At 39.2% G+C, this 144,179-nt stretch overlaps 1 non-coding gene across 1 annotated transcript; it reads left to right on the top strand.

The window, feature by feature from the left end:
• The first annotated feature begins 137,919 nt into the window (after positions 1-137,919).
• On the top strand, positions 137,920-138,026 carry LOC133793257 (small nucleolar RNA R71). Its single transcript, XR_009874710.1, has one exon. It is a non-coding gene; the product is annotated as a small nucleolar RNA R71 (small nucleolar RNA).
• The last annotated feature ends 6,153 nt before the right edge of the window (positions 138,027-144,179 follow it).

The raw sequence follows: 144,179 nt of genomic DNA, 5'->3' as shown, positions 1-144,179 counted from the left end.
GCTTAACCATGAAGTTCTCAAGTGATGGGCTACCGAAAAGAAGATGCACCTTCCTGATATAGGTAGTACCCATCAATCCATTTAAGCCATCTTCAACTGTGTAGTCCCATACCTACACAGTCTTAGAATCATTACACTTGACCTTCCTCAGGCGGTGTGGGATTGCATAGCTTACCCGGTCTTTCCCCTTACGGATCACGGGATTCTGACTGTCACAAGAACGCTAATGCAGATGCTCTTGCCAAGCTCGCCACCTCGGGAAAGACGGAGACCTTGGGGTTGGTGCCAATAGAATTCTTGGAAATACCAAGTATAGAAGAAGACCGGGCGGAGGTCGAGATGGTCGACGCCAGGCCGACCTGGATGACCCCCATTCTTGAATATCTCGTCGAGGCCAAGCTGCTTGAAAGGCGTAACGATGCACGGCGAATCCTGTATCAAGCTCCGAGATATACGTTGGTCGATGGGGTGTTGTACCGACGTGGGCATTTCCTACCTCTCCTCCGGTGCGCTCTTCCAAGTGAAGCGAAGGCCATCCTGCAAGAAGTTCACGAAGGATTCTGCGGAGACCACACCAGGGGGCAAAGCTTGGCCTTAAAGGTTCTCAGGCAAGGGTATTACTGGCCAACTCTATCCAAAGACTCGATCTCGTACATGAAGAAGTGCGACAAGTGCCAGGGATTCACTACAGTTGCTCGAGCTCCTCCGGTCGAGCTGAAGATGATCTCGTCCCCATGGCCGTTTGCTGTTTGGGGGATAGACTTGGTTGGCGCCCTCCCCACTGGAAAAGGCAGGGTCTGTTACGCCGTGGTAGCCATCGACTACTTTACTAAGTGGGCGGAGGCAGAGCCGTTGGCAACGATAACGTCCAAAAAGGTGCTTGACTTTGTGGTAAAAAGCATCATCTGTCACTTCGGCCTGCCCAGGAAAATCGTCTCCGATAACGGCACTCAGTTCGACAGCGACCTGTTCACCGAGTTCTGTAAAAGACATGGGATTGTAAAAAGTTTCTCCTTCGTGGCCTATCTTCAGGCTAATGGCCAGGTCGAAGCTGTCAACAAGACTCTAAAAGCGAGCCTCAAGAAAAGATTAGATGAAGCGAAGGGGGTCTGGCCAGAACAGCTCCCCCAGGTCCTATGGGCATACCGGACCTCGCATCGGACTCCTACAGGTCATACTTCCTTTTCCTTAACCTTTGGGAATGAGGCAGTCCTCCCCGTGGAGATAAAGGTTCTTTCGCATAGAGTCCAGTCTTACGACCAAGATCAAAACCATGAGCTCCTGTGCCATTCCCTCGATCTGGTTGAGGAAAGGCGAGAGGATTCGCAACTCCAGCTCGCCCATTATCAGCAGAAAATCACCCGCTACTTCAACACCAAGGTCAAAAAACGCGCCTTTAGCATGGGCGACTTGGTCCTGAGGAGAGTTTTCCTCGCCGGAAAATATCCGAAAGATGGAGTTTTGGGACCGAACTGGGAAGGACCATACCAGGTCATCGAAGTCATCAAGGAAGGAACTTATAAGTTAGCTCAACTTGATGGAGGGGCGGTCCCGCGGACTTGGAACGCCATCCACTTAAAGAGATATTATCAATGATCCACTTGTAAGGCCTGGAAGGCCACTTTTTATGTATTAATGAAAATCAGCTTTTTTTGCATATTTGCAAGTGTAATCTTAAAGTAACCACGAAAGACCCTTTCCCAGTTACTTAGGGGGCATATGGTACCTAGATATAACTAGGTCTCCTTAATGACTTAGATGTTGATTCTTATCGATTGACCGTTGTTTTCTTAAAAGCACGAGATATTGATAAGGGTTAACATTGACTAAGTCCTATCCTGGTTTTAACCGGGTCATAAAACTTAGAAGTTAATTTAAATCTATTGATCGATGTTCTTCCTAAAGAGCTCGAGACATGGATAAAAGTTAACGCGAACTAAGTTTTCAAATTAAGTTCGTGGTTTTAACCGGGTCATAAAACTTAGAAGTTAATTTAAATCTATTGATCGATGTTCTTCCTAAAGAGCTCGAGATATGGATAAAAGTTAACGCGAACTAAGTTTTCAAATTAAGTTCCTGGTTTTAACCGGGTCATAAAACTTAGAAGTTAATTTAAATCTATTGATCGATGTTCTTCCTAAAGAGCTCGAGATTTGGATAAAAGTTAACGCGAACTAAGTTTTCAAATTAAGTTCCTAGTTTTAACCGGGTCATAAAACTTAGAAGTTAATTTAAATCTATTGATCGATGTTCTTCCTAAAGAGCTCGAGACATGGATAAAAGTTAACGGGAACTAAGTTTTCAAATTAAGTTCTGGGTTTTAACCGGGTCATAAAACTTAGAAGTTAATTTAAATCTATTGATCGATGTTCTTCCTAAAGAGCTCGAGATATGGATAAAAGTTAACGCGAACTAAGTTTTCAAATTAAGTTCCTAGTTTTAACCGGGTCATAAAACTTAGAAGTTAATTTAAATCTATTGATCGATGTTCTTCCTAAAGAGCTCGAGATACGGATAAAAATTAGCGCGAACTAAGTTTCTCAAAAAAAAATTATTGTAACCAAAGCGCGAAAAGGCATGAAAAAGCGTAAATTAAAAACGTCAAAGCAAATTGTCTCGAGGTGAAAACACCTCATGCAAAGGTTACATCAAAAAAAAAAAAACTTAAAAATATTCAAGGGCAAAAGAGAAAAAACGCCCTAAGCTCCGTCAGATGGCCCCTAGGAGGTCACTGTCTCACCCTGCTCCGCCGCGCCAGAGCCTTCCCCAGTTTCTGAAGGCGGCGCCTCTTTCTCAAGGCGAGCTTGGAACTTCACCAGCAAGCGCGCCCAAAGACTCGGTGACATGAAAGAAAAGTTAGCCTCCGGATTGTAGGCCCAGCAGTGATAGAACAGATCTTCCATGGACTGCTCCGAAGTGGTCCGTTCGGCCTCCAGGGCGGCCTGGATCTCAGTCTTCGCAGCCTCGAGGTATGTCCGCGAGGTGGCAAGGGAGGTCTCGAGCTCTTGGACCTTCGAGCGGGTCTTCTCCAACTCGGCCTTCGAGGTCGCCAAGGCATCTTTAGTCGCCTTAGCCTCCTGAAGAGAGGCCTGGTGCTCGGCCCTCATATCCTCGAGCTGAGTTTTTGCCCTGATAATGCTCTGGTGAAGAGCGACGATGCCCTGCGAGAAATGAAAGATAAATTGCCTTAGAGGAAAAATAGGGAAAAGTGTAATGGTAAAAGCTTTAGAGAAAACAGGGCAGCTTACCGTTAGGGTCATGCTCATTGAAGACTCCATTACGCCAACCGGGCTCATTGTCTCAATAGCCTGGAGTTCCTTCTCGGTGAACTTGTATATATGGCTGACGGCGTAGTTCGCCGACTCATACACCATTCCCCGGAAGGCCTCTGGGATCTTCTCCAGGTCCTGGGGATTGACTGGGATGCGTACATCGGAGGCCACCATGGCTGAAGTCCCGAGCTCCGTTCCTGCGTCCTGGGTGGCGGCTGGAGCTCGCGGAGGTGGTGGAGGCATTTGGCCTGCTCCTGCAGCAGGAAGAATCGCTCCTGCGACCTGGTCTGCCGGGGTTTTCTCCTTCTCCTTTGCCGGAGACTTGGTGGAGACCCTAGCGGCGCTCTTGGACGCCCGGAGCCTTTTCATTCTTGGCCCGGCTGAGGGGGTCCCCCCGAAGACTGCGCCTCGCAGGCTCTCCTCGGACTAAGACATCTCTTCTGTCAAAACAAAAACATGGTTAGTACAAGTTAGCAACCATACAGAGACAAAGACAAAGGGTTAAAGGTAAAAAGTATGCGAATACTAAGGGAGCCCTACCCCCCGAGCTGGAAGAAGAACCTAAGACGATTACTTCCTGAACTGGCGCAAGTTCTGGGTCCGGGTTTGACTCAGGGCTAGATTCTCCTACATACTGCCTAAGCCCCGGAGCTAAGATACCACTCCGGAGTGATGGCCATGAGCGGAGGTTGGTCCCATACTCCTCGAATAGGATCGACCTAAAGGCTAGGGTGTTATCTACTACTACGGTACCCCTAGGTTGGCTATCTTGGTAGTCCAACACGAGCCGATCGACGCAGTGGAGAAGGGTTGTGTCCAGGTCCGGATCACTTCGGTGACGATGGACGAGCTGTCGGGGGTTGAATCTAGCTATCCGAGGGTCGGAAATGGCCCTATCTAAGTTCCTAAATATGTAAAGGTTACCTTGGCCCGAGGGACCCGCGACTGCTCTGGACTGGATCCTCTCTTCGTCCATTATCTGGGCGACCTCCAGTGCCCGCTTCCTGCTCCTCACAAGTGGAGTCTCATCCTCCTCGTCCTCGTCCATCGCGACCTCCTCCACGATGATGGGCATAGAGGAGCGAACTGGGGGAGGCCCCCGAGGCCTCCTTAGATTCAAAGTCTGATTTGGGAAAATCAGCTTACAAGCCACCATCGTCTCGTCCGTCACGAGCACCCGGTAGTCTTTCTCACTGGATGGCAAGCCCGCCAGTGTCTCGTATTGGGCCCCGAGGGTCACAGATTTCTCTGTCCTCGCGAAGATGGCTGCAAGATTAGTCTAAGTCAGAACGAGGTACGGGAGGAGCTAAAATGACACTTAAAGTACGAGCTAAGGTCGGAGAAAACTTACGAGGATGATTGAAATAGTGATGCTCGCAATTCCATAACCCAGTTGACATGAAGAACTGGTCCTTAAAGTCATTAGGGTGGCTGGGCAGCTCGATGACCGTCGCCGTATTGGGAAACCGGGTTAGATAGTAAAACCCTTCGCCTCGCCCCCGCTGGTCCGGGCTAGCTTTGAGGCAGAAGAAATATAAAATGTTTGCAGGAGTGGGGACCTCCCACTCGTGCTTCTGGAACAAATACCTCAACCCTGCCAGCAGACGGTAGGAGTTGGGGGGGAGCTGAAACGGGGCCAACCCCACGTAGGTGAGGAAATCAGCAAAATACTGATCCAGTGGAAGGAAGGCCCCTGCCTTAAAGTGTTCACCGCTCCAGGCCGCGAACGACTCGTCGAGCGGCGCACAGCTCCGCTCGCCATCTGAAGCAAGTCGGGCCACTACGGATGCTTTCCCCAGGGCGATGTTGTGGGAAATGAAGATTTTGTTAATCTTCACCTGGTCGGTTATCTTTGGACGATCCTCTCCGCCTCAAAGAATGCATCAGGGGCCACCTCGACCTCCTTTTCCACTGCCGGCCTGAAGCGGGGGATCGGGGAGCTAGGCATCGCCGCCTTTCCTCTGTCCTGCTGGGAGGCCGAGCTGCTGACGTTCTTCTGGGGGAGATTCCTCTTTGGAGCCATCTGGTCGCCTAACGAACAAAAGAAAACATTTCAGAAAAGGCGACCCAAGCATGAGGAAAAAGCAATTATTATTTGCACGAGCTGAGGTAAGCCCAGCCCGTGGAGAGTGGGACCACGCGGTTCGATGAACACGCGCCTGTGCTCCCAACAGATCCCCGAGTACTCGGGATTCGTGTGTCAGGAGGGTTAGGATAGAATTTTCCTTGGGGGGAAAGTTTCAGTAGGCAGAAAATTGCAAAACCGCCTGTGAGGCGTGTTCCCTAAGCTACCCGGTTTTGCACCTAAAATTACCAAAACTCCTACCCATAAAATTTTCCCCAGAGAAAGCATCCTAAAACCCATACTCTAAAATGGTTTCCTACAGCAAAGATACCCTAACCTAAAAAGGGCTTTCACCCTCCGTATCCACAAAACCCAGTAAAACCTTGCATGCAGCTACAGTAAAAAATTTACCTATGCTACAGTGGCATATATTTTCAAAACGCACATGGTTAGGAAACTTACAGTGTGTGGCTGGGAGGTGGATGGAGGTGTCGCCTTGGTAAAAGCTTCGTCGGTGTATTGGCTTCCAAAGCTTTGAAGAAATCCGTGCACCTAAGCTTCTTGAACGCTGAAAGTAGCAGTAACAGAGTAGAGGGTTTGTTCTTCTGAGGTAAAGAGAGAAGAAGAAGAGAAGTTTGAAAAATTTCGAATGAAAGGGTGGCCCATGCGTAGGGTGGCCACCCCTTTTTATATGCGTAAAGGATCACGTGTAGAGGGCCGTTGGATGGCCCTGATGAGGGATCTGAGGCCTTCCACTCGAAATACGAAACGACGGTTGGGCATAGGCTAGGCCATTAAATGAGGTTCTCGTAAGACGTACCGTCACCACCCACGATGTTCCACGTATCAGGCGCCTGCGTAAAAAGTGGAATACGAAGAGTTCATGGGGAAGTCTGAAAGCCCCTGTTGTGGTCTTATATACGGCGTGATATACCACGAGCAGGAGCTTGGGGGGCAGATGTACGCCCTGATTTTCCCATGGGCTGATTAGCAAGCCGAGCTTCGGCCTAACCCTGATTACCTCATGATCATCCCCAGGGCTAGAGCTTCTGTCGTAATGTCGTGCCTTCTTAGCTCGAGGAAGCCCCAAGAGCTCGCCTTCACCGCCCAAGGCCAGGGCAGGGATTCCGAAGGCCGAAGACCGAGCTAAGTATGCAGCTCGTGGTACGAGCTGGATATGGTTGTGACCCTTTGCGAAGTCAACACACGCAAGGTAAACGTGCATATATCAGGCATCACGTGTCTGATATCCCCCTGACTTCTCGGACACGCAGCAGGAACGTGCGTGTTCAGACACCCACGACTGGGTTAGGCCGTGCGGCCCATTACCTCCTTACCTATTGATTTGACCACACTTATGTGTCAGGTTTAGGAATTAATCATGAATGTCACAGAATTGATACGACAGCTAAGAAAGTCACGGGATGACCTTCTTACCAACTTCCAGGTGCCTTCTCCTATAAATATGGAGACCCTGGGAGTTGATAGGGGTTGGAAAAATAATCTCTTGTAAGAAATACTCTGTAATCAAATACTCAGTATAGATCAATAATATTGACTAGTGGAGTAGAAGGATTTTAACCTTCGAACCACTTAAAAAACGTGTCTTGAGTCACCTCTTTCATCCTCTAAGATCATATATCTATTTCGGTTCACCTTTAGCACTAATCCCCTCTTCTTCTCTTAATTACCTGTTGGCGAAGAACCGCGTCAACAAATTAAAACATTAAACTGTACATGGGATCCCATAATAAATGTTTATAAAGTTGTTTACAGTTCTAAAATGGTCATTACAACTCAAAAGTTACAGTCCGCTGACCTAAGCGGCAAAAATAGGGTAACCCTAGTTCCTCTGAAAAACCTTGGCCGTGGTGGTCAAGCGGCCGCATATGTACACGTCGCCACCTAAGCTCTCCAACTCATGGCTGGTCCAACTTTCCTTTCCCCTTACTTGCACCACATAGCACCCGTGAGTCAATGCTCAGCAAAAAAACTTAAACTTGCTCATAAGCAGTTAATAATACATTACCAAATCATAATAAGCATGCCTAGTAGTAATAACCATACTCATGCATGCATACCATTCAAATAAATGACTACAACGACAAAAGGGGCCAATTTCCCTAAACAAATGATTAACTGAATCATATTGAGGCCCGTTGCCCAAGTTACATGATTAATAAATCACACTGGGGCTCAGCGCCCTAGGATCTAGGAATAATAAGTTACCTCGGGGCCCATTGCCCTATCCTCTGTATAACCATCCTTGGAGCTAGCCCAGCGTACTTGATGCTTTAGTTTTCCATGACCATTGGGTCGGAAGGGCATATAATGCGCTCCTGACTTGATTTAATCATATCGACCAGTGCTCAGCGCACTATTGTCGCCCTTGACTCATAAGTCAATGCTTTACGACCAGCACTCAGCGCTATTGCCGTCCATGACTCATAAGTCAATGCTTTTCGACCAGCGCTCAACGCTATTGCCGTCCTTGACTCATAAGTCAAGCCTTTCTAAATTATATAATACTAACAAACATTCATCATATATAAAATATCCATATACAGAGCATTCACCATGCTTAATCAATAACCCACATGCATAATCATAATCATGCACATTTACAAGGGTCCAAGCCCTAATCAAATCTATATTCAACATTCAGGCCAAGCCCTAATCATGTACATCACATATTGGGTGAAGTTTTCTTACCTTGGGTCCGAGCACAAGTTATATATAAATGAACCTTGAGCACGATCCTGTCCCAAGCCCTAGCGGTAACCTAGTCACTACCATAAATAATAATCTCATAAGATTCAATCCTTAAAAAATGAACTCTGGGATCATTCTCATGCTCTCGAGACTTCCAATCCCACCCAACGGGGTGATGGAACCATCCCTCGAGCCCCCAAAGTCCTCCCAAGCCCTAAAAATGGGCTTTGCTGAAACTGGACTAGTGCAGGGGCACTGAAGACAGCGCATGGGTGTCATCCAAGTCAGAAAGCCACCCTTGATTTCCTCTGCCTAGCGCTGGGGCACCATCCCTACAACCCAGATCTTTCTGATTCTTCCCTTGCGTTTTCCCCCAAGTTCAAGTCACCAAAACCTCATCTAAATAGCATTCAAACTCACAATTTAACCCCAAAACCTCATCAATACACCAACCTCATCAAAACCCAAGTTTAAACACAATCAAAACACCACCAAAAACTCAATCAAACACCTTGAACCTTAAAGCTCAAGAACAACCAAAACCAAAACAGAATTCAAACCAAAAACATAGTTTAAAGCTTTCCTTAGCTATGAATCTAATCCTCTAGCTGCAGAAAAACAGTCCTAGACCTCAAGCTTTCAATTCCCAAGCCTTGACCTCACTTAGTTCTTTCTCAAAAAATTCAAACACCAATCTTAGAGAGAAATGAAGAGAATAATCGCGAGAGAGAGAGAAGCTACTCTGTTTTTTTTTTCTTCTGAGGTTTCCTATTGCTGAGGGAAAAGGTGACAAGTCACTGGTTTTGAATCACAATGACACATATGCCCCTAGGGTCAAAACACTCTCCCAAAGCCCTTCAAGGGAAATTTTGTCATTAGCCACATACCTCGTTAATCCTAATTAACGCCTTATAATTCCCGTTACTTCTAATATCGTCAAATAATTACCAAATAATTTCCCCATTACCCAATCCCAGTAATGTACTAAATTACCAAATTACCCCTAGGCTTACCCCGAGCCCGATATTTGACTCTGTTATGTCCAAACCGCTACTTTTCTCGCTAGGATCGTCTCGTGTCGAATAATCCAAATATATTCACATAATAATGTGGTCTCAATCCATATATACACAAATATACAAATATGCCCTCAACGGGCCAAAATTACGAAAATGTCCTTATAATAACAAACGGGCCCACATGCATGCAATACAACCATATAATAATACAACTCACATAATCATGTATTTTATCACATAATAATACAATAAACCAATTATTGTCCTCTTGCCCCCATAATCAAGGCACTAAGTCATATTAGGGAATTTGAGACGTTACATTTACTACTCAATAACCAAAATACAAGTAAATGTAGAAAGAACAGAATTATAAGAACTACAACTCTAAAACAAAAGATAAAAAATAAATATGTAAAAAGAAAATAGAAGAAGAGGATTACAAACTCAAAACAATAATAATACAAGCAAAATAAGAACAACAAGATCAAAAGAATGAAAATAACAATAATAAGAACACAAACTCTCACACAACCAATGTTTAGAGTAGTGGGGATCACCAACTTGAACAAAGTTCAAAACCTTTGTCCAAAATTTTATTTCCCCCTATTCTCTAAGCACTAAGGGGGTGTTTGTTTTGAGTAGTTAAGTGACCTTAGAAAGTAGAAGGGGTAATATTAAACTCAAGTGTATAAAATGATTCACTTTACCCTTAAAATACATGTGGAACCCACAAAAATTATTAACTTTACCACCTAAAAAATTGAACGAAACATGGGAAGTGTTTTAGATTCCCATTCCCACATTCAATTTACCCCATACCAAACACCCCCTAAGGGATCTCTCAAGAAAATAACTCTCTGGAATTATCAAGCCTCTATGGTGTATTTTTCTACCAAGTGCTTTGTGGATAGAAAATGGTGTATCTTACAAGTGAGCATTAGGCACCTATTTATAGTGTTTGAGATACCCTTTGAATTTTAAATTCCACCAACCCCAATGGCTGTTACCAATGCTTAATTGGATTTTTATGGAATTAAAATGGAGATTTGGGAGTTACTTATGATGTTAGAACTGTTCAAATTGGAAAAAACTGAAAAGTGGTATTGGCTGTCAGCCTCACTGGCCGCAGCTAGGAGTATCAGTGGCCGCGGCCACTGGCCTCTGTCACCCAGGCCACAACCATGGATAAACAATGGCCGTGGCCACAGGCCATTTTCAGCACAAAATTTTCAGTTTTCCAAAACGTCCCAAACCCTTTCCCACATGATTTTGTAACCTCCATACACCTAATGGGAGTTAAAAACATGTCTCCAACATCCATATTTCATAATGGCTTTGTGAAATCCAAACTCAAATGTGTAACACACATTCTACACATTATTGGGTAATATTTGGGAGTTACAAATTTGTAACTGATTTTGTAACTCCAAAATATGTCACATTTGGGCACACACATGTGTCCAATTTTGTGACTCTCAATAATATGTTACAAGGTGTAACAAATCACATTTGTGTGACAAATCACATTTTGTCACATTATTTAATCTAACATTATATTATTTAAAATAATATAACATTCCCCCACTTAGATTAAAAAATCACTCTCTATAGAAACCTTTGCATTGATGCAGAAAATAAAATGTCTTTTGACTTGAATTTTACCTTAGTGTAATTATCACAAAGTTTGTTGAAATTTTGGTTGCCGAAGCATTGAACCATTATTCCTTGATAACAAACCAGTGATAACACACACACCTTTGCTATGTTCACTTGAGACCTCAATGTCTCACTTTTGCACCGTTAATGGCCATGTGCACATTCCATTCATAGACTTTTCTTGAGAATGACTCCCAATTCTCATGAGGGGCGGCACCACCCTTAGGTCTATATAGGTAGAACTCTTACAGTATTTTGTTACCCTAAAATACATGTCTTTTCAAGACCGAGTTCTATTAGAAAACCTTTTGGTTTTAACCCTCATTTTGGTAACACACTAGTACTCATATCTAAGATGGGACAAAATTTGAGTAATACTACTATTCACTTGATTGACTTGTTATTACCTATTGAACCTAATACTAGTTTGGTTACTAGTATTAAGATAGGTTACCATCAACCGTGAATCTCTTTAGGGATTCTATGTCCCACCCCTTGAGTTGTAAAAATGATTTCATTTGAGTCATTTCTTTTCTCATGTATGTATACTTAAACACTCTCATTATTTTATTCAAACTTTGTTGCTAGCTATAGTTTGATTAAAATAGTTGCACCATTAAAATATTAAGTTTGATCATAGTCAACACCCCTACTATTTTATATTTCAATATCCAAAATAAACATTTTCTTGAATATTAATTCTAGAAACCTCTTTGTTTCTAAAATTCTCCTTTATGTTTTAAATTGATTCCTTCTTGAATCAAAATATTAAAAAACAATAACTTTAGACACCAAACATGTCTAGAATTATCCACTCTATACACATATTGTTGGGAATTGTTCCCTTAAAACAATTATAGTAGACAATGGTTTTAATGAAATTGTATATATGTAGCTTATGTACTATATTATTGCTAATAATATTAAGTAAATATCAGAAAATTCCCAAGTTCATCTATGTTGTCTCAATGTCATATTGATATGAGAGGAACGAGATTGAGATAATGAACTTAAATAGTTCGCAGTAAAATAAAGTTATGGAATCTTTAGATTAATTACTGCTAGTACGGTCCACTAGTATTATGAATACATGTGACCTAGATCCGGGTTATTAGTGTAGTAGGACAATTTAGTGGAGGTACTTTGCATGCTTCGAATATGTAGAACTGGACCAGATGTGATTTATTAATACTTGTTTAAATACTGTTTCGTAGTATTATAAAACACATTAACTGATGATCATATACAAACTGATCTTAATCGTGAAGTTACTATGAACTCCTATATATGTCACTTGATCCTTTGATTCATGCGTTACAGTTTATCAGAATGTTCAGGCTAAGAACTATTGTCTTGAGAACTGAATGATGTATATGGCTGGGGACATAGCTTAACAAATATGGAATCTATACCTTCTTATAGATTGAATGACGATTCCCTATTGGGTTGGCTTTTGGAACTTAAAAAGGTTATTGACGTCAAATTCATAATCAGATTATGAATTAATCTTCACTAGTAAAGTCAATGGTAAATTAAGAATCAAGATATAATTAAAAGGGTAAAACAGTAATTTTATTTCCACTTAATTATGAATCATCAATAGAGGATTAATTTGTATGTAATTGTTATATCAATGTACACTTTACGGTTACAATTAAGTACTCAATAAATATATGTCTTTAATTCTCAAGAGTTCAGTCTCATATTTATATTGGAATAATCATGAGATTAATAAATATGATTATTGAATCAAAGTATTTTGGTTAATAATCTTTTATTTATTGGAGCTTGGAGTTATTTGTCCATAGGTCCCCGGGGCGGCTCTATCAACACTAATCAAGGTAAGAGTTGATACAAGGGTTATGTTAGGAAAAATTAGTTTGCCTCAATGGAAATTGATAATAATATTACAACTCTATGCAATATATTACAAATAATAATGATTGATTTAAAAAGAGTTACAACTCTATAACTGAAAATTACAAATAGAAGGAGAAGGAGATGTAAGATGATAGAAATAGAAAATACAACTCTATTAAAAAAGATACAAATAAACTATAAGTGTTTGAACAATAGGAAATAAAAAAATTACAACTCTTAAACAAAAGGTACAAGTAAATTGAACAAGAAGAAATAGTAGAAAAGCAAATGGAAGAAAATAAGAACAAGAATAAAAACAATAAACTCTCACTCACACAACCAAAGTGAAGAGTGTTGGGGATCACCAACTTGAACAACGTTTGAAACCTTTGTCCAAAAGCTTATTTCTCCCTAACTCAAGAACTAAGGGATCTCTCACAGATATTGGAAAAGCTTTATGGAATTATCAAGTCTCAAGGTGTTTCTAGCCAAGTGCTCTAATGGATAGAAATGTTGTATCTTACAAGTGAGCTATAGGCTCCTATTTATAGAGTTTAGAGACACCCTTGAATTTCAAATTCCATCAACCCCCATAGTTTTTACCAATGTTTAATTGGATTAATATGGAATTAAAAATGATATTTGGGAGTAATTTGGGTTTTTTGAGCCGTTCAACAAAGATTGAAAAAACTGAAAAATTGGTTAGTTTTTGGCCTGTGGTCGCAGCCAGAGACATTAGTGGTCGCAGCCACTAGTCTCTGTCCCACAGGCCGTGGCCACCAACATTCAATGGTTGTGGCCACCAACCAATTTCAGCACAAAAAATGTGTTGTTTTTCCAAACGGTTCCAAACCCTCCCAAATGATTTTGTAACTCCCAAAACACAGTATTGGGGTTAAAATCATATCTCTAGCATCCATTTCACATATGACTTTATGAAATTCATCTCAATATTGTGTAAAAACAAATTTACACAATAAATGGTAATATTTGGAAGTTACAAATTTGTAACACCAAATATGTTACATTATTTGGATATATCTCATAGATTTGAATATTGTAACTCTCTATTATATGTTACAATGTGTGACACTCTTTGCCACATTTATTTAATCTAAAACATTATATTATAATATAATATTACATTATATTATAAAATAATATAACATTCCCCCACTAGATTAAATAGTTATCTATTGTAACACTTATTTAATCAATCATTATATTTTGAAAAATATAACATATCCCCCACTTGATTAAATAAGAACTCTCTCTTATAGGAGTCATTGCATTAGTGCATAAAGCAAAGTGTTTTTCAACTTGAACTTTACTATAGTGTAATTATCACAAAATTTTTCGAAAATTTGGTTGCACTAGGCATTGAACCATCTTTTCATGATAACAAATCGGTGATAACACACACACCTTTGCGATGTTCACTTGAGACCTCTATGTCTCGATTTGCACCGTTAATGGCCATGTGCACTTTCCATTCATGGATGTTCTTGAGAATACTCCCAATTCTCATGAGAGGCGGCACCACCCCTAGGTCTATATAGGTAGAATTCTTACAGTATTTTGTTACCAAAAATACTTGTCTTTACAAGACTGAATTCTATTAAAAAGCCTTTCGGTTTTAACCCTCCACTTGGTAACACACAAGTACTCAATATCTCAGATGGGACTTGTTTTGAGTACAACTAATATTCACTTGATTGACTTGTTATTACCTATTGAACCTAACACTAGTTGAATAACTAGTGTTAAGATAGGTTACATCAATTGTGAATCTCTTTAGGGAGTTTAAGTCCCATCCCTCGAGATGATGCAGCCACTAAATCCCTCGTTAGTGGGCTTAGTGAAAGGATCCGCCATATTTTCACTTGTTCTCACATAGGATATTGAGATGACTCCTCTTTGAATCAATTCTCTTACATATCCATGTCTTAGACTAATGTGTCTAGACTTCCCATTATACACTCCGCTGTATGCTCTGGCCAATGTTGCTTGGATATCACAATGTATCGATATAGTAGATACATTATCTTTGATTAGGGGAATCTCTATCAACAGACCCCTTAACCATTCGGCCTCTTTGCCGGTAGCAGCTAGAGCTATGAACTCTGCTTCCATAGTGGAATGAGATATACAGGTTTGTTTCTTGGAACCCCAAGAAATTGCACCTCCACCAAGTGTAAATACCCAACCAGTTGTGGACAAGTTGTCCCCAAGATTGGATATCCAACTTGCATCTGTATATCCTTCTAATATCGAAGGAAATTTGGAGTAGTGAAGGCTTAGTCCTTTGGTTTTCTTGAGATAACCTAGGACTCTTCCAATTGCCTTCCAGTGATCCACACTTGGATTACTTGTAAACCTACTAAGTTTACTTACCGCAGGCTATATCAGGTCTAGTACACTGGGCAGCGTACATTAGACTCCCTATAGCACTAGCGTACTCCAATTGAGCCACCACTCTTCCTTCATTCTTCTCTAGTTTTACACTATGATCGAATGGAATATTGGCATCTTTAACCTTGAGATGGTTAAATTTGTTCAATACTTTCTCAACGTAGTGGGCTTGCCCTAACGCAAAACCCCCACTATGTTTCTTTACTTTGATACCAAGTATGGTATCAACTTCTCCAAGATCTTTCATCTTGAAGGTTGATGATAGAAACCTCTTCGTTTCTTCTATCCTTTTCATGCTATTACTTAGAATATGCATGTCATCCACATATAAGCAAACAATGATCACATATCCCTTACAAGTTTTGGAATACAAAAACTTGTCTCCATTGTTATGTCTAAACCCATTAGACATGATGGCTTGATCAAATTTCTCATGCCATTGCTTAGGAGCTTGTTTCAATCCATATAAGGATTTTACAAGTCTACAAACTTTATGTTCATATTTTGGTAGGACAAACCCTTCAGGTTATTCCATATAGACCTCCTCATTGAGGTCACCATTAAGGAATGCCTTTTTGACATCCATTTGATGAACATACAAGTTGTGTATAGAAGCTAAAGCGAACAAAATTCTTATAGAAGTTGTTCTTGCAACAGACGCATAGATATCGAAATAATCGATACCCTCTTTTTGCCTAAACCCTTTAGCTACTAATCTTGCTTTAAAGGTTTGGATAGTGTCGTCAGTGTGGTATTTTCTCCTAAATACCCACTTACACCTAATTGGCTTAGACCCCGGTGGGAGGTCTACCAATTCCCAAGTGTTATTGGAAAAAATGGAATCCATCTCATCATTGATGACTTCTTTCAAAATGCACTGTCTCTCGATTGCATAGCTTCTCTATAAGTCTTAGGATCATCCTCAATGAGAAGTACAATAGGAATTTTCTTAATGACTTCCTCTCTATTTCCTTCTACCATGTAGAATGAAATTCGTTGAGAATCTATCTCATCCACTACTAGACTTTTATGATTTTTAAGCCTTTGACTTCTTCTAGGTTCAAAGGGTTGCTTTACATCCTTTTGAGAATTCTCCTCTTGAGAATCAACTTTGGATGTAGAAGCTTGAGAATTGTTATCATATAACAAATTCTCCTTTAGAGATGTTGAAGTTTGAGAATTGTTGTCACATAACATATTCTCAAAAAATTCAACTTCTCTATATTCAATCACAACATTAGACTCTAAGTCTAATAGCCTATAAGTTTTACTATTATTGGCATAACCAACAAAAGCACACTTTATGGCTCTTGAACCTAACTTTTATCTATTAGGTTCGTTTTTCTTGCAATATGCAAGACACCCCCACACTTTGAAGTACCCTATGTTGGGTTTTCTTCCTTTCCATAACTCATATGGAGATCTCTCATTTTTCTTCATCGGTATTCAATTAAGAACGTGACAAGCGGTTAAAAGCGCTTCACCCCATAAGTTGAAGTTCAACTTAGAAAATACCAACATAGAATTTATCATCTCTAGATAAGTCCTATTTTTCCTTTCGGCAACACCATTGTGTTGTGGTGTATAAGGTGCAGTGCACTCATGAATTATACAATTTTCTTCACAAAATGTATTGAATTCATTAGAGAAGTACTCTCCTCCTCTATCACTTCTTAGCACCTTAATCTTTTTATTTAGTTGATTTTCAACTTCTAATTTATACAATTTAAAAGCATCAAAAATTTCATCGTTATGCTTTAAAAGAAACACATAGGTATATCTACTAAAATCATCTATAAAAGTAAGAAAATACCTTTTACCACCTCTAGTTAAAACACCATTTAATTCACAAAGATCACTATGGATTAAATCTAGTAAATTAGATGATCTTTCTACACTAGGAAATGGTTTCTTAATCATTTTCGCCTTAACACATGTTTCACATTTACCATAGTTTTTAATATTGCATGCAATCATACCACATTTTACTTACCACATTTTACTACTCTTTTCATGGTAGAAAAACCTATATGCGATAGTCTAAGATGCCACAAAAATAAAGAATCATACTCAACAATATAGGCGGAATTAGCATTTTTATTGATAACATTGAAAGTTACATCATTGGTGCACAATTTAACCATTCCCTCACAAGAGTACCCTTTTCCCAAGAATACATTTGATTTGGTAAGTATAAGTTTACCGGACTCAAAAACGGCTTTAATGCCAGGCTTGCCAAGAAAATCACCACTTACCAAGTTTCTACTCATTTCGGGAACATAAAGTACATTCACTAATGTAACTTTCTTGCCAGAGGTGAAGTAGACGTCAATAGTACCTTTTCCAAGTACCTTGGATTTGCCCTCATTGCCCATTTTTATCTCATGGTTGCCCTTTGACTCTTCAAAGGTCTTGAACAAAGATTTGTCATAGGTGACATGGACGGTGGCACATGTATCATACCACCACCCTTTCACCTTGCGTTGGACCGCATTCACCTCACTAAGGGTAGCAACTATGTTTTCCTCTTGAGTTGCGTTCACCTTAGGTCCTTGTTGGTCTTTTCTATGCCTACACTCTCTAGCATAGTGAACCTTTTTCCTACACACAAAGCAAGGGCCTTTCTCGCCCTTAAACTTGTTTGGGTTGGTTTTTGGACCCAAAGGTTTCTCATTACCCTTTTTCCCTTTGTTTTTGGGATGTTTTGGTTGTGACACCACATTTTCTTTGGAAGTCTCTCCATTAGACCCCTCCACAAGTTTATCTCTACATATCGATTCCTCTTCGATTCGAATATATTTTTGGATTTCCTCCAAAGAATAATCCTCATTTTTATGAAGGATTCTTTTCCTATAGCTCTTCCAAGTTGGTGGTAATTTAGCCACTATAGCACCAACTTGAAAGGCCTCGGGAAGCTCAATCTTTAACACTTTCAATTTGTTTACAATTATTTGCAATTCATGAATTTGAGGAAGAATAGGTTTATCACCAAAAAATTTGAAATCGAAGTATTGAGATATCAAAAACTTTTTGGTACCTTCCTCTTCCGCCTTAAACTTTTTCTCAAGTGCATCCCATATCTCCTTGGTCGATTTGGTCTCAGTGTAGAGGTCATAGAGCCTGTCAGATAGGGCGTTGAGGATATGACCCCTACAAAGGAGATTGTCCTCCTCCGTCTTCCTTCTCTTCTCCACCTCCTCGGGAGTGTCTTTGTCGGATGGCTCGGCTAGAGGAGCCAAGGAAGACTCAAGGATGTAGGCGATTTTGAGAGTGGTTAAAAGAAACCTCACCTTGTCTTGCCACCTAGTAAAATTGGATTCATCAAACCTATCCAATCTCACTAGGTCTTGGTTCATGATTTTGATGGTCTCCCCTTCCATTGAAACAAAAAGGGGTAAGCTTTTGAATGTTAGGAAAAATTAGTTTGCCTTAATGGAAATTGATAATAATATTACAACTCTATGCAATATATTACAAATAATAATGATTGATATAAAAAGAGTTACAACTTTATAACTGAAAATTACAAATAGAAGGAGAAGGAGATGTAAGATGATAGAAATAGAAAATACAACTCTATTACAAAAGATACAAATAAACTATAAGTGTTTGAACAAAAGGAAATAAAAAGATTACAACTCTTAAACAAAAGGTACAAGTAAATAGAACAAGAAGAAATAGTAGAAAATAAAATGGAAGCAAATAAGAACAAGAATAAAAACAATAAACTCTCACTCACACAACCAAAGTGAAGAGTGTTGGGGATCACCAACTTGAACAACGTTTGAAACCTTTGTCCAAAAGCTTATTTCCCCCTAACTCAAGCACTAAGGGATCTCTCACAGATATTGGAAAAGCTTTTGGGAATTATCAAGCCTCAAGGTGTTTCTAGCCAAATGCTCTAATGGATAGAAATGTTGTATCTTACAAGTGAGCTATAGGCTCCTATTTATAGAGTTTAGAGACACCTTTGAATTTCAAATTCTATCAACCCCTATGGCTGTTACCAATGTTTAATTGGATTAATATGGAATTAAAAATGAGATTTGGGAGTTATTTGGTTTTTTTGAGCCGTTCAACAAAGATTGAAAATTTTGAAAAATTAGTTAGTTTTTGGCCTGTGGCCGCGGCCACTAGTCTCTGTCCCACAGGCCGCGGCCACCGACCAATTTCAACACAAAAAATGTGCTGTTTTTCTAAACGGTTCCAAACCCTCCCAAATGATTTTGTAACTCCCAAAACACATTATTGGGGTTAAAATCATATCTCTAATAGCCATTTCACATATGGCTTTATGAAATTCATCTCAATATTGTGTAACAACAAATTTACACAATAAAGGGTAATATTTGGAAGTTACAAATTTGTATCACCAAATATGTTACATTATTTGGATATATCTCATATATCTGAATATTGTAACTCTCTATTATATGTTACAATATGTGACACTCTTTGTCACATTTATCTAATCTAAAATATTATAATATAATATAATATAATATTACATTATATTATAAAATAATATAACATGTTAAACTGTGAATGAGTTATTTGAGAGAATATTTATTCTTCGGGATAAATGTGCAATTATGTGATAAATGAAGTTGCACAATTTATTATTGCATGTATGCAATTTTTGAAATTGTGTAGAAATAAAGTAAATTGATTTTAATCAATTATTTCATTTAAGTGTGAATAAATAAATGTGGATAGTGAAAATTAGTTTTGATTATCATATTTATTTAATTAATAATAAGATGATAATGAAAATTCATATTTTGAATTTTGAAATTTAAGTTGTTATCTTTTCCTTAGAAAGATAATACCTTATTTGGATATCTAATTATTAATTAATTAAAATAAAAACACATGAAAAAAAAAATCAAAATCTCATTTTTCTGGGATAGGCCACACGCATAGGGCTTGGACTGCTCTATGCGTGTGGCAAATATGATTTTATCAGATATTGGTTTTTTATTTTATTTTTAATTAATTGATAAAACATTTTAAAAGAGATTTTAAAATGGAATGTTAGATATTTGCCTAATATCATTATTGTTAATATAAAAAGGATGATTGATTTTTATTTATTATTATTATGGTAATAATTTCTATATATTTTATATGATAGAAAATAGAAATAACAAGTCCAATACCAGTTTTTTAACAGAGAAGAAAAATTATCATCTTTTTCACAAAAATAAAAACCTTTCTCGTTAGCCTATAATCAAATGTCTCATGTGTTGAGAATACTTTTGATTCACAAAATTGATCCTTATTTTCTATGTGCCCACCCACATCTTGAGGTGTAGAGTACGTCTTGGAAGATCTAGGTGTGAGTACTTCAGCAAAGATAGGAAGATTGAAACATATACGAAAAGATTCAAGGATTCTTGATAGGCTACAAGAGGTAATTCGTTTCGTATTATTTTTCATATTATTATATATTGATTAACATATTGCATATTAAATGATCATCATATAAAGATTGTTTATATGAAAATTTTTGTTGTATGCCAATACTGCAAACTTTCGCTGCGCACTAGGAACCGTTCCTAACACATATAGCCAAAGTAATTTGGAATGTGGAATTCCAAATCACATATTTGATAGCATGACCAAATTAATCAACCATTATGAAAATAAAGTAATTGACTTTGGAGCATCACCCCCAAATTTCTCACATAGTGATAATAAAATATCACTTTAAAATAGAAATCTTTTCATTTCTATTAAGTCATTTATTCTCCAAGATAAATCTAGACTTATAATTCTCAAAGTTCATCATATGTCCTCAAGCCACATGATAAACTCACAATAGATCAAAATAAACAAAACCCCAATGTTAGTTTATTTTGAGTAATTTACTTGCAAAAGCAAGACGCACTTCTTTGAAAGTAACTTTCACTTGGTTGCTTTCTTTTATATATTTCACAAAATAAAATATGTGAACACAAATGTCATGTGAAAATTTATCAAACAAATAATCACTAATTTTCAGTTTTAGTTGTCTAAATAATCTCAAATCACTTAAACAACTTTTGTGTATTTTCTAAGAGTCTCTTTGAGATTCTTTTGAAAACACCACTTTGACATCCATTGATTTTCTCATCAAAATCAATTTGAAGATGTCAATTTTTTAAACACTTTAAATCAAAGAAAATAAACCCTCATTGATTTATTTAAACACTTTGATTTCTTATGCTTTAGTTTAAAATTATCTCCTCATTGAGATTAATTTAAACATACCACCATCTTTAACCAAAATGAATAAAGTTTACTTTAATCTATTCACTATTGGTGTAAGGAATCAAAATTGCTTCTCTAATTTTGAAATGTCTCCGCATTGAGACATTGCATATTTAAGAATTATTGTATCTAAATAATTTTAAATATATTTCATTTGACCACACTTTAGACTCTAAGTCTATTGGACAATATGCTATCTCAAAATTTTGGAACCACCTTGATCCATTTTTTTTTCAATAGCAAGACACAATCATTAAAAGATGTAACCCCTTAGGTTCATCTTTTCTTATCTCATAAAATGAGATGCTCAACCTTTAAATGAGAAAATTTTAAATTCTCAAATAATTCTTTTATTCACAAATTTCATACTAACAATAATATAGGATAAAACCTATTAACATCTCACAAATGTTGCATGATTAAATTTCAATATAATTTCACATAATTGTCAACACATATGACTAATAACATACTAACATGACTCTTTATTAATATATAAACATAAATTACAAATATCATACACATATGATTTCACATTTCTATTGATTCACAAAATTAATATATTTATACATGTCATATAAAACTCATAAAATTGTCATTCTAATAATTTCTCATTATCACAAAATAAGAAAATTATATAACATGTTAGCATATTACCCAATAATCTACTAGATTATTTACATAATATGTTAATTAATCACATATAGCAAAACACAAGATGTTGAATTATCTTCTAATCTAACCACTCTATTTGCAAAAGCAAAGGAGATTAGAAAACAATGAGCCTCGTTTATAAAATTTTCTTCTTTCTCATTTCTATCACTATATGAAAGTCAATAGATCTTCTAAGAAAACCAAAGAAGAACGTTACCTTATCTTACCATCTTTTCAAAGTTGGATCCTCACAAGATCTCTATGGTTTTTCCTTCCATTGAAAATAAAAATAAGCTTTTGATTGTTAAAGAATATATTATATTCAATGGGAATAAAAAAACAAAAATACAACTCTGTGCAAAAAATACAATAGACAAGATTACAACTCAATAACCAAAATACAAGTAAATGTAGAAATAAGAGAAAGAAGAGAATTATAAGAACTACAAGTCTAAAATAAAAGATACAAATAAATATGTAAATAGAAAATAGAAGAAGAGGATTACAAACTCAAAACAATAATAATATAAGTAAAATAAGAACAACAAGATCAAAAGAATAAAAATAACAATAATAAGAACATAAACTCTCACACAGCCAAAGTGTAGAGTAGTGGGGATCACCAACTTGAACAAGGTTCAAAACCTTTGTCCAAAAGCTTATTTCCTCCTATTCTCTAAATACTAAGGGATCTCTCAAGGAAATAGCTCTCTGGAATTATCAAGCCTCTATGGTGTATTTTCCAGCCAAGTGCTTTGTGGATAGAAAATGGTGTGTCTTATAAGTGAGCATTAGACTCCTATTTATAGAGTTTGAGATGCCCCTTGAATTTCAAATTCCACCAATCCTCATGGATGTTAACAATGTTTAATTGGATGTTTATAGAATTAAAATGGAGTTTTGGGAGGTACTTAGGGTGTTAGGACCGTTCAAATTGGAAAAAAACTGAAAAGTGGTATTGGTTGTCAGCCTCACTGGCCACAGTCAGAAGTATCAGTGGCCACGACCACTGGACTCTGTCCCTTAAGCCGCCACGGCCAGGGATAAACAGTGGTCGCGACCACATGCCATTTTAGCACAAAATTTTTAGTTTTCCAAAATGTAACAACCCAAATTTACCAATAAGGCTTAAGGGCCTTGATTAGTGTGCCGGGAGGGCATAATCGGAATATATGTGTGATTTAATGATTAAAGGCATGTTGTATGGCTATTTGAATATTTGAGATGCATGACTATGTGTATTAGTATGCATGTAGGCCCTGATTAGTTTAGAAAGGGCATAATTGTAATTTTGGCCCGTTGAGGGCATAACTGTATATATATGCGATAACTGTTGAGACCACATTATTATGTGATATATCTGTGATCTGTGATTCGAGACGATCCTAGTGAGCAGATTAGTGAAAAAGTCACAGCGGGGATTTATACCTGGCTCGGGGTGAGCCTTGGGGTATAAATGGGAATTTAGAGAATATATTGGGGTCTATTTTGACATCGAGGAATATAATTGGTGATTAATTAGGTGTCGGGAAGTAAGCGGGAAATATTAGAGACACTTGAGGAATTAGCGGGAATTGAGTAAAATGACCAAAATGGCCCTAAGTGGATTAAAAGACTTAGGATTAAAGGGGAGGGCATTATGGTCATTTGGCTTTTAAGAGATAGGTATTGTTGAGGCTTTATGTTTAGTGGAAGTTGTAGAATAAGGTAGAAGTCTGAGAAAAGAAGGAAAAAGAAAGGGAAGAAAGCAGGGCATTTTTCCAAGGGTCGGTTTGTGCTTACCTTCACCATTTTCTTGGGTTTTCTTGGAGCAAAGCTTAGAGGGGAGTTAGGTTAGGCTGAGCAACAAGAATTATGAGCTAGGCTTGAAGGATCGGCAAAGGCTTAGCAAGAACACACCATCACTTAAGGTAAGACTTTGGAGTTTTCAGTTTCTGGTTTGGATTGTTTGAACCATGGTGTCTAAGCTGAGTTGATGGGAACTTTAGGGGAATTCAAGCCAAGGATTGAGGAAGAGCAAGCTAAGGAGGTCTAGAAGCTAACTCAAAGTCGAATTTTCATTAAAGGTATAGAATTCTAAGCTTTAAACATTGAAGTTTAAATGGTTTCTGCTGAGTTTCTGAGTCTAGGATCAACTATGGTGAATTTTGAGATTAGGGATGCATGTGCTTGGGTTTTGAGTATTTGGGATGCTTGGAATGAGTGGAGTATGTTAATAAGCTTGTTTTTAAGTTTGGTTGTGAATTGGAAGAGTTTTGGTAAGGGTTGGCTCGGGGAAATCGCAGGAAGGGATGCTGTGTTGCCTGTCTGTGACTAGCGCTACAGCGCTAGCCTTTGGGCACTGTAGCGCTAGGCCAAGCAAGCTGAGGGTATTTTGGTTCTATTTGTAGCGCTGTCGCGCCCTCCTTAGAGCGCTGTAGCGCTACCCTGTTTCCAGAAAGGGGTTTTTGAGTTATTTTCAAGGGTTTTTGCCCGGGGGTTCGGGGTTCGATTCCACCACCCCGTTTGGTGGAATTGGAGCTTCCCGAGGGCTCAGGATTGGTCCCGAGGCTAGGTTTTGGACTTGAGGTTTGGTGATGACTTTGATCTACAGTTGTGATTAGGTGAGCGCTAGGGGGATCGTGCTCAAGGAATCAAGTGAACAAAGCTAGCGAATTTAAAGGTAAGAAAACTGCACCCGGTTGTATGTTTCTAATGGGACTAAGAGCTCCTGATATGTGTATAATGTCAATGATGGTATTATGCCATGGGACATGTGATAGCGACCTAAGGATGCCGTACACAATATTTGCGCATAGGGTGCGGCTTGGCCACTGGTAGCCGAAGACAGCTTTATATTCACTGAGCTCGGTTTAAGCGGGCCGGAGTCAGTGGGATAACGAAGGGTGCGGCCTGAGGGCGCTAACCCTAGTTATCATTTGTGAATTGGTGTGTGATATGAGTTGATATGTTTAGTATGCTGAATACTTGGTTATCCTTAATGTTTATATGGTTGAGAACATGATTATGCAATATGAGATATTGGATTGTCTGTTGATTGCTTATGCTCTGTTATTGTGTTTTCTTGCTGGGCCTTGGCTCACGGGTACTACGTGGTGTAGGTAAAGGCAAGGGCAAGTTAGACCAGTCCTGAGATGGAGAGCTGCGGGGCTGAACGTACATAGTCAGCTGTTCGGTCGCCTTGGTCGAGGAGTGGATCAGGGCAGGGATTGCTGAACTGTTTATTTTGCCTTAGTATGGCTAATATTGTATTTAAATCGTGAATCTTTTGTAAATGGTTTTAATTCTATTGTTTTTGGGATCCCGTGTAAATAGGAAATGATATTTAAGAAAGGAAATGCGACTTTTAAGACCAAAATCTTTTAACCCTAGTTCCATTATGGTTTTAGTAACACGTTTTTAATTAAATGACTTGATTAGCAAGTCCAGCACCTTTATAAACACTCAGTGTAACGGTCTTGGCTATCCAGGGCGTTACACAAAATGTCTCAAACCCTTTCCCACATGATTTTGTAACCTCCATACACCTAATGAGAATTAAAAACATGTCTCCAACATCCATATTTCATAATGGCTTTGTACAATCCAAAACTCAAATGTGTAACACACAATCTACACATTATTGGGTAATATTTGGGAGTTACAAATTTGTAACTGATTTTGGAACTCCAAAATATGTCACATTTGGGCACACACATGTGTCCAATTATTTGACTCTCAATAATATGTTACAAGGTGTGACAAATCACATTTTGTCACATTATTTAGTCTAACATTATATTATTTAAAATAATATAACATTCCCCCACTTAGAATAAATAATCACCTTTTGTAACACTTATTTAATCAATCAAACACTATATTAAGATATAATATTCCCCCACTTGATTAAATAATCACTCTCTATAGAAACATTTGCATTGGTGCATAAAATAAAATGTCTTTCGACTTGAATTTTACCTTTGTGTAATTATCACAAAGTTTGTTGAAATTTTAGTTGTCGAAGCATTGAACCATTATTCCTTGATAACAAACCGGTGATAACACACACACCTTTGCTATGTTCACTTGAGACCTCAATGTCTCGCTTTTGCATCGTTAATAGCCATGTGCACATTCCATTCATAGACTTTTCTTGAGAATGACTCCCAATTCTCATGAGGGGCAGCACCACCCCTAGGTCTATATAGGTAGAACTCTTACATTATTTTGTTACCCTAAAATACTTGTCTTTTCCCTCAAACAATTGGGGCCAATTTGTACACCATCACTAAAAATGGTATTTTTGTTGGGATGTTGGTATTAATTTAGAAAATCAAGGATGCAACAGAAAGGGGTGGTGGTTTAAAAAATTATTAATATCGAGGCAGGATCAATACATATATTTATACATTAAATCAATGCACTAAATAAGAATAGAAGAATACCTCTTGTAGCATATCAAGATTCCTTGAGTCTTTTTGTATAATCAAATGATATTCCTATCCATGCAAAGACTAACACCAAAGTCTTCCAAGTTGTTCCTCTAACACACAAGGATGCGTGTGGGCACGTGAGATTCATTGGTTTGATTATTTAGGCTCTCTAGATGTTCTCAACACATTAGATCTAGAGAGTTTGGAGAAGAGAAGGCTTTAGAGAGATCTAGAAAATTTTGAGGCTTAGAAAATCCTATCAACTTATTCTGATTTAAGCGTCTGATAAAGATCACTTCTTTTTAAATATAATAAAACGATTTTATGTTCTTTTTATTTTATCAATTCAAAACTAATATGTTAGATTTTTATTTTAAATATTTATTTTGATAAAATTAAAACAATAGTTAAATAATTAAATAAACAAATAATATTTGAATTTTAAACAATTCAAATTTCAAATTCCAAGGACACATGGCAGTGAGTGGCGTGTAGCACACTCAACTGTCCCCAATTTTTCTCATTTGTTTGTTTAATTAAAATTAAGACAATATATTTATTCAAAAAATAATATAAATATCATTTTAAAATAAATGTCAATTAATTAAAAATTAACTTTATCTTAAATCGTCATATTTGAATAATTATCTTATACTAAGATATTATTAAACTCTCTATAATATTATTCCAAATATTGTTTAATATTAATTTCAACTAATATAAAGTTTTTTAAATAAAAACTAAATTGTCAAATAATTAATTAACTACACATAATTATCACTTAGCCCTGGAAAATTATTTCCTTTGCAATTCAGTCCTTTTCTTCATTAATCTTGCTTGTGACATCTTTGCCCTTACACTGTAGTACAGAGGTGACTTGGGGACCATTGACCAATAATACTAAACTCCAATAAACCATACTATTAATTAAACTCTTTAATTAAATAATCTTATTTATTAATTCTATTATTAGTCATGTTTACCGAGTCTTTTAGAAACTACAAATATATCGAGAAGTAAGAGCTAGAAAGAAAGGGGTCTGGCTAGTTCTTGCGATAATAGATCGTGCCTCCTCCAGATTTATCCATTCTTGAGCCCGAGCCAAGATTCATCTACACTTTTTACTCCTTTTTGCCGGAGTTCCTACCATAAATCACCTCCCACCATGATTCATGTCCTCATTTCCATGAGCTTGGAGCTATCATCAACATCTCTAGCTTGTGTTGCGACGTTGGTGAACCTGCTCAGATATGCTTTCAGGGACTCACCAGGTTGTTGTTTTATGTTGGCCACAGAGTCGGCCTCAAAGCGAGTTTCCTTCGAAGCCCAGAAATATCTCTTAAACTTGGGAGACAATTTCTTCCACGAGGTAATTGAATGTCTTTTGTACTTATTGAACCACAATCTGGTGGGTCTGGTCAGATTTGCGGGGAATAAAATACACCTTAGGCCGAACCCGACATTGTGGGAAATCATTAGCGTATTGAATGTCTCAAGGTGAGTGGATGGATCTGTGTTTCCATCATATGTAGGTGTTGATGGTGAAATCTCGTCAACGAAATTAGATCGGAAAACTCAAAGGTAAGTCAGGCGATGTTTATATAAGAACTGAGAATAAACTTTAAGGAAAAGTAAACACAGATAAACAATGGAGCAAGCCTTGGTATATTTCTCAATAGCCTCTGCATACAATGAATTTTCCCCGACCCTTTTTCTGGTGGGGTGATCATCTATTTATATTGGAGCACTAATGGCTCCTTTGTACATAGTGGTCCCTCAGGACAAAATAGTACATGAGTACACTGTCAAGAAAGTAGTACAGATGGTAGTGGTGTTGGAAGAGTGGTGGTCTTCTCTAGCACATGTTAGGGGTCTGCAAAAGCGCTCTTGTCTTGGTACCATATGATGCCCCCACTACTTGTCGGGTACTGACCTCATAAGCGTGCTGAGGGAGTCCTGGCCATGTACCATTCTTGTACTGCCACTACTAGCTTGGCGTGGACACCGTACCATCAGTATTCTAACTCTCCGTGCTCCATGGTCACCACGTGGACACCCCTAAGGACGAGGCTAGTGTGTTGGCATAAGCGATTATTAGGGGTCCTGAGACCATAGTGGGGCGAGGCACCTTAGGGGTCGTAGGACCATGGTGGTACGAGGTCCTATTGTATGGTCGAAGGGTGCTAGGTGTAAAGCCAAGGGAGCTGCGGGATAAGATGCACGGGCGTGCGTGCGAGGCCACCAGTGTACGTGCGAGGCCACCTTAGCGAGGCCACCCGTGTGCGTGCGAGGCCGTGGCTGAGATGGTGGTGTGAGGTGCTAGGCACGCTGGTGGAATTTGTTATCCGAGGCGCGAAGCCCTTGGCATGTGAGACGGTCATGGGGGCGAGGTCCCTTGAGGTGAGTGAGGCGCGTAGCCCTTGGCACGCGAGACGGCCATGGGGGCGAGGCCCCTTGGAGTGAGCAAGGCATGAAGCCCTTTGGCATGCGAGACGGCCATGGGGGCAAGGCCCCTTGGAGTGAGCGAGGCGTAAAGCCCTTTGGCACGTGAGACAGCCATGGGGGCGAGGCCCCTTGAAGTGAGCGAGGCGTGAAGCCCTTTGGCACACGAGACGGTCATGGGGGTGAGGCCCCTTGGAGTGAGTGAGGTGTCGGCCTCGCGAGCCCTTGGCATGGCAGGTACGTGGGCGAGGCGCTGGCCTCGCAAGCCCTTGGCGCGGCAGGTGCGTGGATGAGGCGAGGGCATGGTGCCGGCCTCGCGAGGCGCTCTTGCGCCTGATCCTCCTGTGCAAGATGGGGCCTCGCTGGGGTGCTTGTGGCTGTGACGCACGAGCTTCCTCGCTGGGTGCGCCTCGAGGTGGTGCGAGGCTGGGGCTTCGCGAGACACACATGCGCCGAGAGGTGGTGCAAGGAAATTGCAAGATGACGGTGGCCCGAGCGTCCCGCGACTCAGACTTGTAGTTAGGCCTTCATGGGACCTTAGCATGTGCCTTGGATCTTTTACAAGCCTGGAATATTGAGCATCCACAAAGGCCATACTTCACGGCTCACAAGGTGTTGCTTCCTTTGGGACCATCTCTCGGTTTCACAAGACTTATAGGCCTGAGCCTGATAATGTAACTAAGTGTCCTTTAGCCTTGTATTTTAACCATGTACTGGGAATTTTTTTCTTGGTGGATTTTTGGCATCCACAGTAGGCATGGTCGGCATCCTGAAACCAACAGGATACGGAGCTGCTGCGATGTTTGGAGCGAAAGGCTCGAGCTCCTCATCGAAATCACAATCATCAACTCCTTTTCTAGATAGGACCCTCTTCATCTGCACCTCCATCAAGGCCAGCCGCTCGAGGGTTGGATCTTTGGTCTCTAGGTTAGTTGGGAGCTGATCACCAGCCCTCATCCTATTGTGTACGTTAGATGGGTTGTTTTCCCTCCAAGCTTGAGCTCGGTTAGGTGAGACATTCCCATTGTTGCGTATGATAGATGAATCTCCCCCGTGCTGAGTATAACTCACATCATCATGGCGAGCTGGATACCTCCTTTGTGAATTAAGATGATCACGAAGGTTAGGATGTGCATCACAATGAAGACTTTGTGCGAAACTCAAATGATTCCTCAGGTCACTTTCAGACCAGCCTCCATGTTGGCTCCCCGTCAAGTAACGTTCGTCAGCAAAACATAACTGAGATCGAGGACCTGGATTATTAGCGCGAGGTTGTGGGACATATATGTCCTCTAAGGGAGGAGGATTTCTCCTGCTATCCCCTCAAACTGGAGTTTTCCTCTGCGGGCTCGGTGGTTTTGGATGTCTAACTAGTGACGGTGGGTGTCTTATTAGTGAGGCTATCCTCATCCCATCGGGGCACACTAGGTTAGCCCTTCTCAGTTCTACCTCATCTCTCAGGTCCTCTATGCCAAAGGCTCTGACCGGGGCACAGATAATTTGCTGGGGTGTTTTGCCTCCTTGAATTGGTCTCAGCTCGCCCTGTTAAGTTGTTGTGAACATTCCTTGGAATCTGTTCAGAAGGCATGACATTGGGGGTCATAGTTCTGACCAATCGACTAACATGGGGATGATGGTTCCTATGAGGAAGGTACGGAGCTCGGAGTTGCATTCCTGACAGAATGACTGGGATTGGGTCGGTTATTCCCGTGGGACCTATGGGACCAACTTTGCCTCTTTCCGACATTAACATCGGTCGCAAGAAGGGGTAACCGAGCCAAGACCTCCTCAATCTGCCTATTAGCCTGAGCGAGATGGTTCCTTAATTAAGAATTTTCCATCTCGATAGTTGTTAGATACCCTAGATTGGGATTTGGTGGGCGTGAAGCTGAACTCCAAGTATCGTCTTGGCCCATATGTTGATTTCCAGGGTGTTGCTGAGCGTCTGGGCCTATTCCAACAGAAATGGCCGCATGATGCACCTCCTAATCACCAGGCTGCTCCATTTCACTGTCATGCATAGATTGGGTGACCACCATGATGAATGTTGAGTGAAACTTTGTGTGGGGGATTAAGCACTAATGAACTCTCAACAAAAGCACTGATCTGTTGATGCAATTTTTCGCCAACAATGGATTAAGAAATCCGATAACAAAGATATTAATGATCTTTTCTAAACCGTAAATAACTAAATGAACAATTTCTCACACTCACACTTTTACGGGGTTCAGTGGTTAAAATTCAACTAGTCCACGAGGCAGTATTATTAATCTCTTAAAAATTTTGCAAAGTTTCTGTATCTTAAAAAGCAATCCATTTTCTTGTCCATTATCCCTCATATTTATAGTGGGTATTTCTGGATAGTTTTGGGTAACCACGTGGATAAATATGGTAAATAATCAATCAGGATAATTTCCCATTTACATAGGGATATGATTGCCTACATAATTTATATCCGTTATCTCGGGCAATAAATGTGTAATACAGCCTGGGCATTAATGAGCGTATAAGGAACCTCCGAGTCTTTGGGATCCTTCACTGTGTGTCATGACCAGGTTTCCACGAGCTAGATCTCAAAGAGCGAATAGACTTTGATATGGACCAACTTCAAAGTATCCAGAAGGCGATCTAGCCATCACATATCTCGAACTAGGTTATTGTCAAGAGAGGCTATCTAGAGATTATCTGGTTGTCATACTGCCAAGTCTAACTCGAGCTGCTCACATCAAGTTAGCTAGATGTTCTACTTGCACGCTTTCTCTATGTGTTTATCTACCAGCTGTACCCCCGTGTTGAATGATTGAATTCATGCTTATTTGGGGGTACAACACAAAGTTATATGGAATCTTTGGATTAAATACTATAAGTACGGTTCACTACTATTATGAATACATGTAATCTAGATCCAGATTATTGATGTAGTAGGACATCTTAGTGGAGCTACTATGTATAAAGTGGTTATACATGAATGGGGCTCGATGTGTTATTAATACTTAATAATATCTTTTACTTTATAAGTATTAATTAAACATATCAATAAGATGATCATATACAATTTGATCATAATCCTGAAGTTATTATGAACTTCTGTTTATGTCATATGAGTTATTTGATTCACTCGTTACAATTTATCAAAATGATCAGGTTGAAAACTTTTGTTTTGGGAGCTCACTGATATAAATGGTTGTGGACATAATATACAGATATGAAATCTATACCTTTTCGAGAGGAATTGAATAATGGTTCTCTTAAGGGTTGGTTTTGGCACTGAAAGGTTATTGAGCTCAAATTCATAAACTGGTTTATCAATTAACCTTCATTAGTAAAGTTAATGGAACTTAAGGAAATATGATATAATTAAAGAGGTTAAACGGTAATTAATTTCTACTATAATTATGAATAGAGGATTGAATTTTATGTAATGATTAAATCGATGGACAATTTTTTATACTTAAAAGTACTCAATAAATAAATGTCTATAATTACAAGAGTGCAGTCTCATATTTTTAGTGGAATAATATTGATATTAAATAATTAAGGTTATTATATTAAAGAGTTTTAATTAATAATCTAAATTTACTGGAGCTTGAAATTATAGGTCCACAAGACGACTATATCAACACTATTCAAGGTAAGAGTTTAAATTGAGAAAAATCAGGGAAATGACATATTTGAAAGAAATTTGTTATTCAGGGTCAAATATGTAATTGAGACAAATTAATTAATTAATAGGTCTCCGAGATGACTCTATCAACACTATTCAAGATGAGTTGAAATTGGGAAAAATCAGGAAAATGACATATTTGGAAGAAATTTGTTCTTCCGGGTCAAATATGTAATTGAGACAAATAAATTAATTAATATATTATATTTCAAAATTAATATAATTTTCGAGTATTTTTAAATAAAATGGGCATTTTCGAAAATAGCATTTAAATAATTATGATAATTAATTTTGAGTTAATTAATTTTATTTATTTAAATAATGTGAAAAGATATTTCTGATAATTCAAATTGGATTTGAATTTGAAATGATATTTATTATTTAATTAATCTAATAAGATAAGTTAACATGTTTAGATATTTGTGAATAAATGATAATTAAATATTAGTGGTTGGAACACATCCCCGATACACGCCAACTACAATGCATGCACTGTAGTTGGTGTGTATCAAAGATCCAATATTAGATCTTCATATTTATTTTATTTATTTAATAATTGGTTTATAATTTGAATTTTAAATTTTAAATATAATTAATTCTTTTATAAATCTATCAGATAGAAATTGTTTCAAGAAACGCTTAAGTGAGAGAATATTCTAGAGAGAAAAATTCTAAGCTTTTCACAGAGAGAAAAATATACGTAATATTTTCTTATTCCTGAAAACTGTCTCAGACCTAATATTCCAAGATCTCATGAGTTGAGAACATCTTATGAATCCGAAAATTTCCCACCATTTGTAAGAACGCCCTAATCTATTTACTTTGTAAACGTCACTCAGTTCATATTTATTAGAAAAATATCATTTAAGAGAAAAGGTTCAGTGGGGCATTGTCAAAACATGCAATTTGTGCCCAATAGTTTAAAATAAAAATGTAGTGTCTTTATGCAGTCTTTGAAAATAAAATAAAATAATAAGTCCCACTGACGTAAATAAAACATAAATTCATAAACTTTCTTGGCACTCATCTAGATTGTTAATCGCTCATGGGACACCCCGTGTCATACATGCCTAGACATCATAACTTCCCACATCACTGTGCATACTAAGGAGAAACCCTACTACCAACCTAAAAGGGGGAAAGTAAGGGGGTGATCTAAAATCCCAAAAAGGAAGTACAAACAAAAATACAATAATTCAAGAAAACATAAGGAAAACTACATACATATCGTAGACTCATGGCATATCATTTTATAACCATATCATAGTCATACCATATTCATATCATAAGAATAATCATACATTATGTGATCATGACACCCCTATTGTACATGTCACATCGTGAGGTAACCAGCGAAAGCATAAACCGGTAAGACCTTCTCTATAAGGTAAACAGGAACTCTGGACCTCGAATAACCTCGGTGCGTCCGCCCTATGAGTTACGTCATATCCTTAGTAACTCCTTTGTTGTGTCACGTTCAACACGCTAACAACCTACTGATTTTCATACAACATACAAGCAGACATACAACAATTCATATCATAACATAGTAACTCATACTTTTCATAACACTTTAGCTCTTGCAACATATTAGTTCCTACTTTTCATAACATATTTCATAGAAAATTCAAGCTAACTTCCTTAACTCAAGTCTAAGCAAAATATAAAGTGTGGGGTACTTCACAACGAGCCTAGAATCACAATCAAACGTTCATCTTAAAATCATGTAAGGTGTTGACCTTTGATCTGGCCAACGACACGGAGTCAAAATAACGACTGGAAATGAGATGAAAACAAAAAAGAAAATCAAATGGAAAGTAAATAACACAATCAATTTATAGTGGTTCGGCCCCAATAAGATGGTAATGACCTACGTCCTCTTAGTGTTCTTATTGATATTGAATCCCAATAATGTGATCAAAGAACTAGGGTTCTTGAGTTTCACAAGCCTTGGGAGGATTACAAAACTATGCTTTTCTCTCTGAATACAAAAGATCAAAAATTCAAAAGTCCCTTCCTTGAGCCTTCTTCTTCTTATTTATAGGCTCAAGAGGGTTACATGGGCCGATGAGCCTTAATTACACTTAAGATCAATGTATCAAGGTAATAAAAGGAAACATAATAAATGTAATTATTACAAGATTGCGTATTCCAAAGGAAATAAACGAAAGTATGCGACCATACTGGTTGCACCCAATCGCAAGACTTGACGAATCAATAATTATCTGGTCGATGATCGAACATGATCCTTTCACTCAGAATTGCCACGTGTCAACCAGGTGGAAAAAAATCTTGCCACGTCATCAGGAGCCATTTTTGGGTAAACATTTGCCCCCCAAGTTTATTTTACTACGACTAGCATGAAGTAAACTCAGGTGACCGACCTTTCGCATACCCCATCAAATCTGTTAGAGTCTTCCATGCCTTCTCGAAAAAGGAAACTAATCATGTCTTTTTAGTTTCCCAAAAGTGGTCTGACGGCTATTTCACTTACCCATGCCTTGGAAAGTTACCCCTCATGATTGCCTCGGTAACTGCTCCTCGACTAATAAAAATAATCCCTCAGAACCATTTTTTACTTTTTACGTTTTACTTTTATCCTCAAGAACACCGAAGAACAAGGCGTAATATCTTCAGAAGCTTCAGACTGTCTTTGAAGATTCACGAAGTTCCTGCTTAGCCAAATCAAGTTTAGCGTCTTAGACTCTACTCCATCCTCTGTACAAGTAAGTTTCTCAAACTTTTCAGTTGTTGAGATATCATGCAATATTCTTTTCATCCCCATTTTAGGTTCTGAGTTCTTGAATATTTTTTACTGTTCTTGAAAATTTTGTTTCGGGGAAAAAGAGGCACGTATATTTGAGCTTGAAATAATACTTTGCAAGGGTTAAGGATCAGTTTGGTAGTTAGGATAATAAATTTAGGGCGTAAAATCGAAGTAAAAATTTGATTGTTAAGCTTGTAGAAAAACTGAGTTTTTCCCGCCCCTTTAGAGTCGAAAAAGTTTCTCCTGAAAAACTTTTTACTTCTGCTTTTTGATCAATTTTCCAAATTGTTCGCATAGAACCTAGTGTTTTCGTTAGAATGGTGCTGGTCGTATAAAATCTTAAATTTTATACACGAGCAACATTATTCCAACTCTTTACACCTCTTGGTCTTTTGGGCCGTAGATTCTCATCTCCCTTTCTCTGTTCGCAGATTTTCATGCACGATCCGTGAGGAGGTGAGAGGCCAATCGACGATGACCTGCTCGCTTAGCTGTTTGAGGATGAAGAACAGTCATTGTTACTCATTCCGAAGATTCCTTTTTCCCATACCCCATCTAATAGACCTTTGACTAGTCCATCAAACATGGGTAGAGTAAAATCCACATCCCAGAAAAAGAAACCAACCAACCCTCAAGAAAATCAGCCTGCTCCTCGGGCTGAAATTCTTTCGACCAGCAGCCGAGCTGAAAACACCCCTGAGCCAGGAATCCAAACACAAGCCCGACCCCGAGACGTCCTTCGACCAGACATCGAGTGGTACGTTGCACCCCCTAGCAACATTACTACTAGGATGCTAACCAATTACCTCAAAAAAGTACGGACTTCCTGGGGTAACTTTATTCAAACCCACTGTCGACTAGTGGGCAAACCTGCCCGGCGGCGCCTTCAGCGCCTGGTTGAGATACCACATTGAGGCAGGAGCAATCTTGCCTCTCCATCCATTTTACTAGGGAGTGGCCAATTATTTTGGGGTCGCTCCTTTTCAAATAACTCCAAATGGGTATAGAACACTTTCTGCCCTCTATATTCTTTATAGCCATAAAAAGTGGCATGTTCCCACGCCACATGAGATCAACTACTTGTTCGATCTCAAGTCCAACCCCAACCAAAACAACACGAGTTTTTATTTTATTTCTGCCACCAGGAATCGACTTGCGATTTCTTGAGTGAGACCACCTATAAATCTAAGGTAGGAAAGTACTTCCAGGAGTACTTTTTAACCACAGACCTGGTCGCCAACAACTTGGCCTTCATAGAAGGAGGTAAAAAAAATTGTTCACTGGTCGCTTAAATTCCTTTATCTTTCCCACGTGTTTATTAGAATTTTTATACCGTTCAGGTCCATGGCTACGACCAGCTCGTACTCCAGAGATGGAGATACAAGCTGCATCTTTGACCAGCATGACCGATGTAGAAAAAAGCATCAAAGAGCTGGTCATAGAGGCCAATCTGAGGTTGGTCGGCCTTCTAGCACCTCACCAGGATGTGAGGAAATCCACATTGGGGAGTGCCATTGGTGGTGAAGTCTCCGAGCAACACCAGGATGTGTCACAACCCCCGACGAGGAGGGCAACGGGAGTGACCATCAACAAACCTAATGGCACCACGCGAACTGTCGCTGCTCCGGTCCCTATAGGGAAGGGCAAGAAGAAGGTTTCTGAACACCCCAAGCCTATTCTTAAATCATCCGACGAGAATGGTACTGATTTTTCGCTTTTAGATAGTCTGCCTATTCCTTGTCACTTATTCGATGGGGACGACAACTTTAAATACACCCCTACTTTAAATTCAAACTTCTTCAGGCCAGAGAGTGAGTGTAGCACTAGTAAAGTAAATAGTGTAGCAACCAGTAATTATACTTTTAATTTCTTTTCCCTTGTTTCCTTAACTTGGCGAGCTCCTTTTATTATATTGCCTGACTGTTCGTATGATTTTTTCCTTGCAGACATGCCTGCTGACAGAGTTTTTGACCTGTACGCCAAATCGGCAAGAAAGAAAAAGTCCAGCAAGCGCTAACCTGGGGAGGGCTGCAGCAACACCTCCGTGAAGAAGGCTCGAACAGAGGTTCCTCCTGCACAACTCATACCAAAGAGACAACTCCTCCGCCAATTCCTGCCAGAGAGACGACTCCTCCTGTGAATCAAAATCCCCCAGCTCCAGTCGAACAAACTCCTCCCGTAGCACCTGCTGACCTCACTCCTCCAGTTTCCAACAACCAGACACCTGCTGGTCACCCAGAAGAAGCCTCAAAAGAAGACCTTACGAGCATGGTGCTCAGTTCAGCCAAAGATAGGCTGACCATGATAACAAAGCACCACTGCAACCGAGAGGCCATCCAAGAAACTGGCTCCATGGCGGTCGATCAAGTCTTCAATCGTGCACTGAACGAAGTGCTTAGCGTAAGTCACCATTTTTACCATACTTTATTAATTTCCTCGTCAATTTATTCCTACTAACAACTTTATCTATTACTGATTGCAGGGAGTTCTCACCATGAGCTCCGGCTGGCAGAGTTCGAGGACAGTGGCTGCTCAGTTTGAGAAAAGGACTAGCAACTAGCTTGGCACAGTCGAGGCCCAACATGTTGAGCAGCTTAAGGCAATCGAAGCTAAACATGTTGAGCAACTCAAGGAAGTTGAAGCGAAGCATTTTGAGGCACTCAAGGAGGTCGTGGCGAAGCATACAAAGGCGTTGCAAATGTCCGAGGCTAAGCTCGCCTCCCTCGGAGAGGAGCTAAAGAAGAAGGAAGCTTCAATTGCCAAGATCTCTACTTCCAAAGAGGCCTCGCTAATGAACTATTGGGAATCCCACAAGCTTCAAGTAGAGCAGGAGATAAGCCACAAGGAGAATGCTGAACTGGAGGAGGAGAACGCCCGCAACCTTGAAAACTATGAGGGGGCGGCGTTTGAGTGTTTTTATATGTTCTGGAAATGCAATCCCAACGCCAACTTTTCCTATCTACCAGATCATATTAAGGAGGCGGAGCTGGCAAGGTGTGCTACTCGCTTGGAAGAAGAGAAGACTCGAGGATCTCTCGAGATCTCTCTAGCAACATGCATTGAGGGTGTCCAGGAAGACGCAAGAGTTGCCGTCGACCAGCAGCCACAAGAGCCTCAGCAGGATCCTTCAGCCGCTTTGTAACTTTTATCTGTTTTTTCTTTAACTTTGATTTTGAGATACATGAACTATGGTTCATGATGTAATGACAATTTTTATTTTTATTGCTGCACAGGCAGCTTTTCCCTTTTAACAGACAATTACATTCGAGTAGTAACTGCTCGCGGTGTAAAGGTAATCATTTTTTATATTATAATATTTACATTCTATTATAACATATGTTCGCATGACCGAACTTAGCATAGTACTTTGGTTTGATTTCATAAAATAACAAAAATTTTGAAAAATCCTCTAAGTACCGTAGCATGCTTTCACTTATTTTGCTTGTGTGTTTACATACCTTTTGATATGCTTTGCTTACTAGATACCTTATATGCCCCCTAAGTGATTGAAGAGCTTTAGGTCCTTGGTCACTTGCCTTGACTAGGACCTGTTCGAACATTCCTGCTCGGAATAAATACTTGTAAAAATGAAAATATAGCAAAACAACACACGTAATGAGCAAATACTTGTAATAAATACAATAGTTGGCAAGATTGACTGGCTGCACACAGTTCCTTTTATTTCTCATAATAAATGGACAAATCGTATCTGTACGAGTGATCACTAAAATGATCTTACACTTATAAGCAATCAGTCACAAAAAATGACTAACCATTGTTCATAAACTTGTAAAAAGTAAAATTAATACAAGCCAATTCTTTAAGAAGAATTGTTTATTGATAGTACTTGCGCATGTGTTCTCCATTCCAATAACGAGGAACGAGATCTCCATTTAAGCGAACAAGTTTATAAGTGCCTGGATGGAGGACTTCTTCGATTTGGTAGGGTCCTTCCCAGTTAGGTCCGAGTACTCCAGCAGCTTGGCCGCAAGTGTTAAGGAAAACCCTTCTAAGCACTAGATCTCCCATATTGAATTTCCTTTCACGTACTTTAGAATTGAAATACCGGGCAACCTTTTGCTGGTAAGCTGCTACTCGGAGTTGGGCTTGCTCTCTCCTTTCCTCGACCAAATCCAAGGACTCCATCAATAACTGGCTATTGGAGCCTTGATCGTATGTCAACATAGCCTCATATCCATAAGCTAAGGAAAATGGAGTATGACCTGTTGTTGTTTGATGGGATTTTCTGTACGACCAGAGGACTTCAGGCAATTTCTCTGGCCATGCCCCCTTTGCTTCTTCAAGCCTTTTCTTCAGAGTATCCTTTAGCGTTTTATTGACTGCCTCGACTTGCCCGTTTGCCTGAGGGTGAGCAACTGAAGAAAAGCATTTGATAATTCCATGCCACTCGCAAAAATCCGTGAACAGATCACCATCAAACTGCGTGCCGTTGTCTGAGACAATTTTTCTTGGCAACCCATAGCGACATACAATGTTCTTGACTACAAAATCCATCACTTTCTTGGTCATTATGGTTGCAAGTGGTTCGGCTTCGACCCTCTTTGTGAAGTAATTGACAGCCACTACGACGTACTTGACGCCGCCTTTCCCTATGGGCAAAGATCCGATCAAGTCTATACCTCATACTGCGAATGGCCATGGATTTTGCATCTGCTTTAGCTTATTAGGGGCTGCTTGTGGAATCTTAGAGAATCTCTGGCACTTGTCGCACCTTCGAACAAATTCCATCGAATCTTCATTCATTGTTGGCCAGAAGTACCCTTGCCTTAGGATTTTCTTTGATAAACTCTGTCCCCTAGCGTGGTCCCCACAAAAGCCTTCATGGACCTCTCTCATTAATTCTTTGGCCTTTTATTTTGAAATACACATGAGGAGTGGCATAGAGTATCCTCTTTGGTACAAAATTCCTTCGACCAGGATGAACCTAGCAGCCTGACGCTGAAGAGTCCTAGCTTTGTTCCTGTCCGTAGGCAACACTCTATGTGTCAAGTACTCAATGAAAGGTGTCATCCATGTATCCACCACCTGAATCACCAGAGAGGTTTCTTCTACTTGGATGCTTGGTGCGGATAGCCGTTCAACATGTACTATATTCAGGGTGTCAGCATCCTTGGCACTCGCTAACTTGGCCAAAGCATCAATATTCGAGTTTTAGTCGAGAGGTACTTGCTGGAGAGTATAGCTCTCAAACTGTGCCAATAAATATTTTGCTTTATTCAAGTAAGCAACCATCTTCAAACCTCAAGCTTGATATTCCCCAGTAATTTGATTAACCACTAATTAGGAGTCACTGTAGATCTCAAGTGACTTTATCTTCATGTCCTTGGCTAACCGTAAACCTGCGAGTAGCGCTTCATACTCAGCTTCGTTGTTAGACGCTGTGAAGTTGAATCTAATTATGCAGTGAAATAAATTCCCTTCAGGCATTATCAGAATCACTCCAGCTCTAGCGTGATGTTCATTAGAAGAACCATCTGTGAGCAACTTCCAAGAGGGAGTTTGGCTTTGAGGTTCAGGCTCTTTTGTCTGCTCGCTATCTGGAAGCGTAGTGAGCTCTTTGACAAAGTCGACCAGAGCTTGTCCTTTTATCGTTGCTCGTGGTAAGTAAGAGATTTCAAATTGCCCAAGTTCTACCGCCCATTTCAATAATCGGCCTGCGGCTTCTGGCTTCTGCAGAACTTGTCGTAGAGGCTGATCGGTCAAAACTGTGATGGGGTGAGCATGGAAGTATGGCCGCAACTTTCTGGAGGCTAAAATCAAGCAGTAGACTAAGTTTTCAATAGGCGGATACCGCAGCTCTGCTCTTATTAGTGTCTTTCTTACATAATATATGAATTTTTGCATATTCTCCTCCTCTCTTACCAAGATAGCACTAGCAGCGTATTCGGCGACCGCCAAGTATATGAACAAAGTTTCCTTTTTGATCGGCTTAGATAGGATCGGCGGTAGCGACATATGCATCTTTAAAGCTTGAAAAGCCTGTTTGCACTCCTCCGTCCATTCAAATTTCTTGTTGCCTCTAAGTAGATTAAAGAACGGGACGCACTTGTCTGTCGATTTGGAGATAAATCTACTTAGAGCAGCAATCCTTCCGGTCAAACTTTGAACATCTTTGATCTTCGTTGGCAATTTCATATCGACCAGGGCCTTGATCTTTTCGATATTAGCTTCAATTCCTCGTGAGTTAACTATAAATCCCAAAAATTTCCCTGATCCAACTCCGAAGGAACACTTGAGGGGATTCAGCTTCATTTGATATTTATTCAAGACGTTGAAGCATTCTTGCAAGTCTCCTACGTGTCCTTCTGCCTTCTTTGACTTAACTAGCATGTCATCAACATATATTTCCATGTTTGTACCGATCAGCTCCTTGAACATGTGATTGACTAGTCGCTGGTAAGTCACAACAACGTTTTTCAAACCGAAGGGCATTACTTTGTAACAGTAAAGCCCTGTATCAGTTCGAAAGCTAGTGTGATCCTCATTAGGTGGGTGCATACTGATCTGATTGTACCCAGAGCATGCATCCATGAATGATAGGATCTCGTGCCCTGCAGTGGCATCGACCAGCTGGTCGATTCTCGGGAGTGGGAAACAATCTTTCGGGCATGCTTTATTAAGGTCTGTGAAATCTATGCATGTTCTCCATTTGCCATTCGACTTGGATACTAGTACGGGATTAGAGACCCACAATGGATAAAATGCTACCCTGATGAATCTGCTCTCCTTTAGTTTCTCAACTTCTTCCTTTAAAGCTTTTGATCTGTCTTTGTTGCGCTGTCTTCTTTTCTGTTGCACTGGTGGAAAACTTTTGTCTATGTTCAAGACATGGCTGATAACTGTCGGTTCTATTCCAACCATGTCTTTATGCGACCAAGCAAAGACTTCCTGGTTCTTCTTCAAAAATTCCACCAGTTTTTTTTTTTTTTTGTCACAACCCTGGTCGGATCTGCTTCATCGAGTTGGACCTCTTCAAGGTCCTCGATGGGTCATACTTCTTCATCAAAATCCCCAAAGTGAGGATCCAAGTCCCTATCCTCACTTTGGGCAATACCCTATTTGGTGACACAATCACTTGATTGGGCTTGTACTTCTTTGGCCGTCTGCAACTCTTTTCTGGCGTTTTCCCTCGATCCACCTTTCTTCGCCTTAGATATAGAGGAGTTGTAGCACTCCCTCGCTTCTCGTTGGTTTCCCAATACGCATCCTACCCCTGCGTCAGTTGGGAATTTCATGGCAAGGTGCCAAACTGAGGTAACAACTCACAAGTCGACCAGAATAGGCCTTCCAATTACAGCATTGTACGTGGAAGGACAATCAACTACTATAAAAGTAGTGAGTAATGTCCTGTTCGCGAGTGCAGTTCCTGCTGTAATTGGGAGCCTAATCGACCCCGTTGGCGCGAGTCCTTTGCCAGAAAAACCATATATGGTTTGGTTGCAAGGCTCCAGGTCCTTGACGAACAACTTCATCCTCTCTAGTGAAGACTTTTACAAGATTTTGACTGAGCTCCTTGTGTCCACCAACACCCTCTTAACCATCATGTTGGCAATCTGGACATCAACGACCAGCGAATATGAATGTGGGAATCATATGTGATGAGCGTCATCTTCGGAGAAGGTTATCAACTCCTCCTCTGTTTGAGCTTTTTTAGGTGCTCGATCCTCCACACTCATCATCTCGATGTCCTGGTTGTGGCGTAAGGTCCGAGCATACCGCTCCCTTGCCTTCCCACTATCTCCTGCAAGGTGTGGGCCGCCACAGATGGTGAGTAACGTACCTGCCACATAAGCTAATTGTAAAGGTGGCAAGCGTTGGCGTGCAGGCGCCTGCTTGTTGCCTCCTTGAGCCTCTCGCTGAGAACCTCCTATGGCTCGCACGTATCTCTTTAGGTGTCCTTGTCTAATAAGGAACTCAATCTCATCCTTCAACTGGTTACACTCATTAGTGTCATGAAAATAGTCGTTGTGAAAACAACAGAATTTTGTTGTATCTCGCTTGGAGTTATCTTTCCTTACAGGTGTTGTCGCTTATAAGGGATGCTAGAGTTGGTCGCCTGGTAGACCTCTGCTCTACTCTCAACAAGGGTCATATAGTTGGTGAACCTTGGTTCATACCTATTTCCTTTGGGGCGCTTGTTTTCAGACGTTGATGGCTCATTGTTCGCCCTTTTTCCACCATTTTTACCATACCCGTTCCCGTTGCCTTTTCCGTTGCCATTGGGTTTATCCGACCCATTGGTGGCTTTGGTGGGATCTTCCTTTGGTCCCTTGTCTTTCACAGGCGATTTCCCCTCGTTGGCAATTGCGTCCTCGAGCTTGATGTATCGATCAGCTCAATCAAGAAACTCCTGGGTACTCTTTACCCCATTCTTCCTTAGGTTGTTCCAGAGCAGAGAATGGCGCCTCACTCCAGCAGTTAGGCCCATCATTTTTCCCTCATCTCCCACTATTTTAGCCCCAGCAGCTGCTCACATGAAATGCTGGACATAGTCCTTTAAGGGCTCTCCTTCCTTCTGTCGTATCTCGACCAGCTAGTTGGCCTCAGTGGGGTGTACGCGACCAGCGTAGAATTGTCCGTAAAATTCCTTCACGAACATTTTCCATGATACTATACTAGCAGGATGGAATTTAAAGAACCATGCCTAAGCAGTGTCAGATAGGGTGGCGGGGAAGATCCTGCAGCGGGCATCGTCTGACACCTTCTAGATATCCATCTGTATCTCAAACTTGTTAACATGAGATACTGGGTCCCCATACCCATCGAAGTTTGGCAGTACCGGTATCTTGAATTTGCTGGGGGTCTCAGCCACAATGATCCTCTGTACAAATGGAGTACCTCTCCTCTGATCATACTCAATGTGGGATGTCCGGCTCCCTACCAGCTGTTGTACTGCTTGATTCAAAGCATCAATTTAGGCCTATACAGCGTATGGGATTGCTGGGGCGACTAGTGTTGGAGGAGCGTACTCATCGTGCCTCTTGCGCCTATCATTGAGCACGTCCCTTAGGTCATCATCTCTTCGCCTCTGTTCGCTAGTGCCCAGCCGGTCAAAGACGTTATGATGTTTGGGCTGCCCCCCAGCATTTTGGCTCGTAGGCCTATTTTCTCTTGGTGGGGGGTTCCTATCCCTGCATCTTTCCTCATGCCTTCAACCAGCATTCCTCGTGCCGGAATCAGCCTCATTATAGTCATGGTCATCCCTAAACTAAGACCAACTATAGCACGACCGGCTGGTCACGCTGTTTCCTCCTCTAGCTGGCATCTCCCGAGTGTCAGGGGGAGGCCTGCATTGGTCAGTGGGTCCCCATGCATTATTATGCCGTGGGGGTCCCCTGACCGCAGAGCCTGACTCGTCGTGCCTTCTATTAGTAGAAGGACGTTTCCCCCTGTTTGGTGGATTTGGCTCATTGGCCCCTGGGCGTCTAGGGCTTCAAGGAGGTTGCCCGACCCTATTCTGCCTCTGGCGCTAGGGATTGCCTCGACTAGCTTGAGAAGGTGGATGCTGTTCAGGATCCTGAATTGGGATGTTCTATTGAGCAGCAGGAAGTTGCTCTAGCCTTTGAGGGCTTGCTGGCTGACGCGGAGGACTCAGATTTGGGGCCTGATGCGGTGGTGCATTTGGTGGTTGATCCGGTTGAGAAGCCGGTGCAGCTTGTCCCCGAGCTAACTGAATGGCTGCTTCTAAGGAAGCTGTGGCATCTCTCTGCCAGCGGTCCAGGTCTGCCTACCACTCACTCAGTTCCTGACGCTGACGCTCGATTTCCCTTTGTTGTTGCGCCAAGGTCTCCACCACATTCTCTTGATTGGCCCTCAGATTGGCCAACTCATCCTGCAACACACTTAGTGTTGTCCTCAACATTTCAGAGTCCATTTCTTCCTCCTCAAAATCCAAATGTGGTTCATTTTCAGCCACATTTGGAGGAGGAGGCTGAGTGGATGCAGCGCCAGAAGTCTGTCCAGCTCTCTTGGATGTCTTTGCCATTTGATCTTTTTGAAGTTCTTGAGTTCGACTCTCAATGAAAGCACTAAAATGTTGACCTTTTATTTGGCCAACGACACAGAGTCAAAATAACGACAGGAAATGAGATGAAAACAAAAAGAAAATCAAATGGAAAGTAAATAACACAATTGATTTATAGTGGTTCGACCCCAATAAGTTGGTAATGACCTATGTCCACTTAATGTTCTTATTAATATTGAATCTCAATAATGTGATCAAAGAACTAGGGTTCTTGAGTTTCACAAGCCTTGGGAGGATTACAATTCCAATGGATAATCACACTATGCTTTTCTCTCTGAATACAAAAGATAAAAAATTCAAAAGTCCCTTCCTTGAGCCCTCTTCTTCTTATTTATAGGCTCAAGAAGGTTACATGGGTCGATGGGCCTTAATTACACTTAAGATCAGTGTATCAAGGTAATAAAATGAAACATAATAAATGTAATTATTACAAGATTGTGTATTCTAAAGGAAATAAATGAAAGTATGCGACCGACTGGTCGCACCCAATCACGAGACTTGCGAATCAATAATTATCTGGTCGATGATCGAACAGGATCCCTTCACTCAGAACTGCACGTCTCAGCCACGTGGAAAAAAATCTTGCCACATCATCAGGAACCATTTTTGGGTAAACAGTTACATGTGCCCAACATTCATACCCCAAGTGTGCATGAGCCATGCACCGTGGCACATGTTACACCACACTACAAACAATCAATAATTTCACATAAAACCATAAAAGAATAATTTCAAGTCTACTAGTGAATCATTAATGTTTGCAAAACAAGAATCATACACTTAATCAAATGGCGTATATTTGAACGTAAAAATAAATTTGCACGTGACATGCATACGTGAGAGTGTTCTTTAAAATTAGCGTTGAAGTTGGTAAATGATACTTTTTCATTTTATTAACACTTTCCAAAAATTTCAGCAAGTATTAGTTTACCAACTTGTTAACATTATCATATTACCTTCTTAGCTTATAGGGTTTTATTCTAGATTTTATTTCACCAAAATTATTTATTTAATTAGCACTTCAGTAACATTTTTTTTAAAATAATAAAATCCTAATTGTTATTTTAAATAAAGATCAAATATGACAACTTTTCTATTTCTCACAAAAATAATTAATTTAACATAAAAAAAATATATTAATTTAAGTCATAAAATTTTACAATAAGTTGGAAAATCCAAACTATACACCCATTCACTTAAATTAATTCCTTAGTCCCATTTTAAAATAATTTTACTTAATTAATTATTTACAAATAAAAAAACTGCATTAATAAGAATGAGAGATTATATTTTTAAAAGTGTAGAAAAATACATTTTTCATATATAAAGTCTAAGACCTAAATTAATCAAACATATATTTTATATCTTTTATTTTAAAAGAGACTTTTTCCTTGAATCTAAAAATTTCAGCAAACATTATATTTCATTAATTCTAAGGCATGAGTTTTCAAAACATATTTTTTACTATCCTTTCAATTAAAAGAAAATTTCCATAATGATAAGCAAAATTCAGCAAGCAATAATATTCATAACTCAAAATTTTCCATTAAATCATTTTAACATATTAACCTAGTATGCTTGACAAAAGACTCACAACATGGACATGTTATATTTAATTTTCTTATCTTTTAAAACATGCATTCTAACATGAATCCTAGGGTTTCTCAAACAAATGCAAAAACACATGTACAAAATTTATACATTTTCTCATTTTAACATATAGCATGATTTAAGGCATAATTTAATCTCTTTTAAAATCATCTTTACAAAATAACATTCTAAATCAATAAAAATCAGCAAACACAAAATCTCATAGTATGCTAAAAAAAGTATACTCATAATTCTTTTACCAATTTAGCATTTTACCCTAACTTGTTTCTACACCTTGGACATCATAACATTACAATTAGCATGCAAAACTAACAACAACAAAAATCAAACTACTCCAAACCAAGCTACACTCACAAATCTGAAACCCTCATCATAATACATGAAAAATATTACAATTTTTGACATGCTCAAAATCAATGTTTTTTTTTTAAGAAAAATCAAGAAACAAAAACAAACTCACAATCCCTTTTTAAATACCCCAGGCCAAAACCCATAGGAAATTGGAACCCCAAAACAAAATACAACATCTAATAATCCTAAGAATAAGATAAAACAAAGATTTAACAAAAACATAAAGACCATGACACAAGATGTTGCCATGGTCTCAGCAATAAAGGCAAGTAAGATGTTGGAGGATGGAAGTATTGGATATCTAGCTCCCGTTGTGGATAAGAACCAAGAGGAACATGCGTTGCATCTGGAAATGGTCCTCCAGGGTTTGAAGGAACATAAGTTTTATGCTAAATTCTCCAAGTGTGAATTTTGGCAGGAAAAAAAATGCTAAGTTCGTATGGACTGAGCAATGTGAAATGAGTTTCCAAGAGCTGAAAACGAGACTGACCACAGCCCCGATGTTAACTATCCCAAGTGGGATGGAGGGATACACGACTTACAATGATGCCTAAAGACAAGGAATGGGGGCAGTTCTGATACAACATGGCAAGGTGATCATTTAAGCGTTGCGATAGCTAAAGAATTATGAGAAGAACTACCCAACACATGACCTAGAATGGGTTGCTATGGTGTTCGCACTGAAAAATCGGGAGGCCTTATCTCTATGGGATACACAACGATATTAACACCGATCACAAAAGCCTAAAGTACTTCTTCACTCAAGATGAACTTAACATGAGGCAGCACCGATGGTTAGAATTATTCAACGATTATGATTTGTGATATTATGTATCATCCTGGAAAGGCCAATAAGGTAACAGATGCTCTGAGTCGACAACTGATGGCGTACGTGATGATGGTACGAGAAATTATGTCAGAGTTGCAAACTGACATCTCTACGCTGATCTCAAAGTGATGGTAGGTAGATTAGCGAACCTTTCGGTGCAACCCACCATTATGGAAGCCATACAAGGAAGGAAACTAGTCGAGCCCTAGTATGAGCAGATCAAACACGAAGTGAGGAAGGATATGCGACAGGGGTTCCCATATCAGAAAATGGGGTGTTAAGGTTTAAAGGCAGAATTTGTTTTCCAATGATGCAAAAATCAAGAAGCAAATCTTCCATGAAGCACATGATGCCCCCTACGCAATGCACCCTGACATCACGAAGATGTACCAGGATCTTAAGAAGTACTTCTGGTGGCCGAAAATGAAGAAAGAAGTGGTAGAATACATGGTGCATTGCCTAACGTGCCAACAAACAAAGGCAGAGCATCAACAACCAGCCAGTTGCTACAACCATTAGAGATTTCAGAATGGAAATGGGAGATGGTCACGATGGACTTTGTCACTGGCCTGCCCCTGACCCTAAAGGAGCAAGATACCATTTGGGTCATTGTCGACCGACTGACCAAGACAGCACACTTCATGCCAATTAAGATTTCATACTCTGCGTATAAACTAGCATATTTTATATTGTAGAGATCGTGCGATTACATGGAGTACTCGCATCTATAGTATCGGACTGAAGCCCTGTATGGGAGAAAGTCTCAATCCCCAATTCATTGGCACGAAGTGGGTGAGAGATGATTCTTGGGACCGAACAAAGTCGTTCAAGTTATAGAGGACATTAAGAGGATACCAAAAAGATTACAGACCTAAGTTGACTGGCACCACAAATATGCAGATCGATGTCAAAGACCTTTAGTGTTTGAGGTCGGAGATAAAGTATTCCTGAAGGTATCCCCTTTAAGGGGAGCCTTGTGGTTTGGAAGGAAAGGGAAACTAAGTCCAAGATTCATTGGACCGTTCGAAATACTGGAAAGAATCAGAGGAGTAGTTTACCGATTAGCTCTTCCACCCGCTTTGGCTCGAGTGCATGACGTATTTCACGTATCTATGTTAAGGAAATATGTGGAAGATCCTACTCATGTACTCAGTTATGAACAATTGGATGTAGATCCAAAATTCTGCTACAAGAAAAAAGCCAATCATGTTTTTGGATTGGAAAAACAAGGTGTTACACAATAAGACTATTCTCTTGGTTAAGGTATAATGGTGCACCCACAAAGTAAAAGAAGCAACTTGAGAAACTGATGGGAAAATGAAAGAATTAAACCTGCAATTTTTTTATGTTTTGAGGATGAAACTTGTATAAATTGTAGGTATTGTAACGCCCAGCGTTTAGGGCACCGGGTAAAATTCGACTTACAGGAAATTTTATTTCCAAGTATTTTGATACTTGTAAGAAATATGTTATGCCTTGTATGTAACTTATGAGTTTAAATATTGGTTATTATATAATAAGTTTTGTTATGCAATCAAACTAAGAAAGCTCTCTACATGCCTAGCCTCTCTCTCTCTCTCCTCTTTCATTTTTTTTTCTTCTTTCTCTTCGACATTTCAACAAGAAAGCTCTCCCATCTCACTAGAAAATCTGGAAAATAAATCTCTCTCACCTCACAAGAACTCCATTAGAGCACCTCCAAGCTTGAGCTCATCAAATAGGTAAGTTCTCATGAACATTTCTTGCTCTTCTTCCCTTCTCTTGGCTGAGCACCCTTGGCTGCTTTCTCATTTTGTTTGATTGAGTTGGAGCTCTATCTAACTAAGATCATGTATGTTGAAAGAGTAGGAATCCATTTAAGGTATGGAGAGGAGCTAAAAGCTTGTGCGTGCAAGCCTTATTGTAAGATTTCAAGGTAAGCTTAAGGGTTTCAAAATCTCTCCATTTCCTTATTTATTCTAAGATTGGTTTAAATCTGATCATGGGGAGTTTGAGATGAGTTTTAAGGTTCCAAGAGGATAGAGGAGTGGTTCGAAAAGCTCAAGGACCCAAGAGAAACAAAACCTAGAACTTCAAAGGTAAAAATCTTGTGTTTTGGTAATAGTTTATGTTTAATCTTCCAATCTGAGTTTTTAAAATGCATGGAAGATTTTGATCTCTTGTTTATGTTGCAATAAGGTGTTTGATAGCATTATATGATGCATGCATGTAACGACCCAAATTTCCTAATAAGGTTTAGGACCTTGATTAGGAGGCCGGGAGGGCCATAATTGATTTACTGTGTTATTATATGATTATATGCATGATTACGTGGGTCATATTATTATATGATGATAAAGGCATGCATGGGACTATATACTCTGCTGTGAGGGTATTATGGTAATTTGGCTCATTGAGAGCGTAATTGTGTATTTGTGTGTATATTGGTAGGCTAATGTTGAGACCACATTATTATGTGGATATATCTGTGATCTGAGACTCGAGACGATCCTAGTGAGCAGATTAGTGAAAAAGTTATGGCGGGGATTTATACCCGGCTCAGGGTGCGCCTGAGGGTATAAATGAGGATTTAGTAAGTATATTGGGGACTATTTTGACATTGAGGAATATTATTGGTAGTTAATTAGGTATTGGGTAGTAAGCGGTGAATATTAGAGACACTCGAGGAGTTAGCGGGAATTGGGGTGAAATGACTAAAATGCCCTTAAGTGGATTAGAAGGTTAGAAATAAAAGGAAGGGCATTAAGGTCATTTGGATTTTTAAAGATGGGTATTACTGAGGCTTTGTGTTAGTGGAAGTGGTAGAATATTTCAGAAGTCTGAAGAAGGAAAAGAAAGAAAAGAGAAAGGAGAGGAAAATAGAGAGTTTTCTCTTGGGTAGGTTTGTGATTCTCTCACCACTTTTCTGGGGTTTTCTTGGAGCAAAGCTCAAAGGAGAGCTGGGTTAGGCTAAGCATCAAGAATCCTAAGCTAGGATTGGAGAAGTGGCAGAGGATTAGCATGAACACCCTAACACTTGAGGTAAGGTTTTATGGAGTTCTTCAGTTTCTGGTTCTGGCTTTGAACTATGGTGCTTAAGTTGAATCTGATGGGGACTTTAGGGAATTCAGGCCAAAGGGTGAGGAAAAGCAATCTAGGGAGGTGTAGAGGCTGTCTTAAAATCGAACTCCATTAAAGGTATGAATACTAAGCCTCTAACTCTACTGTTTTGACTGGTTTTGCTAAGTTTCTGAGCTTAGGGACAACTATGGTGAATTTTGGGATTAGAGATGCATGTGATTGGGTTTTGAGTTTTTGGGGTGCTTGGGATGAGTGGAGTATGTTTATAAGGTTTTTTTTGAGGTTGGCAAAGGTTTGGAGAAGTTTTGGTTGAGTTTGGTTCAAGGAAATCGCAGGAAGAGAAATTTGGAGTTGGTCTGCCTGTGACTAGTGCTACAGCACTATCCTTTGGGCGCTGTAGCGCTAGGCCATGTATGTTGAGGGGATTTTGCTTCTGTTTGTAGCACTGTAGTGCCCTCCTAAGAGCGTTGTAGCGCTGCCCTGTTTTCAGAAAGGGATTTTAGGGTTATTTGCAAGGGTTTTTGACCAAGGGTTTGGGGTTTGGTTCCACCACCTTGTTTGGTGGAACTAGAACTTCCCAGGGGCTCGGGATTGGTCCCGAGGCTAGGTTTTGGACTTGAGGTTTGGTGATGATTTTGACCTATGATTGTGTTTAGGTGAGCGCTAGGGCTCGGGAGGGATCGTGCTCAAGGAGTCAAGTGATCAAAGCTAGCGAATCAAAAGGTAAGAAAGTTGCACCTGAATATGTGGCTAGGTTGGGACTAAGTGTTTCCTATGTTTGTATGCATTGTTATGTGAATGTGATTAACCATGTAGACACGATGGGACTAAGAGCTCCCTATATTCGTATATCATGTCGTGAGATGGTATTATTATGCCATGGGACATGCGATAACCGGCCTAATGGTGTCGGAATCAATATTTGTGCACAGGGCGCGACTCGGCCACTGGTAGCTGAGGCAGCATATTTGTCACTGAGCTCGGTTAAGCTGGCCGGATTTAGTGAGTATTACACTGGGGGCAGCCCAAGAGAGCCGAAGACAGTGTGTTAAATGGAGGGTGCGACTAAGGGCACTAACCCTGAATATCATTTAATGATGTGATAAACTGTTGATTATGATCGCGAGTATTGTTTTATGAACATGATTTGTTGGCTGTCTGGATGACAAACTGTTAATCTGATGTGTGTTATCACTGATTGGATAAATGCTATGAAACGCTGAATTCCTGGTTGTGCATTGTGGGGTATTTGATAAATGATGTTGAACTTGCTATGTTATTATGCTTTCTTGCTGGGCCTCGGCTCACGGGTGCTACGTGGTGCAGGTAAAGGCGAGGGTAGGCTGAGTCAACCATGAGTTGGAGAGCTCTGGGAGCGAGGTGTACATTGTCAGCTGCTCGGCCGCCACGGTCGAGGAATTGTACAGGGACGGAAACCTAAAATGTATATTTTTCCATTAGAGTGGCTTGAATTATTTGTAACTCTTGGAATTTTTTGTAACTAAGACGTTTAAACCCTGTTTTGAGTTTCCATGTATTAAACTGTCATTTTTAATGAAAATAGCCTGTTTGTGACCAAAATCTTTTATTCCTAATTCGTTGATGACACTGAATCCACACCTTGTTTAAATGACTTGATTAGCAAGTCTTGCACTATTTTAAACACACAGTGTAATGGTCTTGGTTATCTAGGGCGTTACAATGCATGTGTGCTATGTTGATCTTTTAGCGGAAATCCAAAGTTTCCATAGGAAGTTTATAAAAATTTCTTGCTGCCAGATTTTATGGGTGACTTCCAACGAGTCAAACCTTAATTTTACAATCGGTTCTCATAAAAATATTTTTACCACTGTTAGATATCGAAATAGTACATAATTTTAGGCTTTTTAACCACTGAAAAATGTTTTGTATAACTAAGTAATGAGCATTTTGGGATTTCATGAGCAATCTGAAATGTTGACTGACATATTTAATACTGAGACCTTGAGCAATGATTTGAATGGGATAAACTAATTATTTGTGGCTAAAATTTTAACTGGACATTCTTGGTATATTGAATATTAAGCCTATAAAACAGTTTTAAAAAATTGACTATATTTTGTGAGTTATGAATTCTCTAACTTAGATGCTCAAAACTGTTTGCTTCCAAGATGATGTTGTTATAGTGGATTCCAATGGGAAAAACTTTAGGTTATTGGTCAAACTTTCAAATGTGACTTTTAGCATTTCATTACTTAGGAATATTACTTGATTTTATCATTTTGAAACACTAAAAAATGTTATGTCTATGTCAAGTTATAAGCTTTTTGTGATTGATGTGCAAGTTGGAGTGAAAAACTGATAGTTTGAAGAAGGTATGTTTGAACAACGTTTTGACAAGTTTAAAATCAACATTTTTAGCTGGTTTTAATTATTTAGACTCTGTTTATATTAATTAAAAGTCTTGCAAGAGTTTACTAAGAAATACCCCATAGATTGTGAGTTTTATTTTTTCTAAAAAGGTTGTCAAATAAAATTATGTTTTGGACAGATTTGGTTTTAAACTTTAAGTCATAATTCACTAGTCAAATCATGTTTCTTTTTCTTAAAATAAATATAAGATAACTTTATATGAATTAAGGGTTAAGATTTAAGTGACTTAAAATATAATAAGGTTTTATATTTTATTGAAAAATTTTATGATAGTACTCTTGTGTGAGACATGACTTTATTTTTTTTCACAAAAATAATTATCACTTAGGGCTAAAATTTATTTATTTGGTTAATTGAGAAAATAACATCTTTTTGGATAATAAAACCTATGGGTTTCTTAATTTACTGAAAATAGACCTTTAATTTACAAGATTAATAAAATAAAAATCTATTTTTCAAACTTGGTAATTCTAATTTCAGAACGTTATCCTTTATAATTTTAATAAAACGGGAGATAACATTTAACACTTTTATTTTATGAGGAAAATAAAAAGCAGTCATGAAAGTGTTCTTTAGGCTTAAGAATGTGGTCTCTTTATGCAATTGGGAATTTATTTCCGAATTTTCGGCACCATTATTTGTAGGCATGTGTTTTATGAATAATGTGATAAGGCTATAAATTCATGGGTTTAGTCTAAGTTTTAAGATTTAAGAACAAATGCTTTTAAAGTATTGAAAATTTGTTAAGTTCATCCCTAATCGCTCAACTTAAAGATATAAACTTAATTAATCAAACGCCATAATTAATCTGAGTCATTGTATGAATTCTATTATAGTGTTATTTGCACGGGAAAGCTCATTTTTGGATTAAGGAATCCCGCTTATCCACTAAGGGATACTTGTAAGAGAACTTATGAATGTTTGGCTACAGCATGACATGACTATTTTTAATTTAAGGCTTAAGTACACAGTTGAAAACTAGTTCTAGAAGGTTACTCAAGATCGTTGTCCTAAGGGGGTTCACATACTCACAAGTAAGGTAAGCAGTGATGATTATGACACCTAACTATCTACCAGTATCAAGTAAGTAAGAACTGGGTATCTCCCAATAAGTAATTAAACAAGCATCAGATGCCCTCGGTGACTTGATAAATAAGCTCAATTGGCCACCGATATAAATAAGACGTCTGACTTAAAACCCATGACATAAGAGTTCGGTTAAACTCCGTGACACATGTATGTAAGATGATTCTGAAATCAAACTATTAAGATTATGAGAGTATGTTGAATTCCCCTAGAAGTCTTAGTAACCAGTGTATTTTAAGTATATACCTGTGTTTGTGCTGAGTAAGTTAATCTTGACCTTGTTGGCTACAACATGAAACATGCTAGTGTATTGTCTGTTATAGTTCTTTACACTAGATTGATTATGGGATGAATTAGTAATGGCTAGAGGGTACTATTAAGTGTACAGAATGTTCCAATGAAATCTAGTGATTACTAGATAATACTGGTATTCGAGCAGATGACCGAGGTAGGGGGAAACACAATCAAATGTTTGTTGATTTGTGACCGGGGTAGGGGAAGCATGGTCGAATTTCTGTTGATTTGTAACCAGGGTACTCAAGGGGGAGTCCGGTTTGTGTGTGAATGGATTATTAATATGTGAAACCGGCTAGCTACCAGGATGATTAATTGTTGTATTATTGGTAAATCCAGTGTGTGTACTGGGCCCGCACTATTGTAAATCCAGTGAGTACTAGGTAATACTGGCACTCGAGTTGGTGCCCGTGGTAAGAGGAAGTACGGTTGGCCAATGAAATGTTTAAACAGGTAGTAAGTACCCGATGAATTTAGTGGTTGTGATCTAAGAGGTTCCTGAACACCTCATTATATTTTTGTAGCTCTTCAGTGCTTTTTGGTATCCATTGTAGAATGGTGTTATGCATTTATATCTTATATACACTTGCTCTGGGATTTTTCTGCGTGCAGGTTTACTTAGTTACAGAATCGGGTTATTAGGCATGACCATAAGTTGCCAGGACGTTCACACGTTCTTGAATTGTATGTTAGGATTCGGTCTTTTCGAAACCCTAATTATGGTTGAATATTTATATGATCACTATTTGGGCTTTCTATTTGTCTTCTTTATGCTATGTATGTTAAGTTGTTCTTACTAAGCATTTCGCTTACCTAGTTGTTTCATGTTGTAGGTAAGCAAAACGGCAAGACGGATTAGTGAGCGTTGGAATCTGTCATGGAATGTACATGTGGCCCGACTGTGGAAGTCACTGCGCTTTTGTCAAGTTTTAATTTATGTAAAAACTTTATGTCGTTTATGTTTAAGTTTTTTTAAAGTTTCAAATACTGTAATCTTATTTTAAGCATGCACATGCTTCTAAACTAAGTAAGTAATTAAAAAAAATTATACGAATTTTTGGATCTTTTAACTAAATGAAAGTAAGATGTTTTCTGCTAATGATGTATGTTTTCCACAATTATGATGGTCGTTTTTACTGGGCCATTACAATGCATACCATGCACATGCACACACAAGCATTAGGGTGCATTTCTACTAACTATGCACCTTAGTGCACACAACAGAAACTCAAGAACTCACATTTACAATTAAATAAAACAATTAACAAATTTAACTCACATAATTCATACCAACAATTCAAATAATAAAATTAAAATTCTAACACTCAACAACTAATACTTAAATTAATAAAAACAACAATTAAAATAATTTTTTTGGTGCATTACACCATTACTCTACGTGCCCACACATGTCTTGAGGTGTAGAGATACATCTTGGAAGATCTTGGTCTGAGTATTCACAAGGCTGCTTTGGATTGGATGTTCGTTGGAGTTACTAAAAACTTGATTCTTCTACAACTGGTAAATCCTCATATTTTCCTTTCTCTTTGATTAATGTTTTGCATATTAATGGATGCATTTATTTAAATATTGTTTAAATAATTTTTTTTGAAATCTCTGGGATGTAGCGCACCAAATATTTTATTTTATTTGTGTGCTTTACTTTTTTATTATTAATTGTTCAGTATTAGAATTTTATTTCTATTGTTTGAATTGTTTGTTAGAAATTATGTGAATTGAAATTTGTTGATTGTTTTAGTTTGTGAACTTTCTTGAGTTTTGGTTGTGTGCATTAGGGTGGATGAATAGTAGAGATAGTCTTGAGCACTTATGTGTGTGCATATACATGGTATGCATGGTGAGCATGCATTAGTTTCCATGCATAGTAATTTTTATTCTCCATTTATTTATTTTATTAATTAAGAAAAAGGAAAATGGGAGAAATGAAGAGGGAATGTTACAGAAGGCTTGTGCAAACAATAGTGAGAAATGGGAAACAAATGGTAGGACGAGAGTTGCATTTTTTTGAGTTTCCGTAACTTTGCACCCAACCTCAGTAAAATAGTTATATCTTGCGCTGTTAATATTCAATTTAGGTAAAGTTGGTACCGTTAGAAAGCTAATTAAATTATCTACAACTTTTTAGAAATAGTATTTTTCCAAAATCATGGTATAAACGGGTCAAAAATGGGTCTCAAATTATAGGATGTTTGGGTTATGAAAAACTCACTTCGAATTTTCATTCTTCTTTTTCCCTTAACCTAGATATCACCTATAAATAGGTCCTTAAGTCTCTTCCTATTAGTTTTGAAACCCTAGTCGCCCATCTAAAGAAAGAAAGGAAGAGGGAGAGCTTGAGAAAGAAAGAAAGGAAGAGGGAGAGAATAGAGGGCTTCAAAAATCCTAAGGTAAGCTTTGAGATTCATAGTTTTCTTCTTCTTCTCCTTCTTCTTGATTCTAAGTATTTTGGGATGCAATGGCGGTGATAGGTTTAATTTCATAAGGACCTAGAGAGGGTGTTGGATAGATAATCAGCCCAAGAGGGTCAAAACAACGACACTGATAAAAGGCCCAAGGTCCAGTTCCCAATGATAATCACAACAACCACCACAGCAATCACAATTGTAGATACCACCAAAAATGTAGGACCAAGTTCCCCAATTGCCCTAAGTGTTCACGCAAATATTTAGGAGATTGTGTGGCAAGCTCCAACAAGTGTTACAAGTGCGACCAGGTAGGCCACCTGAAAAAAAAAAGAAAAAAAAGATTGCCCACAGTGGAGAGCAAGAGCGGGGCAAGGCAACAATGGCAACCTAGTGCCAGCCAGAGTCTTTGCTTTGACTCAAGGGGAAATAGCCAGCAGTAATACCATTGTCAAAGGCCAGCTCCCTATTTCTGGTATGATGTGTAGAGTCCTCATTGATTATGGAGCGACTCACTCTTATGTTGCTATAAATGTAATTGATATACTTGGATTTCCTTATAAACTACTTGAGCGTAGTTATAGTACCATGTTACCATCATAAGACATTATGTCGTCAACTAGGTGGTTACAGTCAGCTTCCATAGCAGCTGAGGGCAGAGAGTTGTTGGGGTTTTATGCCCTAATTAAAACTCAATTTCTTTATAATCTCATTTATTATTAATAAAAGAAAAGAAATCATTTTTTGACTTGGTCAATCACTTTGCTCACATGTTTTATTTTCATGATTATTTGTTTAATATAAACTTATATTAAGTCCCGAGCATATAGCTAATCATATTTATAGTGACGTAATCATAGTGAAATATAAATATGATTATATGTTCAAATATAAGTTAGTCCTAAGATTAGTCAGTGCATAGGATTTACATTGACTTGCCAATCTACGATATGATCTACTTACATATTGTAGTGTTATGTTCTTTCCAGAACATTAGCAAAGTAGATAAGATCGGGTGTATTTGTTACATCAGACTGGACCGATATTGACAGTAGATAGGATAAGTAAACATACCGTTATTATCTATTCTAATCATATTATATAGTTGACCATATGTCACTTCAATCTCAATTCCGAGTGGTTAGTATTCTAACTAATTGTATTATTTGAGTTCTTTGACTTGTTCATTACCAGCTTACCCTATGGACTAGCCCACACTTACATCTTGGGAACTCGGTAGTATAATTAAGTGGGAGTGTTAATCATAGATATGAACATCTATAGCTTCTGATGAAGAATTGAAATGATGGTTTCCTTTTAGTTTGGTTCAAGGTGCTAAATGATAAAGATCTCATTTCAGTAATTAATATTAGTTTACTGAAATATCATTTACAAGGAATTAAGTGTTTTAAGGATGAAATACAATGAGGGGTAAAACAGTATTTTAAGTCCCATCTCATTGTAGACCGTCTATAGAGGATTGAGTGACAATTATGGTTGTAACAATGGATAATTAATAATGTATCCATATTTGTTATAGAGCATTCTATGAATTCAAGAGTGCAATTTTAAATCTTTAGTGGAGTCACGAGGAATTAATAAGTTAGTAAATTTATTTGTTAGATTTATGATAACTTATTGGAGCTTGATTTCATAGGCCCATGGTCTTCACTGTACATTGGACAAAATTATCTAGATAGTCTCAATTAATTGATTTAATTATCAAAGTTGACTAGATCAATTTTGGATAGTTTCACAGAGTTATACAATTTAGAGAAAAAAAGAGAAATTATGGCAGATTTATTAATTAAGATAAATTGGTATCTAAATTAATAAATAAGTTTAAATCAATGTTCAAATTATAAATAATCAATTTGATAAAGGATTTAAATAATTAATTAATTAATTAAATCAACAGAAAATAATACAGGCATTGATTTTAAGTCCAACGGGCTTATAATCAAATGGAAAATTTCACGGGCCTAAAGCACATGATAATTTCGACCTAGGGCTGATTATTGGCTATTATTTTATTTATTTTTTTAATTAAATAAATGACCTAATTGAGTCTATAAAAGGAATGCTGAGAGAGACTTGAAAATAGAAGATGGATCATAAGTTTCGATTTCTGAAACACAAGTTTCTGATAGGTTTTAGATTCTCTCTAAACACAAGTCTTTTTCTAAGCATTATTGTTCTTTTATCTTCTTCTCTCTGTATTTATCTCATGTGTTGAGAATTGCCTACTCTAGTCTAGGTGATTCTAAGGATACTTTGGAAGACTGTGAAGATAATTGAAGAACGGTTTAGTTTCTTGGTAATACTCTGCAACAGAAAGGATACAAGGATTAGAGAAACTGAAGAAATGACTCTATTATTTCGTTGCGTATAATGTAAGTATTCTATCATTATTTCTCTTTGAATTCAATTTTAGAAACATGTTCTAAGTTGTCTCATATTAACTTGTTTAATATTAGATCTACATGAAAATAAATAAAGATCATGTATAAGTTTTCCTAACAAGAGTGTCCAACAAACATCACAGAGTTAAACATACCAGATTATGATGTTATACTTGGCATGGACTGGTTAGACAAATATGGAGCAACGATAGACTGCCGGAGAAAGATAGTAGAGTTCAGACTTTAGGAAGGGGAACTCTTTTCTTTTAAGGGAGAAGTGATGGGATTCCACGCACCCATTGTGTCTTCACTAAAAGCTTGGAACATGATGCAGCATGGGTGTTCAACATTTTTGGCAATTGTGGTGGATAAGTGCTAGGATTAATGCCCTAAAAGCATGTAAATATATTTTATTGTAGATAAAAGTACAATTTTATTATGTTTGAATGTTATAATTAATGTTTGAATTAATTATATAATAATATCAAGAAAATTCATTATTCATTCATGAGAATATGATATTGTATTAATACGAAAAAATTAAGATCATATATAATGAATAAAATAGTCAATAACATATTAAAGTAAGGAATCTTTAATGAATGGTTACTAGTGCAGTTTACTAAGCATACGAGATGTGAATGATCTAGATTCAGATTACTGATGTGGATAGACATTTTAGTAAATGTGTTGTATATAATAGAGATTATATATGATAGGACCGATGAGAATTAATTATCTTTATTAACTTGTCGTTTGACATAAAGATTTAATTCTTATCATAATAGATTATCATTTGTAGATCAGTTAAAATCTTGAGTATTCATGAACTCTTGTTTATGTTTATGAGATCTTTTGATTCACTCGTTAATATTTCTTAGTATAATGAGGCTAATGAGTTTTGTTTTGGAGATTAATTATCATGAATGGCTGGGAATATGATTTACAATAATAAAATTCATACTTTCCTAACGAATTGAATATTAGCTCCCTTAAGGGTTAATTCCGGAACTAAATAGTTATTGAGCTCAAATCTATAATATGATTATAGATTAATTATTCGATAGTGAATTAATGGTAGTTAATGATGAAGAGGTAATTAGAAAGGTAAAACAGTAATATTGACCAGCTCTAATTAACGAACCGATAAATGGAGGACAAAACTACATTTATTAATTATATCAATGGACTACAAGAGAAAACTTTGTAAATATAATTCAATAAATACTTAGAGTGTAATTCTATATTTATAGTGAAGTAATCATAGAATTAATAAATAAGATTATTAGATTAAAGAGTTTAATTAATAATCTAGTTTATTGGAGTTTTGTATTAGGGGTCTATGATCTCCAGATCACTTCTGTCCTACACTGTCAATAGTAAAGATGTCAAAAGAAAGATTTGTAGAGATGATTTAATTGCAAATGAATTAATTTTTCAGGGCATGGAAATTATTATGTGATAATTATGAACAATTGATTAATTATGAATTAATTAATTATTTGTTCTATTTTAATCATTTTACAAAACATAGGGTCCAAAAAATAATTTGTCAAAACACAAGGTCCAAACAGATAATGGGAAAAAATACAGGGTCCAAAAAAGTATAAACCCTAAAATAAATATTAATCATTAATATAAAGAGAGATTAATAATTATCTTATTTATAATAAGATATTTATTTATTTATTTAAAATTGATATTTTAAGATAAAATTAATTTAGAATTAACAGATATTTATTTTGAGATAAATATATTGTCATAAGCATTATTGCATAATGAGTAGCGCTACAGGCTACACACAAAGATTACTTATCACCTAGATTTGAATTTTGAATTTAAAATAATTTGTTCATTTAAATATTTATATTTGATTATTATTTTTTAAATATAATTTAAATTAAATAATTAAATAAAGTTATAACTTATTAGTTTTATTTTAAACCACCATTTCTTACATTAAATTTTACATCAAATTTACACGTTTAGATCAAACTGAAACCAATGTCTAAGATTAAAACATAATTTTAGAAGAAAAAAAAAACTTAAAAAAATAATTGAGTTGTCTGGTCTTTTCAGAGCATCTCCTCGTTCAACTTCTTGCTGTCGCCACCTACCATTCAAATTTGTTGTTGCTGTTGCTGTTGCCTCCACATCCCACGGGCTGAATTTTCCGTTGCCGCCGCCGCCAACTGTCAGACTTTGCCTTTGCACCACCGCGACCGCTCAAGCTTTCCCTGTGTGTAGAGAGTTGGCTTCCAGTGGAAACCAAAATTATGTGCGACTCATTTAAAATGCAGCTCTGCTTTCTTTTTCAACAAATGATGGTCAATTTCGTGGCTGCCAACTTCCTATGCATGGTAAATGCTTGCATATTTTAGCTCATGACCAGGAAGCAAGCCGTGTTCAAAGGGTCTATTTAAAATAATAATAATATAGTTTAGTTGTTGCTAGTATCTTTAATTAATTAATTTATCTTTAGTTTATTAATTTCTTTCATTTCGTCGATGGGCGAAAGATATTATTAAAATTGCAGAAGAGGGCTTGTTATGGTGGTGAAAGAAGCAATGGGTCAAAAACAGGGCTCCTTTGTAGTTGTGAGGTGGTGCTCTGCCTGATTTGTAGCTAATACTAGTTCAATTGAAATGGGTCTGGTTTAAGCTAAGCATATGTCTCTCGTTTTTTTATGTATTATAGTAAGGCATACTCAATGAGTTTTCTCACATTATGCTGAAATGGAAAAACATCTCTGTTTTTTGTTTTGTATTTATAACATGATTCATGATAATTTTGTAATTTGTTCAATAATAGAACGTTTAAAAGGAAGTATATCTCCTGATGATCTTTTGTTGTGGATTTGAGATATATATATATATATTTATAAAAAAAATAAAAAAAAACTCAGAAGTAAAGTTTTACTTACCAGGCCAAAGATGTAAGAAGGAAAACACTATAAAAAGCTCACATTGTAATTTTTCCTTTAGTTCATACAAAACGTACATCTATAAAATAAAATAAACTAAAGATAAATTATTTAAAGAAACTAGAATATTAACAAGAATGATACATCATAACAACAAAACTATATATATTTTTAAATAAACCCTTTGAACAAAACTATATATATTTTTAAATAAACCCTTTGAACACGACTGGCTTCCTGGTCATGAGCTCAAAAATGCAAGCAGCCACAAAGTTGACCAATCATTTGCTGAAAAAGAAAGGAGAGCTGCATTTTAAAAGAGTTACTCAACTTTTAGTTTCCACTGGAAACCAACTCTCTACGCACAGAAAAAGCTTGTGCGGTCGCAGTGGTGCAACGGAAAATCCGAACAGTTGTCGACGCTAGCAGCAACGGCAAAGCCAGCCAGTAGGAGGCGGCGGCAACGACAACGGCAAATCCGAACGGTGGGCGACGACAGTAGGGAGCGAAGTTAAACGAGGAGATGAACTGCAGAAACGAGACAACTCAACTGCGTTTTAAAGATTTTTTCTCTTCTAAAGTGATGTTTTAATCTTAGCCATTGGTTGCCACAAAAAAAAGAAGAAATTCTTAGCCATTGGTTTCACTTTGATCTAAAGGTGTAACTTTGATGTAAAATTTAATGTAAAAAATGGTGTCCGTGGAACCGTCCCTTATTTTAAATAAAATTAAGATCTTTTACGGTTTTTTTTTTTTTTTTTTTTCATTTTTAGGTTAACTTTTTTTAAAGCCACTTTTATATATATACTGGTAAATTCTTTAGTCCCTCTCATGATTTAGTCTCACAAGTGGGGGACCCATTAAATTTTCCAAGTGTCATGATGTGGACTAATTTGGTGTATTTATTTTATAGTGTTTTACCTATAGAATCGGTAATATAAACCGATTGTGAATAGTTGTATTGATGTGGGTGTTAAAGGTAAGGGCAATGAGGTAATTTTACGTCAAAAAATGTGTACAGTTGAGGAGAATATGGTTATCTTGGTATTGATTTATAACTTATTTACGATATTAGTAAAGTATCATTTTGCTACAAGTAAATAATTTTGAACTAAGTGGTAAGTAATAATGTTATAGCATAAAGTAAAAGAACATGAACTAATCATTTTAATTTTTTTTTGTGTGTGTGAATTGTGTTAGTAAAAGCTTAAAATATATTTTAATGGTTAAATGAATGAATTAGCACTAATTAGGTACCTTAGTGTTGTATAGTTAATTTTGTATGAATTTTGGCCATTATGGTATTAGGTACCTAAGAGTTTCACTTTTCATAATTATTTTTTTAATGAATTTTTTTGTAACAAAATTAGAGTAGATTGTAAGAGTACCAGAATATTAATACTACTAAATGTAATGTAACTAAGACTAGGGTATGATGCATGGTAACTTTAATAGCTTTCATTTTTTTTCTCTTATTTAAAAATTTACCTAATTCTCTTGCAATCATGTTGGTATATTCTTACAAATAAAATGATTCTTACAAATTAAACAACAACACTGTACAATTTGTACTTGACTTTCTAACAAAAAAACTTGAATGAAACCAAAATATATCACAATAACTTTTATCAAATGGGGCTTGTACAAGACAATTGTTAATAAATGCTATCATTAACTCAAACCACATTTAATTATGAAAACTAGTCATGGTCATACATAAATAATCATTAATTTCCTAAGAGTTATCAAGGGGTATATGTGTATTTTAACACATCCTCAACCAAACACCACAATCCCACCATCCACCATGGATCCAATGGCTGAAAATAGATGAAGGACTAAGTCCTTCAAATCCAAGTGAGAGACTAAAGAATTGCCCATATATATATTGCTTTTATTGTTATCTTTCCCCCTTTTTCTATTGTCTTCTTCAAAAACCAAAACCATACTCCTCGCTCACCATCGTCTGAACTAGAGCCAAAACCCACCTCTTTCCCCTGCTTCTCCGACTCCTTCTCGCTCAGCACCATCCAAAGCCGCTGGAGTTCCGTCGCCATTTCAGTCGCCTTCCCTCACCGTTCCACACGCCATTTCAGTCAGCTTCCCTCACCGTTCCACATGCCGCACCGTTCCTCAGGTGATTGTCTGAGCTTCATGTTTCCATTTTTTCTATTTAATTGAAAATAGTGTGACTGATTTTAAGATTTATTTTTTAAAAGACATTTAGGGATTTTGGAACCCCTGTATTTCTAAACCGTTGCTTCCATTTCTCTGCAGATCCATAACCATTTTTCTTCTTCATCTTCTCTTTCTCTCTGCAAAACCAGATGTTGTTTGCACCTCATTTTCTCGGCAAAACCCGACTGCATTTTGTCCAAATCAAAGCTCCAAACCATAACGAAACCCGACAGGTTTTGGTCCAAATCAAAGCTCCAAAGCTTGCTCCAGAACAAGAAATTGCTCTCAACTCTAAAGGTTGCTTTCGTAGAAAATCGCTGGGCCAGGTATCCCACTGCACTTATTTTTTCAATGAATGCGTCCTGAGATAAGGATTGCTACCCGTGTATTCAGTTTGATTTCTGATCTTTTCCTCAAAATCACATTTTCTCTTTAGTTTTGGAAATGAGTTTGATTGAATTTGTGTGCTAACTCGTAGAAATTGGTTGAGACATTTTGTCAAGTCGAGCATTGTGTATGCGATTTCTATAGTAGAATCGTAGAAATTGGAACAAGGACTTTATCTAATGTTTTAATCACTGCAAGTGCAACTTGTGTGAGGAGTTTGAATTTTGAATGAGTTTTTGTTGGTGCATTGGTCTTGCATCTTCAATAGACTAAAATTCCATGGTTATTTTTTATCTCTATAACGATTTTTGCTGGACATTTCCATTTTTATTATTTATTTATTTTTAGGCTATACTCAGATTATTGAATGATTTATTTTTTATTTTTTATTTATTCCATTGTGAGCTAAAATTGAATCCACATTGTATTGGTTTAGAAATTTCTTTGTCTAGCAAAGTCAATTTAAGTCTCTCGGGAAAATGTTTTCACCTCAATACTTATTGTTAATGTTAAACAGCCTTCATATTTATTTGGGGACTTTGCTATCTGAGCTCTCTATGACCAGAAAGGCCAAGTAGTTCATGTGAATATAATTATGTTTTCAACTTTTATCTTTCCTCATATGTTGCTTATTTGACTAAAACTTAGTCCACTACAGATCCCTTTGAAGGTCTCTCTTTGTCCCTCTATTACATAAACATGTGTAATGGCTGAAGTGTAGTTATTTTTCTTCATTAAGATATTAAGATATGCTAAAAAACCATTGGATGTATGTTAGTGCCACTTATAATAAGATACCAGATGATAACCAACCATTTTTTAATGCTTACTAGATTGCTGCTTAGTGTTAGATAGTTTAATAGTTCAAATTTTGATGTATTATAATCAATTTTTGGTAAATATATATGTTTTTCTCAGGTTGTAGCGAATTTAAGGAGTCATGGTTCATACACGGTTTTCGTCCGCATATCCTCCATCCTAAACAAATATTCCAACTTCTAAATCTAATATGAAATCTGCAGTTGCATCTTCTAGTGAAGCAAGAGTGAAGAAAATGCTCTATAATAGCAAACATGAAGCTAGGAAAGCAAAAAGAACAAAAAAAAAAGCCAATTAACTATTGAAGAACCTTGTGAATCCGCTCCTAAGGTACATTTTCAATTTCTTTCACTTTAGCAATGGTTCTTGAGTTTCCTATGTTTTACTGTTCTAATTTTATTGTTTGGTAGGTATTATTAGGCTGCTTAGGTTGGTTGTTTATTATCTATTTTGATGCTTTGTTTCTTTTAGGTTGCTTTATTGGTTGCTATATTTTATTAAGGGTTGTTTTCTATGTTGTTATATAGTTGCAAGGGTTTCTGAATAGGTTGCTTTGTGGGTTTATTGTTTCAATGTTGTCTATGAGTTTCTTAGGAGTTTATAGGATTATTAAATATGTTGTTTTTTATGTTGTTGATGAGTATTATGAGTTGCTTAGGACTTTTGAAGGTTGTTTAACTAGTTGTTGTGTGGGTTGCTTAATTGGTTGTTGTGTAGATTATTGTCTATGTAGATATAAATGGTTGTTGTATTATTTCAATTGGTGCCTAAGAGGTAGCTCTGGGTGGTTTCTTACTATGTTGTTTATGGGTTGCTGCAAAGTTTATAGGCTTGCTTTATTTGTTGCTAGAAAGTGTTGCTATATAGGGTTGCTGTATTGTTTCAAGGGTTGCTTAAATGGTTGTTGTTTGTGTTGCTTAACTGGTTGATGTGTGTGTTGCTTTCTATGATGTTTTGAAGTTTATAGGGTTGCTTTATTTGTTTTATATGTTGTTAATGCATATTATGAGTTTCTTAGAAGTTTCAACGATTGCTTTATTCGTTTTATATGTTGTTAATGCATAATATGAGTTGCTTAGAAATTTCAACAGTTGCTTAATTGGTTGTTGTGTGTGTGCTTAATAGGTTGCTGTGTGTTGCTTAATAAGTTGTTGTGGGTTGCTTTTATAGTTTCGATGGTTAATTAACATGTTTCTTTATGAGTTTCTGATTGTGGCTTATTTTATTGATATTTGTATTTTGCTATGTAATTTTGTGTGTTCTTTTGCTATGTTTTATATGGTATGAATTTCCTAATTCATCTGAATAATCATTGTTCTTCAAAAATTGCTTCTACAATCAAACATTCTCAGATTCAAGCTATCAACGAAGCAAGTTAGTGACTTTGGTAATTCATGTTTTGGCCATTTCCTAACTCTGCCAGAGTTCATAATGCAACATCAACTTATACACAGTCTATTGCTAAGAGAGTTGCAACAACCCAACAAACTAGAGATTTGGGTTGGTATAAATAGAATGAAGCTTCGTTTTGGGATGAAGGAATTTACATTGGTCATAGGTTTACAGTGTTTGGGATCAACAGATAAAATGAAATATGTTACAAAGGATGATGATCTTTATTCTACATATTTTAAGGATCATTCGAAGATAAATAAGAAATTTCTTAAAGAATGCCTTAATGGGAAACACTGGAAAAATGATGACGATGCTTTGAAGATTTCATTGATGCATTTTTTGCACAATTCCTTGCTTAGTTCTTCTAATGCTAATATTGTCCCCAAAGATGACTTCAATATTATAGATAGTGGCGAGTTTTCTGAATTTCTTTGGGGTAAGGAAGATTTCAAGGCCACTGTTGAATCTGTGAAGAAACAGATTGTTGGAAAAAAAAAGTAAAAAATAGAGCAACAAAGATGAAAAGAAAAAAGAAAAGCCTTTTTATATGTTGCTTGGGTTTCCATATGCCTTTCAAGTATGGTTTTTTTAGTATTGTCCATACTTGAATGGGAGATATTGGCATCTCTCTCAAGGATCTATCCCACGCATTGTCAAATAGTCAAGCAACACTCAGTCTTCATTCTCAGAGGTGAGCGAGGTGTTATCTTTGAATGTTGCAGAGGTATTTTTATTTTTAATAATATGCTTTTAATGATATACTTTTATATATATATTTGACTTTTTTTTCTCGCAGTTGAAATTGAGGAATATATATATCTGTACGCCCTGATTTTCCCACGGGCTGATTAGCGAGTTGAGCTGCGGCCTAATCATGATTATCTCGTGGACATCCCCAAAACTGGAGCTGCCGCCAGAAGGTCGTACCTCCTTAGCTCGAGGTAACCCAAGGGTTTGCCAAGATTGCCTAAGAACTGAGTCCGGACTCTGAAGGCCGAAGGTCGAGTTAGGTATCCAGATCGTGGTACGAGCTGGATCTGGAGGCTATGACCCTTTGTAAAGTTGACACACGCAAGGTAAACGTGCATATATCAGACATCACGTGTCTGATATGCCCCTGACTTCTCGGACACGCAGCAGGAACATGCATATTCAGACACCCACGACTGGGTTGGGTCGTGCGGCCCATTATCTCCTTACCTATTGATTTGACCACACTTATGTGTCAGGTTTAGGAATTAATCATGAATGTCACAGAGTTGATACGATAGGTAAGAAGGTCACGGGATGACCTTCTTACCAACTCCCAGGTGCCTCTCCTATAAATATGGAGACCCTGGGAGTTGATAAGGGTTGGATTATCTCTTGTAAGAAATACCCTGTAATCAAATACCCAGTATATAGCAATAATACTGACTAGTGGAGTAGAAGGATTTTAACCTTTGAACCACTTAAAAAACGTGTCTTGAGTCACCCTTTCATTTCTAAGATCATATATCTGTTTCGGTTCAACATTAGCACTAATCCCTTTCTCTTCTTTTCTTAATTACCTGTTGGCGAAGAACCGCGTCAACAATATCCTACTTCTAAGGAGAGAAAAAACTCAGAAATGAAGACTTTATTTCCAAAAGAAAAGGATGATGTTGAGGTTGACAGTGGTGTTCCTAAAAATGCTAGAGTTGCTCATGGAAGTAGAGCAACTAATTCTAGAGTTGTTGCATTAGGAGATAATGACTTTGTGGAGACTCACCCTCAGTCTGTTGCTAGTGGTTCTTCACCTTCTTTGCCTGCTATTCATCCTCAGTTTGCTGTTGGCGGTTGTTCATCCCATATGTCTAATATACCTCATGTTTCGCTAAGTAGCATGCATGCACAGTTGCGAGCTTTAGAAGCATGCAACAAGAGATTAGATGAAAGCAACACAAGATTAGAAGCAAGCAACAAGAAATTAAAAGAGAGCTACAAGATTGTCATTGATGAGTTTTCTTCATTGAAGAGTCATGTTCAAGGAAGGCTTTTTGAAGCTTCATAATCTATTTAGTTCCCATTTTTTAGGGAAATGGGTATGTATTATTTTATGGATATTTTGTTAACTTTTGTGCTTTGCCCTATTATTATTTGTTCCTTATTTTTTATTTTTGTTCTGTATTTGTATTGTTTAATAGGATTCTCATGATATTGAGGAGGATGGCAATGCCAACATTGTTGATGTTGAAATGGTTGAAAATACTTCGAAAGAAGAAGATGAAAAAGAGGAGGATGAGTCTGAAGAAGAAGATGTGCACCAATATGAAAAAGATAAGGATGAAAGTGAGGATGATGATGGTGATGATGATGATGATGATGACAATGAAAAGTGTGTTGGAGAAGACAATGATGGTAAAGAAGAAGAGAAAGATGATAATGATGAAAAGTATAGTGGAGGAAAGAAGGATGAGGATTCTAAGGTTGAGTTTATTTTATTTTGCAAAAAAAAAAAAAACTTATAAATTTATCTATATCATTTATATGTTTTTGCTTGCTTATTTGTATGTTTATTCTGTAGGTTGATGATTGTCATGATACTTGTAAAGTTCCATCTCAAGTTTCCCAGGTTGCTGAAGTTGCAACTCAGGTTGTTGGTGAGGTTGTTGATGTTACGTTAAAGGTTGATGTTGAGGTTGTTGAAGTTGCAGCCCCACTTGCTGAGGTTTCTGAAGTTGCTGAAGATCCAAAAATTGTTGGACTTGCAACTCAGGTTGCTGGTGAGGTTTCCAGTGAGGTTGCTGGTGAGGTTGCTTAGGTAGTTGCTGAAGATCCAAATGTATCTTTTTTGGATTCTTTATTAGACATCGAATTGGACAAGGCTATACAAAATGCCTATAAAGTTGTAGATGTGATGAAGGCAACCTGGGTATATTTTTAGTCAATGTTTCCATATTTATTTGTTTTTATTTAAAGTTATTTTGTATTACACAATTTATGGTCTTTTGAATTATTTAAATGAATTATGTTGTTATGGTTTATGGTTGTTGTAGTTGTTTATATGGTTGTTTTGGTTGCTGTCATGATGCATTTTTATGGGATTTTGTTCAAACTACACTTTTTTTTATTCAATTTTATCTTTTGTTTCTTATGTTTACTTTCTTTTCAATTATGTTTTTTTTATAGGTATCTCATATTCCTTGCACAACTATTGTCCCTTATGTTGGTAGTAGTGAGAGTAACTTGGGATATGTTACTCTTGCTCTACCAAAAATGACAATTAAGCTTCCACCATGCTTGTAGTCACATTTTTTGCAAACTTTTTGTTCTTCTTCTGGTCAAAGTAGTGTGATTCAATCTACAGGAGGGATCAAGGTTGTCAAAGGACTTTGCCCATTAGATGACAAAATAGGTGAATTGCCTGACTTTGTTGCTGTTTAAGAATTCTACGTATGGCTTGATAAAGGAATGAAAAGTAATAATAAGTAAGTGATACTTTTTTTAGTTTCTTGTTATCTTTATTTTAGTTATTTCTTTAAGTTTTCTAATCGTATCTTATTTATTTGATTTTTAATAGATCAAGATTGTACTCTAAAGATGACAACCTTATCATTCCTGGGTTGCAACTTGGGGTTGATGTTATTACTAAAAAGATGTGGTTTCATGCAATTCAATATAGTGGACAACCTATTTTAAAATCAGTAAGTGTTATTGTTTTTATTTTATTTTTTGTTTATATGGTGTTATTTAATTTAATTTTTTTAGTTTACTTTCTTTATTTAGTTGTTAAAATGTATTATAAATTTGATTTCTTTGTAGCATGTTGATGTATTCTTTTACTATTTGAGGAAGAAAGGTATGTATTGTGACTCTACTGTTTTGAAGTTCACTACAATTGATATTTCCTTTCAAAAGAGGATTGAAGCCATTTATGATTCTTTTTTAAAGAAGAATCGCGATCATGGGGTAATGAATCATAAGCACATTGTTGCTGAGGTTATGATGGGCTTTGCATTGCGTTGTAAAAAATCTTGGCTACAAGTAGATCATGTTATTTTTCCTATTTTAGTTAAGACTGAAAAGCATTGGCACCTTGCTATATTGTCTTTCAAAGACAGGTTGATTCATGTTTACAATACTTTGAACTGTGATCGTAAGGATCATGTTGCCTTGCTAGCTATAGAACCTTTTCATGTGTTGCTGCCTACTTATTTGTCTACATTGAATTTTATGATCGTACCGATATAGACTTCTCTTCAGAGCCTTATGTTGGGATACTTCAAGTTGGTTCTTTTAAAGTAGTTATGGATGATGACATTCCTTCTGGGTCGTCTATGTGAGTTTTTCTTTCATTCTAATTTTTAGAAATCTTAAATATTTTATTATATTTTAATATGTTGTTTTAGGATATAACTTATGTTATTTTTTTTGTGCTTGTGCAGAGATAATGCGATATATATGTTCTCTTTTGTTGAGTATTTCATTGACGGAAAAGAGATTCCAAGATTTGATTTTGATATCGAATGTCATAGGTATAGGCTTGCTTATTTACTATAATCATATACAATGGGAAAGCAAGAATGTGGATATGAGAGTGCACGAGAGTATGCTTATCGTGATTAGGCAGAGAGCAAAGCACAACCAATAAGACAATGGGAAAGCTTTATTAATGTAGTTGTTGTTGCTGCCAAGACAAAATGCTTATTGGTTGTACTTAAGAGTTACTTTATTAATGTAGTTGTTGTGCTTATTAGTTTTTTGTTATTTTTTAAATAATTTAATATCTTTTTTTGATAATTCCAAATAAATTTTTTTAAAACAATAAAACAACCCTTAATCAACCTACTCATCAACCCTTAAACAATCAACTCTTAAGCAACCCACAATTATCATATACAACATGTCAAAAAATATGAAAACTCATAAGCAACGCATAAAATAACATGTTATGCAACCCATATAATTCCCAAGCAACCTTTTTACGCAACTCTTAATTAGTATATTCAGCAACCTGCAACTTATAATCCCCCAAAACAACATATAAATCAACATTTTTTTGCAACCATTAAGCATTCAGCAACCTACAATCTTTATATCAGCATATACAACAACTTTTGCAATTATTTAAGCAATCATTGACAACCTATTCAACAACCCACAATCTCTATTATAACAAAAAATTTAGCAACCCTTAAAGAAACCCATAATCCTCAAAATTAACATACAATGCTTCCTTATGAGCAATTCTATATGACTACATGTACAGCAGCCCAAAAGAAACCTAAGCAACATGTTGAGTAGATTAATTAATAATAAACTTATAGAGTAAATAGATCAAACAATTGAACTTTTCATATTGTTTTGAAAAAAATGAAGCAATAATGTATGTTTTTGTAAGTCAATATCTAATCTTTTTGACGAGCATTTCTGCAAGTCAGTCTGTTATGTCCACTTTGACCGCAATTCCCGCATTTGTTTTGCTTTTTTGGTTTTTTTTTTCTCCCATGAAGCTTTACATCTTCTTTTCTTTTGTCTACCTACTCTTATTTTTCGTTCTGGAGGGTGTATTTTTACAGCTTTGATATGTTAAGATATTTGCCAAGTGTCTTCATTGCCAAGAGGTTATATAATTTCTTTGTAAGTTGCAACCATGGCTTCCTTGGTGTAATATTGATAAGATATTGATTCATTTCTTTAAAAACAGCAATTGCGTGGGCACAAGAAAATTGATCCATTTGAAACCTATTGAAACATAACTTGTACGCCCTGGTTTTCCCACGGGCTGTTAGTAAGCTGAGATACGGCCTAATCATGTCTACCACGTGGGCATCCCCAAGACCGGAGCTGCCACTCGAAAGATCCTACCTCCTCAGCTCGAGGTAACCTAAGGGTTCTCCAAGATTAGACTGAGTTTGGACTTTGAAGGCCATAGGTCGAGGGAAGCATCCAGCTCGTGGTACGAGCTAGAGTTGGAGGCTATGACCTTTTATAAAGTCAACCACGCAAGGTAAACGTGCATATATCAGACATCACGTGTTTGATATATCCCTGACTTCTCGGACACGCAGCATGAACGTGCGTATTCAGACACCCACGACTGGGTTGGGCCGTGCGGCCCATTATCCCCTTACCTATTGATTAGACCACACTTCATGTGTCAGGTTTTAGGAATTAATCATGAATGTCACAGAGTTGCATGATAGGTAAGAAGGTCACGGGATGACCTTCTTACCAACTCCCAGGTGCCCTCTCCTATAAATATGTAGACCCTGGGAGTTGCAAAGGGTTGATTCTATTGTATAAGAAATACCCTATAAAAGAATACCAAGCATATAGCAATAATATTGACTGGTGGAGTAGAAGGATTTTAACCTTTGAACCACCTAAAAATGCAATTGTGTCACCAGCCCATTTCTCAAAAGATCATTCATCTATTTCGGTTCAACATAAGCACTAATCCCTTCCTCTTATTTTCTTAATTACCTGTTGGAGAAGAACCGCGTCAACAGTTTGGTGCTTTCATTGAGAGCAAGTTGGATTGGTGTTGTCGCAAACATCCACTATGGTGACCACTCGATCCAGACACGGTAACGAGACGGAACATCATGATGGGCAAGAGGCTCATCATATCATCATCCCCAATGAACAAATTCCTGAGGTCCAACAGCGGCCGGGCAAACAGCCGGTGGGCCAAGATGACACTGGAAGTTCGGCGCCCCGACCACCTAATCTAAACCCAGATTTTTACACTGCGGTAGAGATGGAAAACGCTCAGCTGAGGAGCCAACTAGCGAAAGCTAATAAGCAGATCAAGGATGTGTTGGCCCGACTACCCCCTCTTACAACTGATGCTAACGTCGGATAGAGGCAAGGTGAGACTCATAAGTCCCACCGAGGTAATTGGTCCAGGCCTAGCCACTTAGATAGACCTCCGAAAGCCAACTCTATTCCCTCATCGCACCGTCGAGAGGCAAACTTTGAAGAAATGCCTAGAGCCGAATAACAACAGTACAGCCGTTCGGTCCGAACTTCAACTCCCAGCTCCCAACCAGCCTCGAGCGCGCCCAGGAGAGCTCGAGGAAATTCCAGAAGGAGATCCGGGGAGGGCTCACAGCATCAACCCGTCCCCACCAGCCGTCCTGCGCCTCGTCCAGATCGCCAGGCGTGGGACCCGCAGGTTGGCAGGGCCGCGAGGCCCCCACCTAACTTGATCCGCCTTGATGGAATTAGGATCGCATCTCCGGTCAGGCATCCTCCCTCACCAATAAGATATCCATATCCACCTCGGCCTATCCAAGATATTCCAGCCTACGGAAGAAGCAGAGAAACCCGCCGTCCGCGGAACCTTCCCGACGTAGCAGGGCGCCGAGAGAAAGCACAGGTCCTCACCCCCAAGGGCGGACTCCGAGCTTTCCTAACGGGAGCTACTGGACCGGCAGTCGCCGGAGTGACCTTTCTGGCGGAGACCTACGTCAGCATTTAAGCTCGGCACAAAGTCCTCAAACCACCCAGGGGGCGATCTGCGGGATCGCCTTAACTCTCATAGAGGAGAGCCAGTAGGAGGCGGCAGCCATGCTCGCTCAAGGGGGGACCTGTTCTAAGTACGTAATGGCGGGAATGCCCCAAATAACCTATCTCAAGATAGGAGGGGCAATAACCCACCAAATATGTACAATGGATCCGGAGCTGTTGAGCAGCCCTGGAATAACCAAGGAGATCAGTACAAAACCCTCGAGCGCCTGGCTCAGATGGAGGAGCTGATGAGGAAGCTCCTGTCGGAGAAAGAGAAAGATGAATATGATTCGGGGGACAAGATGGAGCTCTTCGCCCCCATCATAGCAGCAACGGCTTACCCACCCGGTTTCTGTATGCCGCACCTGTCCAAGTTCAATGGAGACGGAGATCCTTCAGATCATCTGGGGATGTTCAACACCCTGATGATGGCCCACAACATCGGCCCTGAGCTGAGGTGTCTGATATTTCCCTCCACACTAACTGGACCAGCCAGGCAGTGGTTCAAGCAAAGAAAAAGACAATCAATCAGCTCCTGGAAGACTTTCTCGGCTGACTTCAAAAGGGCATTCTGAACCTCCCAGGCTGCCCGCGTCAAGGCCGATTCTCTGGCCGACGTGAGGCAGCAGCCCGACGAACCTCTAAAGGCTTACCTGGGAAGGTTCGCGAGCGTCACTGCTCGGGCCAGAGACGCGGATGATAGCTCCAAGCTCATGGCCTTGAGGACTGGGATCCTCGTCGGAGGGGGACTCTGGAAAGATATACAAATGAAGGGAGTTAGCTCGGTGAACGAGTTCCTAAATAGGGCCCAGGAATGGATCAACTTGGAGGAGGCCGAAGCCTCAGCTGCAGGGACTAGCCAGGTCCCTCAGCAGCCCGCTGGAGTGGGGACGGAGGTCGCGACAGCGACCCAAAATGTCACACAGAACAACCAGCTCGGTGGAGGCAAAAGAAAGGGGAACGACGAGGCCAACCAGCACGGCCCAAAGAAGAATAAGTCCGTAGACAAGTTCAAGCTGGTCTACGTGACTTATACAGAGCTCACCCACTCTAGGGAGAACATCTTCCTAGCTAACTCTACTCGCCTCCCCTAGAAGAGGCTGGAGCCATTAAAACACCGAAAGGGGAAGAGAGACACCTCCAAGTTTTGCTGTTTTCACAACGATGTTGGCCACAATACCGATGATTGTAGGCATTTGAAAGATGTGATCGAGACTCTCATCCGAGTCGGCCCCTTGGCCCAGTACGCGCGGAACAGGGTTCCAGCGAGTCGACCTGCTCCGGAAGTCCCGATCAGTTAGCCCGGGTCTCGGGTAGATCAGGACGTCCCTCCTCCCGTGATAGGAGGAGAGATATCCACAATCTCTGGAGGTCCACATTTAGCTGGCGCGAGCAGAGGTGCCCAGAAGAGGTATGTAAACGAACTCAAGGCGCATAATGGAGCAGAATTCGTCCCGAAACAGTGTCTGCCAAAGCAGCAGCGATTGGAGAGGCAATCGATCATTTTTACAGAAGAAGATGCGGGCCATGTCCAGTTCCCTCATAACGACCCTCTGGTCGTAGCAATTCAGCTCGATAATCGGAGAGTTAGGAGGGTGCTGATCGACAATGGGAGCTCGATAAACCTTCTATCCCGGTCCACATTGGAGAAGATGGGTTTGACTGCCGCCGAGCTGAAGGCGACCTCCATGATGCTGTATGTTTTTTCGGGAGAAGGATCAGTGGCTATAGGGACCATCGAGCTGGTGGTCACCCTAGGAGAAGGACCTCGGACAGTCTCCAAACTCCTTGAGTTCGTGGTCATCGACTGCTCTGCTGCGTACAACGCAATTTTGGGACGACCCACACTCATAGCTTTTGAGGCCGTCACTTCCATTCGCCACCTTGCGATGAAATTCCCTACTTCCACGGGAATATGCACTGTCCGTGGAGATCAGCTCGTTGCCAGGGAATGCTACAGCATTTCCATGAAGGGAAAATTGAAACTCGGACAGCTAGCAATGGCCATCCAGCGTGGAGGAGAGGAATCTCAGGAACCTTTAGCTGATCTTGAGATTGAAAAACCTCAGAGCACCGAGGGGGAAAATATCGTCTTAAGTGAGGATATTGACCCCCGAATAGGCGAGGACAGGTTCGAGCTTCAGGCTATTGAGGAGCTTGAGGAAGTAAACATCGATCTGCAGAACCCTTAACGGATGGCCAAGCTCGGGAAAAACCTCTGTAGCAAGAGGAAGGCAAAGCTGACTAAATTTCTACAGGACAACCTGGATGTGTTTGCGTGGTCACACGAGGACATGGTGGGAGTTAGCCCGGGTGTCATCATGCACACCCTTCATCTGGATAAAAGTGTTCCTGCAAAGTCCCAGAAGCAGAGGCGGCTCAGAACAACCCGGGCTGAAGCCTTAGAGGAAGAAGTAGCCCGACTCAAGAAATGCGGCTTTATCTGTGAAGCCAAGTTTTCGATTTGGGTTGCCAACCCCGTGCTAGTCCCGAAGCCCAATGAGAAGTGGAGGACCTGCATCGACTTCTCCGACATGAATAAAGCTTGCCCCAAGGATTGTTTTCCATTGCCAAGGATTGACCAATTGGTAGATGCCACGGCGGGGCACGAGCTCATGTCCTTTATGGATGCGTACTCAGGCTACAATCCGATCGCCATGAATTCGGCGGACCAGGAGCACACCAGCTTCATGACCTCGACTAACGTTTATTGTTACAAGGTCATGCCATTCGGGCTGAAGAATGTCGGTGCTACGTACCAAAGGTTAGTAAATAGAATGTTCGCAAACCAGATCGGGAAGAACATGGAAGTGTACGTTGATGACATGCTAGTCAAGTCAAGGACTGCCGATAACCATGTTTCCGACCTGGAAGAATGCTTCAAGATACTACGGGAGTATGGCATGAGGCTTAATCCACAGAAGTGCACTTTTGGAGTCGCATCGGGAAAATTCCTGGGTTTCATCGTCAATACCCGAGGAATCGAGGCACACCCCGACAAGATCAGATCATTGCTCGAGCTTCCCCCACCCAGGTCACGCAAAGATGTCCAAGGCCTGACAGGAAGGGTGGCATCCCTTAACCGGTTTATTTCAAAATCCACCGATAAGTGCTTGCCATTCTACAACCTACTCCGAGGAAATAAGAAGTTCGAATGGACAGAAGAGTGCGAAAGCGCTTTCCTCGACCTGAAGGCACACTTGGCCGAGCCGCCCATATTATCCAAACCAAAAGCAGGAGAGCCTCTTTTTCTCTACCTAGCTGTCACAGAGGATGCAGCTAGTGTCGTATTAGTCCGAGAAGAAGACCGGATTCAGAAACCTGTCTATTACATCAGTAAGAGACTTCTCGGGGTTGAATCCCGGTACCCGTCGATGGAGAAATTGGCATTCTGCCTTATCACGGCCTCTCGAAAGCTCAGGCCGTACTTCTAGTCCCACTCAATACACGTCATAACCGATCAGCCTTTAAGGCAGGTTTTGCAAAAACCTGAAGCATCGGGACGTCTGTTAAAGTGGGATATCGAACTCAGTCAGTTCGAGATTTTGTACACCCCACGAACTGCTATAAAAAGTCAGGCCCTGACCGATTTTGTAGCAGAGTGCACAGGATTCCAGGAGGATCTTGCAGAAGACTCACCCCAGGTCGCCTCAGCCCAGGCGTTGTGGAGGATCTTCGTGGATGGTTCATCCAATGAGAACGGCTCTGGGGCTGGAATCATTTTAATATCCCCTGAGGGACATAGATTCCACTCGGCACTGAGATTCAGATTCAAGGCCTCCAACAACGAGGCCGAATACGAAGCTTTGCTGGCCGGGCTAAGAATAGCCCAGGAGCTGAAGGCAAGCTCCGTCCAGTGCTTCAGTGACTCCCAGCTAGTGGTAAACCAGGTTCTGGGAGAATATCAGGCACGAGGACCTAAGATGGCTGCCTCCCTAGCAAAGGTAAAAGTGGAACTGTCCACGTTTGGGCGAGGCTCAATCAAGCAGATTCCTCGGGAACAGAACGCTAACGCAGACGCTCTTGCCAAGCTCGCCACCTCCGGGGAGACAGAGGCTCTGGGGTTAGTTCCGGTAGAGTTCTTGGAAAAACCAAGTATAGAAGAAGCCCGGGCGAAGGTCGAGATGATCGACTCTAGGCCGACCTGGATGACCCCCATCCTTGAGTATCTCACCGAGGGGAAGCTACCTGAAGGGCGTAATGATGCGCGAGGAGTACTGTACCAGGCCCCAAGGTATACGATGGTGGACGGGGTGCTATACCGACGTGGGCACTCCCTACCTCTCCTATGACGAGTTGTTCCAGGCGAAGCAAAGGCCATCCTGCAGGAAGTGCATGAGGGTTTTTGCGGATATCACACTGGGGGGCAAAGCTTGGCCCTAAAGGTCCTGAGGCAAGGATATTACTGGCCCACTCTGTCCAAGGATTCGATCTCGTATGTCAAGAAGTGTGACAAGTGCCAGCGATTCACCACCATTGCCCGAGCTCCCCCGGTCGAGCTGAAGATGATCTCGTCCCCATGGCCGTTTGCAGTTTGGGGGATCAACTTGGTTGGCGCCCTCCCTACTGGAAAAGGCAGGGTTTGTTACGCCGTGGTGGCCATCGACTACTTTACGAAGTGGGCTGAGGCAGAACCTTTGGCAACGATAACTTCCAAAAAAGTCCTCAACTTCGTGGTTAAGAGCATTATCTGCCGATTCGGGCTGCCCAAGAAAATCGTTTCCGACAATGGGACTTAGTTCGACAACGACCTCTTCACCGAATTTTGCGAAAGGTACGGAATTGTGAAAAGTTTCTCCTCCGTGGCCTATCCTCAGGCGAATGGCCAGGTCGAGGCCGTCAACAAGACGTTAAAGGCGAGCCTCAAGAAGAGACTAGACGAAGCGAAGGGGGTCTGGTCAGAACAGCTCCCCCAGGTTCTATGGGCATACCGGACCTCGCATCGGACTCCTACGGGTCATACTCCTTTCTCCCTGACCTTTGGGAGTGAGGCAGTCCTCCCTGTGGAGATTAAGGTACTTTCGCATAGGGTCCAGGCATATGACCAGGAACGCAACCACGAGCTACTTTGCACTTCCCTCAACTTGGTTGATGAAAGACGAGAAGATTCGCAACTCCAGCTCGCACATTACCAGCAAAAAATCACTCGTTATTTCAACTCTAAAGTCAAAAAGCGCGCCTTTAGCATTGGCAACCTGGTCCTCATGAGGGTTTTCTTAGCCGGTAAGGATCCCAAAGAGGGAGTATTGTGACCGAACTAGGAAGGGCCATATCAAATCATCGGGGTCATTAAAGAAGGAACTTACAAATTAGCTCGGCTTAATGGAGGGGCAGTCCCACGAACTTGGAACGCCATCCATTTGAAGAGATATTATCAATGATTCCCTTGTAAGGCCTAAAAGGCCATTTTTTATGTATTACGCAATGAGAATTAACTTTTTCGTTTATGATTGTACATATTTACAAGTGTAATCTAAAGTAACCACGAAAGACCCTTTCCCAGTTACTTGGGGGGCATATGGTACCTAGATATAACCAGGTCGCCTTAAAGACTTAGAAGTTAATTCAAATCGATTGATCGTTGTTTTTCTTAAAAAATGCGAGATATTGATAGAGGATTAACGCGAACTAAGCTCTACCCTGGATGCAACCAGGTTCTAAAACTTAGAAGTTAATTTAAATTGATTGATCGTTGTTTTTCTTAAAGAGCACGAGATATTGATAAAAATTAACACGAACTAAGTTTTCAAACTAAGTTCCTGGATATAACCAGGTCATAAAACTTGGAAGTTAATTTAAATCGATTGAACGTTGTTTTTCTTAAAGAGCACAAGATATTGATAAAAATTAACATGAACTAAGTTTTCAAACTAAGTTCCTGGATATAACCAGGTCATAAAACTTAGAAGTTAATTTAAATCGATTGATCGTTGTTTTTCTTAAAGAACATGAGATATTGATAAAAGTTAACACGAACTAAGTTTTCAAATTAAGTCCCTGGAAATGACCAGGTCATAAAACTTAGAAGTTAATTTAAATCGATTGATCGTTTTTTTTCTTAAAGGGCACGAGATATTGATAAAAGTTAACACGAACTAAGTTTTCAAATTAAGTCCCTGGAAATAACCAGGTCATAAAACTTAGAATATAATTTAAATCGATTAATCGTTGTTTTTCTTAAAGAGCACGAGATATTGATAAAAGTTAACACGAACTAAGTTTTCAAATTAATTCCCTGGAAATAACCAGGTCATAAAACTTAGAAGTTAATTTAAATCGATTGATCGTTGTTTTTCTTAAAGAGCACGAGATATTGATAAAAGTTAACACGAACTAAGTTTTCAAATTAAGTTCCTGGACATAACCAGGTCATAAAACTTGGAAGTTAATTTAAATTGATTGATCGTTGTTTTTTTTTAGAAAAAAAGGCACGAGATATTGACAAAAATTAACGCGAACTAAGTTTTTCAAAATAGTAACTAAAATGTGTAAAGGCAAAAGGAAGTAAATCGATTAAAAATAAAATTGATAGTTAGATGTCTTGAGGTGAAAAACCTCATGCAAAGTTACAAAAAAAAAAAAGTGAATGATAATAAAAGAGTGGGAGCAAAATGGAAAGGCCCTAGGCTCCACCAGTCGACCCCGTGGAGGTCGCCGTCTCGCCCTCCTGCTCAGCTGTGCCGGAGGCTTCCCTGGTCTCAGAAGGTGCATCTTTCTGGAGGCGAGCTTTAAACCCCTCCAGTAAGGGCTCCCAGACGTCCGCTCCCAAGAAGGAGAAATCACCGTCAGAGTTGTAGACCCAGCAGTGGTAAAGCATGTCATCCATGGCGGTGCTGGAGGCTACCTGCTCGGCTTCCAGGGCGGCCTTGGCCTCCTTGGCCCCAGCCTTCGCGGCGTCTAACTCTGCTCGCGCAGCGGCGAGGGCGGCTTTGGTGGCTTCAACCTCTTGAAGCTTGGGACGGGCTTCTTCCAGCTCGCCCTGCGCGGCCGCCAGGGCATCCTTAGCCATCTGCAAGGAAGTCTGGTGGGTGGCCACAACCGCCTGATGCTCGCCCCTCATATCCTCGAGCTGGGCCTTGGTCCTGGCTATGCTCCTGTGAAGGGCCAAGGCGCTCTGCAAAAACGGAGAGGCAACTGCCTTAGAAAAAAAAAAGAAGGGAGAAAGGAAAAACAGGGCAAGGCACGATAATCAAAAAAATCATAAAAGGGTAAGGTCAGCTTACCGTTAGGGCCATGCCCAGTGAAGATTCCAGTATGCCCACCGGGCTCCTTGTTTCGATGGCCCTGAGCTCCCTCTCATTGAAGCGATAGAAGTGGCCGACGGCATAGTTCGCCGTCTCATACACCGTCCCCCGAAAGACATCTGGAATCTTCTCCAGGTCCTGGGGGTCAACCGGGATGCGCACCTCGGGAGGCACAATCGCCGAAGCCCCGGGCTCCGCCCCTGTGTCCCGGACGAAGGCCGGAGCTTGCGGAGGGGGTGGGGGCATGCTCCCCCCAACAGCAGGAGGTGCAGTTTCCTCGGCCTGGGCGGCTGGGGGCTGCTCTTTCTCCTTTGCAGGAGACTTGGTTGGGGTCCCGGCGACTTTCTTCGCCATCCGGAGCTTCTTCATTTTGGGCCCAGAGGCCCCAGCTGAGGAGTTCCCCCCAGTGAACACAGCCCGCAGATTTTTTCCCCGGGTTGAGACATCTCCTCTGGCAAAACAAAGATACGGTTAGTACACAAGTTAGCAGTCATGCAAAATCAAAAACAAAGAAAAAAAAAGCGAGATTCAAGTATATATATATATACTAAAGGGAATCCTACCCCCCAAGCTAGAGGAAGAATCTATGGTTATGACCATCGGCCCCGGAGCTTCCGCGGGGGAATCTAAGGCAATTACGTCTCGAGCTGGCGCAGGTTTTGGATCTGAGGCTGTCTCTAGACTAGACTCTTCTACGTATTGCCTAAGACCTGGGGCTACGGCACCCTCCCGGAGTGATGGCCATGACCGAAGGTTAGTCCCATACTCCTCGAATAGGACCGACCTAAAAGCTAGGGTGTTGTCTACAACTACGGTACCCCTAGGGCGGCTACTTTTGTAATCCAACACGAGATGGTCGACGCAGTGGAGCAAGGTTTCATCCAAGTCTGGGTGACTTCGATGGCGTTGGATGATCTGTCTGGGATTGAACCTAGCTAGCCAGGGGTCTGCAGTGGCCCTATCTAAGTTCCTAAACATGTATGGGTTACCTTGGTCGGAGGGACTTGCAGCTGCTCCAGACCGGATCCTCTCCTCGTCCGTTCTTTGGGCGACCTCCAACGCCCGCTTCCTCGTCCTCACGAGGGCCACCTCGTCCTCCTCATCCTCATCCCCTGCGACCTCCTCCACGATGATAGGCCTCATATCGCGGGCTGGAGGAAGCACCCGGGGCCTCCTCAGGTTCAGAGTCTGGCCTGGGGAGATCAGCTTACAGGCCAGCATCGTCTCGTCTGTCACAAGCTGACGATAGTCCTTTTCACTAGGGGGCAATCCCGCCAGTGTCTCGTACTGGCTCCCGATGATCACAGACTTCTCTGTCCTCGCGAAGATAGCTACAGAATTATTCTAAGTCAGAAATGGATATAGGGGGAGCTAACCGATACTTAACTTACGAGCTAAGGTTGAAAGGCACTTACGAGGACAGTTGAAGTAGTGCAGCTCGCAATTTTGAAACCCCGTCGACACGAAGAATTGATCTTTAAAGTCGTTGGGGGTGGCTGGGTAGCTCGATGACCGCAGCCGTGTTGGGGAACCGGGTTAAGTAATAGAACCCGTCACCTCGCCCCCGCTGCTCCGGGCTGGCCTTGAGGCAGAAGAAATACAGAATGTCTGCAGGAGTGGGGACCTCCCACTCCTGTTTCAAGAACAAGTATCTTAACCCCGCCAACAAACGATAAGAGTTGGGGGGGAGCTGGAATGGGGCCAACCTAACGTAGTTGAGGAAATCGGCGAAGTACTGGTCCAACGGGAGGAAGGCCCCTGCCTTGAAATGTTCGTCGCTCCAGGCCAAGAACACCTCATCAAGCGGCGCGCAGCTCCGCTCGCCTTCTAAGGGAGGTCGGGAAATCACGGTTCCTCTCCCCAGTCGATGTGGGAGAGGAATATTTTGTTTACCCTCGCCTGGTCAGTGATCTTTGAGACGATCCTCTCCGCCTCAAAGAATGCGTCAGGGGCCACCTCGAGCTCCCATTCCACTGCTGGCCCGAAGTTGGGAATCGGGGATTCAACCATCACCTCATTTCCCTTGTTTTGTTGGGAGGACGAGCTGCCTACAGACTTCTTGGGTCCCATCTGGTCGCCTAGCGAACAAAAAGAAGAAATTTTAGAAAAAGGTGACCTAAAAATGGAGAAGAATATTAATGTGTTTCCTTGACACGAGCTGAGGTAAGCCCAGCCCGTGGAGAGTGAGACCACGCGGTTCTATGAACACGCGCCTGTGCTCCCAATAGGTCCCCGATTACTCAAAATTCGTGTGCCAGGAGGGTCAGGATAGAAATTTTCCTTGGAAGGAAAGTTTTGGTAGGCGAGAGGTGCAAAACCGCCTGTGAAGCATGTCCCCTAAGCTACTCGGTTTTGCACCCAAAATACTGGGTACTTTAAACCAGCATACCTAAAATCCTACCCAGAAAATTTCCCCAGAAAACGCACCCTATAAACAATGCTCCTAAATGGTTTTCTATAGCAAACGATACCCTAACCTAAAAGGCTTTTACCCTTCATGCCCCAAAAAACCAAAAAAACCTTGCATGTGGCTACAGTAAATATTTACCTAAGCTACAGTGAAAAATAATTTCAAAACATGCACAATCAGGAGACTTACAGAATGTTCTGGTTGAGAAGAGGATGAAGGGATCGCATGGGTTGGGGCTTCATCGGAGTAGTTGATTCCAAAGCTTCGAAGGGGCCCTTACGCCTAAACTTCTTGAGTGCTGAGAATGGCAGCCGGAAAGAAGAGGGTTTTTTCTTTTGAAAATGAAGAGAGAAGAAGAAGAAGAAAATTTCTGAAAAATTTCAAATGAACGGGTGGCCCATGCGTAAGGTGGCCACCCCTTTTATATATGTGAAGGGGCCACGTGAGGAGGGTCATTGGATTGCCCTGATGTGGGATCCAAGGCTCTCCACTTGAAAGATGAAACGACGGTTGAGCATAGGCTAGGCCATTAAATGCGGTTCTCGAAAGATGTACCGTCACCAACCACGATGTTCCACGTATTCGGCGCCTGCGTAAAATGTGGAATATGAAGAGTTCATGGAGAAGCTTAAAAGCCCCTACTGTGGCCCTATGCGACGTCGTGTACCACGAGCAGGGGCTTGGGGGGCAAATGTACGCCCTGGTTTTCCCATGGGCTGTTAGCAAGCTGAGATACGGCCTAATCATGAGATACGGCCTAATCATTTCTACCACGTGGACATCCCCAAGACCAGAGCTGCCACTCGAAAGATCCTACCTCCTCTGCTCGAGGTAACCTAAGGGTTCGCCAAGATTAGACTGAGTTTGGACTTTGAAGGCCACAGGTCGAGGGAAGCATCCAGCTCGTGGTACGAGCTAGAGTTGGAGGCTGTGACCTTTTATAAAGTCAACCATGCAAGGTAAACATGCATATATCAGACATCACGTGTCTGATATATCCCTGACTTCTCGGACACGCAGCATGAACGTGCGCATTCAGACACCCACGACTGGGTTGGGCCGTGCGGCCCATTATCCCCTTACCTATTGATTAGACCACACTTCATGTGTCAGGTTTTAGGAATTAATCATGATTGTCACAGAGTTGACATGATAGGTAAGAAGGTCACGGGATGACCTTCTTACCAACTCCCAGGTGCCCTCTCCTATAAATATGGAGACCCTGGGAGTTGCAAAGGGTTGGATTCTATTGTATAAGAAATACCCTGTAAAAGAATACCAAGCATATAGCAATAATATTAACTGGTGGAGTAGAAGGATTTTAACCTTTGAACCACCTAAAAACGCAATTGTGTCACCAGCCCATTTCTCAAAAGATCATTCATCTATTTCGGTTCAACATAAGCACTAATCCCTTCCTCTTATTTTCTTAATTACCTGTTGGCGAAGAACTGCGTCAACATAACTAATCTTATAAAACCAACTAAAGTAATTTCATTATTTAACCATATTAAAAGTTTAACCCTTCAAGTAACTTGTAAAAGAAGTTATTAAACAATGATTCAACAACCTATAATGATGTTAAACCCTAATATTTAAGCATCATGTTAAACCCTAATCAACTTATTCAGCAGCTCACAATGATTATTATAACCAAATTTTAAGCAAACCATAAGCAATCTAAGCAACAAATAAATCACATCTTAAGTAATATATTTGGCAACTACCAATCAATTATAACCAACATATACAAAATTGTTACAAGCAACTTGTTTAGCAACTACCAATCATTATATGCATCATATACAACAATTTTTACAACTACTTAAGCAATTCTTTAGCAACTGATTGAGCAACTACCCATCATTATAAGCAACATATACAACAACCGTTACATCTACTTAACCAACCTATTCAACAACTACCAATCATTATAAGCAACATATACAACAACTGTTACATCTACTTAAGCAACCTATTCAACAACTACCTATCATTATAAGCAACATATACAACAACCGTTACAAGCAACCTATTCAAGAAGTACCAATCATTATAAACAACATATACAACAACTGTTACACCAACTTAAGCAATTCTTAAGTAATCTGATCTAGCAACCACTAGTCATTATAAGCAACATATACAACAACCATTACAACTACTTAATCAATTCTTAAGCAACCTATTCAACAACTTGTAACTTATAATTCCCAGAAACAACATATAAAACAACATTTTTAAGCAACTATTGTACTCTTAAGAAACTTTATAAAGATCATAAACAACACATTAAGAAACATATTATCAATCTACAAACCAAAGCAACCGCAATAAAATATTTAAATAACAAATTGAATTATGGTGTTAAACCTGTTGCATGTGCATGTTCTTGAATTGAGATCAACTATTGATTTATTTCCATCATCACAAACTTCATACAAAATATGATTTGTTGGGTGCACCTATTTTTTTTTGTTAAGAGTAATATTGTTAGTTTTGTATATGTAGTGAAGTTAAATTAAATAAAAAAGAAGTGTGCATTTTTAATTGAGAATAATACCGTTAACTTCAACGAGTAGATGTAGCTGTCATTCATGATCACTTCATGCTTGTCAGTTAACTTTGTGGAGGTTGCATTGCTATGTTCCTATTAGTCCAACTCCACCGTTGCACCAATGCTCGTAAACACTCTAGCATCATACAAATTGGTAGCTCTCTTACTGCTACGATTGCAGAATTCAAAGAATCTGCAATGTTTGATGTCATGTTTAAGTATCTATTGTTTGGAGAGTGAATCCTTGCCCATTTGTGATACCCAATTTGTTGTAGGTAAGGTCTTAGCCTTTTGTCAATCTTATCAAGTTATCTCATCTTGTCTCAAACTTTTTCACAGTGTATGCATTCGTAGCTGCAAAAAATGTATTCTTGAACATTTCTGAGTTCTTCTTGAACTTGCTTTTCATGTTTTTAAGCAGATGGAAGGTGCAAGCCCCATGTGGTACTTCTAGGTACACTGTGATGGTTGCTTTTATAATTCTTTCATGTCGATCAGATGCGATGCTCTTGTCTTCTCTTACACCATAAGCTTTCCTAAACTTGTCAAAGAACCACTCCCAAGAATCATCATTCTCTTAATCAACTACACAGAATGTTAGGGGGAAGATTTTACCTTCAGCATCTTGAGTTGCTGCAACCAATAATGTCCCTCCATATGCTGATTTTAAGAAAGTGTCATCAACTATTACATCAAGTATGCAATAGGACTAGCCTTTCATTGAAGCAATCAATGCCACAAAAGCATATAAAAACATGCCATCTTCATCTGATTTGAGTTCAATATAGGATCCTAGATTTGTGCGATGCAACATATACAGATAACTAGGCAATTCTGCATAAGATTAAGCTGCTTTTCCTCTTACTTTTTCAATAGCTTTTTCTCTAGATCTCCAACCTTTGCTATATTTGACTTGCACTTCATGATCATGTTTCAAGTCTCTAACTATATCAGCAGATGTGTACTTTGTTTTGATGTTTGTGAACTTGTGCTTGATCATATCTACAATGATTGTCGAGGTTGCTTGACGTTGGTCTTTTAATCTTATCTCCAAAGCACAAGTGTGAATGTGGCTGAACTTTCTAATTATGAATGGATTTGTGTTTCCATTCCTTGATGCTCATAACATCCACTAACAATTTTTATCAAGGCAAGCAACTAGATACTCCTTTTTGCATGACTTTTGTACACAATAATGGAATCATTACTGATCGCATAATCGCTCAAAATGGTCTTCAATGTTTCTTTGTCCTTATATATTTGAGACAAAGCAATTTCTGTTAGGAAAACTTATACAGGGTCTTTATTTATTTTCATGCAGATCTAACATTAAACAAGATAATACGAGACAACCTAGAACATGTTTCTAAAATTTAATTCAAAGGGAAATAATGATAAGAATACTTACATTATACGCAGCAGAATAATAGAGTCCTTTCTTCAGTTTCTCTAACCCTTGTATCTTTTCTGTCATTGAGTATTACCAAGAAAATGAACCGATCTTCAATTTTCTTCACAGTCTTCCAAAGTATCCTTAGAGTCACCTAGACTAGAGTGGGTAATTCTCAACACATGAGATAGATACAGATAGAAGAAGAGAAAAGAACAATAAGGCTTAAAAAGGGACTTATGTTTAGAGAGAATCTAAAACCTATCAGAAACTTATGTTTCAGAAAAAAAATGATTTCATCTCTCACTTAACACTCATTTTATAGACTCAATTAGATCATTTAATTTAATTAAAAAATCAATAAAATAATAGATAATGTCAGCCCTAGGTCGAAATTATCATGAGCTTTAGGCCCGTGAAATTTCCCATTTGATTATAAGCCCATTGGACTTAAAATCAAGGCATGTATTATTTTCTATTGATTTAATTAATTAAATAATTATTTAAATCCTTTATCCAATTAATTATTTATAATTTTAACCTTTATTTAAACTTAGTTATTAATTTATATACAAATTTATCTTAATTAATAAATCTGCCATAATTTCTCTTTTCTTCTCTAAATTACATAACTCTGTGAAACTATCCAAAATTGACATGGTCAACTTTGATAATTAAATCAATTAATTGAGACTATCTAGATAATTTTATCCAAGGTATAGTGGGGACCATGGGCCTATGAAATCAAACCCCAATAAGTTATCATAAATCTAACAAATAAATTTACTAACTTATTAATTCCTTGTGACTCCACTAAAGACTCGGAATTGCACTCTTGAATTCATAGAACGCTCTATAAGCAATATAGATACGTTATTAATTATCCATTGTTACAACAATAATTGTCACTCAATCCTCTATAGACGGTCTACAATGAGATGGGACTAAAATATCGTTTTACCCCTCATTGTATTTTATCCTTAAAACACTTAGTTCCTTGTAAATGATATTTCAGTAAACTAATATTAATTACTGAAATGAGATCTCTATCAGTTAGCACCTTGAACCAAACTAAAAGGAAACCATCATTTCAATTCTTCATCAGAAGCTATAGATGTTCATATCTATGATTAACACTCCCACTCAATTATACTATCGAGTTCCCAAGATGTAAGTATGGGTTAGTCTGTAGGGTAAGCTGGTAACGAACAAGTCAAAGAACTCAAATAATACAATCAGTTAGAATACTAACCACTCAGAATTAAGATTGAATTGACCTATGGTCAACTATATGATATAACTAGAATACATAATACTTGTATGTTTACTTATCCTATCTACTGTTAATATCAGTCCAGTCCAATGTAACAAATATATCCAATCTTATCAACTTTTCTAATGTTCTGGAAAGAACATAACACTATAATGTGTAAGTAGATCATATCGTAGATTGGCAAGTCAGTGTAAATCATGTACACTGACTAATCTTAGGACTAACTTATTTTGAACATATAATCATATTTATATTCCACTGTGATTACGTCACTATAAATACGATTAATTATATGCTCGAGATTTAATAGAAGTTTATATTAAACAAATAATCATGAAAATAAAACTTGTGAGCAAAGTGATTGACCAAGTCAAAAAATGATTTCTATTATTTTATTGATAATAAATGAGATTACAAAGAAATTGGGTTTTAATTAGGGCATAAAACCCCAACAATCTCTTGGTGACAGTTGTTGGTGATGACTAAATCATCATCAATGTCAATCACTTCTTCTTCAATATTTCTGTTTCTTTCATCTATCATTTCTATAATCTGATTGGAGACCAGTTCTGCATAATCAATAAAGTCTGCAACCTCTTCAGCAACACAATCATCAGCTGGTTCATCATCTGAATTTGATGCTGCTTCTTCTGTTTGTGCAACTTCATTATATAGTTGATTATGTATTGATGTACTGCTAGTTGAGAAAAAAGATTGCTGCATTGAGTTGATTTCAATTATGAGACACAATGGGTATTTTGTGATATTCGTTTCCTTTTTCTTCAACTCTATGTAGAACTTCAGTTGCAAATCATCAACTATTTTTAAAGAAGGGTATCTATCTTTAACTTGATACTGTATTGTCAACAATGTTGATTCAAGTTGCAACTTCAACTCATTGCATATCATACCAATCAAGTTGTTGCAGTTGCAGTCATTTTGAATTACTATTCCACAGACATCAAAGTTGATATAGTTTTTATTTTAATCCCATTGCCCATTGTGTTGGAGTAAAACTGCAATGCTATCCATTTCCTACAACCAAGATAAACCTTGTAAACAAAATATAAGAAAATTATTAAGCAACTCACAATCTTTAAGAAAACCTTGATGATTAATCCTCAAGCACCCATTAAGCAACCTCTTCAACAACATTTTTAACACATTAAACAACAAAGAAGAAACCTATTCAGCAACCTTTATAACCCCTTAAGCAAATAAAGAAACTCTTAAGTAACCTCTTCAAATCATTATAAGTAACATAAGCAAACAAGAAGAAACATGCACAGTATTTAGAGCAACCTTTCAAACACCCAATTAAGCTACCAATTGTTCTAAGCAAAGTATAAAATCATATGTACCTCATTTCCATCACTCCTATTTAAATCCCAAGATAATGACAATTGCTTGATCTCACACCTTCTTCCAATTGCTTGTTTTATGAATATGTTTGCAGCAACCTAAGTATTTACAACAACTCATTCAGATTCAACCAAATCAATAAAAAAAATATACAAAAATCAGAGAAAATATTAAGCAGGCTTGTCAGCAACCTTTATTACCCCTTAAGGAACTAGTAAGCAACCCAGAATTTCAGATTTACCTCATTTCAGGAAATTGACAATCGCTTGTTATCCCACTCACTGTCAATTGCTTGTTTGCAGCAACCTAAGTATTTACATCAACCCATTCAGATTCAACCAAATCAATCAAAAAAATATACAAAAATTATAGAAAACCTTAAGCAGGCTTCTCAGCAACCTTTATTGCCCTTTAAGGAACTATTCAGCAACCCAGAAATTCAGATTTACCTCATTTCAAGAAATTGACAATCGCTTGTTATCCCACTCACTGTTAATTTCTTGTTTGCAGCAACCTAAGTATTTACAGCAACTCATTCATATTCAACCAAATCAATCAAAAAAAAAAATATACACAAAAATTAGAGAAATTCTTAAGCAAGCTTGTCAGCAACCTTTATTACCCTTTAATGAACTAGTCAGCAACCCAGAAATTCAAATTTACCTCATTTCAAGAAATTGACAATCGCTTGTTATTCCGTTCACTGTCAATTGCTTGTTTGTAGCAACCTAAGCATTTATAGAAATTCATTCAGATTCAACCAAATCAATCAAAAAAATATACAAAAAATAGAACAACTCATAAGCAGGATTGTCACCAACCTTTATTACCCCTTAAGGAACTAGTCGGCAACCTAATCAGCAACCCAGAAATTCAGATTTACCTTATTTCAAGAAATTGACAATCGCTTGTTATCCCACTCACTATCAAGTGCTTGTTTTATGAATATTATTGCAGAAACCTAAATCAATGTTACATCAGCAAACTGCTTAAGAAATGAACAAAATGCAACTGAAGGGGGACATTTGCAATGGTTATAATAGTTCGAGGGGATTTTTTTCTAAAAGAAAAGTTTAGGGGTAAAACTCTACACGGAACAAAGTTCAAGGGGAAAAAATCATATATAATTTGTATAGCATAACGAATTCACTTACAAAAGTTTTCTACATTATTTATACAATTGAATTTTTTTTTATCTAGATAGATTTCTAAAGGAAGTCATAGTTTGCATTTTATTTTAGATAAATACCATTTTGGACCCTCTATTTTGCAAAAGTTACAGACCAGACCCTCTGTTTTGTTAAATGATAATTTGGACCATGCATTTTACAAAATGGAACAAAATGATACCCTAAGCTTGATTTTGGCCAAATAATTTTTTAATATGACCAAAATACCCTCAAAATTAACAAATTAATAATTTTTTTAATATTAATTAATTTTTAAAAATTATATTAAATTAATTTTAAATATTAAAAATTAAAATTAAATTTAGATAAACAAAAAAAAGTGAAACTTAATCTCTACTCTAAAATAAAAATCATATCCCTAAAATTTTCAAATCTCTTCTTCTATTCAAACAAAAATTATAGCCTAAAACTCCTAAACACAAGAAGAACAACAAGAACACAGAGAAGAACACTATGATCACACTGTTCGTATTAAATGATCAAATCAATGGTACGCAGCGGAATACATGGACCCATTTTAATAAATAATAATACCAGCTAGGATCATACACATATATAAATATTAAATCACATACAAATAGATCAGGAATTACCTCTTGTAGCCTATCAAGTGCCCTTGAGTCTTTTTATATAAATCAATGATCTTCCTATCCAGTGTTCTGAGATCTCACATCCTGATATTCCAGACCAATCCTCAAACACACAAGGATGTGTGTGGGTACGTAGGATTAAAAAGGTTGATTTATGTGACACCCTAGATGTACTCAACACATGAGATCTAGAGAGTTTTGACAGAGATAATTCTCATTTGTTTATTTAATCAACTTTTAAGACAAGATATTTATTCCAACATAAATATCAGTTAATTCAAAATTAACTTTATCTTAAAATATCAGTTTTAAATTAAATAAATAAATATCATATTATAAATAAGATATTTATTATTTTCTCCCTTTATATTAATCCAAACATGATTAATATTAATTTTAACCTATAGTTTTTTCAAAATAAAAACTATATAGTTAAATAATTAATTAATTCATAATTAATCAATTACCCATAATTATCAAATAATTATTTCATTGCCTTGGGAAATTAATTTCTTTGCAACTTAGTCATTTCTCTTAACAAGTCTTTCTTTTGACATCCTTACCCTTGACAGTATAGGACAAAGGTGATATGGGGACCATGGACCTATAATACGAAGCTCCAATAAACCAGATTATTAATTAACCTCTTTAATATAATAATCTTATTTATTAATTCAATGATTACTCCACTATAAATATGGAATTTCACTCAAAGTATTTATAGAATTATATTTACAGAGTTTTCTTTAATAGTTCATTGATATAATCAATATATGTAATTTTGTCCTCCATTATTGGTTCGTTAATTAGAGCAAGTAAAAAATGACTGTTTTACCCTTCTAATTACCTCTTGATCCTTAAGTACCATTAATTCACTAGCGAATAATTAATCTATAATCTAATTATAGATTTGAGCTCAATAATGGTAACACCCTAAATTCTAGCTTTCATTGTAGAAAATAAAGATGTTGAAAAATAAATGTAGTAAATCGTAAAAAGTGTTGCAGTATTTATTTATAATTTAAAATAAACATAACCCAGGTTTAAGAAAAATAATTAATAGTCTTTACAATAAAATAAATTTAAAACTAGGTAACATTAAATCATAAAGTTCATAATTTCTAATGAAAATAACACGCGGCTATACGACCCCCACATATTCACACCATTCTCGCTATTGGGAATCTGCTCGCCACCGGTCATCTAGGGTTACCTTAATCTGAAGAAAAAAAATTAACAAAAGAAATGAATGAGCTTCTAAGCCCAGTAAGGAAAATACACAACAAGTCACACATAAATAAATTATAATTTCATAACAAACAAATACACATGCAATACTAGAATCATAATAGAATTCAAAGTCATATTCTATCATATTTCACCGTCATACCAAAGATTACACATATCTAGATCCTAAATTATATCCTGCAATCATAACATTAGTCATAAACACAAAAATAACTAATCAAGACAACCCAAGAAATAATTGAGAGTCAGTTTTATAATCATATAATCAAATATATCATAAATTTCACAATCGTCATAGCATAACTTATTTACACTAATCATACAACATCATAAAACCCTAGGCCATTGTAGTGCACCAAATTTTTTTTTAGTTTATTAAAATTTTTGTGTTTTATTTTATTTAAGTGTTAAGTGTGATGAATTGTTTATTTAAATGTTGTTTATTTTATTTAGTTGTTGTTTGTTTTATTTAATTGTTTGTTATTTTATTTAATTGTTAGAATTGTTTGTAGAATATTTTTGTGAAATTATTTGTTAAATGATATATATTTATTTTATTTTAAAAATGTGATTATGTGAGATTTGGTTGAATGCACTAAGGTGCATGGTAGATAGTGTTGTACCCTAGTGATTTAGTGTGTGCAAGTCCATGGTAGCATGGAACATATGTGTAGATTTTCTACACACCTTATATTTCTTTTTATTAGATTTTAGTTGATTTAATTAAATAAAAATAAAAATCAAAGAAAGGGTAAGTGAAGGGTGGACGTGTAGTATGTAGTGGGAAAGGGATTGTTTTTTTTTCCATTATTTTTCTAAGGTAAATAAATTTAAATTGGAAGAAGATAGCCATTTTGGGAAAGGAGTATGATCACCATTTTATCTCCAATCAATTATCATAAAAGAAATTAAAAGAAAATAAAAGGAGAAAGGAAATGTTGACGGTGAGAACTCGTCAACTAAGTTAAGTTGGAAAAAATTTGCAAAGTAAAGATTATCGATAGAAAAGCCTTAGAAATTTAAGTATCAATTCCACGAACAATTGCAGAAGAACAATGGTAAAATTGGTTTTCATTCACTATGGTGCACTTGGTACAGTAAATTTTCCAACCCCCCTTCAGGTGGAGTTAGAGTCCATTTTATAGTGGGCTCTAATGGCCCTGGGTACATGGTGGTCCAGGGGACCTGATGGTACGCGAGTACACTAAGAGGAGAGTGGTTCTAGGGGTAGTGGTGTCGGCTCTGGTACATGGTCAGAGTTCGTGGGAGCACTTCAGCTTTTGTACCCGGTCATGACTCCACTACTTACCTTGTACGGGTGTCAGAGACGTGGTGGGGGTGTAGCCACTCCTCATACTATTCCCAACCGCCACTATTTGTCAGGTACAGGTGTCAGGCCTGTCCCATGATCCTTGCAGGCATGTACGCACCCCTTTAGAGGTACCTTGTTCATATTCTTTTTGTCTCTTGTGGGCCACCTTGAATATTGGCATAACGCACGCGGGTCCTTTGGGCGAGACCCATTGGGGCGAGGTCGCCATATATGCGTAACCCTTCAGACGAGGCCATCACGAGATGCCCCCGCGAGATTGCTGGGCGCGCCAAGACGTTGCACGTGAGATGGTGCGTACGGCCTAGGCATGGCCTCGTGTGGACGTGCTGAGAGCGAGGCATGCCTGGGCATGTCCGAGCGAGGAGGGGCCTCGCGCTTGGGGCATGTCTGAGCGAGGCAGGGCGTGTCCGAGCGAGGGCGGCCTCGCGCCTGGGCATGTCCGAGCGAGGCGGAGCCTCACGCTTGGGGCGTGTTCGAGCGAGGTGGGGCGTGTCTGAGCGAGGGGGTCCTCGCGCCTGGGCGTGTCTGAGCAAGGCGGGGCCTCGCGCCTTGGCATGTCCGAGTGAGTTGGGCCTTGCGCCTAGGCGTGTTCGAGCGAGGCGGGCCTCGCGCCTAGGCGTGTCCGAGCGAGGTGGGCCTTGCGCCTAGGCATGTCCGAGCGATGTGAGGCCTCACGCCTAGGCATGGCCGAGCGGGTCATACGCCCCCCCCCCCCCCCCCCACGAGATGCCGAGATGGTGGCACGGCCTCGCGGGGGCGTGCTGAGAGCGAGGCAGGGCCTCGCGTGACCCCTCAGATTTCTTGGTGCGTCTTTACTAAGTCTTCCTATGAGACACGGGCCGAGGGAAAGGTATTGGGTGGCTCGGATCGCTTGAGGCTACATGAGGACAGACCCCTATATTTTCCCTTGGTGGAATTTGAGCATCCACACTTGCCCCCCAGTCTAGGAGAGGACCTTTAGGTGCTCTTGTAGACTATTCTCCTTGATACTTATAAATAGGACTTCATGCAAGGCTTAATATTTTCACCTTACTCCCTTGGTTTAGTGGTTTTGAGAATCCTTCCTCTTTCAAGAGGTAAGGGGTTCAATCCCCCACATCCTCATTTTCGACATAATTTCCCTCTTTTTTTTTTTTTTACATATGAGCTAATTTTTTAATGTCTATTTGGAGGCTAACACATCCTTTTTGTCTATTTTTGCAGACGCGTATTTTCGACCATTTGGTACTTTTGGCCCTCGACCTCCTTTTGACCTCGACAGCGCTCCATTTCACCTGCTTGAGGTATATTCTCTTTTTCCCTCACGTTCATTGGGTCCAAATTAACATTACTCGGGATGGGGTACCTTGGCCTGAGCTTGCAGTGAGTTTGCCCATTTGCATGCCCCTCTTTTTTATGCCCTGTAGCGAATCATCTAGGGCGTTTGCATCTAGAGGTTCTAAGCCCATTCCTTTGTGTTTTGTAGCCATCCCCTCATTTACACGTGAACCCCTTTTTGGCTTTCAGAATGAGGCCTCATGGCTAGTGATGGTCCGTTCGACACACCTTCGGGGGTTGAGTTTATTGACCTATCCTCAGACTCAGAGTCCCCTGAGGAAAACCCTTACCAGGACTATGACTCCTTAAGGCAGGCCCGTATCCGCCATCTTGAGCACATGGCTGAACTTAGGCGTAAAATTTGGGTGGTGGAGAGCGAATTGACTCGGTGTCGAGAGGAGATGGAGCACCTTTCCCCCCAGACCTTAGTGACCATGTAGCGAGCCTTAGAGTGACCCTTTTACAGTTGCAGAGGGAGTTGGAGTTTATGGAGGGACACCTTCCGCCTGAGCCCTCCAGCCCATCCTCGCCTGATGACTGTCATGGGGCTGCTTCTGCTTCTCCTCAGCCCTTAGTCTCGGTTTTTCCTTGCCTAGCACTTTCGCATTCGCTCCCCCGATGGAAGACTCTTGCTAGGAGGAAAAAATGGAGGGTCAAGTGTTCTGTCTCTTTCTTACCTTTTTCTTTTGGTTTTGCAGATATGCCGAGGGCACGACGACAGGTAGCCTCCCATGAACCAGACGATGCTCTTTTACTGCCCTCCGAACTGGTGTCGCGTGTGTCCGAGAACAGACTGAGGGAAATTGTGCATCAATATCGTGTTCCTCCGGAGTACGCTCTATACACTCCTTTGGAGACATGCCGGGCCAACTTCCCCAAGACCGGTTATGTGGTCCTTAGCGAGCACATCCTGAAAGCGGGTGGTACCATCCCGCTACACCCGTTCTTTGTTGCGGTCCTCAACTACTTCGACCTGGCACCGCTTCAGCAGGCACCCAATGGATGGCTGACTTTGAGCTGCCTTTTCATTGCGTTTATGAAACTATTTGAACGCGCTCCTACGACGAAAGAGGTGCATTTCCTCTACAACCTCATGCCTACTCCCAAGTCAAAGGGCTTTTACTATTTGCAAAAAGCCAACAACGAGGCCTCTTTGATAGAGGGCTCGGTGTCCAACCCGGGGTCCTGGAAGCAGGACTTTTTCTTCGTGGAAGGCCCCCTCTTTGTCCGCGGTGTCTTCCAAGCCACTCCCAGTAAGTACCCTAAGCATCACTTTCTCTCTTTTAGTTTCTTGCAACTTATTGTTTCATGACTTACGTTCATATCGACCATGGCATGTATTATGCAGAGCAATTTGCCGAACCCACACCTGTCGGGACGGAAGCGAGAGATCTGAGGCAGTTCCTCAGCGCTGACCCTGATAAGAAAAAGGCGATGTACTTATTCACCGTGAAGAATCTGAATTGCCATAAATTGTCCCCTGTCTCGGACCCCAAGTTGTTGTGGACCATCTCTGGGTCCAAGAAGATGAAGGGGGTATTGGCCGAGCCTTGCTCAGATGATGATGAGGCTGAGGAAGAGCCGGAGGAAGCCCCCCTTGACCGCGGGGGATCTCACCAGCTGCCTCCATCTCCTGGGGGATGCCCCCCATGTGCCTCTTATGATCCGGACATAGCCTCTCATTTTCAAGAACAGCAGGCCGTTCCAGGGTGTTTTGTTTGCCCTGACCCTGAGGGCTACGACGCCTTCACTCAGCCTCCTCTCGAGCCTGGACCATCGGGGACTTATTTCACCGACCTTCCGGAGCCTCCCTCTGATCTATCAGGGCCTCAATTTTCCAGTTTCACCGTGCCTCCTCCTGTTTTAGCGAGCGGGTCATCCGTCCTCACTCAGCCAGGTGCCCCTGGTGTGGATGGGGGGCCCTGGGTGACTCGGATGGCGACGTCTTACGGGCAGCGATACATCCAACTTGCCTCGGGCCTCCCCGTATCTGACTGGAACGGTCTTGGGAATGTTACTCTGTCGGACCTTGGGGAAAACCTAAGGTGCACCATGACTTGGGTGAGTTCATGCACCTCGCGTCGACCCTATTATGTATATATGTACGTGCATATATTTTTTGTTTTTGTTACTTATTGTTGCTGTTGTTAACTTTCTTGTGCAGGCCTATACTGTGGCTTTGCGGTTTGCCGACTCGGCTGGCAATCTCTCCGCGTTGTGCACCGAGAGGGACCGTCTCACAGCACGGGCTTAGGAGCTCGAAAGAGAGCTTAATGAAACCAAGGATAAATTGACAAGGGTTCGGACCAAACTTGCCAACTCGTTAAAAAAGAGGAAGAAAGCGATTGCCAAGGCCTCGAAGCTGCAGGACACGGTTACCAAGCTAGAGAACGAGCTCCAGGGTGCCCAGGCTACCGCGGCTGCTGCGCAGGCGAGGGTCTCTTCCCTAGAGATCGATCTTGAAGCTGCTAGAGCTGAGGTTGCTGCGTTACAGGAGAGGGTTGCCTCTTTAGAAGCGGAGAGCGTGACTACTGAGCATAGGTCTATAGAGCGCGCCCTCTATGGCGTATGGAGCCAGGACCCCAATTTTTACTTCTCCTCCTTTGGTGAGTATGCCGTGACCCGGGTGGCTAGGTGGAGCGCTCGGGGCAGGAGGCCCTGAGGTTGCTATTTCATTACCTCTGCCAGCCCGTTGTAGATGTATGCTCGTTTGAGCCGTTGTAATATTATCGTTCTTACTATTTTTCTTTTGTAAATCTTGTACTGTCTTCAAAACTTTCTTTTTCAATGTATATATACATGTGTTGCTATTTATCTCATATTCTACTGCATTTGAGGTCCTTTTGAGCCTGTATGATGGGGTTTGGTTGGTTCCCCTCTTTTATTTACCAGGCTGGAGGTCCTTTGGAGCCCATATGAAAGGGTTCACTGGGACCTCTTTTGGTGCCTCTTGATTACTTTTATAAGGATATTTTGACCCCTTGGGTCCTAGCTATCCTTTTATATATTCTTGCGCGCGCTTATTATTTTTTTGCGAGAAGCGTCCTTCTTGTCATTATTCATAGTACTATTTCTGCAAGGGTCTCTTTTAGGACCCTTTTTGGCTAGGCGGCTTGGTGGCCGCTCTAGACTTATTACTGTCATTACCACTTTTTTTTTGTAAGTCCCTTTGGCCTCCTTGATGTTCACAAGAGTAGCTAATCCTTGTGAACCCCAAGAGATGCCTTGCAAGGTCCTCTCCCTGTTTACTATGGTTCGCCACGAATTATTTTCCTCTTTCAAAGAATTTTGCTTAAAGCTCTAATGTAGGGGGTCCTTTTTTAGGCTCTCCTGTTGGAGGGTCCTTTTTAGGATCCTCCTGATAAGGGGTCGTTTTTAGGGTCCTCCTGATAAAGGGCCCTTTTTAAGATCTCCTGTCAGAGGGTCCTTTTTAGGATCCTCCTGGTAGAGGGTCCTTTTTAGGAGGGCAAGGGGTCCTTTTTAGGATCCTCCGTTAAAGGGTCCTTTCTACCATCCTCCTGATAGAGGGTCCTTTTTAGGAGCCTCCTTTTTAGGAGGACAAGGGGTCCTTTTTAGGATCCTCCGTTAGAGGGTCCTTTTTAGGAGCCCATTTTAGGTTCCCCTTGCTTGCTGTATGTTTTTGCCTCCTATCCTGCCCCCCAAGTGTTTGGTGAAATTTATTTCGGCAGGCACTTTGGTTGATGCTCGAGTAGCGAAGAAAAATAACACATGAAGTTGCAAACAGTTTCATTCATAGCATGCGGTTTACAGCCAACCTTGTAAATAAAAGGGTTACATCTAACTAGGAGGTTACCTGGGTAGCCTCTTTGATTCTTACTTACTTAAGCTACAACAACAAGGAACAAACTAAACATAGGTTCTTTTTGCACTGAGTGCTGAAGCCTCGCTGATAGCACTTCTTGAGAGGCTCCATAACTCTTGGGTCCAACTTGTGCGGATCTAACTTGTGTAGGTCGCTCCTTCATACACAACCATTGCCATCGGTACAGATGGTTTGGTGGCTTTGCGGAGGGACATGTTATAGCATTCCCTCGCTTCCTTCTGCTCCCCTTTCATGCATGCTACTCCCCTGAGGGTTGGGAATTTCATAGCTAGGTGATACACAGAAGCTATCGCCTTCAATTCTCTCAGAGAGGGTCTCCCTAATACCGCATTGAAAGCTGAGGTGCAATCTACCACGACAAAGTTAGCCATTACGGTGGTTTTCCTGGGTTTCTCCCCCATGGTGAGGGCTAATTCGATTGCCCCCAGGGGCTGCACCGAATCTCTCGTAAACCCATACAAAGACGTAGTGCAAGGCTTTAGGTGACGGAGGCTCAATCCCATCTTTTACAGCGCCGGCCGATACAAGATGTCCACAGAGCTCCCGTTATCCACCAAGACCCGATGTACCCTCATGTTAGCAAGTTGGGCGGTTAGTACCAGGGGGTCATTATGAGGGAAATGCACCCCCTGTGCATCCCCTTCAGTGAAGCTCTTCGGGGGGCGTTGCTCCAAACTTAAAACACAAGGTGGTGGACTTCGTCCAGCTTCCTTGGCATACTTGGCTCGCTCCTTCCTTGAATTGCCTTCGAGTCCTAGTCCTCCAAAGATGGTCCTGACCTCTCCTTGCACTTCTGGGGCCACCTCTCATGCCCGCGATGAGGACACTCTTTCTTCTGGCCTCTGGTTCTCCTTGTGCACATATCTTCCCAAATGTCCTCTGCGGATGAGCTCCTCAATTTCCACCTTCAAATGGTTGAACTCCACGGTGGTGTGGCCGATATCCTTGTGATATTGGAAATACTTGTTGGGGTCTCTTTTAGACCAATATTTTTTTATTGGCGGGGGCCTTTTAAAAGGGACCTGGTTTTCGTTTGTAACAAAAATATCCTCCCTCGCATGGGTGAGGTCAGTGTAAAAGGTGTAGGGGCTCTGTGTGCGCTCATCAGAGCACTGGTGCTTCCGGGGTCGATCATCCCTCGTTCCCTCATAAGCCCCCTTCTTCTTTGCACCGCCTTGGTTATCGCGGACTGAAGATTTCGGGGGGGATGGGCCTTTTCCATCTTTGAGGTTCTCGTGACCATCCTCCACGCGAATGTACTTTTGCACCCGCTCGTAGAAATCATCCAAGTCTGTGACCTCTCTCTTGAGCATGTTATCCCATAACTTGCTCCCTCGACGTACTCCAGCTGTGATGGCCATTTTAAGCTCTCGGCGGGTCAGGCTTCCTACCTTAGTTGCCTCAATGTTGAACCTGTGGATATAACTCTTCAGACTCTCGTTTTCTCCTTGCTTCACATTGGTGAGGCAGGTGCCTGGCATTGTGTAGTCTCGCACAGCGTGGTGCTGCTGGAGGAATTCATCAGAAAATTGCTGCCAAGATCGGATGGACCCCGGTCTAAGCCTCTGGAACCATTTGTATGCAGGTCCTTTTAATGTGACAGCGAAGCAATGACATCTCGCCCCACTGCCAATTCCCCTCAGCTTCATCAGGTTGTTAAATGTGTCCAGATGATATTTTGGATCCGTGCTTCCTTTGTAGGGGGTCATGTGGGGCTCTTTAAAGTTGGCAGGGAACCTGATGGCCTGGATCTCCCTGACGAAGGGTGACTCATGGTCGAACTCCTCCTAAAAAATTTGACCTCCAGAGGCGAAGACGATCTTGCTTTGCAGGCTCCTCATTTCTGTGTCCAAGTCTTGCCTTCTCTTGCTTAGGGAGTCCTTTAAAGCGGACGGGTTAGGATCACCCTTTCCTTTGCCCTCTGAGGCGCCATAGGGGGCGTGGTCCTTTTACCCGCCCTCTTTTTGTTGAGCTCCTCCCGTAAATCTGAGGGTGCTATCTTAGAGGTGACCTCGTCCTCGTTGCGAGGGGCAACGTTGGTCTTTGGCTCTGGTTTCTAGGCCTGCTTCAGTTGTTCAGGATGTTCGTGTTGCTTCGTTTGGGGGGTGTTACTGGTGGAGTGTCGAGTCCTCCCATCGTCTACTGGTACGGTGGTCTCTACCCCCTCTCGACCTTTCTCCTTTCTCTTGGGCAAGGTCACGCTTGACTTACCCTGCAATAGGCCATTCAGTATCTCTTGCATGTTCTCCAGGGTGGTCTCCAACCTTTGGTTCTTACGGTGGAGCTCACGTATTTCTTCTTTATAGAATTGAGATTTCGAACTCGAGCTCACGGAATGGACCCGGGGATGCTTATCGTGCCTACGCATAGATGGGCTTGGGTCCTGCCGGTCGGAGTTCGGTACTTGTGGTGGTTTAGGGAGCGGGAACTCGTTAGCATTTCCTAGTGGTGCTCTTGGAGGACTCTCTACAGGCGGGACGGACGAGGCCTCTCTATCACCCTCGTGAACCTCAGGGTCCCTTGGGGGCTCCACCTCTCTGGGTGGAGGGGGATCCTTCATGGAGGCCTTCAGCTGGACTTCCTTAAGGTGGACCTCCACCTCTCGTGGCTCCCTGAGTCACTTTGAACGTCTTGGCATTTGTTCTTGCTGGAAGTAATGGTAGAACAGTAGCTTGGAACTTAAGTTCCCACAGACGGCGCCAAACTGTTGACGGTGAGAACTCGTCAACTAAGTTAAGTTGGAAAAAATTGCAAAGTAAAGATTATCGATAGAAAAGCCTTAGAAATTTAAGTATCAATTCCACGAACAATTGCAGAAGAACAATGGTAAAATCGATTTTCATTCACTATGGTGCACTTGGTACAGTAAATTTTCCAACCCCCCTTCAGGTGGAGTTAGAGTCCATTTTATAGTGGGCTCTAATGGCCCTGGGTACATGGTGGTCCAGGGGACCAGATGGTACACGAGTACACTAAGAGGAGAGTGGTTCCAGGGGTAGTGGTGTTGGCTCTGGTACATGGTCAGAGCTCGTGGGAGCACCTCAGCTTTTGTACCCAGTCATGACTCCACTACTTACCTTGTGCGGGTGTCAGAGACGTGGTGGGGGTGTAGCCATTCCTCGTACTATTCCCAACCGCCACTTTTTGTCGGGTACAGGTGTCAGGCCTGTCCCATGATCCTTGCAGGCATGTACGCACCCCTTTAGAGGTACCTTGTTCGTATTCTTTTTGTCTCTTGTGGGCCACCTCGAATATTGGCATCACGCATGCGGGTCCTTTGGGCGAAACCCATTAGGGCGAGGTCGCCCTATATGTGTAACCCTTCGGACGAGGCCATCACGAGATGCCCCCCGCAAGGCTGCTGGGCACGCCAAGATGTTGCACACGAGACGGTGCGTGCGGCCTAGGCATGGCCTCGTGTGGACGTACTGAGAGCGAGGCGTGCCTGGGCGTGTTCGAGCGAGGAGGGGCCTCGCGCTTGGGGCGTGTCCGAGCGAGGCGGGGCGTGTCCAAGCAAGTGGGGCCTCGCGCCTGGGCGTGTCCGAGCGAGGCGGGGCCTCGCGCCTTGGCATGTCTGAGCGAGGCGGGCCTCGCGCCTAGGCGTGCCGAGCAAGGCGGGCCTTGCGCCTAGGTGTGTGTAATGACCCAACTACTCTAGACTTTTGGAGCATTAACGAAACTATACATACAAACCCTTAATAAAACTTACATTGCGAAAATACCATAACTTTATTAGAAAACTTGTAGAAATAAGAGTTACTTACATAAAATATCAAGTAGGATATGGGATCCCATTGTCTTAAAAACAAAACATAATTTAAAATAAAAGGAGTTACATAGCAAGTGCGGAAAAATACATGTAAAACCATAATACAAGACTACATCCTCGAAAATCGAACTCTCGACTCCTTGAATCCGTTCATCACCGATACACAAACCCCAAGCATCCACGAACCTTACCGCCACTATAGCTATTTTCCTGCACATATAAACGAAAAGGAATGAGCCTAATGCCCAGCAAGGAAAATCTACTACATAGTTCATATAAATTTCACAAGAAACATAAAAACTTAACATAACACTTATATCATACACATACTATAATGGCCATTATTACTTGGGGTCCCATAGACTAAACAAGTCATATGCCCATTAGATTAGTGGGGTCCTACTAGCTAAGCAGGTCATATGCCCATAATCTATTTGGGGCTTGTTAGTCATATGGGTCATATGCCCAAGCCTACAACATACATATCATAACACATATCATAACATAAGATAACATATAATAAGCATATAACATATAAATTCTATCCTATTTTCCTTACCAAAGTTACCGGGATAAGAGAACAGCGTTGGGACTTTGGAACACTCCTATTAACCATTATGAAAGGGTGAGTCTATAGAAGAAAAAGCCAAATGAAAGGAATGGAAGGACTAAACCTTTGAGAAACATACTTACCAAAAAACTTATGTGCAAGTTCTTAGATTTCCTAACCAAAATAAGAATAAGGTTAGAAGGCTGGTAGAAGATTATGAGAACTTAAAGAAAATAAAACCAATGAACTAGAGTGTGGAAATACCTTGAAGACTTGTAAGACCAATCTAAACCTCGAACCGAAATACTGTGAAACCTTACTTCCCCAAGTGTTTGATAAGCTTATGATGATCAAGCTTATGATTTCCCCACCCAAGTGTTTAACTCTCACACTCACCTAGCAACTTGCCGCCTCTGAACTTAGAGTAAAAGGTGAATAATGGCTGGGTACTAGGCCCTATTTATAGAGTTTAGGAATGAAAGGATCTTAATTTAACTTGAATAAAAATAATGGCTTTTTAGGTGAAAATAATTTGAATTGTTGTTCAGCAGAGGCTGAAGACTCGTTCAAAAAGGTGCTAGACTTATCAAGAGGTTGAATGGCTGAAAGGAAAATGATTTCAAAACTTTTCAAAATATACTGAAGGAGGCGATATATCGCCCCCTGTAGGCGATATGTCGCCTGGGCCAGTATGCCCGAGGCAGTCGTGCATCGCTTCGTGTTTTCCGTATCTACGTGCTGCGATATATCGCCCCCTATAGCTGCGATATATCGACACACGCTGATTATTTAAACACGAAATTACACATTTTTAGCTAAATTTGAATGGAGTAAACAGCCTTGACTAAGCCCTCAACGTATTCAAAGCTGCTGACTGACCTTATAACATTCAAATTTTACCCCTTACTAAATTTAATCCTCAAAATACTTAATCCTTAATCACCCATACATAACATGTGCTTAAAATCCTATTGGTTCTTATCTAAACCTTATAGTATAATAAATATTATCCTAAATATCAGTCATATTAATCAAACCTTAGGTTAAAATTAATATTCTTAAACTATAGGTTAAACTTAGAAAATCTACAAGTACTACTATGAGTGTCCAAATAAATCCCAGTCTGAACAAAAAATTCACAGTTACAAAGATAATGCTATAAATACTATAATACTACTATCTATCTTAGCTAAGTAAAGTTCTTGGACTCTACAGTGTGTCCGAGCGAGGCGGGTCTTGCACCTAGGCATGTCCGAGCGATGCGAGGCCTCATGCCTAGGCATGTCCGAGCGGGTCATACGGGCCCCGCACGAGATGCTGAGATGGTGGCACGGCCTCGTGGGGGTGTGCTGAGAGCGAGGCAGGGCCTCTCGTGACCCCTCAGATTTCTTGGTGCGTCTTTACTAAGTCTTCCTATGAGACACGGGCCGAGGGAAAGGTATCGGGTGGCTCGGATCGCTTGAGGCTACATGAGGACAGACCCCCATATTTTCCCTTGGTGGAATTTGAGCATCCACATGAAACTTACAATTTTATTTTGGTGAGGCTTTATGAGAGGATTAGGTTAAGAAGGGAAGGAAATATTGGAAGAGCATTTTTTTTGCTCTTGACTGCCGTGAGTTGAAGAGAGGAAAAGAGAGAGAGAGTGGCAAGATAGAGAGAGAAGGGAAAGGGCTGCGATTTTTCTAGAGAGAAGGAAGAAGAGAAAAAGAAAAGGGAAGAGAAGAAGAAGAAGAAGAGGGTTTCAAAACCCTAGGTAAGTTCTAACCAATTGGTGTTTTGAATATTGAATTAGAGTCTTCTCCTCTTCTCTAATCTAAGATTATTTTGTGGTTTCTTTCTTTGGATGTATGGTGTTCGAAAATCCCCTATAGGCGAAAAGGTTTTTCTTGCTAGAGTATTCTTGATTCAACAATCAAGAGAGGTAATGGTTTTTCTTAACCTATGTTGGATTGATGAGTCTATCCTTGATGTTGATTTTGGTGGTGTTTAATGGTTTGGTTATTGTAGGTTGGTGATGAGGTGGTTATGTTTGGTTTTATTTCTCATGAAAAGAATAGGGTTTGTTAAAGAGGCTCATGGGAATGTTTGAGAGAATATGTGTTTGATGAGATTTATATGAGGGTTGTATTTTGTGTTTATGTTGCTATGATTATTATAGACCATTGATTTATGTAAATATATGCAAGAATGATGATAGATGCATGCTAGGTTTCATGTGAAGATAGATGAGATTTTTGTGATATTTTGTGGTGGATCTTGAGTGTTTCGGCCTAGGGGTAAAAGGTTCAATCATGATTGTTTTCCTTGTATGTTTTGAAATAATGGTGATTTTAGAAACATGATAAGATGTATATGATATTATGTATCAATGAATTATGGTATGCATGAAAAGTGATAGAAACATGTTAGGTTTAATATAAAGGCATATGTGAATAATGGTGTTTATGTATTAATGCATGTTGTTATTATTGTTTTGTTGGATAGCATATATGAATTCATTGGAAATAGAATAAGGTTTTATAAGGTTGTATATGAATATGTGTCAGTGATGTTCTTTGAATTATTTGTATAATAAGAGCATGTTAGGATTTGTGATTTATTGTGTTTATTGGACATGTATGATTTTGTATGGAATTTTTGAAAGGCATGAGATAAAAGATGAATTTCATGATTAATTATGCTTGCTGATTTTTGTGAATAATTGGGTAATAAGTTTGGTGATATAGTGATTTGCATACATAAGTAATGTCTTTAATGCTATGTTGATCTTATGGAATTAAAAGAGTATTTTAAGTCACAATAAAATGATATTTTACTCAAATAAATACCTACAGAATTTTTATTATATTTTTAGAAAAATATGAGGTTTTAAATTCATTATAGTGATTTTTAATGATAAATATGATTGCTGGAATTTTTGTAAAAAAAGAAAATGTAAAGTGTGTTTCAATAAAATGAATTTGATTAGTATTTGAAATAAATTAATACCCTATATTATGGTATATTAAAAATGGTATTTTTAATATGATATGAGTGTATATTTTAATAGTTAAGATTTTTCTTTATTTTGATTAAGGAAAATATTGAATCTAATTTATTTGTGATTATAAAGAAATTAAATGGTGGCTGAAAGTTTAGTCTAAAATGTTTAAAATGATTATTTAATTGTCACTTATGAATTTATGTTACATAAAACTAAGCCTTAAAATAATTCAAATAAAATATATTTTTCCACACTTAAAATATATATTTTTCTCACATCATTTATGTAACACAATTAATCAATATTAAATTCATTTTTCTAAGGAAACATGGTAATCATAGGTATTTTTCTTTTTAAAATAATTTCCAATGCTTTTGTTATTTCTTTGTAATGTGAAAATAATAAATGGTCTTTTATATTTTCTTAATGGCTGAATAAAATTGTTTTTATGAAATAAAAAGAATGTCTTGGGAGATTTAATTAACCTAGTAATTTTAAGAAGATAAACAATGGTAAACAACACATGCTACAAGTCTTTTATTTGTTTAAAACGATATAAGTAAGATGCATAGAATTATCATTTTAAACGCCACAATTACGCAACGTTCCCACGTATGCATGTTACATGCAAATTCACTTTTACGTCCAAAATTATGTCTATTATGCAACCATGTGGTTTTTATAGAAAGACCATGCATGCAAAGTAGGTAGAATGAATATTATTCTTTTTATGGCCTTATGTGTAATTAAGTATATTAGTATGTTGTGTGTAACCCATACTATGTGTGCATGGCCCATGCACACATGAATTATATGAAAGGGCAAATTAGTAATTATGTGAAGCTAAAGAATGTCGTTTTGATTATGATATAGGCTCGTTGAGAAGTTGTGGTTTACTTAGCTTGGACCTGAGGTAAGGAAGTTAGATAGAATTTATGAATGTTAAGACTGTTGTGTGAATGAAATGTTATGAATTTTGAATGTCATAATGTGATGATATGTTGGCTTGTATGAATATTATATTATATGAATGAATGTTAGCATGATGAACGTGACACATCAAAATAGGTTGCTAAGGATAAAGAAGACGTAACCCGAGTTACTAAGGATATGAAGACGTAACTCCATGGGCGAACGCGCCGAGGTTATTCAAGGACCAGAGACTCTTGTTTACCTCAAAGGGTGGCATGGACAAGTTAGCGAGCCATGTTCACAAGGAATTGTGTATGAATGTGTTATGATGTCTGGTTACAGTTATGATTATGTTATGATGTTTGGTGATGTTTATGATTCTTTTATGATGTTATGATATTTATGATATGATGGTGGTAATATGTTTACGTTTATGATATTGATGCCAATCTTACGATGATGCTATGATGTATAAAGATGAACGATAGTGTTTGTAAATTGTTGTATCTTACTTGCTTGTTGTTTGTACTTCCTTACTGGGCTTTTAGCTCACCCCCTTACTTTCCCTTCCAGGTAGCAAATAGGTTCCTCCATGGCACGCGTGGTGATGTGGGAAGTTCTATCGTCCTGGTGTGTATGGCGAGGGGGCATCCTATGGACGAAAAATGATCAATTAAAAACACCATTTTTAATAATGTTATGTTTTATGAGACCTTTTTTTTAAAACTTACTAGTGGGACTTGAATTATTGGTTGTTTTAGAACTTTGCATAAAAATTGATATTTTCTTTTAAAACTATTGGGCCCAACTTGCATGTTTTTAAGCAAGACCCCACTGAAACCTTTATATTAAGTGGCTTTCTTTTATAGACCAATGAAAATGTGAATGTTTTATTAAGTACTAGTTTAGGGCGTTTTTACAGTCATAACATAGCCTAAGTCATAATCATAAATTATAATCTAAATTATAGTTCATAGTCATAAGTCATAGGTCATAATAATAACCATAGGTCATAGGTCATAATCATAAATCATAAGTCATAATAACAAGACGGATATAATGAAAAGATAAGTTCTTATACCGGGGTGGCAATTGAGCCCCGGACATAAATCTGTCATACAAGTTTGGCAATCGAGCCTACCGAACATCAACTTAGGGCTGTCATACAAGTTTGGCAACTGAGCCTACCGGACATAAGTCTGTCATACATCATTGGACACCTCAGGTCCAGCCACACTTACCCCTTTATTGTACCTAAAATGTTAGGTCATACAAAACATAAACTAGGTCATAAACTAAACTACCTAATTTTCCTTACCTTGAGTGTGGTGCACAGAAACTATACTTGAGTCCTTTATATGCTATTCTCGCTTAAAAACCCTATTTCATAAACATGATACCATTATTAAAACATAAACTAATAGATCTAAAACTCAAACACAATCAAAACTTAACTATACATCAACCTTGATCTTAAAGAAAAACCCTAGATCCTTAAATGCTTGCTTGTAGGGTTATGACAATAAGAAAGATAGCATTGGTCATGTGGCCTCTTTGGTACTAGGGTTTCAAAGATTTGAAGAGGTGATGGTGATGATGATTTCGGCCTTAGAGTTTGTGTTTTGATGGTGGTGCACGACAAAAATAGGGAGAGAGAGAGAGAGTGTGTACGTGAGGGTCTGAAGAAGAAGAGCAAGAGTGAATGAAAAAAAATGAGAAGGAATAGGCTCTATTTATAGGCTTTCAAAAATCCCAATTTCATTCTAACTATAATCCAAATTTAAATTTAAATAAAATAGAATCCTAACTTCTATAGAAAATATCTCTAAATTATCTTATTAATATTTTTATTTTATAATTGAGTAATAATCTAACACCAGGAAAAAAAATATCCCAACCTCTAACTACCTAAATCTCGTAACTCTGGACTCACCTGTAGTAAAATTAATATAACTGGAGCTGTAGGAGTTCGATTTAGACAATCTTTATATTGTTAGAAAGATAATAATTATATACAACTTTTTAGATATACGATTTTTCTAAAATCATAACATAACTGGGTCAAAAACAGGTCCGAAGTTACAATACCCTAAAGTTACAAAAACTCTATTTAATTATCTAAATAACAACCTAATCCACAAATATCCTAACTAACCATAAAATAACAAACTCTAATTCTCTAGGCTGATTTTGAATTTACTAAGCCCAAAATCTTATTGGGCTTTAGGGCTTTATGTAAACTCGATCCATAACAATTCTTAATAATATCATAATTAATTTATTCTTACGCAATCACCCATTTTCCCACAACACAAGGCTACTAATATCAAAAAACTATACTATACTATACTAATCATAACCACTAAATACTATAAAAAAAATCAAACCTTATTCTATCACCACAACTCAAGTTAAATCTATTCTATAAAATTAAGACAATCTATAGTCACATAAATAAAGAGGTCTAAGAGAAAGGTAACCTCGGTTACTACAATAGTTATTCAATTCCAGAATCAACCCTTAAGGGAACCAATATTCGATATGTTAGGAAAGCATGGATTCCAATATTGTAATTCATGTTCCCAGCCATCCATGATATTGAATCTCCAAAACAAAAATCATTAGCCTCATTGTAACGCCCTGGCTACCCCAGAACAGTTACGGTGAACGGTGGACCGGAAATTTGACTCACTACCTGAGTCCTTTGGTCAAAAACGTGCTCTAAGTGTAATTAACAGGTTAAGGTATAAAACCAATAAAAAGGAAATGGAGATTTTCATTACAAACTGCTCTGCAGAGCTAAACAAAACATTTACAAGTGGTCCTCAGTTCAAAATGGTCATTACATTTTAAGATTTACAACCCCGCCGACCTAAGCGGCAAAAATAGGGTAAACCCCCTAGTTCCTCTGAGAACTCCTTGGTTGTGGTGGTCAAGCGGCCGCATATGTACACATCACCACATCAGCTCTCCACTCAAGGCTAGATGAGCTTTTCTTTCCCTTTACCTACACCACATAGCACCCATGAGCCAAAGTCCAGCAAGAAAACAAAATACTTTTCATAACATTATCAAATGATTATCATTATAACCACACTAAACATAAAGCTTTCGAGCAAACGAGTGAACTTCACATGATCTTAGCGGGGGAGAGTGGCTGCTAGGTAAGCCACTAGCCTCCAAGCGCTTATTTCATTCTTCGACCCTCGGGGTCGGTCTGGCATTAATGCTCTTTGAGCCATTCAATGCTAATAGTCGATTAGATCTAATCTCTGTTGGCTTGCGTGATCCACGCTATGGCCGTTCTGACTAATAAGTTAGCGCTATGTGACCAGTGTCTAGTATCACTGCCGAACTTGACTAATAAGTCACAGCTTCACAGCTGATACTAACACCTTTGCCAATTCTGACTGACAAGTCAGTGCAACGTGACTAGTGCCCAGTACCACTGCCGAACCTGACTAATAAATCACGGCTTCACAGTTGATACTAGCACCTTTGCCAGACCTGACTAATAAATTAGTACCATGCACAAGTGAGCAACATATGCCCAACATTCTATATTCAATCCATGTCCATATTACACAACCAACATGCCTCACGAATATCCATGCATGTCACACTTGGGGTGCAGTTTTCTTATCTCTGGTTTGAGCAAGAACGAATACAAGAACAACCCTGAGAACGATCGACCTTTTGTTCCTTTAGCAGTTACCTGGTCATAACCAATTATGGGATTCCATCAATAAAATGAATAGTAAAAGGTTCCCAAACCAAAACCTAACCTCCGGGACATCAAACAGTAATCAACTGGGTAGTAGGTTCAACCCCGAGGCCTTAGGCTTGCATCCCCATGCTAAAAACTCCACTTTGGCCAAAAATTCCTTAAGGGCCACGACCCTCCTTGGCCATGCCGTGGCCCGCCCCTCAAACAGAGGCGCCCAAACCCAGCAGCCCCCAAGGGTCGCGGCTCACCCTGGCCATGCCGCGGCGCAAGCTCCAGTTCAGCCAAAACCCCTATTTTTCTTCCCTTGCGTTCACTCTTGAACCAACCCTTCAAACCCAATTTAAACACCACCCAAACCTCTTTCAAACACCCATTTAAACCTCCAAACATCACCCATAACTCTCCCTCATCATAACCCAACCTAAACATCACAAAAACTCCCCTTGATTCCAACTTTCCACACCAAAATCTAAAGCTGAAATCTTAAAACAAAAACAGAGCATACATGGAATAACATTCCAAGACTCACCCCGAGCCCCGAGCTTAAGCCTGTTATGACCAAACCGATAATTAACATTCCTTGATCGTCTCATGCCAAATGGCTTGAACAAACCCACATCATAATGTGGTCTCAAGATATATCACCAACATGCGTACAAATAATCAATTTACCCTCAACGGGCCAAATTACCATCACACCCCTGTAATAAGAAATATGGACTCACATGCATGCATTTCACATCATATCATAATATAATCAACATATACATGCATTTTATCAATTAATAACATAATTAGCAAGCATGGCCCTCCCGGCCTACTATTCACGCCGTTAAACATTTCGGAGAATTCGGGGCATTACACTCATTATTCTAAGAGACCTTAACGAGTGAATCAAAAGATCCAATAAACATAAATAGGAGTTCATGAATACTCAAGATTTAGACTGATCTACAAATTATCATCTATTATGATAAGAATTAAATCTTTACGTCAAACAGCAAGTTTATAAAGATGATTAATTCTCATCGATCCTGTCATATGTAATCTCTATTATATACAACACTTTTACTAAGATGTCTATCCACATTAGTAATCTGAATCTAGATTACTTGCATCTCGCATGCTTAGCAAACCGTACAAGTAACCATTTATTAAATATTCCTTAATTTAATATGTTACTGACTATTTTATTCAATATATGATCTTAATTCTCTCGTACTAATACAAAAACATGTTCTCATAAATGAATAGGGGATTTTCTTGATATTATTATATAATTAATTCAAACAATAATTATAACATTCAAATATAATAAAATTGTACTTTTATTTAAAACCAATAAAATGTCTTTACATGCTTTTAGGGCATTAATCCTAACACACACCATGAACACAAAGAAGAATAAATCAAATCAAATAAAACAACATTTTAAAAACTAAATTAAAACTCTGTCTCTCTGTGTGAAAATTAATCTTGAGGGAATAAAAGAAACCCATAGATTTAGTGAGAAAAGTTCAAACCCAAGAACCAGATTTTTCCTCCATTGATCTCCATCTTAAACTTAGATTCGAGTCCACTTGATGCCGACTGTGAGACGACGAAATCGACCTTGGGTTCCTACTGATGACAGAGAGCTCCTCGACACCGACCACGTAGCTCGCGTTGACCCTGAAGAGCCAAGTCGATCACAAGGGAAGCTTACCCAAGAGAACCCAGAAGCCAAGCCAATCTACCTCCTCATGTCACACCAGGCACCTCAGAGAGAATGTGAGAGCTTACCGATTGAAAGGGAAGCTTGGCGTCCACCTTTCAACCTGACCAGCCTCAGATTTGAAACCTCAGACCAACGCCCTGATCGTCGTGAAGCTATTGGGATACCCCCGTCATAGTTCTCAAGCCTCATTGCAGCCACAACTCAAACCTCATTGCAGCCACAATTCAAACCTCATCGCAGCCACAACTCAACCTAGGTTGTCATCTCCATCTCTGAATTCAGATTTTGTGGCAAGGTACCTGGAAAAACAAGATGGAATAATAATAATAATAATAATAGTAATAATAATTATAAGAAGAAGAAGAAGAAGAAGAAGTTTTATTCTTTTTTTGTTTTTTTTTTCTTGTTTTAGAGAATAAGGGTTTTGATATTTTATTAGTTGTATGTTTTAATTTAGACTTTTATGTTAATTAAATTAAAATAAAAATTGATTTTATTAAATAATTTAAAAAAATAAAATCAATGTTGTACCTGAAAAACATGAGCTGACGTGTCTTGTTCATGGTACAGGTGTCAAGCATTTAATGAAGTTATTCATAGCTCCGAGAATGTTGTACAAGTTCCCTGAACTAGTAGTTTGAGTCAAGAACTATCTGACCAAATAATAAGGAGATCGCCCTGTCGGATCCTCATATCACAAAATAAGTAGCTCAAGCATCTTAATGTTCGAGTCAATGAAAGTCTAGAAGCCTCTAGATCGTGTAGCACGCATTCAACTCACTGCTGATGAAGGGAATGCATAGAATTGAATTCCTGAAGACTTGGAGACTTTATATAATTAATTATTATCTTGTAACCCCTGTCTGGTGAATGTATAACACCAGGAAGTTTATATCTTTAAGTGAATTCAATTATACATTTGGTAAGTTACTCAATCTTCTAAGTTACAAACATCTCAAACGACTCTCAAATTTGTCCACTGAACTCCTATAAATAGAGGGGAAATGGACAGATCAAGGGATCAAAATTTATATACTAAAACTCTGCAGAAATTGTCATAAACAATTTCCTAAGAGATAAATAAGCTATAACATAGACTCGTGAACTAGGTGGATTTTAACCACTGAACCACGTAAAGTTCTTGGTCTTTTTTATTATTATACAGTTTAGATAAAGCCTAATTTCCATTCTCGAATTTCTTAATTCACTGTTGCTAAAAAACTATGTCAACAAATTGGTACTTTCATTGAGAGATCAAATTAGGCTTACAACTTTTCCATCTTGAAAACTTCTCTGTAATCATGGTGGTAACCCGAAGATTAGCATGTGGTAGAAATTTAGAATGGCCTAGAGACCAGATGGACTTTCGAGTGGACAACCTTGCTGGAAAAGGCACTTCAATGCCTAGGCGTCCTGGAAAACAACCCCAGGTTCTGACTGGAAACAACTAGGAAATAGGCAGTTCATCATCACAGTCCCATCAGGAAAAATCCATTCTATATAGGATCGGTGGAGCAAGAGAATGCCGACCACAAGAGCCAGCTCGCCCATGCCAACAAGTGTATTGATGAGATCTTATCCCAGTTTCCACCCCATGTAACTGATTAGAATGTCGGAAGAAGGGCAAGTGGATCTCAAAGGAGTAGATCGAGAAGGCGTGGTCACACCAACCTGTGTTGTTCAGTTCGAGCTGCCATTCCAAGCACTATGCCATCAGTACAGAATCCTAGAAATAATTGATATGCACACACTAAGAGAAATTACCAAACTACTCATATGTCTAGAAGACAGCATGATCAACCTAAACGTGCTGGTACAAATTTAAGGCAATGTGGGGTTCCCCCGATTCCACCAGCTCAAGTCCCTACTAATAACCAAGGCCAGAAAGAGGGCTTACCCCCTGTAAGAGACATTGGGGTGGATGATGGGCAACCTAGAGTTGTGCACCCAGATTGTAATGACCCAAATTTCTTAATAAGGCTTAGGGCCTTGATTAGGGGGCCAGGATGGCAAATGTTCGAGTTATATGATTATGTGATATTTATGTGTATCATTATGTGATTATGTGAGTTATATTATAATATGACTAGATATGCATGATTAGGTGTATTAAATATGCACGTGGACTTATTTCTGTTTAATTGGTCCATTTTCATATTTTGGCCCATTTTGGGTATATTTGGCATATATGTGGTATGTGTGGTGCTTCATTATTATTTGGTTATGCTAGGGTTACTTAACAAGAGATGATCCTTGGGAGCAAGCTAGTGGGAAAGTCACAACGGAATTTATAGTTGACTCGGAGTGAGTCAAGGGGTATTTAGCATTTTACCGGGATATTGGGTAATGGGAATAAATATTTGATGATAAATTTGGAGTTAGTGAGATTAGGGGGAAATAATGGGAATTTTGACTATTTTACCCCTGGGGTGTTTTTGGGACCCCGAGCATTAGGATTTTCTTGAGGTTACTTAAGCTTGAAGTAACATGTCAGAAACATAAAAAGAACGTTCGATTCGTTCTCTCTCTCTCCCATTCCATTTTTGACAACGATCACATTTTCGAAGGAAACTATAGTTTTAAGACTTAGATTCAAGCAAGGATCGAGGCATAGCAATTATACGAAAGATTAGAAGCTTATTAGCCAGAGAATTTAGTTGGGAAACGACTCAATCGGAGGTAATCCGAGTTTTAAGTTTTTGAGTTTTTAAGCTTTGATTGGATTTTATGTTTTGATGAGTTTTTGGATGATTTGAAGCTTAGGTTTTATTGGTGTTGGATAATTAGGATGTTTGGGAGCTTTGATTTTGGGATTTGGAGATGTTTGGATAGGTTTTTGGAAGGTTTTTAAATGAAGAAAATGAAGGTTTTTGGCTGGTTCATGGTTGGGCCGCGGCCCTGTTCTAGGGTGTCGCGGCCCAGGCTTGACGAAGAAGGTGAAGTTTGTTGATGGGCAGTTAGGGCCGCGACGCAAGGTAGCGCGCCGCGGCACTAAGCACAAGAAGAAATGGATTCAGCCTCTGTTTGGAGGTGGGTCGCAGTGCAAAGCTGGGGGAGGGCCGCGACGCTTAAGGGCAGTTTTTCCCAGATTTAGTTTTTAGTCATGGGAACTTAACTCTAAGGTTCTGGGATCAATCCTTCTACCTAGTTGAGTAGGATTCGACATCACGGAGGCTTGGGTTGGGTCTAGAAGTATTTATTTACTAATTTTTTATGAGGTTTTATATTATGGTTGTGACTAGTTTATCGCTAGGGGCTTGGAAACAGGATTGTGTTTGAGGCTCATTTATTGGTAACCTGTGCTTGGACCAAAGGTGAGAAAACTGCACCTAGTATGTGACATGCATGGTTATTGATGAGGCATGTTGAGTGCTCTATTTATGGACATCGATTGCATTGAAAATGCATAGCAGTACATGTGATTAGGACATGACATGAATATTAAATATGGAATTGATCAGAGCTTGAGTCTCTGTAAATGTGCATGATCATAATTATGCTAGTGACAGTTGAGTAAGCATGCTGAATGCCCTGTATTTGGATATTTGAGATATGATATATGCCTGGTTGCATTGCTTACTTGCGAATGGTATTGACTTATTAGTCAGCAACGACAATGGTGTCAGTATTGATTGTGAAGCTGTGACTTATTAGTCAAGTTCGACAGTGGTACTGGGCACGGGTAGTATGGTATTGGCTTATGAGTCAAGACCGGTATTAGTGTGTTTAACGCAAGCTGAAAAGATTAGATCTAATCGACATAAACATTATTAACATAAGCATGAAATGCTTGACCAACCTCAAGTTCGATGAAAATAAAAGCGCTTGTCTAGTCTAAAGGCTAGTTACATAGAGCCAAGGCCAAAAGGCTCAGGTGACTATAACGTCACATGGCTTAGGGTGCGAAGCCCAAGTTCATGACTTATTAGTTACTTATCTGGTTCAAGTTCATGACTCCATAGTCACTTATCTAGTTAAAGTGTGGAACCCAAGTTCATGACTTCTTAGTCACTTATCTGATTGGCCTGCAAGCCCCTGCATGATTACCATAATCATTATTGATATTCACTTATCTGATTGGGATGCAAGCCCCAGCATGATTACCATAATCATTATTGATATTCACTTAGGATTGACTTGATAGTCATCCATACAGGAGGGCAGGTTCCACAATCATTTATTTGGACTTGCTTACATGCATGAATTGGGCTATTATTGCTAGGCATGCTTATTGTGATTTGGTGACATGTTATTACTCGTTCATGAATATATTGAGTTTTCTTGCTGAGCCTCGGCTCACGGATGCTATGTGGTGCAGGTAAAGGCAAAAGAAAGCTAGACCATTGATGAGTTGGAGAGCTTAGGTGACGATGTGTACTTATGCGGCTGCTCGACCACCACGACCGAGGGTTTAAGGAGGAACTAGGGTTAAACCCTATTTTTTCGCTTAGGTCGGCTGGTTGTAAATCTTTTACTGTAATTAACCTTTAAATAAATTTTGGGATCCCAATGTATACAGTAAATGTTTTAGTGAAACGTTATATCTTTAACCCTAAACCGTTAATCACATTTAGTTACACGATTATGGCCAAATGGCTCAGTTAGCGAGTTTAGCACTTTTAAAATGCACAACGTAACGGTCCCTGGGTAGTAGGGCATTAAAACTTGGTATCAGAGCGAGCCAAGGTTAAGGGTTCTTGTAGACAAGATGGGCATGTACACTCGTCACTAAAGACAAGCTTCACTCAGGGTATGGTAACTATTTATGTGGTTATGTGCTTAACTGCTTAAATAGAATGTAAATGTTGTACTTGCATATTGTATTAGAGAGCATGAGATTCTGATAAAGCCTGACACTTGATTATTGATATGATTACATGATTACCTGCTCCATGATATATGAATGTGATGTTTGCATGCAAGAGTTGGAAGCATGGTGTATGTTGGAAGAGCAGGGGTTATGAATTGATGAACAAATGCTATGGGCATGTTTTTAGCATTGTAGTGGTTTGTGAGTGTAGTGTGGTATGATTGTTCCTGTGGGGAAGGCTTTTGAATATGCTCATCATGTTTAATGGGTCAAGTTATTGACTGCAGACTTAATCAGAGGTTCTCTACCCAAGGCAAATAATGAGACCTGGCAGTGGTTATACCGAGGCTGGGAATTATAGCCAGGGTTTGAGTTCTTTACCTGTCCCTCAGAATTTCTAGCAGGTGTTTACAAATATGTAATTAAGATTGCAAAGGCAAGAGGAAGACATTAGGTGTTTGAAGCAGCAACATGTTATGTCAAGAACACCTCTTCCTTTATTATGTTAGGATTGGCACCAGTATTGGCTCAACCTAGGGTTGAGAACAAATGGGAATTTCTTTGTGGAAGATTCTAGGAATAGTACCCTCCACTCTTTGAGGGAGGCCTATATCCATTCAAAGCTGAGAAATGGATGGGCATGATCAATTCCATCCTCGATAGTATGGGGTGGTAGGTTACGATAGGGTGATCTATGCTACATGTGTACTGCGTGATGATGCCCAAACATGGTGGGAAGTAGTATCCTAGACACGAGATACAACTGTGATGGACTGGAAAGAATTTAGGCAGTTGTTTAATGAAAGATATTACTATGATGCAGTCAAGACTGATAAGATGAATGAGTTTCTGAACCTGGTTCAGGGAAATGCAACAGTAACAGAGTATGTTACCAGATTCGATGGGTTGGCCAAGTTTTCTTTTGATATGGTACCCACGTATGTAGCTCGGAATGAAAGGTTTATCCAAGGATTGAATCCAGGAGTAGTTTAGGGCATTAGAGTTGCCCCAGTGCATGAAATCTCTACCTACGCTCAGGTGGTAGGGAAGGCTCTTGTTGTTGAGAGCACAAGAAATGAGATTGAGAAGGAGAGTGCCGAAGAGCATAGAGCTTAGGCAGTGATAACTCCATTTATCAGATTGAGCAAGAACAAGGATTGAAAAGTTTACCCAGAATGCGCTCGGTGCAAGAGGTGTCATCTGGGAGAATGCTGAGCAAAGGCATGTTTCTTATGTGGGACAGTTGGGCATCATAAGAAGGATTGCCCAAGGCGAAGGAAGGATAAGCAAAAGGGGGCGGATAACTCAACTCCATCTCGAGAGTTTGCTCTAATGCAGTCAGTGACAGAGACTGAAACTGGTTCCTCAGGGGTGGTAGGTCAGCTTTCTAGTTTTGATTTTTGTATTATGCTGACTGGTTTTGGTGTCGTGTTGTTCTTTGCTTATTGCAATCAGAGAGGCATAAACTTGATATGCATATTACATGGTTATGTTGTGATGAGTTAGGTTATGGTTAGGAGGGACTCATCAGTTGATTTGATAAGGTTGGTTATGACTAACTTTGGTATGATCATGGATATGGATTGGTTAGCCAAGTATGGGGCAATGATAGATTGCAAGGAAAGGATGGTAACTCTTGGGTTTAAGAGTGAGAAACCCTTGTGGTCGTTGGCACTATGCTTATGACATCTGTATTTAGAGCTAGAGACCTATTGCAAGAGGATGCATAGGACCCCTAGCTAGCGTGGTTGATTCCACTTAGGTTGCGCCAGTGGGATCAGGACAACCTGGATTAGTTTGTGAGTTTCTGGATGGGTTTCCAGGGGATTTGTCAGGATTACATTTACACGAAGAGATAGAATGGTAATTGGATTGGTGTCAAGGATGGAGCCAGATCTAGGGCACTATATTAAACGGCTTCAGCAGAGCTGTAAGAACTAAAGGCTCAGTTATTGAGTAAAATGGTATTCTCCAAGGTGGATCTTTGATTTGGTTATTACCAGCTAAAGATCAAGAGGAAGGATATGCAGAAGACTATTTTTTTATATCAGATGCAGACACTTGGAGTGCTGAGTTGTGTTTTGAGGATTTGGTTAATGTTGAGTTGTTTAGATGGATTAGATGGACAGAATATTCAAATATTATCTGAATGGATTTGTGATCGTCTTGATCAAAAGTATTGTGGTATACTCTCAGTTGGATATTTTCCAAGGTTAAGGAACGCATCAGAGGCCAGGAGTTTCCTTGGACGGGCAGGATATTACATGTGCTTTGGGAAAGAGTTCTGAGTCTTCTTGCAAATCAGAACTAGTTTGTAGGTTGTTATGACACCTCAGTGACAGGGAAAAGTGATTGTCTATGCAACACGTTAGTTGAAGGATATGACCAGAACTAGAGTAGAGTTACTGGTGGGCCAGGTGGCTAGCTTTACACTTAAGCTTATTATTTCAGAGAGGATCAAAGGGAAAAATAGTTAAGTGAACCACAGATGGAAGAATTGAGGAGAATGTCTTAGCTGGATTAGCTAAGGACTATGCTGTGTCAAGTATGAGTTTATTGTGGTATAGGAATCAGACTCGGAATCCGATGGACACTGGGATAAATTGGGAGATTCTGGATGAATCTACCCTTTATTCTCTTCATCCAGGCCTCATGGAAGATGTATTAGGATCTAAAAGCCTTATATTAGTGGCCTGGGATGGAGAGAAACATGACTGAATATGTGACAAAATTCTTAACCTGTTAGCAGGCCAAGACAGAGTATTAGGAACCAGTAGGGCCATTACAACCTTTGTGTATTCTATAATGGAAGTAAAGAAAACATCGCAATGAATTTCACGGTGGGTCTGCCCAGAATAGTGGGTCAGTATGATTTGGTTCGGGTCATTATGGACCAGTATTTAAAGTGAGCTCACTTGTATCAGTAAGGACAAGTGATATAGTTGATTAGTATACAGACCTCTATGTGAGATAGGTAGTATGCCTTCATGGAATTCAAGATCTATCTTATTAGATAAGGACCCTGTTATTACTTCCAAGTCTTGAGGAATATTATAGAAGGCGATGAGTATACAGTTGGAGTTTAGTGTAGTTCGTTATTCTCAGAATGATGGTAAATCGGAGAGAGAGTTCTCCAGTTAATGGAGAGGCACTTTAGGAGATGTTGTATGGTAGAGAATGTATATCACCTATTCATTGGGATGAGATAGGTGAGATGTTATATTTAGATCCTGTGGTAATTTAGGGGACCATTGAGATTATTTAAAGGGGAGCTTGGATGCTCACTTCTCAGAGTAAATGGAAAAGTTATGTTGATCTGAAATGCAGGAATGTGGAATTCCAAGTGGAAGACTGTATCTTCCTTAGAGTCTCACCATGGAATGGGATGAGGAGATAAGGGCAAGTTGAGCTCTAGATTAGTAAGGACTATTTGAAATCCTAGATAGGATCAGTCAAGTAGCCTTTGGGTTGGCCTCAGTTTGTGCACTATCGGCAGTACACAGTGTATTTCTTATTTCCATGTTGAAGAAACATGTGTTATATGAGACTCATGTGTTGAGTTATGAGAATCTGGAATTTGAGGTTAAGTTATCCTGTAAAGGGTAGCCAGCTCAGATATGAAGCAAAAAGAACAAGGTTCTGAGAGACAAAGCTATACCTTGGGTTAAGGTATGATATAGAAACAGTAAGGTCGAGGGAGTGACCTAGGAACTGGAATCAGTTATGTGGAATTGATATTTCGGGCTATTCAGATTAAATTTTGAGGACAAAATTTATGTAAGGAGGGGATAGTTGTAATGACCCAAATTTCCTAATAAGGCTTAGGGCCTTGATTAGGGGGCCAGGATGGCAAATCTTGGAGTTATATGATTATGTGATATTTATGTGTATCATTATGTGATTATATGAGTTATATTATAATATGACTAGATATGCATGTTTAGGTGTATTAAATATGCATGTGGACCCATTTCTGTTTAATTAGTCAAATTTCATATTTTGGCCCATTTTGGGTATATTTGGCATATATGTGGTATGTGTGTGGTATTTCATTATTATTTGGTTATGCTAGGGTTACTCAGCACGAGACGATCCTTGGGAGCAAGCTAGTGGGAAAGTCACAACGGGATTCGTACTTGACTTGGAGTGAGTCAAGGGGTATTTATCACATTACCGTGATATTGGGTAATGGGAATAAATATTTGATGATAAATTGGAAGTTAGTGAGATCAGGGGGAAATTCTGGGAATTTTGACTATTTTACCCCGGGGAGCGTTTTTGGGACCCGAGCATTAGGATTTTCTTGAGGTTACTTAAGCTTGAAGTAACATGTTAGAAACAAAAAAACAACGTTCAGTACGTTCTCTCTCTCTCTCCCATTCCCTTTTTGACACCAATCACATTTTCGATGGAAACTTGTGTTTTAGGACTCAAATTCAGGCAAGGATCGAGGAATAGAAATTCTAGGAAAGATTAGAAGCTTATTAGCCAGAGCATTTAGTTGGGAAACAACTCAATCGAAGGTAATCCGAGTTTTAAGTTTCAAGTTTTTGAGTTTTAAAGTTTTCGAGTTTTTAAGTTTCGATTGGATTTTATGTTTGGATGAGTTTTTGGATGATTTAAAGCTTGGGTTTTATTGGTGTTGGATAATTAGGATGTTTGGGAACTTTTATTTTGGGATTTGGAGATGTTTGGATGGGTTTTTGGAAGGTTTTTAAATGAAGAAAACAAAGGTTTTTGGCTGGTTCGTGGTTGGGCCACGGCCCTGTTCTAGGGTGCTGTGGCCTAGGCTTGACGAAGAAGGTGAAGTTGGTTGATGGGTAGTTAGGGCCGCGGTGCAAGGTGGCGCGCCGCGGCGCTAGGCACAGGAAGAAATTGGTTTAGCCTCTGTTTAGAGGCGGGCCGCGGGGCAAGGCTGGGGAGGGCTGCGACGCTTAAGGGCAGTTTTGCATTGATTTGGTTTTTAGTCATGGGAACTTAACTCTAAGGGCCTGGGATCAATCCTACTACCCAGTTGAGTAGGATTCGACGTCCCAAAGGCTTGGGTTGGGTCTGGAAGTATTTATTTACTCATTTTTATGAGTTTTTTTATTATGGTTGTGACTAGGTTATCGCTAGGGGTTTGAAATAGGATTTTGCTTGTGGCTCATTTATTAATAACCTGTGCTTGGACCAAAGGTAAAAAAACTGCACCTAGTATGTGACATGCATGGTTATTGATGAGGCATGTTGAGTGCTTTATATATGGACATAGATTGTATTGAAAATGCATAGCAGTACACGTGATTAGGACATGACATGAATATTGAATATGGAATTGATCAGAGCTTGAATCTCTGTAAATGTGTCATAATTATGCTAGTGACTGTTGAGTAAGCATGCTGAATGCCCTGTATTTGGATATTTGACATATGATTTATGCCTGGTCGCATTGCTTACTTGTGAATGGTACTGACTTATTAGTCAACAACGACAATGGTGTCAATATTGATTGTGAAGCTCTAACTTATTAGTCATGTTTGGCAGTGGTATTGGGCACTGGTAGTATGGTATTGTCTTGTGAGTCAAGAATCGTATTAGCGTGTTTAACGCAAGCCGAAAAGATTAGATCTAATCAACATAAGCATGAAATGCTTGACCGACCTTAAGTTCGATGAACTGTAACTGTAATGCCCCAAATTTCCTAATAAGGTTTAGAACCTTGATTAGGAGGCCGGGAGGGCCATAATTGATTTATTATGGTATTTAATGATTATATGCATGTTTACGTGAATTATATTATTATATGATGGTGAATGCATGCATATGGGAGTATTTATTATTATAAGGGTATTTTGGTAATTTGGCCGCTGTGGGCGTAATTGTGTATTTTGGGTGCATGGTTGTGATTAATTAATATAGCCACATTATAAGGTGGATTGGTTCGAGTTATTCGACATGAGACGATCATGAGATGTAAGTGTTCGGTCTAGTTATAACGGGTTTAAGTTCGGGGCTCGGGGTGAGTCTCGAGGTCATTTTGATGACTAGAGCATTACCGGGAATTAAAGGGTAATGGGATATGATTTATTGGTATGTGAGAATATTGAGAATAGCGGGAATTGGAGAGCGTTAATTATAATTAACGAGATAGGCGGGAAAGGACGATTTTACCCTCGGAAGCCTTTAGAGGGATTTATTTGGCCTAGGGGCATTATGGTCTTTTGACCTTAAGGATTTATATCAGCCTTTGAGTGTTTAGAAGGCTGTGGAAAACAGAACAAAACATAGACTTATCTCCTTCTCTCCCGTACAAGATTTCTCCTTCTTTTTCCCTTCAATTTTGAGAGCCATCTTGAGGTGTTAAGCTAGGAGATCAAAGGTGGAAGCTAGGGAACTTGTTTCAGTCATTAAAGGGGATTCAAAATCGAGTTTGAGGTGAGTTCTAGTCTTTAGTTTCTGGTTGTGCTCTGTTTTTCCCTTTATTTTTTCAGCTTTTGATTCTTGTTGAAAGTTTGGATTTGAAGAGGTTTTAATTGATGTTTAGCTTGGGTTTTGATGAGGGGTAATTATGGGTGATGTTTAGAGGTTTAATTGAGTGTTTGGAGAAGGTTTGGAGCTGGTTAGAGGGCTTGGTTCCAAGGGAAAATCTGGTGTTGCGTGCTGTCATTTTGGTTGGTCTGGGCTGGGCGCCGCAGCATGGCTGTGGTGCGCCGCGACCCTTGGCGTCTGGCAGAGAGAGTTGCCTCTGTTAGAGGGGCGCGCCGCGGCACAGCTGGGGAGGGCCGCGGCCCTTAGGGAAATTTTGGCCAGAATGGTGTTTTTAGCTTGGGGATTCAAGCCTTAGGCCTCGGGGTTGAACCTAGTACCCGGTTAAGTGGGGATTGATGTCCCGGAGGCTAGATATTGGTTTGGGAACTTATGTTGATCATTTTTATTGATGGCATCTTATATTTGGTTATGACTAGGTGACCGCTAAAGGACTAAAAGTTGATCGTTCTCAAGGGTCGTTCTTTAAATTATTCTAGCTCGAATCTGAGGTAAGAAAATTGCACCCTGTGTATATGTGACATGCATGGCTATTCTTGATGCATGTCGGTTGATTATTAAGTATGACATGCATGGCTATTCTTGATGCATGTTGGTTGATTATTAAGCGTGATATGCATGGCTGCTATTGATGCATGTTGGATTGTTAAGTATGATGCATGTGATGCACAAGAAACATGTGATTAGGGCATGCTTTGTATACTGGGTATGATGTCGTTCAGAGCTTGAGCCTCTGTGTTGTGCATGGACCTAATTGTACTAGTACCTGTTAAGTAAGCATGCTGAATGCCTTGTTTATGGATATTGGACATGTGATATATGTTTGGTGGCATGGCTTACCTGTGTATGGCACTAGCTTATTAGTCAGAATCGGCAATGGTGTTAGACCCGTCTGTGAAGCTGTGACTTATTAGTTAAGTTCACCACAGGCTGAGCACTGGTCGTGTTTCACCTACCCAAGAGTCAGAAGTGGCGGTGCGTTGTGAACGCTGGGCCAAATGAGGATTAGATCTAATCGAGGTTGGCATTGAATGACCCATATAGGGTATTAATGATGGACCGACCGGAAGGTCAATGATAACTATAAGCGCTTGCCTGGTCTAAGACCAGATGTTCACAGCCAAGGTATATGACCCCGGTGACTGTTTGTCACATGGCTGGGGGACGCCGTCCTTAGTTATGACTCTAGAGTCAGGAGGATGGTTATGTTGGTGACCAATCACCATGCACCTATCCTGATCAAACTTATGAAGGAACCACTTATCAATTAAGCCCTGGTGACCCTATCGTCACATGGCTAGTGACTTTTGGCTATTGTCACCTATCTGTTTTGGATCGTTGGTCCTGAATGGCTATTATGATTATTGTTGATATTATATCATGCTTTATTGTGTTTTCTTGCTGGGCTTCGGCTCACGGGTGCTATGTGGTGCAGGTAAAGGCAAGAGGAAGTTGGACCATCCTTGAGTTGGAGAGCTTAGGTGATGACGTGTACATATGCAGCTGCTCGTCCGCCACGGCCGAGGTTTAAAGAGGAACTAGGGTTGAACCCTGTTTTGTCGCTTAGAACGTCCTGTTGTAAATATTTTCTGTAATAGACTCTAAAACTATATTTTCGGGATCCCAATGTATATATTAAACATTCTAGTGAAACGTTACATCTTAACCAGAATTTTTAATCCCTAAACTGCTAATCATACTTAGTTCACGATTTTGGCCAAATGACTCGGTTAGCGAGTTTAGCACTATTTACAAGGCACACCGTAACGGTCCCTGGAGTTGGGGGTTTATAGTAACGTCACATGGCTTAGGGTGTGAAGCCCAAGTTCGTGACTTATTAGTTACTTATCTGATTCAAGTTTGTGACTTATTAGTTACTTATCTAGTTCAAGTTCGTGACTTATTAGTTACTTATCTGGTTCAAGTTCGTTACTCCATAGTCACTTATATGGTTGAAGTGTAAAACCCAAGTTCGTGACTTCTTAGTCACTTATCTGATTGGGCTGCAACCCCCAGCATGATTACTAGAATCATTATTGATATTCACTTAGGATTGACTTGATAGTCATCCATAGAGGAGGGCAGGGTCCACAATCATTTATTTGGACTTGCTTACATGCATGAATAGGGCTTTTATTACTAGGCATGCTTATTGTGATTTGGTGACATGTTATTACTTGTTCATGATTATATTGAGTTTTCTTACTGAGCCTCAGCTCATGGGTGCTATGTGGTGCAAGTAAAGGTAAAAGAAAGCTAGACCATCTTTGAGTTGGAGAGCTTAGGTGACGATGTGTACATATGCAGCCGCTCAACCACCACGGCCGAGGGTTTAAAGAAGAACTAGGGTTAAACCCTATTTTGCCGCTTAGGTGAGCTGGTTGTAAATCTTTGACTGTAATTATCCTTTAAATTATATTTTGGGATCCTAATGTATACAGTAAACGTTTTAGTGAAGCGTTATATCTTTAACCAAAATTTTTAACCCTAAACCGTTAATCATATTTAGTTACATGATTATGGCCATCTGGCTCGGTTAGTGAGTTTAGCACTGTTTAAAATGCGCAACGTAATGGTCCCTGGGTAGTAGAGCGTTACTTAGATGGACGACAGGTGGCTTCCCTGATAAGGTATCCACCGTCACTAATACACCATCTGTCACCCCAGCGAGCTACATCTCCCTTGAGAGCTCGAGGGAGTGTATCCCTTCAAAGGAATGATTGAAGAAACTCTGTTCGCAGGGAGGTTACTTACTTCACTCGATCTCGAGATATCAGGATTCGATTCTGTGTTAACAATCAAACTCACTAACCTCATTAGCGATTGGTGAGTTTTGTTAAAGATAACTACTGGATGGAGAACCGTCTTGAAGATAGGCCAGAGAGTGCTCATAACACTCACTCTTGAAGGCAAGCACCTGACCTTAGTGAACATCTCAACTCTACTGATAGTTTCTGCAAAAACTGTCAACTCGACTGGCATGAGCGCTTAAACTCACACCAAAGACAGCCAAGTTAAGACAACGAGCTGAGTTATAGTCACCCCAGGGAAAACCCTCCTATGAGACATGATAATGGGAACATCCCAATAAATCGAGCTCTAGCTTGGAGGGACGATAACCCAGATATTGCACTGCCTGGATTAGGAGCTAATCATCAGCTCCCAAATAATCTGACAGTGAGGGATCCAACCCTAGAATGACTTGCTATGATAGAGAAACATATGAGGCTCCTTCTATAAAAAATAAACAAGGATGACTGTGACTCCGATGAGAAGCTTGAGCCTTTTTATCCTCACATTGCCGCAACTTCGTATCCATCTGGCTTTAAGATGCAACATATGGCAACCTACGATGGAACTACCGATTCTTCTAACCACATCGGGACCTTCAACACTTTAATGAGGGTCCATAATGTAGGTGTCGACTTGTGGTGTGTTTTACTCCCAGCCACTTTGACTGGAGCTACCAAGTTATGGTTTGATAGGCTCAAGAAGCACACAATCACTTCCTGGAATCAGTTGTCATCAGATTTCAAGAAACAGTTTTGAGCTGCCAAGGAGATATGAGTGGAGGCCAATTCATTGGCCAAGATAAAGCATCAACCGGGTGACTCTCTCAAGGCTTACATAAACCAATTAAAAAATATTATAGCTTGAGCAAGAGATGCTGATGATAGTGCCAAGCTCATGGCAATGTAGTCTGGAATCACCGTAGAAGGTGAATAATGGAAGGAACTCCAAAGGAAAGGAGTTAAGAACACATATGAACTTTTACTCAGGCTCAAGAGTGGATTAACCTCGAGGCGGCAGAGTCCACTGTGGCAGGAGCTAGTAGCGTTCCAGTTCAACCCACTGGAGTGGTGACAAACACTCTAGCGCCAGTTTGGCCAGTTACCCATAACAATCAGGTGGGTAATAATAATAAGAGGAAATGGAACAATGAATGTGACCAAGAAGGGTCTAAGAAAAATTAAGTTGGGGATAAGTACACCTCAATTTTCAGTGTGTATACTTATAAAACGGATACACGAGAAAGTATATACTTTGCTAACTCTGCTCGCCTTCCTTAGAAGAAGCCCGAGCTCTTGAGAAATTAGTGTGATAAGAGAGATCCGTTGAAGTTCTGTCATTACCATAACGACATCAGTCATACTACAAATGATTGTCGCCTGTTGAAAGATGAAATTGAGACGCTAATTTGGGCTGGACCGTTAGCACAATATGCCCAAAATTGGGCATCCCCGAACCAGGAAATCACACGGAATCTGTAACCAGCTCCAGGAAATTATCCAAATCCACCTGCAGCTCTTCCAGCTCTGGAAAACTCTCTCATCCCACCTCCAGTAGAAGGGAGGGATATGGACACTATCACAGGCAGGCCACATTAAGCTGGAAAAAGTAATGGGACTTAGAAGAGATATATACAGGAGTTGAAGATCCTTGATGGTACAATTTATACTCTCAAGTAGCATTGGCCAAAGCAGCAGAGAATGCATAAACAACCCATCATTTTTACGGAAGAACACCAGCCACATCCAATTCATGCACAATGATCTTCTTTTGATAATCGTTCAGCTCGCCAATAGGAGAATCTGAAAAATTCTGATCGAAAACGATAGCTCAGTAAATGTGTTATTTAGGTCCACATTGGAAAAGATGGGACATTCGGTAACGAACCTAAAAGCCTCCTCAACAACTCTATATGGGTTTTTGGGAGAAGTTTTGGGAGCAATAGGAATGATTGAGTTCGCTGTAACAATCGTTGATGAAGCTCGAGCTGCTGCAAAGATGCTCGAGTTTAATGTTATAAATTTTCTGACTGCCTATAACGTCATCCTAAAGCAACTTGCCTTGATAATCTTTGAAGCCATAACCTCTGTTCGCCATCTGGCCATGAAATTCTCCTCACCAACATGAATATGTACGGTTAAAGGAGATTAGCTCACTGCCAGAGAGTGCTATAACATCTCGATGAAGGGAAGAATGTTACCCGAGCAGCAAACAATGGTAATTATATAGGAGGTAGAGAAGCTTCAATTAATTGAGATTGAGGTTGCCGAATTAGAAAAAATTGACCCACGAGTGGGTGAGCATAAGTTAGAACTAAAGGAGGTTATCCTCGACAAGGAAGCAACTTCCTATGTTGTGAAGATTGGAAGAAAGCTTGGCGTTGAGTAGAAGAAGAACCTGATCGTGTTTCTGAGAAATAACCTCGACGTCTTCGCATGGTCACATGTTGACATGGTGGAATCAATCCTAACATGATCATGCACACGATGAATCTGGACAGGAACATGCCAGCCAAGCAACAAAAAAGAAGGCAGTTGGGAAAAGAAAGAGGAGAAGCTCTAGAGGAAGAAGTAACTTGGCTCTTAAAATGCAGATTCATCAGGGAGGCAAAGTATCCGACCTGGATAGCTAACCCAAGCCAAACGCAAAATGGAGAACCTGCATTGACTTCTCAGATTTCAACAAGGCTTGCCCAAATGATTTTTTTCCTTTGCCAAGAATTGATCAGCTCGTAGATGCCACGGTTGGTCACAAGCTCATGTATTTCATGGATGCATATTCTAGATATAACCATATCACAATGAACCTTGGCGACCAAGAGCATACAAGTTTTATGATTGAGCATAACATATATTGCTACAACGTCATGCCTTTCGAGCTGAAGAATGCATGATCTAAAGGCTGGTGAACAAAATGTTCGCTAACCAGATTGTCCAAAACATGGAGGTGTACGTCAATGTCATGTTAGTCAAGTCAAAGATTGTCAATAACCATGTGGTTTATCTGGAATAATGTTTCACCATGGTTGAGAAAATACAATATGAAGCTGAATCCCCAGAAATGTACCTTTGGTGTCTCATCGAGGAAGTTTTTCGGCTTCATCATAAATTCTAGAGGGATTGAAGCCAACCTAGAAGAGATCAGAACATTGCCTGAGATGCCTTCTCCTAGGTCATGGAAATATGTCCAAAATTTAAGAGGGAGAATTGTTGCTCTGAATCTCTTTGTGTCAAAATCCACTAATAAGTATCTTTCTTTCTATAACTCATTAAGGGGGAACAAAAATTTTGAGTGGACCGACGAGTGCGAGCTAGCATTTTAGGATTTGAAGAAACATCTGGCTAAACCCCCCATTCTATCAAAGCATGTCAATGGAAAGGCTTTGTATCATTATTTGGCTATGACAGAAAATGCGATTAGTGTGGTTTTAGTTCGAGAAGAAGATCAGACTCAGAAGTCAATCTATTATGCCAGCAAAAGGCTCCTAAGAGCTGAAACTCGATACCTGTTGATGGAGAGACTCATGTTCTACCTAGTCTTAGCCTCAATGAAGTTACAGCCCTACTTCTAGTCCCACACAATACAAGTCTTAACCGATCAACCTTTAAGGCAGGTGCTATAGAAGCCTAAGACATCAAGACAATTGTTAAAGTGGGTCATCAAACTCAGCCAGTTTGAGATTTTATATAAACCACGAGCAGCCATCAAGGCGCAGACCCTAGCTAATTTTGTGGAAGAGTGCACTGGTTTTCAAAATAAACCTATAAGGGGGCTAGTTCAAGGATTGTGGAAACTGTTCGTGAATGGGTCATCTCATGAGCACGGGTCATGAGGTGGAGTCATTTTGATTACTCCAGAAAGTTATCACTTCCATACTACTCTAAGGTTTAGATTAAAAGCCTCAAATAACAAAGATGAGTATGAAGCTTTGCAGGTTGGAATTCGAGTAGCTAATAAGTTAAAAGCTAAAGTTATACAACGCTTCAATGATTCATAGCTCCTGGTAAACCAAGTACTAGTAGAGTACCAGGCCTGCAAAATTAGGATGGTTGAATACTAAGCTAAAGTAAAACATGAACTGTCAGAATTTGAGTTTTACTCTATTGAGCAGGTACCCTGCGAACAGAACACCAATGCAGATGTGTTGGCTCGACTTGCCACAACCAAGAAAGTAGTCACGTTGAACGCGGTCCCAACTGGGTTCCATGAAAAGTCAAGCATCAAAGAAATATTAGAAAATATCGAGTTCATTCATACCGGGTCAACTTGGCTGACTTCAAACATAAATTACCTCACTTTCGAAAGGCTGCTTGAGGATCGTAAGAACACAAAAAGATTGCTATATCAGATCTCAAGATATGTCTTGATTGAAGGAGACCTGTACTGTCGAGGTCAGTCTATGCCTTTGCTCAGGTGTGTCTCGTAAAAGGAAGCCAAAGCCATTCTAAGAGAAGTCCATGAAGGATTTTGTGGAGATCATGCTGGGGGGGCAGAGTCTAGCCATTAAGGTCCTTAGGCATGCTTATTTCTGGCCCACCATGAAAAAAATACTCAACCTTGTATGTCAAGAAGTGTGGTAAATGTCAGCGTTTCTCGACAATAGCGCTACACCTATCGAGCCAACAATGATCTCTTTGCCTTGGCCATTCATTATTTGGAGAATAGACTTGATTGGATCACTGCCAACTGGAAAATGAAGAGTTCTCTATGTTGTGATTGCTTAGATTACTTTGCAAAGTGGGCAGAGGCCGAGCCATTAGCAACTTGTGGTGATAATTTTGAACTACGCAAGTATACGCAATTGTAACAAGTAATAAACAGTAAGTAAAGTATCGTTCCCACGAGGACTGTTACTAATTACAAAAATTTAATCTTTAATTCTAAATGATTGACAAATAATAAATTCTGAATTTATAACACTAAAACAATAAATAGAACAATGGAGAACTCAAAACTAAATATTAATTCAATGGATTAAAAGTTAGGGTTATTAACTTCATCAACTATCCACCTATGCTTCTCTAATGAAAATTTAAGACTTCTTATCTCTAGTGTGATAGCATATTACAATTATAAAGTATATTCTTACTAGGACTTATAATTCTCTACAATAAGCAATCTCCTACATCTTTGTGGTAAACTAACATATTGCAAGCATTAAGCACGTAATCCCTGGGCTATACAGATCATACGGTACTCTCGTCCAATATAAATTTACGAATATTTGACTATAGCATAATTATCCTTCACTTCACAAATCTCATGTTAAAATCATATAAATCATGAAATTAGTGACCAATTAATCACAAGCATTAAACACAAGACAAATAATTCACACTATTGATAGGGAAATCATAAAATCTTCATTAGATAATCATAAAGTTTAATGTGAATCCATGAACACCTTAAATACGAAATTAGTTCATGCTAAACATAGTAAAATCCATAAAACCAAATATCAACATCACTAATCCAGAATGTAAAAGTAAATAATGAAATAGAATGATAGGCTAATTGATCCCAAGCCTTTGCCTCAGTGTGCTCTTTGAGTCTCCTCCTTAGGGTTCTTTTTTCTAGAAATCGTCATAATGATGATTAAATAGTAATATGTGCTTTGGATGTGAAATTCCACTTTTTCCCCAGAGTAGAATGCCTATTCTGCGAATTATCCACTCAGGCGCCACAGCTCTATAATGAGGCATCGCAGCCTGTGTCGAAAACCTGGAATGCACCTCGTCTTTGACTACTCAAGTGTCGCGATTCTAATATACTTGCGTCACGAATCTCAAAGACAGTGTCGCAGCCCTAGTTTTCTTGATGGTTTGACCTCTCTGTCTAATCGCAGTACCACAACTCTATTTCCAAGCGTCGCGGCTCAAATGTCCTTTTTTCTACAATTTCCATCTTTTTTAAGCCAAACACAGTCATTTATCAATTACTTCCCATAAATTTGAAATATCATCAAACACAAGCAACAAAACGTCATATTGTACAAAAATAACTAAATAAACTCAAAAATTAAATAAAATAACCCTTTAAAATACTATAAAAACTACTCTATCAAACTCCAACAAACTTAATTTTTACTAGTCCTCGAGTAAAATCTATTGACACTTTCTAAAACAAACTAATCACAGACATGAATCAAGTTTACCTAACAAGCCTCCACCTCCACCTCATGAAAACCATGCAATAAAAGCTCAGAATTTTCAACTACATTTCATCCAGAATTTTAGTAAAATCAATTCAATAATCAACTTCAATCTTCGCTACGCAAATCATCCTTAACCAATAAATAATACACAATCACAATACCATATGCATGTCAAATCTTCCAAATCATTCCATCAAAACTAAGTATTTCATATGCTTGCATAATTCATCAATCTCCCCTAATATGATAACACATGCTCAAAAATCAATAGGACTTTCATGCCTTATAATTGAATGGCTAAGGTAAAGGTAGAAGAAAATGTCATTTAGGCTCAAATTACCATAAGCATACAAACCAAACAAACCAATCTTATGACAAACTTACAAACCCCAAAACAATCCCAAATTTCCCAAATTTTCTTACTTTGAGAGAAAATTCATAAACTGAAATAGTTTTTTTCATTTCATTTTTTTTCTAATGATACTACACTCCCCCAAACTTTTTTCTTTGTATTTTCAATTGGAGTGTAGTTCATTTTCAATATTATATTTTTTTTCTTTCTTTTTCTCTAAATTTTTCTTCTATTATTGACACAAATTTCTAAATATAAACTCAATTACAAACCATTCCCCAATTACTTTTCCTATGCTCATGATTTACATCAAAGAGAAAGGTAAATAACAACGTTTCAATTGGGCTCAAAATAAGTGGCAAACAAAAAAAAATTCACATTAAGCACAAAATTTGGGTAACTAGAGATTTAATATATTAAGGTTGGCTTGAAAGGCTCAATCGTTCAAAATAATTACCTAAATCATCTTCCTAAGCATGTATCATTCTAATTTCAGCTCAACCAACAAACTATGCAATTTCTAGAATCTTTTCAAATTTTGACCCACAAATCCACAAACCCATTTAACATGCATATATTAAAGGATTGCAAGAGATTTATTAATTAAGGCTTTCATGACAATTAAAACTCATATCAAAGTTAATCACTAAATTAATTTCACCAAGCACACAGACTCACATAGTTTGTCAAAAAATTCACTCACATCACATGGTTATAAGTATCATTGGCTTCAAAACAACTTGATTCATAATTAAAAACAACTAAAACAAAATAGCTAAAACTAAAACGAAACCAAGTAATCCATTCCCCAAACTTAAATAACACATTGCCCCCAATGTGTTACAAAAAGAATAAGGAAAGAGAACGTAGTAAATCATGCACCACATCAGTATGGTGGTTCCTTTTTTTCTTTTTCTCTCTTTGAAAATCCATGGGCTTCTAACTTCTCAAGGGTCGCGACTCTAATAGGGAAGCGTCGCGGATCAAAATCGGTACCTGCATATTTTTTTTTTTATGTTTTTCAAGTTTTCACGATTTCCACGGTTCATATTTACAATCCTAAGTCTAAAAGTCCAAAACTCTAAAGAAAAACCAAAACAACATAAAAATTTAACACTAAACATAAAAATAATTGTCCAAATAAAATAAAAGAACAAAAATACTAAAAAGAACTTGGGATGCCTCCCAAATAGCATTTTTGTTAATGTCATTTAGCCGAACACTTGTTTTCTCTTCACATTTCAAATTGGATCAAGTCCACCCCTCACATCCTTGAGAGCCATAGTGTCATGAGTGGACCCTCATTTCTCGTTATTATAGATTGGCGGAACTTTACCTCGCTCACATAACATTTGACTCCTCTCACTATAGAACCTTTTTAAACGATGACACACTTTTCACATACCACTTTTAACCATGGATCATTGCTTAGAGACTTCCAACTTGTTCTCTCCTCTTTTTACCACTTCAACTCTACAACAATTTGGAATTTCCGTTGCTGCAAAAACATTAAATGTTACATCCTCTTTTTGCACTCGCAGCTTCAACTCACCCTTTTGTACATCGATTAAAGCCCTACCAGTGGCCAAGAATGGCCTTCCAAGAATTATTGGAATATTTTCATCTTCCTCCATATCAAGAATAATAAAGTCCACAGGAAAGATGAATTTGTCAACTTTCACCAATACATCCTCAATCACTCCACGCAGATGTTTAACTGAATGATCTGCCATTTGTAAAGACACGGTAGTAGGCCGAGGTTCTCTCAATTTCAACTTGTGAAATATTGATAGAGGCATTAGATTCGCACTGGCCCCTAAATCACATAAAGCCTCCATCACCATTGAGCCCCCTATAGAACATGGGATATTGAAACTACTAGGATCTTTAAGCTTGGGAGGAAGTTTCTTTTGAATTATTGCACTACACTCCTCAGTAAGTGCTGTTATCTCATAGTCCCCCAGTTTCATTTTCTTTGACAAAATTTCTTTCATAAACTTCACATAACTTGGCATTTGTTCAAATGCCTTAGCAAACTAGATATTGATGTGTAGCTTTCGAAAGATATCCAAAAAATTAGAAAACTGCTTGTCAAGCTTATTCTTTTGAAGCCTTTGAGGATATGGGATATTTATATGGTGATCTATGCTTATTTTTGGCTGCTTCTCTAAGTTCTCAGTAACATTTGACCCACTCACTTCCTTCTCCTTATTAACCACTTTTGGCTATATTAACTCCTTGCCACTCCTCATGCATATTGCATTACACTACTCTTTTGTGTTTACCTCAGTAGTGCTTGGTTATTTCCCTTGAGCACGGTTTTTCATCAAAGTAGTCAACTGTCCTATTTGAGTCTCCAAACTCCCGATAGATGCTCTAGTTTCGGTCATGAATTGGTTCAGTACATCGGATTGTCCTTCAGGTTGTTTCATATGTGTTAGCTGATGTGGTTGTGGCTTTGGAGGTGGAAATTATTGCTAATTTTGAGGGAAAGGTTGTTATGCACCTTGATTATTTGTCCATGAGAAATTAAGGTGATTCCTCCACCCTTGGTTATATGTCATCGAAAAAGGGTTGTTGGTTGGTCTTTGAAAATTTCCTATAGCTTGTACTTGTTCCATAGGTATGTTATTCATATCAATGGCAGGACACTGATTTAATGAATGAGCACTCCCACAAGCCCTACATAAATTCTGTACTTGCATGGCTTGGGATGGAAGATTGGTCTGTTGTAATTGTTTTCTTAATGCTGCCACTTGTGTTGTAAGCATGGAAATAACATCCAATTCAATAATACCAGCCACCTTCTTTGTTTTTTCCCTCTCAGTTCGCCACTGGTAATTATTCATTACCATCTTCTGTAACAATTCATACGCTTCATTAGCATTCTTGCTCATGAATGCACCTCCTGCTGCAGCATCTATTATGGTACGAGTAGTACCATTCAAGCCATTATAAAAGCTATGAACTAGCATCCACTTCTCTATACGATGATGTGGGCACTTCCTTAACAAATCTTTAAATCTTTCTCATGCATCATACAACGATTCCCCTTCTGTCTGGTAGAAAATATTAATTTCCCCTATCAACTTTACAGCTTTTGCTGGAGGGAAAAACTTTGCTAAGAACTTCTGAGCTAACTCCTCCCATGTTGTGATAGAATTAGCTTGCAGCAAAACTAGCCATCTCTTTGCTCGGTCTCGTAGAGAGAATGGGAATATCTAAGTTTAATCGCATCGTCACTCACCCCATTCATCTTAAATGTTGCCAATAGCTCCAAAAAAATTGGATATGTGCAAATTAGGAACTTCTGTGGGCAACCCCCCAAACTGAGCAGTAGACTGCACCATTTGTAATATTGCTGGCTTGATCTCAAAATTATTGGCAACAATATTGGGGTGTCTAATGCATGAATGCACTTCTGTGACAGTAGGAAGTACATAGTCTCTAAGCGTCCTTGGTCCTCGCTCCACTGGGACCTCTGCAATATTTGGAATATTATTAACATTGGTAGCATTGTTTGCTGCATTTCCCTGATTCTCAGCCATGGTAAAATCCAACCTTTTCTTTATCTTTCGATTTTGTTTGCACATTCTTTCAATTTCAAGATCTACCGGTATGAGTTCCTTTTGTCTACTTTGTTGCATATACCAATAATTCATGAAACACAATACAACCACAAACCGAATGAGTACTAGAAATAATAAAACCAATTTAGAATAAAAATCAACTATATTGATATTAATAATACAGTGCCTGGCAACAGTGCCAAAAACTTGTTGTGATAATTAAACACAAGACAATAATTCACACTATTGATAGAGAAATCATAAAATCTTCATTAGATAATCATAAAGTTTCAAGTGAATCCATCAACACCCTAAATACGAAATTAGTTCATGCTAAACATAGTAAAACCCATAAAACCAAATATCAACATCACTAATCCAGAAAGTAAAAGTAAATAATGAAATAGAATGATAGACTAGTTGATCCCATGCCTTTGCCTACTCAGTGTGCTATTTGAGTCTCCTCCATAGGGTTCTTTTTTCCAGAAATCGTCATAATGATGATTAAATAGTAATATGTGCTTTGGATGTGAAATCTCACTTTGGTCCTTGCGTAGAATGTCATATTCTGCGAATTAACAACTTAGGCGTCACGGCTCTATAATGAGGCATCGCGGCCCATGTCCAGAAACTGGAATGCACCTCGTCTCTGACTGCTCAAGCATCACAACTCTAATATACCTGCACCGCAGTCAAATTACTTAGCCAATAGTGTTGCGGCTCTCAAAGGTAGCATCGCGGCCCTAGATTTCTTGATGGATCAACCTCTTTGTCTAATCGTAATGTCGCAGCTCTATTTCCAAGTGTCGCAGCTCAAATGTCCTTTTTTCAACAATATCCATCTTTTTGAAGCCAAACACAGTCATTTATCAATTACTTCCCATAACTCTGAAATATCATCAAACACAGGCAACAAAACATCATACTGCACAAAAATAACTAAATAAACTCAAATATTAAATAAAATAACCCTTTAAAATACTATAAAATCTACTCTATCACAATTATAACCTCAAAAAGAGTACTTGATTTTGTGATAAAGAACATAATTTGTCACTTTGGGCCTCCAAGAAAATTGTATCAAATAATGGGACTCATTTCGACAGTGAGCTCTTCACCAACTTCTGTTAAAAGTACGAGGTTATCAAGAGTTTTTTGTTAGGGGTGTATCCGTAGGCCAACAGATAGGTGAAAGCAGTAAATAAAACTTTTAAGGAGAGCTTAAGGAAATGTTTGAAGGACGCTAAAGGTGCATGGCCCTAACAGCTCCCACAAGTACTTTGGGCGTACAAAACCTCTCACCAAATGTCTACTGATCATAATCTGTTTTCATTAACCTTTGTAAGTGAGGCAATGCTTCCAATCGAAGCCTTGGTGATGACACATAGAAAAAATACATTTCATCAAGAACAAAACCACAACCTACTATAAGCATCTCTAGATTTGATCGAAGAACGTCGCAAAGTATCACAGATTCAGCTTGCTCAGTATCAACAAAAAGTAACTCGGTATTTTAACTCAAAAGTCAAAGAAAGGAAGTTTGAGTTAGGAGATTTTGTATTGAGAAGGGTGTTCTTGGCAAACAAAGATCCTTAGGATAGTGTATTGGGGTCGAACTCAGAAGGAACTTACCAGATCGTGGAAGTTTTACGAGAATGGACATTCTAGTTAGCTCGGTTGAACAAAGAAGGAGTTCTGCGAACATGGAATGCACTGCATTTGAAGAAGTATTATCAGTGAGTGCTTGGTCTGAGTCTATTTTTTATGTTTATTTGTGAGGATTATTTATAAAAGCGATTTCCTTTTGTTTATTTTTATTAATTATTAAGTAAAATAAATACAATGGTTTTTGTTTAGTTTGAACATGGTACTACATTTCTCTAACTTTGTATGTTACAAACCTCTAAAAGCAACTTAGAATAAGCATAAATTCTGATCGCATGGGGGGCAGCTACCCATTGCAGCAATTGTTTTAAATATTAAGTCTTTGAAAAATTCTGTCAACTTAGAATTTGGAAAGGAAAACTTTTGGAAGCTTGAAAAACTCTGAGTTTTTTCGTAATAATTCTGAATTTAACTAAGTTAGACAAGAAAAATCAAAGCAATAAAACCCTAGATTGAACCAAATACAAGGCCTGAATACTAATAGGTATGCTATTAAGCTATTAAAATCCTGGATTTGACCAGGTACACGACCTGAGAACTAATCAAGTCAACTATTAAGCATACTTCGATCTAAAATAATCCTATAACTACATGTGAAGAATTCAAAAAGCACATATGATAGAAGGTAATTATATAAAGATATGGAAGAAGTAAAATTAGAACGAGGATATTAACCTCAAAAATAACCAAAAAGGTTAATTATCTCGGCTTGCAAGGCCTAATTACAAGGGATTTTAAAATATCCCCAACAAAAAAATACAAACAATAAAATGACAAAGAGGCTCCTCAATCCTGAGCTCAGGCAACTCGCCCTTGAGAGGTGACCTCGTCCTCCCTACCATCTTCACCAGCCACGGAAGAGTCCACTATCTCTAAAGGCTCTTTTGCTAGTCCATCTTGAAATTTGGTGTGGTAGCGATCCCACAGCTCTGCCCCCAAAAACAAGAAGTCGCCCTCCTGGTTGAAGCTCCAAACTTTTTAGAATAAATCTTCTATAGTTGAGTTCATCTTAGCCTCGTGGCCATCAACTTTAGTTTGGAGGTCATCAACTTTGGCCTGGAGCTAGTCCATAGATTTTACACTTCGAGGGCTTACTCATTTGCGCTCTTCTCATTGGCTCGAGTTGTTTCAAGCTCTGCCTGAAGTTTGGCGCACACCTCCCCAAGCTAGGAGTTAGCGTGTAACGACCAAAAATTTCTATTAAGGCTTAAGGGCCTTGGTTAGTGTGTCGGGAGGGCATAATTGGTATTTATGTGAATTAATGATTAAAATGCATGACTATGTGATATGCATGATCCTCTGATTATATGGATATGTGAAATTCATGTTTATGAGAGTTAATATGCATGAGGGCCCTGTTTAGTTTATAAGGGCATATTTGTAATTTTGGCTCGTTGAGGGCATAAATGTAATTATGTGTGATAAATTGTTGAGACCACATTATTATGTGGATATATTTGCAGCATATGGCTCGAGACGGTCCTAGTGAGCGGATGGGCGAAATAGTCATGGCGGGGATTTATACCCGGCTCGGGGTAGCCTGGGGGTATTCTTTGGAATTTAGAGAATATGTTGGGAATTACTAGACATTTGGGTAAATAATTGGTGACTAATTGTAACGGAATTTCATGGGCAAATAGTAGGAACACTTGAGGAATTAGCAGGAAATGAGGGTAAACGACTATTTTGACCCTTAGATTAAATAGAGATTAACTAGTATATGGAGGGGCAATTTGGTCTTTTCCATTTGAGAGGATATACATTGATCTGTTTATGAAGGAAATAGAAGAAAGGAGAACTTCCCTGCCACTTCTCCCTCACGTACCCTTCTCTCTCTCTTTTTCTCTTGTTGAAGTTGGAAGCTAGGAAGGACGAAGGGTAAAAGCTATGCTTGGGTTGAGATTTTGTGAAGGAAAAACAGAAGGAAATTGGTGGGGATTCAAGCTAGGAGTTAAGACTAAACTGGTGTGGAATCAAGTTATAATTGAGGTAAGTTTTAGTCTGTTGATTTGTTAAGAATATAACTTAAATTATGTTTAGAATTGGACTGAGTAGTTTAAAGCTTAAAACAGAGGTTAGTATGGGGTTTGAGTAGAATTAGACTATATTTTGGAGTGATGGATTTTGGTTGAGTTGGGGTATTTATTCTGATACAATTGTTTAGGGTATTAACATTTCAAGTATGTGATTTTAGTCTGAATTGGAAGCTGAAATTGGTACTGAATGGATGGGGTAAGTGGGGGAAAATTATGGGTTGATGGCTTAGTGTTCTTGGCTAGCAAGAAGATGAGAAACCCAGGTTTTCTCTGGGACGAAGGGGCGCACCGCGACCTAGCCAGGGGGTACCGCGACGCGTGTGGCCTTATGGCCTGGGATACTCTCTGACTTGGGGGCGCGCCACGACTTGCCTGGCCAAGTCGCAACCCGCCTCCCCTTTGGCTTGAGAGTTTGCTCTCTGACTTGGGGCGAATCGCAACTTGCTGAGCCAAGTTGCGACTCGCCTGGGAGTTCTGGTCTTGGAAGTATTTCAAGTGTTATTAGGGCTCGGGGGTTCGATCCTAGGTGCTCAGGACAATTTCTACTACCCGGTTTGGTAGAAATTGAGGTCCTGAAGGCTAGTTTTGTTCTCTAGGTATAATATTTCTATTTGGAAGTTGATAGATATCAATGACTCGTGTGACTAGGTTTGTCACAAAGGCTCAAAGCTAGGGATCGTGCTTGGAACCAGTTCATCTCCTCCACTCAGAATCAAAGGTAAGTAAACTGGACCCAGTTATGTGGTTATGTTGGGACTAAGAGTTCCCTATATTTATATGCAATGTCATATGATGGTATTATGCCATGTGGACATGAGATAAACATCCTAAGACTGCCAGAATTAATAATGGCGCACATGGACGCGCTCGGCCACTGGTAGCTGAGGTTAATTATATAATCACTGAGCTCAGCCTAAGCGAACCGGAGTCAGTGGGGGTAAACAGAGGGTGTGGCCTAAGGGCGTCAACCCTGGATGTTAAATGATTGTTTATTGTTATTAATCAGATGATCATGGCATTTTTATTACATGGATAATTGATTATTGGTTTGTAGATTGATATCACTGATTATGTGAACAATGTGGTCTGCTAAGTATCTGATTGATAATTTGTGAATTATTTGATTATTGATTATGCTCTATAATATGGTTTTCTTATTGGGCCTCGGCTCCCGGGTGCTACGTGGTGCAGGTAAAGGCAAAGGTAAGATGGGTCAACCATGAGTTGGAGAGCTCTGGGCGCGAGGTGTACATTGTCAGTTGCTTGGCCGCCACGATCGAGGGTTTGTACAGGGACGGAACCCTAAAATGTGTATTTTTCCATTAGAGTGGCCTAAATTGTTTATAAATTTTTGGAAATTTTGCAATTATGTTCTTTAAACCCTGTTTTTGGGGTCCCGTGTATCAAATGTTTATTTTAATGGAAATTATCCGTTTATGACCAAAACCTTTTAAACTTAACTTGTTTATGACTTTAGGATCACATTTTCATTTAAATGACTTGATTAGCAAGTCCTGCACTATTTTAAACACACAGTGAAACGATCTTGGTTATCCAGGGCGTTACATAGCATCCTCGAGCTACTTGCACTTGTCCTTGGCCTGCTCCAACTGGGAGTTAGCATCCTCGAGCTGCTTGCATTTGTCCTTAATCTTGGCCTTTGTTAGAATCTGAGCCAGGAGTGTCTGTCAATAGAAACATCCAAAAAATTATACCATGGAAGAGTGGGATAGGCAAAGGAAAATCATTTGAGGAGAAAACTTACAGTCAGGCCAGGGCTGAGTCCATCATATCTTGAGGAGTTGATTCCTCTATTTTCTCCACTGCACGCACTGTGAGCTAGTAGATGTGTCCATCGCGCCACTGGCCAAGACCTAGATTGAGCCTCGGAGATGAGCTGGCAATTTGCCCAAATCCACGTGAGGAGATGGGATGAGAGTTGGAGAAACTGTTGGAGGATCAACTTGAGGAGCTG

The sequence above is a fragment of the Humulus lupulus genome, chromosome 7, assembly GCF_963169125.1.
Source record: "Humulus lupulus chromosome 7, drHumLupu1.1, whole genome shotgun sequence".
Lineage (NCBI taxonomy): Eukaryota > Viridiplantae > Streptophyta > Magnoliopsida > Rosales > Cannabaceae > Humulus > Humulus lupulus.
The sequence above is the reverse complement of the archived record's forward strand: the minus strand, read 5'-3'. Positions and strand labels throughout refer to the sequence as shown.